The sequence below is a fragment of the Populus nigra genome, chromosome 5 (assembly GCF_951802175.1).
Source record: "Populus nigra chromosome 5, ddPopNigr1.1, whole genome shotgun sequence".
NCBI classification, from domain to species: Eukaryota; Viridiplantae; Streptophyta; class Magnoliopsida; order Malpighiales; family Salicaceae; genus Populus; species Populus nigra.
Window position 1 is genome coordinate 1,566,073 of NC_084856.1, and position 135,006 is coordinate 1,701,078.

At 34.6% G+C, this 135,006-nt stretch overlaps 17 protein-coding genes, 5 non-coding genes and 1 pseudogene across 28 annotated transcripts; 12 read left to right on the forward strand and 11 right to left on the reverse strand.

Annotated features, from left to right (window-relative positions):
* The first annotated feature begins 7,566 nt into the window (after positions 1–7,566).
* LOC133694223 (cytochrome P450 83B1-like) lies at positions 7,567–9,382 on the forward strand (annotated as a pseudogene).
* Positions 9,383–11,992: 2,610 nt separating this feature from the next.
* LOC133693544 (uncharacterized) lies at positions 11,993–18,978 on the reverse strand. The gene is made up of 16 exons (XM_062114775.1): positions 18,459–18,978; positions 18,300–18,361; positions 18,139–18,206; positions 16,873–16,994; positions 16,461–16,566; positions 16,284–16,335; positions 15,586–15,703; positions 15,454–15,484; positions 15,330–15,353; positions 15,036–15,160; positions 14,417–14,498; positions 13,942–14,064; positions 13,757–13,810; positions 13,563–13,632; positions 12,933–12,966; positions 11,993–12,608 (listed from the first exon to the last, which is right to left on the reverse strand). Exons 1-16 carry the CDS (start codon positions 18,655–18,657, stop codon positions 12,259–12,261), a joined length of 1,620 nt encoding a protein of 539 aa, XP_061970759.1. The 5' UTR covers positions 18,658–18,978; the 3' UTR covers positions 11,993–12,258.
* A 3,308-nt stretch (positions 18,979–22,286) lies between these two features.
* On the forward strand, positions 22,287–22,364 carry LOC133695503 (small nucleolar RNA snoR64a). The gene has a single exon (XR_009842456.1). It is a non-coding gene; the product is annotated as a small nucleolar RNA snoR64a (small nucleolar RNA).
* A 62-nt stretch (positions 22,365–22,426) lies between these two features.
* Positions 22,427–22,514, forward strand: LOC133695504 (small nucleolar RNA snoR20a). Its single transcript, XR_009842457.1, has one exon. It is a non-coding gene; the product is annotated as a small nucleolar RNA snoR20a (small nucleolar RNA).
* Positions 22,515–22,594: 80 nt separating this feature from the next.
* On the forward strand, positions 22,595–22,680 carry LOC133695562 (small nucleolar RNA R38). Its single transcript, XR_009842502.1, has one exon. It is a non-coding gene; the product is annotated as a small nucleolar RNA R38 (small nucleolar RNA).
* A 1,305-nt stretch (positions 22,681–23,985) lies between these two features.
* Positions 23,986–27,326, reverse strand: LOC133695191 (protein BASIC PENTACYSTEINE6-like). Of its 2 annotated transcripts, none has more exons than XM_062117057.1 (4): positions 27,174–27,326; positions 25,674–25,723; positions 25,380–25,416; positions 23,986–25,233 (listed from the first exon to the last, which is right to left on the reverse strand). In XM_062117057.1, the coding sequence occupies exon 4, from the start codon at positions 25,225–25,227 to the stop codon at positions 24,295–24,297; it is 933 nt and encodes a 310-aa protein (XP_061973041.1). In that variant the 5' UTR covers positions 25,228–25,233; positions 25,380–25,416; positions 25,674–25,723; positions 27,174–27,326; the 3' UTR covers positions 23,986–24,294. The 2 variants fall into 2 exon arrangements, with proteins under 2 accessions (XP_061973041.1, XP_061973040.1); XM_062117056.1 differs by having other exon boundaries at positions 25,380–25,552.
* A 2,479-nt stretch (positions 27,327–29,805) lies between these two features.
* LOC133695341 (uncharacterized) lies at positions 29,806–31,211 on the reverse strand. Its single transcript, XM_062117283.1, has 3 exons — positions 31,017–31,211; positions 30,658–30,828; positions 29,806–30,136 (listed from the first exon to the last, which is right to left on the reverse strand). The coding sequence occupies exons 1-3, from the start codon at positions 31,110–31,112 to the stop codon at positions 30,041–30,043; spliced, it is 363 nt and encodes a 120-aa protein (XP_061973267.1). The 5' UTR covers positions 31,113–31,211; the 3' UTR covers positions 29,806–30,040.
* Positions 31,212–31,485: 274 nt separating this feature from the next.
* On the forward strand, positions 31,486–32,491 carry LOC133695340 (histone H3.3). Its single transcript, XM_062117282.1, has 4 exons — positions 31,486–31,641; positions 31,787–31,863; positions 31,954–32,044; positions 32,131–32,491. Exons 1-4 carry the CDS (start codon positions 31,570–31,572, stop codon positions 32,299–32,301), a joined length of 411 nt encoding a protein of 136 aa, XP_061973266.1. The 5' UTR covers positions 31,486–31,569; the 3' UTR covers positions 32,302–32,491.
* Positions 32,492–39,071: 6,580 nt separating this feature from the next.
* Positions 39,072–41,073, reverse strand: LOC133693351 (aldehyde oxidase GLOX-like). The gene has a single exon (XM_062114550.1). It carries the CDS (start codon positions 40,887–40,889, stop codon positions 39,240–39,242), a length of 1,650 nt encoding a protein of 549 aa, XP_061970534.1. The 5' UTR covers positions 40,890–41,073; the 3' UTR covers positions 39,072–39,239.
* Positions 41,074–51,175: 10,102 nt separating this feature from the next.
* On the forward strand, positions 51,176–61,971 carry LOC133694570 (lysine-specific histone demethylase 1 homolog 3-like). Of its 3 annotated transcripts, XR_009842308.1 has the most exons (12): positions 51,176–51,312; positions 51,638–53,605; positions 54,387–54,528; positions 54,676–56,988; positions 57,147–57,240; positions 57,408–57,856; positions 58,307–59,023; positions 59,174–59,248; positions 59,680–59,776; positions 60,788–60,824; positions 60,902–61,006; positions 61,739–61,971. XR_009842308.1 is itself a non-coding variant. In XM_062116126.1 (9 exons), the coding sequence occupies exons 1-9, from the start codon at positions 51,266–51,268 to the stop codon at positions 59,743–59,745; spliced, it is 5,871 nt and encodes a 1,956-aa protein (XP_061972110.1). In that variant the 5' UTR covers positions 51,176–51,265; the 3' UTR covers positions 59,746–60,408. The 3 variants fall into 3 exon arrangements, 2 of the variants coding, with proteins under 2 accessions (XP_061972110.1, XP_061972112.1); XM_062116126.1 differs by lacking the exons at positions 60,788–60,824; positions 60,902–61,006; positions 61,739–61,971 and having other exon boundaries at positions 59,680–60,408; XM_062116128.1 differs by lacking the exons at positions 60,788–60,824; positions 60,902–61,006; positions 61,739–61,971 and having other exon boundaries at positions 51,179–51,312; positions 51,530–53,605; positions 59,680–60,408.
* Positions 61,972–62,337: 366 nt separating this feature from the next.
* On the forward strand, positions 62,338–64,429 carry LOC133694571 (V-type proton ATPase 16 kDa proteolipid subunit). Its single transcript, XM_062116129.1, has 3 exons — positions 62,338–62,560; positions 62,683–62,968; positions 64,157–64,429. The coding sequence occupies exons 1-3, from the start codon at positions 62,482–62,484 to the stop codon at positions 64,287–64,289; spliced, it is 498 nt and encodes a 165-aa protein (XP_061972113.1). The 5' UTR covers positions 62,338–62,481; the 3' UTR covers positions 64,290–64,429.
* Positions 64,430–67,040: 2,611 nt separating this feature from the next.
* Positions 67,041–70,695, forward strand: LOC133693725 (1-acylglycerol-3-phosphate O-acyltransferase-like). 2 transcript variants are annotated; one of them, XM_062115008.1, is made up of 10 exons: positions 67,041–67,184; positions 67,280–67,450; positions 67,535–67,771; positions 68,064–68,110; positions 68,224–68,342; positions 68,433–68,593; positions 69,096–69,205; positions 69,278–69,377; positions 70,159–70,282; positions 70,372–70,695. In XM_062115008.1, exons 2-10 carry the CDS (start codon positions 67,296–67,298, stop codon positions 70,495–70,497), a joined length of 1,179 nt encoding a protein of 392 aa, XP_061970992.1. In that variant the 5' UTR covers positions 67,041–67,184; positions 67,280–67,295; the 3' UTR covers positions 70,498–70,695. The 2 variants fall into 2 exon arrangements, with proteins under 2 accessions (XP_061970992.1, XP_061970991.1); XM_062115007.1 differs by lacking the exon at positions 67,041–67,184 and having other exon boundaries at positions 67,191–67,450.
* Positions 70,696–73,086: 2,391 nt separating this feature from the next.
* On the reverse strand, positions 73,087–76,820 carry LOC133694210 (probable LRR receptor-like serine/threonine-protein kinase At4g36180). The gene has a single exon (XM_062115675.1). It carries the CDS (start codon positions 76,620–76,622, stop codon positions 73,239–73,241), a length of 3,384 nt encoding a protein of 1,127 aa, XP_061971659.1. The 5' UTR covers positions 76,623–76,820; the 3' UTR covers positions 73,087–73,238.
* A 2,850-nt stretch (positions 76,821–79,670) lies between these two features.
* Positions 79,671–79,743, reverse strand: TRNAE-CUC (transfer RNA glutamic acid (anticodon CUC)). Its single transcript has one exon. It is a non-coding gene; the product is annotated as a tRNA-Glu (tRNA).
* A 1,088-nt stretch (positions 79,744–80,831) lies between these two features.
* Positions 80,832–80,904, reverse strand: TRNAE-CUC (transfer RNA glutamic acid (anticodon CUC)). Its single transcript has one exon. It is a non-coding gene; the product is annotated as a tRNA-Glu (tRNA).
* Positions 80,905–81,432: 528 nt separating this feature from the next.
* Positions 81,433–84,880, forward strand: LOC133694746 (protein ACCUMULATION AND REPLICATION OF CHLOROPLASTS 6, chloroplastic). The gene is made up of 7 exons (XM_062116431.1): positions 81,433–81,808; positions 81,898–82,128; positions 82,209–82,433; positions 82,623–82,883; positions 82,969–83,914; positions 84,209–84,345; positions 84,445–84,880. Exons 1-7 carry the CDS (start codon positions 81,536–81,538, stop codon positions 84,730–84,732), a joined length of 2,361 nt encoding a protein of 786 aa, XP_061972415.1. The 5' UTR covers positions 81,433–81,535; the 3' UTR covers positions 84,733–84,880.
* A 1,649-nt stretch (positions 84,881–86,529) lies between these two features.
* Positions 86,530–89,504, forward strand: LOC133693543 (uncharacterized TPR repeat-containing protein At1g05150-like). The gene has a single exon (XM_062114774.1). It carries the CDS (start codon positions 86,856–86,858, stop codon positions 89,247–89,249), a length of 2,394 nt encoding a protein of 797 aa, XP_061970758.1. The 5' UTR covers positions 86,530–86,855; the 3' UTR covers positions 89,250–89,504.
* A 3,542-nt stretch (positions 89,505–93,046) lies between these two features.
* On the reverse strand, positions 93,047–96,171 carry LOC133695114 (uncharacterized). The gene is made up of 5 exons (XM_062116932.1): positions 95,611–96,171; positions 95,087–95,512; positions 93,984–94,589; positions 93,656–93,783; positions 93,047–93,428 (listed from the first exon to the last, which is right to left on the reverse strand). Exons 1-5 carry the CDS (start codon positions 96,067–96,069, stop codon positions 93,425–93,427), a joined length of 1,623 nt encoding a protein of 540 aa, XP_061972916.1. The 5' UTR covers positions 96,070–96,171; the 3' UTR covers positions 93,047–93,424.
* Positions 96,172–99,933: 3,762 nt separating this feature from the next.
* Positions 99,934–102,983, forward strand: LOC133695177 (uncharacterized). Of its 3 annotated transcripts, none has more exons than XM_062117038.1 (4): positions 99,934–100,096; positions 100,460–101,109; positions 102,024–102,116; positions 102,220–102,983. In XM_062117038.1, the coding sequence occupies exons 2-4, from the start codon at positions 100,943–100,945 to the stop codon at positions 102,743–102,745; spliced, it is 786 nt and encodes a 261-aa protein (XP_061973022.1). In that variant the 5' UTR covers positions 99,934–100,096; positions 100,460–100,942; the 3' UTR covers positions 102,746–102,983. The 3 variants fall into 3 exon arrangements, with proteins under 3 accessions (XP_061973022.1, XP_061973023.1, XP_061973021.1); XM_062117039.1 differs by having other exon boundaries at positions 100,643–101,109; XM_062117037.1 differs by having other exon boundaries at positions 100,863–101,109.
* A 1,303-nt stretch (positions 102,984–104,286) lies between these two features.
* LOC133694226 (uncharacterized) lies at positions 104,287–105,279 on the forward strand. Its single transcript, XM_062115690.1, has 4 exons — positions 104,287–104,352; positions 104,494–104,587; positions 104,645–104,718; positions 104,764–105,279. The coding sequence occupies exons 1-4, from the start codon at positions 104,287–104,289 to the stop codon at positions 104,902–104,904; spliced, it is 375 nt and encodes a 124-aa protein (XP_061971674.1). The 3' UTR covers positions 104,905–105,279.
* A 3,421-nt stretch (positions 105,280–108,700) lies between these two features.
* Positions 108,701–110,359, reverse strand: LOC133693343 (B-box zinc finger protein 21-like). Its single transcript, XM_062114542.1, has 3 exons — positions 109,905–110,359; positions 109,357–109,818; positions 108,701–109,222 (listed from the first exon to the last, which is right to left on the reverse strand). The coding sequence occupies exons 1-3, from the start codon at positions 110,088–110,090 to the stop codon at positions 108,935–108,937; spliced, it is 936 nt and encodes a 311-aa protein (XP_061970526.1). The 5' UTR covers positions 110,091–110,359; the 3' UTR covers positions 108,701–108,934.
* An 8,208-nt stretch (positions 110,360–118,567) lies between these two features.
* On the reverse strand, positions 118,568–120,064 carry LOC133694138 (receptor-like protein kinase 5). Its single transcript, XM_062115591.1, has one exon. The coding sequence runs from the start codon at positions 119,897–119,899 to the stop codon at positions 118,604–118,606; it is 1,296 nt and encodes a 431-aa protein (XP_061971575.1). The 5' UTR covers positions 119,900–120,064; the 3' UTR covers positions 118,568–118,603.
* Positions 120,065–122,322: 2,258 nt separating this feature from the next.
* LOC133693735 (uncharacterized) lies at positions 122,323–130,588 on the reverse strand. The gene is made up of 7 exons (XM_062115021.1): positions 130,004–130,588; positions 126,197–128,224; positions 126,037–126,091; positions 125,205–125,353; positions 124,216–124,302; positions 123,468–123,596; positions 122,323–122,645 (listed from the first exon to the last, which is right to left on the reverse strand). Exons 1-7 carry the CDS (start codon positions 130,070–130,072, stop codon positions 122,553–122,555), a joined length of 2,610 nt encoding a protein of 869 aa, XP_061971005.1. The 5' UTR covers positions 130,073–130,588; the 3' UTR covers positions 122,323–122,552.
* Positions 130,589–135,006: the final 4,418 nt, after the last annotated feature.

The following is a 135,006-nucleotide window of genomic DNA, read 5'->3' on the forward strand; positions in this document are numbered from 1 at the left end:
TTGAATTGAATTTAAAAAACCAGGTTAATTTTGTTGAAAATTTAGGTTGAACCAATTAAAATTCAATCCCCAGCTTATTTAAAAAAATTTATCAAAACAGTGTTTTTATTTAAAAAAAATAGAACCAACAAATAACCGGAGTTTCACTGTAGGTTAATCCCTGGCCAAGCTTTACCACCATGGACAGAAGAGAATGTACGAATAGGGTGGGGGCACCCACTCCTTGGTCAATAATGCAAGTTGTCGTGACTCGTGAGATGAATAACGTTGTTGAGAAATTGACACCTGTGTTATAAGAACAACACAAGGTTTTAAGATTTTTAGAATCTAAAAACGGTGCCTTGAAACAAGGAAACGGGATTGTCTCACTGTGTGCGAGTTGTCTCATTACAGTCTGACATCATTTTCAGTGCTCTTAGATGGGATGGTATATATAACTGACGAGGAAGATTTTTTTAAAAAAAAAAACTAGCTCATTTTCGAATAAAAATCAGTAATGAAGCACAAGTAAAAGATATTTTAGAAAATAATACAGTAAAAATTACAGTTAAGAAATGCAGTATTTTAAATCAATTTTTAAAATAGACTTGCACAAAAGGAAAAAAAAATGAAAATACAAGGTCTTAAAAATAAATTGAAGTTTCAATAATGATACTTTTATTATTATTATTATTATTAAAAAGATTTCAAGAAAAATAATTTAACAAAATCAAGAAAGTTAATCAGCAGTATCTAGAATGAATCAGGTTGTTAAAAAAACAAGTGGGCCATTTATTTGGACCGTTTATTTAAAATGTTATTTTTTGACTATAATTTCTTTAAAAGTCATGATTTTCACCTGTATTTTTAACAAAATTATGCTATTAAAAAAATTGACCAATGATGGTTTGCCAAAAAATATTTATAAACTATGTTAGAAAAAAAAACAACAAGGAAGAAAAACTATATAGTAAAGGGGAGGGTGAATAGAAAAGTTAAGTAGGAGAAATCAAAGGAAGATTAAAACTTTTTCTTTTTATGCCAAGTAATAAGAAGGAAAATAGCCAATTAAAAGATGAAAAAAAATGCAATTAATTATGAAATATTAATAGTAGCTTTCACATTGAAAGGAAGTTATTTTTAATCTTAAATTAAAAATATTTAAATTATTTAATTCATTCATCTAACTTCAAATTTAAAATATTAAAATTATCAAGTATTTAAGTATCTAAATTATTCGATATTTAACTATTTTCTCAATTATTAGTAAGATCTAAAGCAAACATAATAATGTGCATCAGTTATTTATTTTTTTTCATTTTAGTTTGAATTTGAATTAAAAAAGATAGATTACAAAGAATTTTTTTTTTCCTTGGTCCCACAGTACCTACCATATCCAACAGTTAATTAAAAGGACAAATAATTTTGAGCCACAAAGCCATCCAAGGTTCTAAACGGGTAAGTAACCAAACTATATTGGCAACTGGTTAGTCTTCACCCGCCACGTGGAAGACTACCTGGATGACATGTACGACCACATGGTAACCCACCCACCATTGATGATCTTCAATGGCATGCGATGTCTAGCAGCTGCAAGTGGGATACCATAGGACAAATTATCAGTGTGGGGACCTTATAAAATAAGATTCTATGGATCCGGCTAGCGCTGTATTTTTAAAAGTTTTTTTAATTGAAAATATATTTAAATAATATTATTTTATATTTTATTTTTACATCATCAAATGGAAAAAAAAATCTAAAAAATATTAATTCAAGTAAAAAATAATTAAAAAAAACATTTTAAAAATCAAGATGTGATGTCAAAATAAATAATATTTTTTAATCAAGGATTAGTTAACAATCATTAGTTTCTTAAGCCATAATCAAATAACCAGCATATAATAAAGACAAGAATTAATTGCACAATTATGACAAGGTTTAGACATGGCCACTTGCATCTCTTTCTGTAAATGATTTATAGTGTGTTTTTTTTCTAGGTAGCTTTTATAGTTATGGTTTAAAAAAAAAATTTATACTGCCACTCATAATAGCTTTTATATTTGCTTTTTAGGAAAAAATTATCATATTTGGTTTCTACAACATTAATATTTCTAATCCCTACAGGTGAATCTCCTTAGGCTATGAAAGATTATAAACCGATATCTTTATACAATATTTTATGCAAAATTATTTTCAAAGTCATAACTAACATGTTAAAGTTTATACTGCCACTCATAATAGCTTCTATATAGGCAACCTTTATTTTTGGAAGGATAATTTCAAATAATATGATAGTAGCTTTTAAAACTATTTATTATATGAAGAGACACAATAAGAGTAATAAAAGATCAATAACTCTAAAAATTAATATTAGCAAGGCTTACAACATAATCAGTTGGTATTATTTAATGATAATTATATTGAATATGGGATTTACAACTGAACAGGTAGAATTAATTTTATTTCATGTCACTACTATTTCTTATTCTATCTATATGAATGAGAGAGATATTAGGCCTATTAATCCCAAACGAGGTCTAAGACAGAGAGATCCGTTGTTTTAACTTATCTATTTTAGGTAAACAAGGATGGAAGTTGATCACCGAACCTTACTCTTTAGTAAGCAGGTTTCTCAAAGCTAAATATTTCCCTATAAGAGACTTTTTAAATGCCAAAGTAAGGCATGATGTCAGTTTCATTTGGAAAAACACCCTCAAGACTCGGGAGTTGCTAAAAAAAGGTTGTCAATAATGTATTGGAACTAGAAGTAACGTTAATGCATGGATAAATACATGATTGATTGGTGATAATAATAGACAGGTGGTTACTTCGATGACTGAAGGCCTTTAAGACATAGTTTGCAAGGGATCTAATAGTAGATGATGGTTACCGATGGAATTAGAATATATTATAGAGCTTGTTTCAACTAAGAGATGAAATATCAATAGTTTGTATCATGTTATCATCTAGAAGGTTGGAAGACAAGCAAATATGACATTATGGCAAAACTAGGAGCTACTTTATAAAATCAAGGTGCATGTTAGCTGTAGAGATAGAGGCTTTGAATTCTAGGGATAAGTTAGAAGGGAATTGAAGGTGGTTATAAAAGCTGAAGGTTCCTCCAAAGATGAAATATTTTATATGGAGGGCTTGTCATGATAGTATCCTCATATAGGTGAGACTTTTCTAGGGAGGAATTCAGACGGGTGACTCATGTGTTAGTCAAATGCCAATTTACAGTCTAGTACTGGTAGGAGCTAGGCTTGTACGTATCTATTTCTTACCTGGATAATCTGTAGGATTAGTTTTCAATTTGGTGCAGGTTTTTAATGGAGACTTGATGGCTAAAGTGGTGGCAACAATACAAGCCGTGTAGAATCAATATAATAACATTATTTAGAGGGACAAATGGTGTACCAGTAGTGCAGTGTTGAATTATAGATCAGGTAATTTGAATAGATATAACCGCTCATAATGGGCAAGATCCAACTAGGTGCATGACGGAAAAAACCTGTTACAGGGTACCGTAAATGTAATCTGGATGTTGCCATCTTTGAACATGAACAAGCCATAGGGGCTAGATTTATTATAAAAGATTAAAATGGTTGTATAGGGTAGCGTGGGTGCTAGGAACAAAAAGGGGTCTTTTAGGCAAAAATGACAAAACTACTAGCTTTGAAAGGAATTATTCAACAACATATATCTTTTAATACAATGTCAATCATAATTAAAGTGGTTGCCAAGATCGTTGTTAACGAGCTAACTCGTGGGCATAAAGACGATACAATATGAAATTATTTTATAGGATTGTGAAAACATTATCAATGAAGCTGATAATTTTAATATTAACCATGTTTATAGAATGTAAAATGAAGTAGCTTATCAACTAGCTATAATTTCATGTAATTATGAGAGTTTTGTCCTTTGGCAACAATCCCTTGACTTTATTTGTCCTTTCATTGCTTTAGATGCTTAATAAATTCTCATATTCATTAAAAACAAACTATTTAAAAAGTATTTTAGCTTAATCTTATCCATTTTCCCTATAATATTGTTAAGAGTGACAAGATTAATGACTTATTAGAATTAGTATAGCATCGTGGGCCATAACTACAATCATTATCATTTTAAACTACAACATAAACAAGCCCACAACATGATCATATAAAAACTTTTGGTTCAAACATTTGATATACATGACAAGGTAGTCAAACCTACCAATCTCAATGTTTTATTTGTTAAGGCTTTTTATAGCCTTGTAAATATTAGTGATATTATGACTTGTCGATTCATGACTTAATGTAAGTTAAGTTTTATATTAAATCGAGTGTGAGTTAAAATGATCAAATTCAATCCACCCTACGAAACAACTTGTAACCCGATCAAAATTAAGTAATATTTAGTTTGGTTTTTTTTTTAAAAAATATTATTTTAGATTGATTCGGGTTAACTCGTTCTATTAGTAACTCTAACTTTGGGTTAGATCACCAAGTTAAATCAAGTTTAATAACATTGTTGGTGTGTGTGTATATATATATATATGTTGTTTAGAAGTTGTGTGGTCTCCTTTCATGCTATAAGTAGCGATCAATAAAGAAAGAAATCAATCACACCTACTAAATTAATGGCCATATTTTAATAGCACAACACCATTTTCATCTACAATCGAAGATTTCTGTTGAGATTTGAATCCCATTTAAAGCAAAGGATTGCCTTCGCACACCTAAATGAAAAATTATTTCAGCAATCAAACTGGCAATTTAGGTACAACAGCACATGACCGCCCACCATTCAGACTTTCTTTCTTTAAAGGATTGTCTTGTGGAGCCCCTCACATGGTAAGACCCTGACAGGGATGATGATAATGAGATAAAATGTTTCTTTCCCTTGCTCGATCATTGAGCATTGGCTTGTTGCAGGCAATAATTAAACATAGTGTAATTTCATTATAAAACCGCAGACCATCGTTGACAAGCAATTTTTTAGAGCCATGAATCCATCATTGTTGTAGAGCCATGAATCATCATTTAGTGTGTTTAGATGTCTTACGGGGAAAAAAAAACTTAGAAAAAATAATGAGTGTCCTTAGCGTAGTATTTGGATATCGTGTGAGAGGAGACAATTAGTATAAGCAGAACGTGTCTACATGTTGTTTCTATTTTAAAAATATTGAAATTCATTCCAAAATTATTATAAATACATATTTATTTTATATATTTTTTTAAGACAAGAACCAACGAGAGATTCAATTTTTTCTGGGTTTTCATGTTCAACATGTTCTATTTTGTATTGGTTTGAGGTGAACTATCCATCCACATTTAAATTATTTTATTTTAACAAATTATTTCTAGACCCTTTCATAAAATCGAGCCATGAATGATAAATTGAAAACATGGAGAGAAAATTGAATGATAATCAATCATCCAGTCCTTCCTTAATTTGACTGACTCCGTGTAATAACCACTATGATCTTTAACTCAAACATTTTCTGGCCCACAGGCTTATCTGGGCTGGGCCTAAATAGCAGCGACTCGACGATTTCCGCGACCCCTCTTCACAGTCCCAGCTCCCATGGCATGTCTGTTTCTGATTTGGACACAAGTTTTGTTGTAATTGTGTGCGAAAAATGGGTCCAATTTGGGTGTCTTGCTATTGCTTAGGGTCGTCAAGTTTTTTTATACATATAATTAATGTGAATTTTTAGACTAATTTAAATGCATCTCATTAATTTTAAAAATTCTGAAGTTAATGACTTTTTTATCTTAAAAACTCGAAATTGTAATTATTACAAAATAAATCCAAAACTTAATCAATTTAACAACCATCACGAAGTTTTAAATCCATGGCAACAAGCATGGTGGGGGTAGGGTGGCTGGAATCGAGAGCAACGGATGCTTCCTCGCAGCTTTCCACATGGCTCGACTTTACAAGCAAATACTTTACTTTGAATATCCTTTTCATATTATATATTTTCTTCATGGTTGCTAATTAAATACGATTCTTGCTCTCATAGATTCGAAAAAATAAATAAATGATCTATCTTAAATCTAATAAGAACAAAAATCTAACATAAATCACAATAATATATTAGAAGTATTATGAAATTATAGAAACCTTCCAAAAGATTTATTACTATTTAAAAAATAATTAAATTGAATAATTAAAAAAATAAAAAATGGATATTAATTAAAAACCTAATTAAAAAAGTATCAAGCTGCTAGGCTTGGAAGACGCATGCTTGGCTAAAAAGATAAAAGTCCAAGAGCGCATGCATACTTCTTTCTTTTCTTAAAACAGTGATAATAAAACATGTCATTTACTTGGGAAAACGACTTATCGCCTATGGTTATTTATCTTTTTTATTCACATCTGATGATTGCTAGCTAGAATCTTAAGTTTTGGATTATAAAACCTTAATTTTAACTTATTTTTCACCCAGAAACACCTATATATAAAAAAAAAATAGGAGAACCCAACGGAATTAATAAAAACTTGACGGGTTTCAATTTATTTATTTTAACATATTCAAAGAGCAACACTCATCTTCATTGAACTCATTTTAAAAAATATTATTAGCGTTAAGATTGATTTTTTGATGACTAGAATGTTATTGGTCAAATCCTTTTTCTTTTTTTTTTCAATGAATTTCTCTTCTTTTTTTTAAATACCTAACAACTAAAACGTAGAAAAAAAGAAGTTTAAGATCGAAACATAAAAAATCTAAAACAAAATAGAGAAAATATAAAAATATTAAGAATTAAGGTACCAAAGTGAAGTTTTTTGTATACCAATAACGATAGAAAACAAGCTTTGTTTTTTGTTTATGTTACTCTTCATCCTTTCGCACAAAGGATGTTCTATGTAATCTGTTCCTTTCGCACAAAGGATGGTAAAATCAAATATCATAATTTAATTCAAGCAATTTCGCCCTGATGTGATATCTCCCCTGCCTTGCCGAAGATATTTGAATATATTCATCTTTTTGGTCAGCAAACAAATTTTGTAAATAAATCTAACCCTCTCGGAAATGGGGAGCATTTTGATATAACACATCCACCCCTGCGTAGACATGAGCAACGAAAGTTGGCCAAGCTTGTTGTGGAAACCTTGAAATTGAGCTTATCTATCACGCCCACAACCGCAGTCTTCCTCGTCGCTCTCCTACATGCCAATTTACAGGCCATCATCTTTCTTATCAATTTAGACTTGGTAGTCTTCTTCTCTATCCCATTTGCAATGCAAATCGAATTGATAAAATCGGAAGCCATTATCCTAGAATGATCAAAGTATCGATCGGTAGCATGTGTCCGCAAGAGCTGAGATCTACAAAACGTGGCACTCCTTGGACAACTAGCTAGAGATCGACTTGTGCATGCATGATGCAACACACACCTAATTAAGGAAGCGGCCAGACAGCCTTTTTCCTCACAATTAAGCTCATCGTGAATAGAAATAGGACAATAAATTTATTATAGCGGGTAGTAGATAGCAGAAGAGGAGATAAGAAAAATGGATTCTCTCTTAAAACTTAATGTGTAAATGAAAGGAAAGCCATAAACTGCTACATCCACGAAGCTATAGACCACGATGGCAATGTTTTTCTTCCTTGGAGCTTTCTTTATCTTCGTCTTGTTTCTTCTCCAAACTTACAGAACCAAAAGATAAATTCTTCTTCCGCCTGGTCCCTATGGACTTCCTTTAATCGGTAACTTGCATCAATTTGTACTGTGCAAATCACCCCCTCACCATTACCTCGCACAAATATGGGCCGCTCATGTCCTTGAGACTAGGTTTTGTGCCAACTCTGGTAGTTTCTTCAGCTAAAATGGCCAAAGAGGTTATGGGAAAGCATGATCTGGAGGTCTCTGGTAGGCCTTCCTTAATTACATGGCCAGCAAAAATTGTCTTATAACGGCCTAGACTTGGCTTTTACACCATACGGTGATTATTGGAGGGAGATGGGGAAGATTTGTGTTCTTCAACTCTTTAACTTGAAACGAGTTCAATCTTTTCATTCCATTCGTGAAAATGAGGTTTCTTGTATGATTCAAAAAATAAGGAAAGCAGCCGATGCTTCCAGGACTGCCAATTTGAGTGAAGCAGTGACTGCCCTTACAAGCTCCATAATTAATTGTAGAGTTGCCATTGGGAAGAGTTATGAGGATCAAGGTAGTGAAAGAAGTAAATTTCATAACCTTCTTAATGAAGCACAGGCCATGGCGGCTAGTCTTTTTGTTTCGGATTATCTTCCTTTCATGGGATGGATTGATAAACTCACTGGATTGATGGCTCGCCTGGAAAAGAATTTCAGCGAATTATATGTTTTCTACCAAGAAATAATTGACGAGCACCTGGATCCAAAGAGAACCAAACCTGAGAAAGAGGACATCATTGAGGTGTTACTTCGCCTGATAAAGGAACGCTCATTTGCATTTGATCTTACTCGGGATCACATCAAAGCAGTGCTAATGGTCATCAATAAGTTTCTCAATTCATTTTGTTTTTGTCATGTATAGCTTTCACTAGAGATTCTTTAGTTTTCTTCCGTGGAAAAGATATGCATCGCTTCTTATATATGTAGACCTTCTTCTTTTTGTTGGCAGAACATATTCGTTGCTGGTACAGACACAAGTGTAGGCATCTTGGAGTGGGCCATGACAGCTCTAATGAAGGAACCTAGAGTGATGAACAAAGTTCAAGAAGTTAGAAATTTAGTTGGTGACAGAAAACTCGTGAAAGAATACGATCTCTTAAGATTACCATATCTGAAGGCAGTGGTGAAAGAGACATGGAGATTGCATCCAGTGGCTCCATTGCTACTCCCACGAGAAACAATACAAAATTGCAACATAGATGGGTATGATTTACCAGCTAGAACTCTAGTTTTTGTGAATGCGTGGGCAATTAGAAGGGATCCTGAAGCGTGGGAAATCCCAGAAGAGTTCTATCCTGAAAGATTCTTTGGCAAGTCTGTAGACTTTAAAGGACAAGATTATAAACTGATACCATTTGGTACCGGTCGAAGAGGCTGTCCAGGGATACATATGGGAGCTGTGACTGTGGAGCTTGCACTTGCTAATCTTCTTTACAACTTTGACTGGGAAATGCCGCAAGGATTGAAAGCTGAAGACATAGACATGGACGTTCTGCCGGGTCTCAGCACGCACAAGAAAAACGATTTATGCCTTATGCCTAGGAACTATTTCATATATCAAGTGTTTGATGTTGTAATGTACTATACGGAGCCATATCAATCTGTCTCGTTTTATCCACACAAACAGGGGTAGTTTCCCTCGCCGTTATAGCTAGCTAGAACTTGAATCCCAGGCCAACTGTTGAAAGACTAAGTTTCACCAATTTCTCCTAGCTGAAAGTATGTGATCATGATCAGCATATCTTCGTATCTTGCTGCTTCTTTTTTTCATCTATTATACCGTTACTAAGTTTCACCATTATATCTTCGTATAGCTAGTTATAATTTATAAATAATACATGGACTGTACGTTGATAAGGTTGTAAGTTTCATGAAATGCCATCAAGAGATTATTCAAGCCAAAAAAATTACTGGTCATACAATTCTTAGTTGACAATACAAGACACTCTGTCATAGGTTGATAAATTCTGATTTGTATATGAGAATGATCCTGGTATTTCACTCAGGGGTCAGTAAACCTGGCCGAAATGCAGAATGTGGCCACACATAAAATTATTCTAACTCAACAATGGAACAGGTCACAGATTTGCCCAAGGCACTGAAATCTCTCTTCCTGTCATGGTATTGCAGTATTTCGGAAATAGGCGTGCACGTACTTGGTTGAAATTTATCACAGATATTAATATCAATTCTAGTTTAATGTGATTTAGAACTCGAGTTGTTGAGTCATTAAGTCAGTCACTAGGTAAATCTGGATTGATTGTTTTCAATAAAAACGATATTATTTTAAATTTATTTATTTATTTCTTGGAGTTAACCTAAGTTTTACTTAAATTTAACTGAAAGAATCCATCAAATTATTCAAGTTTGACCAAATTAATATCTAAAACAATTTAAAATAAAAATTAACTCAATAAGAGTTGACCAGCCAAGTTATATCGGTTTAGTAACCATGCATTATGACACTAAATTTAATTGGTTTAGCAACCATGTATTATGGCACTAAATTAAATTTGTGGTTTAGACTAAATTCTTAGCACAAGCCATCATGTTTTGATTGACGCCTAGCTAGAGTGTTTGAGAGTATGATTATGATTGTGGTTGTTTTTTAAAATAATTTTTATTTGAAAATACATCAAAATAATATATTTTTTATTTTTAAAAAATTATTTTTGATATCAATGCATTAAAATAATTTAAAAATACTAAAAAAATATTAATTTAAAAGAAAAAATTAATTTTAATTTTAAAATAATATTTTTAAAATACAAAGTAAAATATGACTAAGCCTCTCATCTAGCATCGGTTTCAAGTATATAAATGTTTTGCCGTAACAGAATTGGCATGTGGTTAAGGATTACTGCCGTCATCCAACTTTATCCTTGCAGGGCCAAATATAACTTTGGTACGTCTACGATGTATGGCAATATATACACATTTTCATATCAGATAAAGCATGCTGACCTCGATCAGTAGAAATAAAGACTAAAAATTATTAATTTAATACTTTTTTTAACATAACATTTAAAAAGTATGTTTAACTACAAAAACAAACACTACATAATGATTTTGAGCTAATACCATTTGGCGCTTGTCGAAGAATTTGTCCTGGAATATTTAAAGGACTTGCCACTGTGGAGCTCTCACTTGCCAATCTTCTTCATAAATTTGACTGGGAAATGCCATCTGGGACATTGATGATGTGCTCCTCGGTCTTGTTCCTCGCATGAGGGATGCTCTCTGCCTTGTGCCTTAAGGCATTTGTGTGATGGGAAATGTTACATACAGGAATCAAAGCTCATAATTAGATATTTCCTTTTGTTCAATATCAGCTTGTTGATTACTGTAATAAAGAACGCACAGCATAATCCAGGTTTTAAACTATGGTTGAGCCAGCCTGAGAGGCCACCCTTCCAGTAAATTGCTTTATCTAAAATCTTCTGTTAACGACACCCAGAGATTGCAACCAAAAGTGCCATTACGAGTCTCCCAAGAGAGAATTCCGAAAAGGGCAAAATAGGTCGGTACGAAACACCAGCCAAGAGGCCCAAGACCATAGTCTATGACTCTTATGTTAATGCGCGGGCTTATTGGAAGTGGCCATGAAGCTTGGAAGAACCCGTACGATAGATTCCTGGACAGTTCTACTGACTTGAAATGACATGCAGGTGAGCTAACACCATTTGCTCTTCCGCCTAGAGTCCATGGACATAAAGGAACTAGTGGGTGATCAATGAAATATTGGCGTTTCTACTATAAAATTTGAAATACCGAAGACGAATATTTACTTCTATTCGCTCAATTTCAGTTTAGCTATAGTAACTGGAATAAAAAATGGACTCCAATACGATGACCGACCCAGATTTTTATGCATAATGATTCTTGGTAAAACAATTGAAAATTGAAAGCATTGCGGTTTGAGTTTCATCTCAGAAGCCGTTTGGACTTACGGCCAACCGCTTGATGCTTTGGGTGCGGCCAACAGCGGTTGGCTGCATTCCCGAACAAGGGAATCTCACGCTCTCCTTTTACTTGGATTAGAGAACCAGTTGGCCCACTGGAAAGATGTGCAAAAGCTCTGTTTGCAGTGGGAATTTAACTGACCAAGATACTGACTTCGTGCGACAGGACATTCTCTACGAAAGTTCAGACAACAAGTTACCATGGCGAGCTAACAGCACTTCTTTTGGCTGCCCCTCGAGGAATCAGCGATAAACAAAGAGTAATGCACAAACCCAAAAGGTTAGCAGTTGTAGTACTACTGCATTGAACAGCCTTTCCAGAAATGTAAATGGAGACCAACTGAAAGAAATCAATGCTAGAAGTTCCCATATACTAACATCAATAACTCTAGCAATCTGATGAAGAGGAATTTCATTCTATATCAAAAAATTTGATACAAGCTGCCACTGAAATCATACAATTCTCCTAGGCCTCCAAGCCATCAAGAGCCAGCCCATAAAAATTGTTTCCGTGAAGAAAACAGAAAAAATGTGGAGGCAATTGAAGATTGAAAATATAAAGCAATTAAAAATGAACGCAAATTACAGCAGTTAACGTATGCGATGGTACAATTCTCTACATTGAGAGAACAAAATTTCTTATTGGAACCTGGGAATTGTTAGTTATGACTTGCGTGGCCTTCCTCTCTTACCAGTTTTTTCTAGAGAAGAATTTGTGCTTTTATTTGCCGATGGAGGGCGGCCCTGCCCGCGTCCAGTACTCTTTCCAGCAGATGAAGATTTTTTTCCACCTCTACTTTGACCCATACCAGAAACCTTTCCACCACGTCTGCTCTTCTTTTCTGTCTGGCCATTGACTTGATCATCACTGGCGTCACTTTCATCATTGCTATTCTCTTCTTCAGATTCTGATGCATCCTTTGACTTCCTCTTTCTGGAGTTATCAGTAGCTTTAGCAGCTCCCTTTTTCCCACTTTGCTTAACATGGTCTTTACTCCCAGGCTCCCCACTACCTGCAGAATAATAATAAATAAACAGGTCAAATTCAACTTCTCATCACTGATGAGTCATACCCTCATTGGTGTCTTCTGGTATAAGCCTTTTGCTTATCAGAACAAAGAGATCAAAGATGTCTCAATCATTGAGGCAACGTAGAAATTGCCCATAACTATGTTTAGCCCATGGTAAACAAGGCAGAAATCTGGTTGCCAAAACTACTTATGCATGTTTGCTCCTAGCAGATGCAAAGGTATTATTTATTTATTTTGAGAAAGGGGTAGAGGAATTTGCCAATGAGAAAATAAATCAATGAATTGTACATTTAACGTTTAGCATACCTTCATCAGAAGCTTTGCCATCATAGACATCAAGCTGTTAAGACCACAAGTGTTACACATGAGTATTCATGTAATTAGCATAAATCAAACAGCACGCACACGCACACGCACACGTATACACAGATATACACCCACAAACCAACTTTGATAATGCCATATCTAAAGAACCACGTAATATCCAACAAAATACAGAGGGACTTTAAAACGAGTCATTTGTCACTGCCAAGGATTCATGACTGGGAATTCCATGGACAATTCTGAGGATCCATATTTTGAAAGATTTAATATGGATCCTCAGTATTTTGAACATAAGCCTGCAGTGTCAATCACATGAACTGCGTTATCTTCCTAAAAGGAAAATTGCCGACCAACATGAGCAGGGTGTAATTCCATAACATATATCTTGTTTCCACTTTCCACCATTTTTTTTATTTTTTTTTGAGAAAACACCAAAAGTTAACAATAAGTAGACTTTTGTTGCAACCATATAGTTGCTTTATTTTATTGATGACATGAGTATGAGCAAAACAACACCATCAAACAAAAAATAAGAAACCAGCAACTGAACCTAATGGCACAGAAAGAGCACTTGGCTTGCAATCCCAGGAAGACCAATTCTAAACTTATTACCTGATCAAGTCCATCACCAACATTCGTCCTGTCAACTATGACCATGGAATGGCCCGTGCCACATGCAACACTAGAAAGGGAAGAGCTCTCGTTGTTAAGTCCAAACGAACAATTGTAGCATTTATTGTTATCGATGCATAAATTTTAATTAAATAAATATAATAACAATAATACTAGTACTAGTAGCTGCTCACCCAATAACATGCATGCCCTCCAGAATATCTACCTTCTTGGGCACTGCCGAAGACCTGAAGTGCAGAAATAAACAAAAAGTAAAAAGTAAGGATAAAGAAGACCTGACGTGCAGAAATGAACAAGAAGTGAAAAGTAGAGATAAAATAAAGGACTGCAGAAATGCCGAGTGTTAAAAAATACATACTTTTGACCATTAGGGCCATATCCCAGTTCTCCATTCAGAGCATACCCCCAACTTATGCAGGAGTTATCAGCACCAACAAAATGATGCATGTTTCCTGAATCCATGCAACGTAAATTCCAACCACTGTATGCAAAAAGACCCCAAAAATTGGATATTTATTTTTTACTTGCACATTAAAACCATTTTATTGAAGAAATGAAGGAATCTCAAACTTTGTATAAGCCATTAATATCAAATATTCCAATACACAGAGGCAATTCACAAGTTAACCAACATTAGTATCAATAATTATATTATTGTGCAGGCATTGCTAAATCAAACATAATTAGAACACAGAACATCAATGTCTTTACATAATAGCAGAAAAGGATTCATAAGAGAAAGTAGGGCTTCAATGACAAAACAAAACAATTAAACACTACTAAATCAAAAGTGAAAAAGATGACAGTAATATAAAAATGGCATCAGGAAGAACCTTAAATCCATGAGAGGTTTAGGATACATCCAGTCATCACCGGTATTTTTTATTTTGCCCCACATATACAACTGTCCACCTCCTGGAAATTGGAACAGGGTCATATATTTGGAAAGAAAATTTACTAATACAACAAGGCTGAACCAGAGCCAGCCAATGGCTAGTTTGAAAAGCTTGACAGGGTATAAAATTATATTGTAAATCATGTCCTCTGAATAATATATAAACCTAGATATCATCTGGAAGCCATTCTAAAACTTCCCATCTAAGTCATGAATGATATAAACAATGCATCAAGTCATCTGAAAAGCATCTACATTCAACAGTGATGCTCATTGTCATTTCCTAGATCATGAATCCATCTTCTAACTTTGAGAAACTTTGTGAGCACCATATTTTGGGATGGCATTTAGTCTGAATAACAATCATAACCAGGAAGTGATGCAATCCAAGAAAAGAAGAAATTTAGGGCCTTTTTGACAATTCTGTTTCTACTTGTCTGAGGTACGTTATGTTCCACAAATAAAATTGTTGGGTCCTCTAGTTGGTCCAACCTATGGTTTCTAGCATCCCTCAAAAAAAAAATCAGTATAACATGCCAGTCACTAACATATAATACCTGCAGTACAAGCAGAACTCACAGAACCAGCAGAAATAACTGCACCAGGAGGCAAAACATTATGCTTTGTGAAGATGTCCACGCGCCGAGGGACCCACTCATCCTTCTGCTCTCTATGTCCAAGCCTACAAGGCAAAATCATGGAATTACATGAATTTTGAAATAGAAAAGAAGCAAGATACCATGTTACCATGTACAAGATTTCAAAATCTTTAATTTATCCAAGCCCAAAATGCTTCAGTTGTCCACAACAGTATGACTCAAAGAGACCAATGTCAAGCACAGAGTACAAACCTTCCATAACCTCCGAAGCCCCACCTAAACATACCAACAGAAACAATTTGCAAATATAAGTGAATTTTAGATACATGGGAATAAAACAAAGTGTATAAAGTGGATCGAGCAGGAACGTACTTACGTGTAAACATAACCATTTGAATCCACAGCCACTGAATTCCCATAATGAATTGGTCAATCAACAAACAAAAGCATGTCAACGAGGGTGTGATGAAAATTGAGAGGCAGGAGAGAGAATCTGTTAGACAATAACCTGTATGATTTGTTCCACATGCAACTTTCACAATGGTTTCCCCAGCAAGAGAAGCTATCGCTCTAGGGCGAGGTTGGGCTTCATATGCCAGCCTGACTGAACTGTCTTTTGTATTGTACTGCAAGCACCCAAAGTCACATTAAAATCTGTAACTGGAAACAAGTAATGACATGACAAAGTGTAGCTACCTGACAAGCACAAGTTACTTAATTTACAAAGAGATGAACTAGATTCCAGATATTTTGTACACTCCTAAAACATTTAAAAGCCTCAAAAACGACCTACATCAATCAGATGTGCCTCTTAATGTAAAGGACAAGAATAAATATATTTGCAATGCTTGGACTGCTGTGGTGCCATCTCAGAATATGAGAAACTGGACACAGCAAAGTGATTTGAAAAGGCTTAGGATATTCAATAGTAGAAACTGATTGGCAATGCAAACAAGTTGGATGATTTGACATCTAAATTAACTATCAGACGGTACCATGCACCTTTATTATTACCCTGGGTACCCAAGCCTGATGCCAGTACAAATAACATACACAAAAGGGGCCATATAAATCTGTTCTATACTTTATTGTTGCTGTTGAGCTTAGCACACAAAGCCACAGAATGTAGCTGCAACAGTGTATCTAGGATGATTCAACATTAATGAAATGCTCAGAAAATAAAAGAAAGATCTGCTTCAAACGTACCTCTTTGTCCGTTCCATGTCCAAGTTGACCATACTGTGGAAGGCCTGCAGATCTAGATACCAAAAGAACATTGTGCAAATCAGTAAGTAATCTGAGTAAAATGATAACAATTAGCAATGAAGTTGCTCAGCTGTACAACCAAGAAAAATAGAACTCAAACACATCCACAAACCATACAATATAGAAGCTCCTTCAACAGAGGATAGCCACACTGTGAAGTCAGCGCCACAAGCAGTAGTTTTGACATCAGACACAAGACAGCGAACAGGAGATGACTCAATTTCTACAAAGAAGTAGAGCAAAAGAATGAACTAGAAGGTTGATATCTGAAATTGGACACGTCAGGAGACATACAACAAACACTCTACATCCAATTAACATCTTTTAATAAAAACATGCAACTTATATTAACAGCATTCCTTTTTTAAGCTCTTTTTGAAAATGCAACAATCCAAAGCTAGTCAAGAAAAGAAAAAAATATTTCACACCCTTCAATGAGAATATCAGAATGATTTTAAAATGCAAACATCCTATCCAAAGTATCAAACCCTTGAAATTCCATTCAACATGATCTAGAAGATGGATTTACCATTTCTTGCTGAGCCAGAGCCCAGCTGCCCATGTTTATTCCAGCCAAATGCAAGAGATAAACCATCTTCAGTAACCACTACTGAATGGCTCCTACCAGCTCCAGCTCTAATAAGTTTATACCTTCGGAGAAAACCAACAAGGGTTAGTAGAAATATTTATCAACATTTCTTTAGTTAGCAAAACAGAAATTTCTACAATTCTTTCTAGATAAACTCTTCTCACAATAATCACCTAGTTTCAAAACATCAGACCTGATTCATTTTTTATAAAGGAGAAAAAAAATATATTAGAAAGAAGGAAATCCAGGAAGACACAAAACTGCCAACCAGGTCACTAGAGCAAGGTACTCGATTCAGACAAGTTCTGAATTGGTGCAAGGTAGAATGACAAATTTCTTTAAAGAACAACTCTTCTCACAATAATCACCTATTCCCAATCACACAACCTCATTCAGAAGTCACAAAAATGAATCAATGAGTGGGACAGAGATAATTTTCCAGTGACATCTTCCACTGGTCAATATCTTGATAACTTGCTATAGAGTTAAAAATAAAAGTTAAGAAAACTCTTCCAAAATAGCACTAACCATTCCCTCATGCTATAACAGGTTCACACAAATCTTCAAGCCTTTCTTCTAAACTGTAAATTTTACATAAAGAGGTGTATCCTGGTATTTCCCTACGTATGGTAAAAATTATTTTGCATTGACAAACATTCTTAAGAGATTTCTTATTGTGAACCAGGTACAAACACATCATAGAAATGACAAACAAGCATATGACCAGTCTATACACTCATAACAATTTGCATGCTCCCTTGAAAATTACATGTCATCATTTTGACAAAGAAATGCTACAGATCAAGGTCTGGAAGCACTTCCTGCTCGGTGATGTCACATTTTCAGACCAGACCGCACCCAACACCAAAGAAATGAGGACTCAGCCTAAACTTTTCGTTAGAACTCAGAAATTTTCCAATCTCACTCCCAACAAAAAGTCATATCTGCTTCTGTAGTGCCTGGTAACTCTGCCAATGACCATAAAACTCCTAAATATAATTTTATTGATGCTGATCAAACACCTAATCATACGGAAACCTAAGAAATCCATACAAACTTTATCAATTTCAAAGCTCATCCTTTCCCCAGTTACTTCAAATGCAATACAGGTTAGAAGTCCACCTAAAGATCCAAAACAACACTCCTATCTACATGTGTATTACAATAAGCCAATCAAATATAATAGCAATGGCTCCAGCAACTTACTTGGAAAGTTCAGAAACGACTGTTGGTCTATCGCGCTGAATCGTGTCTCCGTGACCTAGTTGCCCCCTCTGTAAACACAAGCTAAGCTCCATTAATTGACTGATATTAACATAGACTAGCTAAATTTACCAAACAGCTTTAGAGATGAGTTGAGTTCGTGCCTCATTGCGTCCCCATGTGTAGCAACGCCCCTCAACATCCAATGCCACACAGTGACACGACGCTACACCAAAAGGTGACGTAATAAAATAACCAATCAGAAGTGCCAATTTAGTTGTGCTATACACGTGTAACTAGGCAATTGGGGAAATGGAACTCACCGGAACCTGAGGCAACGACGCGGATATCGACACCAACAAGAGGACGTAGCCGAGTAGGGGAGACCAAGTTGCCTTCCTGTGCACCTTTCTTGCGACCAACAACACTCCAACAGGAGGCGCCACAGAACAACAGCTCCCCTCCTTTCTCTTCTACCTTCGTCTCCTCTGCAGCCTTCTTCTCAGCTTCAACAGCCGACATTTCCGGCGAGATTGAAAAGAAGCTGGTAGAAAAAAGGCGCAGATCTAACGGTTAGTGTTTTAGATGGAGAGTGGTGAACGGCTGAGATGAAGTAAAATTGGCGGGAAAGAGGGAGTAACGGCTAGTAGGAGAGATCGGGGGCGTCAGGGTTTAGAGATTTTACAGTGAAAGGAGAGCAAGGTAAGAGAACCCTAATTTTCAAAATGGAAACCTGAGAAATTAGAGAATAGAGGAATAAAAAAGGGATTGTTTGGCTCTTCCAGGAAGAGCTACTTTTTATTTATTATTAAAGGAAGTAAAGTATGGTATGGGGGAGACGGTTGGATTTTGTTTCCCTTTGTTTTATACAATTTGTATCTTCTCTCTCTCTCTTTCTTACTCCCGCTATTTTAAAATTTCCCTTATCTTTGTACAAAAAAAAATAAGAGGATAATACTTTTTTTTAATTTTCGATTGCTAATATAATATATTTGAAGTTTATATAATTATTAATTTTAAAATTTATAAAATTAATTAAAATACACATAAATTGATTCAAATACCTATATTAATTAAAAACCTCGGTTCAATTCTATAAATTAAACCATAAATCTATAATTTAAAGGTTGAAAGCATGATGAGTTGATTGGTTATTTTAATGTCTTGATATAAAAAAATTATAATTTTAATATATTTTTAATTAAAAAATATTTTTAAAACATGGTAATATTAAATCTATTCTCTTTGTGGGATAAATTTTATGGTAATTAAGCTGTAATTAATAATATTTTATTGAGATCTATTTTATAAGAATAGATAAATACAAAGATAAACATTACATGAAAATATTCTATTTATTTTTTATGGGTCACAAATTTAATCTTTCTCTATCTATGTATTCTGTAGAGTAAATCTTAATAATTATAGCTTTAGCACGATGAAATTTTATCTTCATGCAGATATTTATTTTTGCACGTGAAAGGTATATGATGTTTATCTTCGTCCGCCACGCAACATGCCCAGTATAGAAGACAGACATTTTTTTCCTGTTTTCCAGAGATAAGACTTAGCTTCTTGTAATAGATGGCAAAGTGCTTGAAATTTCGAGTTCGAGTTAGGGTGTGTATTTTTTATAAGAGCTCGGAATAGCCGGAATTTTACTTGCTCACCTAAACCCATAAAATACACTTTCCAGTGAGTGAGGTTTCCTCAAATAAAAAAAAAATTCTTGTACGTGGAAAATCATCAAGTATGCTGTCCCACGTGGAGAAGAATTTGGTGAGCAGCTTCTAAAAAATGACTATCTTGTGTTTTACAAAGCAAGGGAACTAGTAATTTTATTTCCTTGCTGCGATTTTTTCTCATCCACTTGTCGTTGTTTATTTTTCTCTCTCCTCGCCTTCCTTCATTCATTCTCTAGATAACTATTAACAATTAATTAACATTGACGTTGACAATTAATAAGAAAAATTTAAAGAGAATGGAGTTATACGGTACCTCTCCTTATTCTTGTAATAACTAGTATTTTTTTCTTTTTTCTTAATGTTTTAAAAAATATATATTATCATTTAATATGAAATTTGTTTTTTATTGGATTGTGTCATTCTCAGAAATGGATTATGAGTTTGGCAATTTGACCTGAGTTTTTAAATCACTATAGTTTTTTTTTCTTCTTTGTTTTTTTTAAATCAATGCTTTTTTTTTATTTTATCCTTTAATATTATATTTTTATCGAGTTGTTTCAATCTCATGACGCGGGTCATGAATTTAGCAAGTTAACCCTGTTGATCCAGTTTTTTTAAAAAAAAATTTATTGATTTTATTCTTTAATATTTAGTTGATTTATAATTAAGTTTCATGATTGAATTGTTTTGTTTGCTTTGTATCAGGTCATTTTCTCATGGTTTGAGAATAGTGTTTATTGGGTTAACTCTCGAGTTAACTCATGTTATTTTTTGTCTTTTTTAATTGATTTTTTTTTCAATTTTATCCCTCAGTCAATTAGGAATTGAGTTTCGTACTCCATTTTAATATGTTTTTTACAGCGATATCGTGATCTTATGATCAAGGTCGTAGGTTTTAGTATTTTTAACCCGGTTAAACCGAGTTATTTTTTTCTAATAGATTATCGTGGTTTCGCAACCTAAATCATAGGTCCTGCAATGTTAAATTTGCTTTTTACTGGGTTGCTCTGGTCTGGTAATATGGGCTGCGAGTTTGACGAGTTAACCTGATTGACTTGGTTTTTTTAACTAACTATTTTTCCTGATTTTATCATCTAATATTGTGTTTTGTTTTGGAATTAGGCTTTATTATTTATTTTTGTTTATTTTTTTATCATATTATATGGTCTCGTGATATGAGAATAGTGTTTAACATGTTATCCTAAGCTTACTTGACTTCTTTTTATGTTATTTTTTTAATTAAAACCTTTATAATTTTTATCGTTCAATATTAAATTCGACAAGGTCGATTAAGAACCGAGTTCCATAATTTATTTTGATTAATTCTCAATAAAGTCGTATGAGTCTTGTGACAAGAGTCATGGATTTTGCATATTAATCTGGGTTAAATTAAGTCATTTTAAAATTTTCTTTCAAAGAGGTTATCTCGATCTCATGATCCGGATCATAGGTTTGGCGGATTGACTCAGGATGTTTTTTATATATTTTTTAATTGATCTATTTTTATAATCTCGTCCTTTAATATTAAGTTGACCACGAAATAAAATTCATAATTTGTCTCAACTTGCTTTTTGTACGGTTATCTCGTTTTTATGATCCGGGTTATGAGTTTGATAGGTTAATCCGGGTCATCTTTTTATGTTATTTTTTAATTATTTTTTTATTTTATCATTCAACATTGAGACGACTGAGAACAAACTTCATACTTTGTTTTGATCTACTTTGTATAAGGTTGTTGCAGGTTCGTAACCCAAATCATAAATTTGATTCAAATCAATCAAATATGTTATTGTCTTAATGCTAAAAAAAGATATCATCTTAAAAAACATTAGTCAAATTATATTTTTATAGATCATCCAAGTTACTTTTACCCCGCATAACTAGAGAAAAAAAAAACAAGACAATTATACAATATATTAGAAGGAAATGCTTCATGTCTCATAGTTATTTTTCCTCCCCCCTCTATAATAATTAGATAATTACAATATAGAAAAAATAGACAAAAAAAATTAAAATAAGAGGAAAAAAATAATAAAAAAATATTTTTAATAAGAGAGAATTATTACATTTTTTAAAAAAACCAATATGATTTTCACTTTCTCCTTGTGTCTATTCCACCGAATAAAAATTTCCATCACCCAAACCAAACACAGCGTTAGTGTAACCATATAAATAGCCCATTTGCTTGACCCAATCCAGGCACCGAAGAAGGCCATGAAATTAAAGCCACGGGCTTCCAGTTACCGAACAAAACTTCGGATCCAATCAGAAGCAACGACACAAAATTTACGGCTCTATTTAATAATGTCCCTGATTCCTTGTCGAGGAAAACCCTCGTCAAAACCCTCTATAAAAGGACACCGATGAAAAGCCTAGCACAAAAACGCCGTCATCCTCCTATTTTCTTATACGTTTTGTTTTCAGCAGATCTCTTTGTTTCTCCAATCTGAAGAGGCAAACAGCGAATCAATATGAATTGTTGAATGCCCAGTCTCTTATTTGGTTTTTTTACGATTTAGATTCACGAGGAGGAAGATCTGAAGTTCTCTTTCTGCTTTTATCTCCAAATCTCATTTTTTATTTTTTGTGGGTTCACTGTGCTGTCAGCCTATGATGACAAACTTGAGTTTCACTGAAAGCAAGTCAATGAATTTGCATAAATGTTGAAATTCATGAACTAGGACGGTCTGAGGCTTGAATATTTTCACAGTTTTTTTCCCCTCTATTTTCACGATTTTGTTTGAAAACTAAATATTGGGCTCTGGACCTACAGGTCTCGTGTATGACGAGAAACATAAAAAAATTACAGTTATCCCTGGCTGATGCATCTGTGCTGATTATCGTTGACTCTGACACAAACTGTAGAGTTCTTTTCAAGCCTTTATACATATAAAGTTGTTTTGATCCAAAAGTGTACTTGATTAACAATAATCAAGTGTTAGCTGGGGCAAGATTAATTTTATGATTGCTTTAGTTTTACATTAATTAACAGATTAATAAGAGCTAGTTATCGTGTTTCTTTCTTTTTCCATAAATCTTGCCTTCCAATGCTCTGACCTTGCAAAGACACTGTTAATGAATTTAATTTGTATTATGCGGGGAATCTGTTTGAAACCAAGAAGACCAAATCTTGTAGAATGTATTTGTGTTTGAGGAAGTTTTTATTGTTTTAGTTAAAAAAAGAAGTATAGTTTTATAAATTGTTGTTTTTTTAAAGTATTTTTTATTTAAAAATATATGAAAATAATTTTTTTTTATTTTTTTAAAAATTATTTTTGATATTAGTATATTAAAATAATATGAAAATATTAAAAATATATCAATTTAAAGTAAAGAAAAAAAATAAATTTAAATTTTTTTAAAAGCACTTTTAAAATACAAAAAAGATATGAAATTCAGTTTAAAAATATATAAAAACTGTATTTCAATCTCAATTTTTTAATAAATCTTGTAGTATAAAATAGAGTTTGGTTTATTACCCAACATCTTATTATATTTGTTTCACCATAAATATAAAAAAAACCAGTGAAAAATAAATGTAGCCTAAGGCTTAAAAATCCCAATCCTTAATTTGGCTCATGGAACATGGCAACAACATCTGAAAATTTCCTTTGAAAAGTTTGCAATAACGATGTCTGCCGAAGTCGAGGCATCTTGAGTTTCAAGTCTCGACCTTTGGGATGGATGCCTGTAGTCTAAATTGTCCATGATGATAAACCTTCTATCCTCCATGCTAAACCTCCACAAATAACTTGACAATCGACGCCTTTTCCTTGGCAAAGAATCCCAGTTGCTTACTGTAAAGCAACAACCTCATCGCGCAGGAATAAGATGTGACATGCAAGAGTGTAACTTAATCACTAGTTTGGGTAGTTTGGGCGCTATAAATTCTAGAATTATTAGAGACTCTGATTATTAATTTCAGAATCAATTAAAATACATATAAGTTGATGGAACACCCATTATTATTAAAAAAATGAAAAAGATAAAAAAAGATGTGACATGTCCAAGAAAAAAACAGTAGTAGCAGATAACACCACACCATCTGATAACCGAGCAGAAAATGAATTCCATGACTCCTAGAACTCACTGTTCTATTGAATCATCAAACAAACATCTCAGAAGATCAGTTAATCAACCGTATACCATTTCAAAAAATTTGGAATGCCTAAAATAACAGATTCTATTATAACTTAATACTTGTATTCATAAGAGTACAACACCACTTTGCAAAAGACCCTTGACATATAACTAGAGTTACGAGGATAACTGCCATAAATACATCCCCACCTCACGACAAGACTCTGTAGGAAAGAGAAATGCGGTGTGTCTCACTTGCATGATAACCTACTTTATGGCTGTTATCTAATCATTATTTTCCCACAGCAGATAAAAAAAAAATTGAGTATACATACAGCTAAGGAACACTACATGACGTTTCCATGTTCATCCATTGATTCGCAGATTTCTTCATCTATTTAATTGTTATGTAGCGATTAGTTCCATGCTTGGCCCAATGATCCTTGAGATCAACTGGACTTGACAGATCCTGGCCTTCAGCTGCAAGTCGGCTAAGCAGTTTGCTAAAAGCACTCCCACTCATTTTTCGCCCACCAACACGAGCATGCCGCTTGTTGGGCACTGCAGGCAGAGGATACATTGACAAGGCAGTTGTGCAGCATGAAGACTGCCATCCACCATTTCCCCATTTATAGCACTGCCTAAAGAATCCAGTGCAGGAGCACACTGGTGCTGGCATGGTTGTTTCATCAAAAGCAACCTGGTTCAACCCCAGGTCTTGACCCTTCCAATCAGACTTGGATGCTGCCAGCTGTTTGTTTAGACCATCACCTCCACCATTCATATCCTCCCCATTCTTCCACTCATTTGACTTTCCAAACATGTTGTTCAAGTCCTCGCTCTCCCTCTTAACCTTCATTGGTGATTTTGAGGTCTTTTTATTAGATGGGGTTGACTTAGTATCCTTTGGTCGTTTACCCCGACATGGCTTTGCAGACTCAGAAGCAACCGGTGATATTGGCACAGCATCACTTGTCTGCATTTCCCTAGTACCATATGCACCTTCATTCATGTGTGGCAGATGAATATGCTGCTGCTGGTGATGCATGTGCTTCACCCCACGCGAGTTATGGTATCCTGGTGGACTAGATGACGTGTTAGCACTTGCAAAGGAGTTCTCTCGATATTGCAGAGTTGCAATAGCATTGTCTCGCTCCAGTAGGGCATTATTTCGCTCAGCAATTGCTGAGTCTCGCTGCAGGAATGCCACGTCTCTCTCTGCAATAGCTGCCTTCTTTTCTGAAAGGGCCATATTTCTCTCATGAATGGCAGCATCTCTTTCAGCCATGATGGCCATGATCTGTTTCATGGATGGCTGTGGTTGCATCAGCCACTGCAATGACAGCAGAAAGAATAACAATAGTAAGAACTGGCAATTGTATGGAAATATCAGAAACTACATACTCTACGATTGAATTCAACCAATGTTATCATTTAGTTTTTAATTGTCATTGTCAGCAGAAAGTTGCTTTAAGATACCTGGCCCTGAGCTGTTTTATATTGATCTGCTTTGTGCCTGCCATTTTCACGATGAACACCATCATCCATGTCAGCTCCACAGGTGGCAATAATTGCAGATAACAAATAAAAACCCAAGTGTACATGCAGTGCTCAGTCAATTGAGCATTGAACACTTATCCAGGCTACAAATCCTGTATCTCGAAGGAGGAAAAATAATTGAGACTGTTTATACGGCATATTGCATGAAAAAAGAATGGGGCAAGACAGTTCTTATGCTAATATCGAGAATAAGAAGGAAAGTGCCACAATTACCATCTGAAATTCAAATCACAAGTAAAAACTCTTTCCCTTACAAAAGCTTCCTGCATAAGAAACAAATTATAGATCCAGATCAACAGAACAGAAATTCAACCTTTCAACAAAGGTACAATTCTAACTATAGTATAAGAACAGCATTCTTCAATCTTGATTGCATACCAAAGATAAAAAGAATAGGCAAGACCAGCAGAGTTTATTCAGATACATATGCGTGCTTATAAAACAGCTACAAATGCAGAATTGGAAAGTCATACATTCACGGTTACAGCCTTACACAATGATATATATATATATATATATATATATATATATATATATATATATTAATTTTAAACTTGTTGGATTAAATGCTGTTGTTGGCGTGTTAGCGAATGAGAGAGGCCAGAGCGTTTTTTGAAGTGGTTCTTATCGACAGCATGGATGCAAGTAGGGGTAAAATAGTGGTTCCTAACAGTGACATTCAAGAACAACTTAAGCATACTTATAAGCATAATTGCAAACATATACAACAATACTGAGAATTAAAACAGAAAGAAGCAAACAAGTTCTTGTGCAGTGCATGTATTGTTGAAAATTGTTTAAGGAAAAAAGCTTGCCACCATGTTTAACATGCGCAATGTGAATTGTTGCATAATGCTTAATAAGTCCAAGTTCTTTCATAATGTGCTACGGTAAGTGATAAAATGTCTACAAGCAAGGATTCACTAGCTAAAGACAGCAAACACAAAGTTATAATTCCCAATTCAGACCATGATTGGCAAAGCTAAAATCCAAACCCCACCCAGCACAGGCACTGGTCTTTGCATTCCAAAATATAGTTTCTTCCTACTTCTGAATAGCAAGGACTGGGGATGTGGTGCTATCTCATATTCAAATGCTTATCATGGAAAACAGACAAGACCAAGTGACAAGCATTCAGAAGAAATGTCCAATACCCTACCAGATGATTCTAAATCATCACAAGCACCTACTCACAGAGAACATTGTAACTAAAGCTCATTACTAAAGACCGGGTTTCCAAACACAAATTAGCAATTGGACTCCTGATTATCTCCAGAAACTGATTCAATCTTGCCTCTGGTCAAACACCAAACATAATTCTAATTACATAATGCTAATATGCAGCTAACAGGTCAAAACATTGAATCAATCCTTAGCAAAAAATCTAAAATCAAATGCCACTAAATCCATCTCCACTAACCATCACTCCTACACTAAACACAAAAAAAATCCAAGAAATTAAAACCCACCAAGCCCTTTTAAAAACGCACAGCTTTACACTTAAACTCGATCAAAACCCAAAATCAAACAAAATGAACACAAAAACAAGCTGCAATAGCAACAAAAACGCAACAATAATCCACTTGAAGCACCGAGAACCACAAATGTCAGTGACAAAAAAAAGGCAGGCAAAAGCGACAAAGACTGATCGGATAGTAAAGAAAGCAAACAACAGAGAGAGGAAACTAAACATGTAAGGGAATCTATGCTTACTTGAAGAGTCAATACAGGAAGAGAGACTGAAAACCCTAAGTGGGCAAGAAGAAGTCAAATCCGTGGAAGGAACAGTGGGAGAAGAGAAGGATTTTTTGCTATTTTTTTTAATGAGTGCGTAGTTTTTACCTGTCCGTCTTGTCTTAATACGTTTATTTATTTATTTATTTTTATTCTTTTTTCAATTCTATACATTCTAGCGGTATTTTTCTTAGAAAAAAAATTACAGTTTTCCTGTATTCCAAAATGTTTTTTAAAAAATTTAAAAATATTTTATTTTATTTTTTAAATTATTTTAATTTATTAATATTAAAAATAATTTTTTTAAATAAAAAATTATTATTTTAAAATATTTATGAATAAAAAATATTTTAAAAAATAATTATTATTACACTTTCAAGCAACATTTTATTACCAAGATGGAACGATCGCTGGTTCATGTTTGATGAGGCCAATGTAATGTTTAAAGATATTTGAAGAGTTTGTTTTGTATTGTTTAAAATATTTTTTTTAAAAAAATGTATTAAAATAATATTATTTTATTTTTAAAAATTTAATTTTAAAATCAACATATCAAAATAAAAATAAATAAAAAATAATTTAAAACAAATAAAAAATATTTAAAATTTTTAAAAATCATTTTTAAAAAGCAAAAATAAATGGGCTTGAAATTTGTTTGCGGTTTTTTTTTACAATTTTTTCCCCAGTTTCATCTACAACTGAATGATGAAAATTTATTTTCAAATTTATTTACAAGCACCTGGATAAATAGATCTTCACTGCAAACTAAGCATAAATGTTATATACATATAAAAACTGATGGTAGAGAATCGAATTGATCATATGATTGTATGCACATGGTGTGAAGAATCAAAGTTATCGAACTTAATCCAAGACATACTAGATCCAAAGCTCGAGCCCATGGTTATAAATTAACTTATTTATTAAAATAATATTATTTTATTTATTTAAAAAATAACATTATCTTGAATTTTTCTTTTTAAAAAATTCAAATTTAGTTTTAACCAAGTTGATGAAGTGAATTGAATCAATTATAGATTAATTTTTTTAAAAAAATCTCAACTCAAGTTGAGTTTAATATTTATAAAATTACAGAGCCGTGTTTTATAACAGCTTGAGTATCACTAGTTAGAACCGAAGTGCCACTTAAGGATAAATTTCTAATTTTTTTATGCTAGATATTTTTTTTCCCTTAGAAAATTATGGTTAGAATTTAAATCCTTTACTATTGATAAACAAGTATCTTCCGAGCATGGTAATGAGCTGGAAGTTGACGGGCTGCCCACTGATTTGTGATTTCTGTCTTCAATTCACATAGTAGTAATTTTTTTTTTTAAATTAACGTGGGTGTCCGAAATAGTTTAGGTGTATATCGACTAATCTTATGAACTCTAAAATTAATAATTATATAAGAATCCAATCACCCTAAATTTTATAAAACTCAAACTAATAACAATTAAAGAATAAATTCAGGACTGTAACAGTTAAATTATACGCCTGTAATTTGCTAGAAATCTCTCTCTCTCTCTCGGTGGCTGTCTGCAAGGGACGAATGCAGGATAGTTATTTTTTATTATACACGGGAATGAAGTTTCTTTGCTTCACCCTTCATGATAACATTAAATAAAACAGCCAAGCCGAAGACACACCATACCTTTGCTGCTCAAGTTATTGTCGTTAAACTCAAGAAACGTACACAGCACCTGCCTGAAGCAGAGAAAAGAGAGGTGGGAGTGGGGCAACAAACCAGCTGTTAATTACCCCCCTACCCTTCACTGAAATTGCTAAGAAATCAGCTACTTAATTTGTAACCAGAAGTTAATACAAAGTGAAAAAACCTAATGGGAATAATGCAAGCAAGTAGTAACTGTCCATTCGACTCTGCTTGGGCTTTAGGAGATGTTTTATTCAGAGTTTTTAAAAATTTTATTTTTTATTTAAAATCATCATCATCATCATTATTATTATTATTATTTAAATAGTTTTAATAGAATGACGTTAAAAATAAAAATATTACTCAAATATATTTTTTAAAAATAATAAAATATTATTATAATATATTTCAAAGCAATTGGTATAACACCCTTTATTATCAACAACATTAAACACTATTAAAATAATGTTTAGAAACACAATTTAAACTATATTTTTTAAAAAATATTTTTTTATTAATTTTAATATATTAATATTAAAAATATTTTTTAAAAAATATTATTCTAATTAATTTAAAAATAAAAAATACTTTGATAAACATCAAAAAGATATTTTCAAACACCTTCCATTAAAACTATAAAACTATGAGTAAAACGTGCAAAACAAATTGCTATTTAACTGAAAACTACTTCCATGACAATTGTACGTGAGGCAGAGAACTCAGCTTATGAAAGATTGTGCCGTAATTACTTATGAAATATTGTGCCGGAATTATTTAGTATGAAGTCTGTTGATAAGAATTTAGGATTAAAAAACTTTTTCCTTGACGAATAAAAACTACTTGTATGGTTATTAATTTTAAAACTTATAAAATTAATTAAAATACATACAAATTTAACAGACATTTCAAAACCCATAAAATTAATCAAAATACATACAAACTTAGCAGACACTCACGTTAATTCAAATAAAAGAGAAAAGAATGTGCCATTGAATCTTGTTATAGTTTATGCAGTCCGTGATCTAGCAGACTGCATTTGATTTACACACAACAACCACAATGTCCTTCAAATTCGCAGAGATTACACTGATAATTTTCATAAATGAGAACAAAACCATTCTACAAAACCATCTAAATACCGATCGAAATATTTAGCCAAAGTGAATCAAAAGAATCCAGACATGCATAACGCCTAGTCAAGCTTCTGATCAATGCTTTCCTTGCGTTCTATACTTGACTTGCTGAGTATGACCACACCAATTACAATGAGCAAGGCACCTGCGAACCACTGCATGACGGGTTTGATTATCAGAGACAGATAAGTTAACGAGTAAAATAACCAATCTAGGGTGCTTTGTTTTGTCCACAAACATCTCAAGTTCCACCATACATCTCTGCGATCATATTGACATCATTCTCAGGGGTGAATCAGTCACTAAAGGTAGAAGGAAAACATGAGCAAATTTTAGTGTGGATCAGCTTGCAGTCACAACCGTGGAGAACTCAAGCCTAAATCATTTTCCTTCAATATGTTAGCTGGTGCTTTTTAAAGGGTTCATCAATTTTAAGCAGTGATGCCAACCAGAATAAACTATAACCACGCAAAGCTTATAGCATCCAACAGAATACACGGTCAGGACTTGAAAAAACTGCTTCCTATATTTGAGAATGCTTACATTGTTCTTCAGTTGACAATATTTCTAACATGGTTAGCTCACAATGAGTCATGTCAACAGCAGAACTTATGGATGCAAAGTAGACAAAAAATAAAATTTCCAACGTTGGCACGAACAGCATCCAGTGATTTACCTGAACTGATAGCGTCTCCTTGAACAAAAAGAATCCAGCAAGACCAGAAGACAGGAAATTCGCAGCAAAGTTTGTCACCGTGGCTTGCAGGGATGAAAGAGCTTTAAGGCTGTTAACGTAACATCCCCACATTGTCACATTAAATAACACAACCAAACCATATTTAATCACCTGTGAAGATCAGGAAAAAAAAAATCACCAATCAATTTATAGACAAGAACAACAATTGAAAATTTTTTAGAGACTATCTACTCTTTTGCTGAATTGGGTTATAGACAGATTATGATTTAGGGGAGAGAATAAAATCTAAAATCCATCTGGGTTTAATCAGAGATTAGAGTAATTATAAGATTTATTACCTGATATGAAAAGAATTTTGCAGCAATGGCAGCAAAAGCAGCATTTAATCCAGCAGATATTGCCCACACGTAGCCTGTTCTTTTGGTGCCATCCATCGCCAAACTGCAAGAATTCAACACAGCAGAGAGGCTGCCAAATTTAGCAAAGGGTGCCGGGCTAAGCAAGCAACGATGTCGTTTGAAGAAAGGGTAAGCAACGATGTCGTTTGAATTTCTTCCATATAGCACGTTGTTATGATGATGACTCGAGTGAGTTGATGCAGTTACGACTCGGAGGGTTTTACCTCACAAAAGAAACACAACTCGTCCACGCTGGGAACCCTCGTTTGTAAAATCTATCCAATCAAAATTAGTGCTTGGACGTTGGCGATCCTGACGCTTAAAGATCAAGCAATCTCAGCCGTTGTTAGATTTTTAATCTTCTTCTCTCACGTTAGTTCCAAGAAATCGACATAATCCCCATTTTGCCACTATATAAAGCCTGTCCTCTCTACGTCTTTGTTTCATAAGTTAAAAAAATCAAAATATCTCTTGGTTAATCTTAAGAAAGGAGATGGCTCGTACCAAGCAAACTGCCCGTAAATCAACCGGTGGTAAGGCTCCAAGGAAGCAGCTCGCCACCAAGGTGCGTATCTCTAGGGTTTCGGCTTATCATGTTCTTAATTAATTTATGTACTAATTTTCTGTATAAACTTAGGGTTTCAAGATTTAATTCTAATTCTTGTCACACTATTTTATTCGATTAATGGTAATTATTTGGTGTGATGTAGGCTGCTAGAAAATCTGCTCCTACTACCGGTGGGGTCAAGAAGCCTCACCGTTATCGCCCTGGAACTGTTGCTCTCCGGTAACGATTTCCCTAATTCCAGTGTTTTATTTTTCATTGATCGTGTTTTTTCAAACCCTAATTGCAATTTTTGTTTCTTCGAATCAACAGTGAAATCCGGAAATACCAAAAGAGCACTGAGCTTTTGATCCGCAAGTTACCTTTCCAGCGACTTGTTCGTGAAATTGCTCAAGACTTCAAGGTATAATAATTTCTTCTATGATTGTTTTTATTGTATGAATTTCTGTATCTGGCGTTTGATTCGTATGGGTTTGTTGTTTTTGGCAGACTGATTTGAGGTTCCAGAGCCATGCTGTCCTTGCCCTCCAGGAGGCTGCTGAGGCTTATCTCGTGGGTCTGTTTGAGGACACCAACTTGTGTGCTATTCATGCCAAGAGAGTCACCATCATGCCTAAGGACATCCAGCTTGCTAGGCGTATCCGTGGTGAACGTGCTTAAGCCCTGTTCTTAGTATACTAATTTTAGTTCATTGGATTTGATACAATTAGTTTAGGTTTTATAGTTTCAATTCACTGTGTGCTTTTGATGTCGAACAACTGTGAACCTAATTGAGGTATAGTTGATGGATTTTTATGTGGTTTCGTTCTCAATTCTGATTATATATTTATGTGGGGTGCTGTTCATTATAGTTGGCCTTGCTACTGTGTCATTGATTCTATTAAAATTCTTGATGATAATAATGAGGAATGACTAGAGGTTACTCAGCCTCTCAATGCCGAACAGGACTTAAATGTTCCGTCATCCTTAAAACCTGTAAAGCATCTAAATTCCAAGAGTCGGTAGTATGCAAAATTCCCTTTTCCAAATCATTCAATTTGCTTGTGGAGCGTGGTGTGACGAATCATGCCATCTTCCATGTTAGGATCGTTTATCAGACTATAATGCGTGTCAGAATTAGATTGGGCTGGGAAACTATATTCAACACCTGGTATCGATTAGGATTATTATTCCTGGAGTCTGAAATGGGATGCGGCCTTTTTCTAAGAGGCGGATCGTGTCCCAATCCAGGCAACTGCCGAGCCTGTAGAATAAGCTTAAACCAGTGCAAGTTTCTGGTAAAACGCGGAAGATGGATTTAAAGAAGTGACCTTTTCCTACTTATGGAAGTGCTAAGCTTTACGTAACCTAAGAATACAGTCTTGCCTACCATATCTTGCAATTTCCTATTCAATTTAGTCCTAGGAGGCGAATATTATGACCGAAGGACCATAAACGTCAGCAGGCTCATCCAGGTCAATTAAATCTACGGCCTAGTGAACTATCGAGAACTTTTATCTAAGATGTTCGATGTAAGGCCTAGGTCCATTAGATGGCGTTTTAGTGGTTTAGGCCACTATGATCCAACTTTCTTTTCTTTATATTTGGATTTTCGAAGGACGATCTATTTGCCCAGTAGCCAAACAGGGGATGATTTCGATGATGAAGGCGGTGTTTTCACTTTCTACACTGTTTTTTTAAAATATAAAAAAATAATTTTAAATAAAAAAATTAAACCACCCAGCCAAAAGTAAGACATCGTATGTACTGCACTGCAATCCCTTTATAATCAGACGCGCCTGTAAACTTTTAGAATGAGGTCCAAATGATATCCCGTGCAACACTAGCGGCCAACCTTACGCATGTTTATCTTCACCCTCCAGCATAGCCGCCTATGAACTCTCTTTTGGACAAATAATAACCCCATTCAGTCCCTTTGTAGTCTTCTTTAGATTAAAAACTAGTATAATTAACCGTGTTTTTGCAGTGGGCTGGTATCTATTTTTTTTTAAATGTAAAAATATATATTAAAAGTATATAAAATATTCAAAGCGACATGGGTCTGACAACAATATAAGATCTAAAAACCTTGAGTTAACATGGGTCTGACAACAATATAAGATCTAAAAACCTTGAGTTTTAATGGCCATGCTAAACCCAATACCTGACCCATTTTTTTTGGGTCTGGAATCATGCTTGACCTATGTTTTTTTGTAATGGACAACAAGATTTTCTATGAGGAGAGAGGGCAGAGAGGGAGGGAAAAACCCCCTCTCAAAGCTCCTTTGTAGGCCTCCTCAGCACACGTGCCTTGCTACTATGCTTGGGTGGCGAGGCACATTGAAAGATGCCCTAGTAAAGTGGCTCTCGATTCTATTCTGAGACCTCATGCTCCACCTAAATGATGCGGGCGGCGTCCACCCGCTTGCGCGTGCCCAACACGCTTTAGCCATTACATTGCTCCAATTGCTTCGGCACGTATTTGAAATGTTTCAAAGAAAATGAAAAGACGAAGAAACCCTCAATTGCATGCTTAACAAGTTTCTTTGGTAAGGACATTTCCATCATTACACTACTCAAATCCATAATGATTTGTGCCTAGGTGAATAGTAAAATGATGAATAGTAAAACTAATAGGAGTTTTAGTTTTCTTGGTAATTAACTTATTTCCCGCTTTATCTAGAATGTATTTCAAATGTATAAATATTTTTGATTTTGTCATTAAATTTAGAATGACTCAAATTTGAAAACTTCAGCCATAATTTTTGTTTAGCCTGAGTTTTAAATTAATAATCCTGACATGTCCTTGAGTTTTGAGCACGTCCAAAGAAAAAAAAAATAGATCATGTTTATCCTAATCAATTTATGATCTGCGTTATAAATTTTATTGGATCAATTAATTTTTTTATATGATAAAAAATATAAAAATTGATTTACTATCAACTCAATACTGAAGTATACAATTAAATAAAAATTTCAAGGATAAAATTAATAAAAAAAATGATAAAAAGAGACGAAAATAAAAATAAAAATAAAAATACTAAAAGTGAAAATTAAATAAAAACTTAACATTAAATAATTAAATTTAAAAAAGTCCAATAAACCTAAAGGGCCCATCACAATAAAACCCAAGGCATGTGGGCTTAAGCAGACCTGACAGCCTAGACCATTAATTTTTCTTTTTAAGAAAAGAAAAAAAAAAGACAGACTGACTTGTGCCCCCGCATTCTTATCTTAGCTTAGCCAGTCATTTCTCGGGGTAAAAAAACAGAGGAGTTCGTCCCAAAAAAGAGGGAGAGCCTGAGAGGGGCTGTGTAAGCGAAGGAAGACATCTGACATCTGTCTTCCTAAAGAAAATACTGCTGATAGCATGAATAGAACTCGTTCCCTTGACGTTGACCGTTGACCGTACATTTATCACTTGAGCTACAATACGAAGTTGCTAATTAAGCTATTAAAAAACGCATCGATTTATTTTACCAGTTAAATGGACTGACTACACGCCATTTAGTTGTTTTTATTATTAATGTTAATCCTTAGAGTCTCACTTGAATGGCATCTTTATAGCCTTCCAATATAACCAATCCCAGTCTAAGTTTGCATTGCATTGCAGCTCTTGGAGGTGGAAAGAGAAGAAAAGAGAAACGAGTTAAATTCAACCAAGAAAAGACCATCTAAATAAAAAATCCAACATGTAAAGGTAAAACATCATATTTTCTTCAAGCGTGTTAAGTATAAATCGGAAAAAAGGATTTTTTGTTCTTTAATTTCTTGTATAGAATATTACGTAAAGGGATTCAAGACCAGGTTGTAGAATCTGATTGATCTAAGATCTTTTCTATCTGGAATTTAGACTAATCTATGTTGAAAATAAAAATAAGTGGCCTGATTTTACTAGCCAAGACATCATACTCAACAGAATGAGCGGTGCAGTCATATTTGATAACCAACTCCCATGAATCATTTCGACATTTTCCATGTGGTAATGAAATATTCGACTTGCCATAGTCAGTTCTATCATAGATTACTACACGGTCATTATTGAGGAGTTGCATATGCATAGCTACTATGCCAATGTTTTTCTGCAAGAGTTGCCGCCTGCCACGACCAGCTGCGGAGGTCACTACCCGGTGACATGGTTGGACGGCAAAGAACAGTTGCAAGAAGAGAAAGAAGAGTATCGAAGTATAACGATGCATTGATAGACTCTGATGTTTTTTTTTTTCCTATTATTTTATGATGAGGATTTGGTCGGGCTGCCAGTAGAACTGCGTTGTTACAACACGCTTTTGAACCTCGAGAGATAAGATTCAGTCAATCTGGACAGTGAAAGCGATGAGTTTGCTGTCAAACACGGGTGATGAACGGACAGTATATGTTTAATTCCTTATAGGCTCTATGAATTCCAAGGGAAAATATAATTTCATACGCAAGATGTTTAATTCACTCGTTTGTCTTTCTTCAATTTTTTTTTAATCTTACAATAAGTGATTTCTATTTCTATTTCTATTATCTTTTTTCTTAAAATAAATATCTAATGAAAATAAATAAAGTTATACATTCTTCTACCATAATTTAAGCCAAATAATAATAATAATAATAAATTTTAACTGCATTTCTAAATACAATCTAATATAAAAAATTACGAATTTTTTTTATGAGTTAGTTTCAATTCGTATATTCTTGGACAGTTGTTATTAAAAAAAAAGAAGCTACAACACATAACATTTTCAATATAAATATATCTTTATTTATTGTGAATTGTAATAATAAAATGAAAATTTTTTCCTTAAAAAAACTATCATAATGTTGCATTTGTAGGTGTAAAATGATATATTTTTTTGGTAAATTTGTTATTTGATAATTATTCAAGAGTTTTATTATCTTTTTATTATATTTATACATGGTAAAATGATTTTGATAATCTTGATTGGAGATGCTCTAATGGTGTTATTTATTATTATTTTTTGCTGTCAGATGAGCGAGTGCAGTCCACAGTGTTTATGATAAGAAGTTTGGAAAAGCGAACGCGTTCTAATAACAAGTCTGGTAAAAACCATTCCCCCCAAAATTTACCAGTTCATCGCCTAAAATTTATTGTGGTGTACCTTGTTGGAATTAGCGTTTGAATTCTTCAATTATTAGGCCACCATTTGGTCCATTGCATCTAAATTTTGGTGAACGAATAAGTGCCACCAATTAGAATTTTTTTTAATTAAACATATTATTAGCACAGTATATTAAAAATATTAACGAAATAACATGATTTAAAAAATAATTATTAAAAAAATACAATTTTAATATGACATGTTTTTTATCCCTTTAATAGAATTAAGTGTAATGGTAATGGTGATTCATTTATTCTAAATTAATTTTTAGATAATAAAAATGATTAATTTATAGTACATTTTTTAAAAATATTTACACGTAATGAAATTGTAATAAGTTAAGAAGTTTCATTACCTTTTCATCAACTTTCAAGAAAAACATCCATTGAAAATTCATTATTATAAGTTGATCTAATATCATAAAACTTTTTTTTTTTGGATTTGAGGAAATCCTATCTTTCAAAATACGTACTTTGTGGGCCTAGATAAGTGAGTAAAATACCGACTGTTCCAGGCTCTTACAAGAGATACACGTCTTGACTCGAACTCGAGACCTACTGTGCAGATCTCAAGCTCTTTGCCACCACACTATATCCCTTAAGAATCTAATATTATAAAACTTTTTTTTTTTTTTTTGGATTCGAGAAAACCCCACCTCCCGGAAAGCGCACTTTGTGGGCCCAGGTGAGTGAGTAAAACCCCGGCTGTCCCAGGCTCTTACTAAAATTTCAAGAAAAATAATGATTATAGAGTTGTTTATTAAAAAAACATATTGAAAATATTTTGCACTCAATAAAGTACTCATGCATAAAGTAATTTCATTATCTTTTTGGTTAATATTTTTAGGATAAAGTCAATAAACAATGAATTGATACATGGATAATAAAACTCTTAATACATAATAAAATTGAGTATTAAAACTATAAACATAAAACATAACAAATCAAGAACAACATTAACGCATCATAATACCGAACATTGTATATATTTCTTGTATGGTGCTGGACAATCTGCTCTCGTTGTATCAATCCATTCACGGTTCCATCTTCATGATATTTTAATGAACTCCATATTGCTTTGTTGGGTTCTATGGATATTCCTGGTCCAATATGATGGTGTGTACTTTGGACCGTTGGGATAATATAATTTTGATAAGTTCAAATTGATAATCCTTGTTTAAGTAGAGTATTGTATGACATTCAAATGTATATTTTAAAAAATTAAAAGTTTTTTTTTAATTTTAATTTTTTATGTTTTTAAATGGATTTAATGATGATATAAAAATAAATTTTAAAAATATTATTATAATATATTTTTTTTAAAAAAGAAGCTCAACCACTCCTGTACACTGAATATCCATGTTAGCTTGACGCCCCCATAACTTTATGCATGTATCTTTCACGAGTCTAATTTTGAGTATAGCTTGACGCACCCACTCCGAATTCAAATGCTTTCTGCTTGAGTTTTGTTTATTTTTTATTACATTACTAAATATTAAAATATAATTTATTTTTTTAAAATTTATTTTTTAAAAAAATTATTTTTCAACAAACAAAAATATTAAAATAACTCGGAATTGAACTTGATATTGATGGTTCCGCTGATGGGAATACCGCAACCACGTGGATTGCTTTGCTCTTAGAACGCCATTTAACAGGGAAACATAACATATTGAAATATAAAAATTATTTTATTTATTTATTATTCTTAATATTTATCTGTTTTTTTAATCACCTTTTTTTTTAGAAGAAATTGTCTCTCAAGATTCAGTTATCAAAACAACCGATTTACATCATTTTATTCTCTCTCTTTTTCATAATTATTATTTAACTTATCATGTTAAGCAATCTTAATTAATGAAACTTAAATCCACTACATCTAACTTACTAAGAAGTCTTATTGAATTTTAAATTGACTAAAACTAATCATCTTGATAATTATCATAATTATTAAGAATACAATGACATCAATAGAGAAGAAGAATTATTTAAAATATAAATTAAACTATATATATATATATATATATATATATATATTGAATTATATTATTTTAAACATCGTATTCTGCGCGCAACGCAACCCATCAGCTGTTATGTTTTTCCAATTATTTTTTTATTAAGATTTTGGCCTTTTGTTATATTTAAAAAAAACTCCTATTCCTTCACGGGTCGAGAAATCCTTTTTCCACTAACTTCCATGATCGGTGCCTGTTACCATCTTACCATATGATCAGTACCATAGAGAATATTTTCCTCTCACGCTTCAATCATTCCTCCGAGGATGATAATTTGAAGTGTAATCCATTAATTGAAAAATAGTTAATCACAAGATAAGAAAATGGGATAGGCGCCAAAATAGTAAAATACTTGCAGCAAATCAATCACATATGTATAGAAGCAACTGCGATTCTTATCGTAATTGCCTACGAATTTAAGCACAAAAAAATGCTAGACCAAATCATGTGCCCGTTATGCCAAATAAACTTATGAATCTATATCTTTACATAAACAATCACAGAATTTTGACCCAAATGCCTGTACTAGGAATATATTGATGAACCACGTATAAGATGTAATGACCCGAGGGCGCAAGATATCCAGAACGGGGCGTCGTAACCTGAATGTCATAAGTTGATGTGCCCACAGAAGTCACTTTCGTGTTCCCAAGTACCAGCAGCCTATGATTCATAGAGTAGGAATGTGTGTTGAATGCTGGAGCAACCATCGTCACTGAAATCCTATCTGCCATTAATTTGCCCGTGACCTTGAACCTTACCAGCAGTTTTTGTCCGTAACCAATATATTTACCTTTGGAAGCAGTTGATGAGACAATTGTTGGTCTCAAGTAATTATTCTGTGCATCCAAATATGGTGGAGAGAATGCTTCTAAACTCAATTCAGTTGGAAATAAGACCCCATTGAATTCATATCCAATATGGGGATTGCTACCACCAACGAGAACCTTGCCATCACGAAGCAAAATTGCTGTGGAATGGTACATTCTTGGGATCGTACTTGGATTTAGAGACTCAAACCTTGACCCTGCTGCACCGTTGGGCCAATAGAGGATCGGGTTCAAGACTGGATTTCGACCATTTTCCCACCCGGCAGTACCTGCTCCGGCCCCGTTAATGATCAAAACAACGCCGTTCGGAAGCAATGTCATATCACCCATTACTCTAGCATAAGGCATAGTTTCCATTACCCATTGTGGATTTGGGTCGTTTATCTTGATCCGGCCACAAGTGTCCAAAGCTTTGACAAAATTACGTTTTGCCACCTTTTCAAAAGACCCTTTTGGTGCACCTCCACATACCAAAACCTCAGCTTCAATAGTTGCAGCATCTGAGTTCTTCAATGGAAGCAACACTGCAGAACCTGTACTTGGATAGCTTCTTGGATCACCTCCAGGTATTGCTGGATAAGTCTTCACCACCTTGCCCGTCTTGTAATCGAACAATATGGCTCGATTATTGGCGAAAATGAATAAATTCCCATCACTATTGAGAAAAACAAATGGATATAAGTTGTTTTCACTGCCACGATCATTAGTTTGCGATAGAAATGGCAAACTGTAGACATCCGGGGAAGAAGTTTTCGGATAAAATTCATAATTGAATTGCCTTCTACCACCAATAATGATTTGCTTGCCATCTGGCAGTATATGATTAGTGGCATACCATCTTGTTGCCTTAAGACCATCACCAGTTTCTACCCAATCACAATCACCATTGCATGGATAGAAAGTCCTGACCTTACGTTCACCATCACTGAAACCACCGGTTTGAATCAGACTCCCATCAGGAACAACAGCTCCTGAAGAACACCAAACATCGGTTTGGACCATAAGTGGCCTGAATTTATTAGCCAAAACATCATACTCGACAGAATGAGCAGTGCAGTCATGCTTGATAACTATTTCACTCGAATCATCCCGACATTTTCCACCTGGTAATGAAAGATTCGACCTGCCAAAATCAGTTCTATCATAGATCACTACACGGTCATTGTTGAGGAGTTGCATATGCATAGCTACTATGCCAATGCTTTTCTGCAAGAGTTGCCACCTACCACCACCAGCTGCAGAGGTCACTACCCGGTGACATGGTTGGATAGCAAAGAACAGTTGCAAGAAGAGAAAGAAAAGTATGGAACTAGGCATTTGAATGTTTTTTTTGTTTTTGTTTTTTGTTACTATTTTATGATGATGATTTGCTATGATTTTTGGTCGGGGCTGTGGGTGTTTTTATACTACAAATTATAAGTTGGCTGCTAGGAGAACTGCGTTGTTACCGCAAGCTTTTGTACCGCGTGAGATAAGATTGTGGAAATCCGGGCCAGTGAAAGTGATGAGTTTGATGTTTGGGAGGTGAAATTAAGGATTGTGTATCCTTAGTTCCTTATTGGCTGTACGATCGATGCAGAATCGAAAAGTAAACAATGAATTCCAAGGGAAAATTAGATAATTTCAATAATATTAAATGCTAACAATATAATATAAGATGGATGTTAAATTCATAGCCTAGGTATTTATTTATTTTTGTTTATCTCAAAATAAACGTTTCGTCTTCGTCTTTTTTTTTTTTTTTTATCAACGCATTAAGTTTTTTTTGAAAAACTAGCATAGAAAACTAGGGGGGGATGCCGAAAAGTCATAGTTGCAGCAAAAATGGGCACTAATTGTAGCTGGACTTGGGGTTTTGTTGAAAATGACAAACAAAAAGAATGCGTTAAGATTCAGCGTAAACGTACACATGTCTTTTCATTCTCAATATCGTAGACAGGTTTGGCTTTTCTAAAATTTTTAAAGAGCACAAAACGATGAGCCGTGCTTAGTTGTTCGGATTGAGATTTGAGAGTGATTCGTGAGAGCACCTCTAATGAATTTTTATGTTTAGAATAATTTCTGGGGTTAAGAATTGAATTTTAAATATAATTTAATTTTTAAAATTGTTTTAAAAATAAATTAGATGTAAACCTTTTTTATTTACAATTTTAAAGTAAAAAAATTTAATGTTAAAACTATTTATTTTTGCTTAAAATATCCATCAAACCTTTTTTTATAAAAAAAATCTTTGAAGAAATAAAATTAAATGAATTAAATTAAATTTTATATCTTTTAAATACTTAAATTCAATTTATTTATTAATTAAATTTAAATCAAACACTATATCTATAATTATAATTGAATTGAATTAACTTGTGGAATTGATTCCAAACGTGTTAATTACTTAATGTGTAGCTAGTAAACTAATGACGTCGCGGTCTCTTTAACAGTCTGATTGCTAGCTGGGCTTGCCCTTTGCATTTGGAAAATAAATACAACGTTATTTGTTGGTCATTTCATTTCAATGCCTTGTTCTTCATCGCCCGGAATAAAATCTGCTGGTAAATTAATGGTAGAAACTCGGGCTCTGCAATCTGAGGTAATATTTGAACAACCAGCTAGCCCTTTTCAGTTTGATGACGATTGGCCATTCCATTTCAATGTCTTATCCTTGATCGATCACCTGGAAAAATAGCGCGAAAAACAAAGGGTACAATACATAGCAGTTGGCAAATGGCAGAAGTCTGGGCTTCGAAGGTCTCTAACTATGTTTTCTAGATAGGTAATCGGGCTTCTGGGCATAATTTTCTTCCGCTGAAAGGAACAGAAAAGGTTGGTTAAGGAAGAACAAGGGGTAACGTGTTACTTTTGCTTTCGCTTAAACATAGCTAACGTCGGATCACGTCGGGGAGGATTTTCCGGCAACACACCTGAGTCCTGAACGTACTTAACTGGGTAATGCTGGATTATCGGTCTTTTCCATCTATAATTAGGTGTCCATCATGTAATCAACTCAGCTTTGGATCTTATATAGATATAATTTTTTTTTGTAATATCTCACAAAATCTTATTCTAAAAAAATTGTGCAAAAAACTAATTATCTTATTTTTCTAAATCATATTTAAAATATTAATAGTAGACGTGATTTAAAAACATAGAATTAAATCATTAGATATCATTAGTGATATATACTAATTAGTAGTGCATATATATAAAGCATTCGAGTTTTCTTTTATGTTTAAAAATCATGTAAATGATGTTAAATTTTATATCTAATACTTGTTAAATTTATTTATATTATGTAATTTGAAAAGAATACATTAACCAATACATGGTACTTGAATAGATATTATACGAGGCTAAGGGACATTAACATTTTAATTTTATATATTCTTTCATACTTTTTATCAAAAAGAAATTTACATATTCTTAATTAATAATTAATTAATTAATTATCATCATTATCATGTATTTATAATTATAAATTAAACTTCAATTATAATGTAAAGTTAGAAACTTAAGGTTGATTTTTGTAGGATTTGTAATTATTCATAATAAGAAAATCAAAGAAAAGTTTTTTTTTGATTTTTATAAACTAAATCTTAAAGATGATATGATTAGGTTTGTTTTACAGGGATTATAATAGCTATATAAATTTTTTTAAAAATAAAAATATTTTTACCTTGATCAAGTTAGATAAAACTGCTACTCAATTAAATTAATCAAGTTGGATAAGAACTCAGACTCAATCAAATCCGATAACATTTAGCACTCGGTGAGTCAATCCCTATATATCTTTCCTTCAAAGGACAAGATAAAATAGTCTTTTTTTATTATTATTCTAATAATATTTGCTAGGAATCTTTTCCCCGTGACCTTTCAAAGTGATAAGGACAAGAATCATTCGCTTTTGTTTCAGAGATTGTTTGATGGTGTGATTCAAATGAATTTTTTAAGGTTTTTTAATTTTTTAGTTTTAAATTATTGTTGTTTTCGTATTTTTATATTATTTTGATATGTTAATATTAAAAATAAAATTTAAAAAATAAAAATATTATTTTAATATATTTATAAAAATAATAATTTTAAAAACAATATTTATCATACATACATACACCTAGTACGATATCTCTCCAAATTTGTACAGCTGTTAAAGGCTCAATGTTTTTTTCCAAATTTGGAACGAATATATCAAAAAGAAAGAAGCCTTTTTATTTGCGTGCACGGAAATTACCCCACAGGCCACAAGTACATTGTTTTTTTTATCCTTTCGAGTGATGGGTTGTCTCTGGTTAGTTTCTCGGCCCATTTATGCAATGCAAGTGAGCTAAGCTAGGCGAAACACGAGCATGCATGGGCCCATCTATGAACCTTTTGGAGCTCGATCGACGATCAACATCAAGCATGGAGTAAATTTTGATTTTAGAAGGCACTTGTCTATCAAGTCATGGTATACGTTAAGGAATGGACTTTATTGTTTTTTTTTAGCCCCTTTTGACTTGATTAATGTGTCATATTCCACTATTTATTTTCAGAAACATTTTCTCGACAACTATTCCTATTTTTCAACTTTCGTTTTTATAATTATTTCTTCAATAAAATATGTTTAACTAATTCTTTTCCGAAATAGAAAGCAAAAGATCTCTTTTAATTTATTTATTTTGAAAATATTGAAAGATAAGGAAATAAGACCTTTTCAAGTGAAAAAATTGGAAAAAAAGCTATGTTTTAAAAGGGCGTAGTTTCTGCTTTTGAGTGTGTTGACAAACTGTAAAGAACACAAGCGCCTCCACTTATATTTACTTGATGCTTTTAACTATGGCATCTCATTTTCTGATCCATGTATCTTGCAGTTGCAGATCCAAACTTTGTTTTTTTTTAACACGACTGCTCGAAAATTCCTCGAGCTCTCCGAACACAAGATCGAGCCTTAATCCGCAGGTTTACATGATCTTGACTTTATCAAGAGATTAAAAAGAAAAAAAAGTTTGTGGCGTGCATGGAATCATGATTTGGTTTTAATTAGGGCCCCATGCAGTAATATATTTTTCTCCACGTTTGATTTCCTCTTCGATGTCCACCAGCTTCCCTTCCTGCAAACGCAACTGACTCTGTGTGGCCCAATATCTCTGAATATTATTTATCAATGCAAATTCCAGAAATACGTCGATAACTTCTGTATTCTGACGAACTCCTTAACGACTATCTGTACTGGCATGGCTTCATTTCCAGCTCAATCATTTCTAGTCTAATTAACAAAAAAATCCATTACTTGTTCTTTGCACGACGTCAGTCTCAGATTATTTTTCTTCTCACATCGCTCTCAGTTTATCAAGTAGGCCTTGGAATCAAATTCAATGCCGACCTTAGCTTGGATCGATGGGGTTGCGGGATTACTTGAGCAACCATCTTTTATATTTAAGCTCTAAACCAATGAATTATCTCTTCACCAACTCAGTTTGCCCCCCTTAATCACCTAATTCTTTGAAGGTGTGGACGTTTGATCCTCTTAATTAAAGCAGCCAAAGCATGCATTGACAAATACCCTAATTCTTTGAAAACGTGCAGGACACTTGATCCTCTTAAAACAGTCTAAGCATGAGTTGACAAATACGTACATTAGGCAAATGATAGATTTTTTTTTAATATAAGATTAAGGATAATTAAATAAATCAATTTATTCGATCTTATATAATTGAAAATTAAGGTTTTTAATGTGTTTTTATATTTTTAATTGTGTTTATTCTGTTTTTGTATGGTATCAAATTCGATCTCCAATATATTCTTCTACCAAGTTTTTTCATCTAATTATATTCTCGTTATGAAAATGCATTTGAGTTGTACAAGAATGTAATCTTTTTTTTACAAAAAAAAAAAAAAATGAAAACATGCATCTTTTAAGATCTTAATATTTGATGAGTAATTTTGAAACTTTTTATTTATTAGAAATATTTAAGTAATTTTGAGAAATTTCCTGTTATATATATGTTTATGTAACTCAAGGGATATTTGGAAACGAAAAATAAAATTTTATCAATTTGAATAGAAAAACTTAATTGAAGAACATATTATAGAATTGAATACTATATGTAAAGAAAAAACAGACGCAACTAAAAATATAATAATATATTGAAGACTTGTTCACTTATATATATATATATATATATATATATATATATATATATATATATATATATTAAATCGTTTATCCTAAGATTAATAAACCAAAATAAACACATCCTTCGCCTTTCCTTTCAAGATTGGTGTCTAAATATTTAGCTTCTTAATTTGGAGAGGCCAATAACTTTCAACTTCTTGCTAGAAAATGGCTATACGTTGTTGAAAACATTTCCATCCAAGGATCAACAATGCTTTAATTGTTGATCTAAGACATATACCTAATTGATATCGGTTCTTTTCATAATCTTTTTCCGTGGGGTTTCTTCTTTGAATTTAAGAGTATCGTATTGCGAATGGCCATGAGAAATCAAAGTCAAAACTAAATCAAGAATTAATTATGAGGACTAATTGAATATATATTTTTTTCTGTTCTTAGAAAAAAATAATATTTTTTTTCTGAACGTTAACTCTAATATTTGAATTAAAAAATCAAGAAAGGGTGAAACCTCCTTAACCCAAAGCAGTAACCAAACCACTCGAAGTTAATTGTATGGTATGCTGTAGCTCTCAAACACTAAGACGTAAAAAGAAACAAATGGTTCTCGATTAACAACGGTCAATCAAGGCCATGTAAAAATCAGAAAGCCATTGGAAAATAGAATGCAGCAGGCAGTACTTTTAAACCCTTCCAATCCTCGTAATTAGATTCCCATGCACGGCAAAGATAAATTCCGAAATCTTGCATCTTGACTAAAACAATAGGCAGGGCTACATCTAATATATGTAGATCCCTTAAACCAATAATTAAAAAAGAAACAAGATAGTGCACGACTTAATCATAAAGAAAGTGATCGAAAAATGAAATTAGTCAGATAAGTTTCTCAATCCACCCATTGGCCAAATTAACTAAGCTAGACAAAAGCTAGCCATTTCCTAATTGGAGGTTTAGAATAGCAGACAGGCTCATCTATATCACATGGAAGGGCTACTTATGTGCAAGTTATGAACATAAATTTAGCTGTTTACCAGAACAATGTATGCTGAAAATATCATGAGGCATCGAATTAATCAACGTAGTTTGGCTGCTCGATCTGGGCATGTTTAGCAGATTAATGTTGTTCTTTTCTGTTAATATTTACTTGTTTAGGCCTTGTGGGGTTTGATTCTGTTAGGTCTCTAATGATAGGAGAACTGTTCATCATTTATGCCGTAGAGAACAACAAGAACGATTACAAGAGGAACAAGCGATGCATTCTTGCACATCACCAGAAATTTCTCATGACAACCTTCCTAACTCGGTCTAAGTCTTATGTCCGATCATCTTGGCATCCATGTGACAATATAATTTAAGAAAAACCTTACCTGTCTGCCACAATTTTAGTGCTGGTTTGGCACATTTCTTGCTTGTCTTGGAGTAGAAAAACAAACAGTCTGATCTCCTAGCATTCTAAGCGTATTAGATTGTTAGAAGTCGCCTCAGGCATCATATTAATAAAAATATTGCCTCAACATTGTTAATAATAAAGTTTTTTTTTTGTTTTTTTTTTATCTTTTTCCAAATCTTTTAGTCAACTGAAAGGAAAACAGGATAGTATTTCCTGAAGTTCAGTCTCAACATATCCAAGCAATCATCTAAGTCTGGCATGGGTTATTAAAAATAAAAATAATGTACAATTAAATTGTTATTTTTCTTATGAAAAATGTGCAAATCGTTTCCCTCTTTACATTATAATTGTCATAAAATAAAATTATTTCAATAGGAAAGCACCGGGGTGGGGGGGGTAATCTTTGTTAGATTTCAGTATGCATATAAATATCTATTTTTCTACTATATATATATATATTCATTTAGATTTAAGTGCGTTAAATAATATATACAACTTATTCATTATTATTTATCAAGTAAGTAAGATAATTGTCTAAGAAAATTTATCCATGTATAGGTATCCATTGAATTAGAAATAGATTGGCATCCCTGCTCTATGGTATTGACTTTTTCCACAGCAGAAAACATTGTGAACATTGGAATAAAAGATATATAAAAAAAGGGGATTTCATTTTCTGGCCCGAATTTTAAACTAGCTGGTGCGTGGCTGGTCACTACCAAATGGGCCTAGACGAGCTCCGAGATAAGACCTCGTCCATGCAAGAACAGCCAGATTGGTTGTATTGGACTATTTTCAGTTTTGTTCAATTTGATATCTATAAAATATTTTATTTTATGTATTTATAATTTTTTTTTAATAATTAAATAGGTATCATTTGAGAGAAAAAACAGTTATAATTTAAAATAAAAAAAAACCTAAAATAAATATGTTAATTTTTATGGAGAAAAACGTAACCATCTTTTGAAGGATATCCCTTTTATTTTTATAGCCACGCCGGGCTTTTATAAGAGAAAAGGTTAAAGCATCAGTAAAAAATTTCTAATTTCTCATAATAAAATATCTTTCATTTATTATAATAAAATATTTATAGCATGAAAAGAATATGGGCTAAACATTCTATTGGACCCAAACTAGACCCACATGTGAATCAGGTTAGCACCCTGAACTCATAAATGATGAGATATTACTCTTTTATTTGATTATTCTTTGAAATCACGTATCTAAACAAAAATAATAAATGTTAATGCATCACTTTCTATTTGTTTTTTCTCCAAAGTTATTCCTTTAAATATGCTATGCTAGCATGATGATTGTTTATTGGGTGGGTGGAATATTGAGTGTTTGATAATGTGGTATAGTATGTTTTTAAAAATTATTTTTAATTAAAAATATATATTTTAAAATTTTATTATTATTTTTATATTATCATATTAAAATTATTTAAAAATATATAAAACTTAATTTGATACCTTTTCAAATAAAAAATATTTTAAAAAACAGGTTATAACACAAAAAAAACTCACATGATATTTCTATATATTCAAATTCTCATCTAGTGTTAATATCATAATCAAATTCTACCTCAATTCAACTTGAACTATACAGCTGCATAATTGTACCCTTTTTTTCTTCTAGATTTCATAGTTTGCTGTACTGTAATTTAGCAATGCATATGATGATCTAATTTTAATAGTTTGTTTATTTAAAAATAAAAGAAATATATTGTTTCGTGCAATGATGTTTTGTAACGATAATATAGTCAAAACATTGTGTTGATTGATATAATTATTTATATTTATATCATGCTTGTGGTGTGTAAACATGAATAATATCGAACGTCCATGAAATTAAGACATTTGATTCAAACGTTATTTGATCTATTATTTGATTTTAAAAATATGTACATAAATGTACTAACCATTTGAATTATCTTCTTATTAGTTCAATGCACTCCATCAATTAATATTTTTTTGTTGTTTATTGATTGAAATAATTCAAAAATGTAAATAAAATGAAAAACAAAACAATCTTAAAATATGTATAAATAATATGCTATACATTCTCACGCATATTCCTTTTTTTTCTTGTTCCGCATGTATTCTACTGAATTGCCATGCCTACTAAGCTGAGCTGCCGACAAAAGATTAAGCTTTGAAGTTTGATGCCTTGATCCAAAGTCCAAGCTCTGAGAGAGATCGTATGCCTACGTCACTCCTCCAAGGAGCTCTTTGCCAGATAGTCAGATACCACCCAAAGCAATTGTCCCAATCAGGTTGTCTGTCGCTCGAGACAGGTATCCAGGTATTGTCCGAGACACCGAAGCGTGGTGTCGTTCATCTTGAACTATTTTTCAGATTAGTAACCACCGACGAGGAACTCGATACAAACAACATGCCGTCTGTGTAAGGAAAGGCACGTCGCCTGGACAAAGGGTCGGTCATGCACTTGGACGTGTTGGACAGGGTGGTCCACATCGTGGCCATTTTGACAATGAATGGGCTGAGGTGGGTATGGGTTAAGCACTACCTGAATCGGATGGTATATCGAATCCAGATCCAAGAACTATCCTTTATATTTGGGCCAATGGCCCATGGAATCAACACTCTCAATAAGATGTCGTCGTCTTATTTATTACATAGAAAAATAAATATGGACACGTGGTGATTGGTAAGTTAATAGATTGGTGGCGCGTGCTAGAGCCGAGGTAATTTCTTTATTTTAACATAAAATATGAATATTAAAATATTATTAGCATGTTTTAAATAAATAAAAAAACTCATGGCTTATATCATAAACACAACTACTAGATCAAGTAAGCTAATTTCATTTGTTACGTCGAAGAATAAATATAATAATTGATAAGTTATAATTTTTTTTATCATAAAAAATTATAATTAGTTGATGATACGTGGTTCATAAGTCATAAAGTTTGGAACACGTTATAACAAGTACCCCATGCATGCATGCATGTATGTTTTAAACTTTTTATAATTAAATTAATTGAATTATAATTTTTTAGGCATGAATATTCCGCTATTCCGCCATGCATCTATTTATTACTTGCTTGAAATTATATTTTAATTGTATTTGGAGTGAGTTTTTGAACAAGATCATTTATAAATATATTAATTCCAATTAACGTACAAATTAATTTAAAAATATTTTCCATCATCAAATAAGAAATTATGCCTGGATTGTTATAAATTTATGCTGAAGCAAAGCATCGATTCCCTTGTTTGTCTCTATTTTGTTTTTCTTTTCTTTCTTTTCTTTTGTGAATCCTCCAGTCTACTTTTTTAACTGTAATATAGTGTATACATAAACATTGTTTCAAATCAGAGAACAAGTTTTGGAAGTAATATATTTAAGTTGATGAATTTAAAAAGAAAAAAAACAAAAATGCTAGAATTGCAATAGTGTCACAGGATGTTGTTGTAACTAGAAGCATGTAATGTGTTTGTTTATGTGGTGCAGTTATATTTAAAAAAGAAAATTTTGTTTTTAAATTTTTTTTTGGAGATTTTTATATTTATGTTTTAATATTAAAAATAAATTTTCAAAAATTAAAATATTATATTAATATATTTTTATTTAAAAAATAATCACTATTATAATTTCAGAGATAAAGCTAAAACACTTTCTAATCTCAACAATTTTCTACCCGATAGCCCAACCCATTCATTTTTTATAGTGTTAAAGTGAAAGAGTAATGATATTTATTTACGAGTAAAAGAAAAGGATAAAAAAAGCTTCGAACACTAGGGAAATTAAAAAAAAATCTAGGATTTTTTTTAAAAAAAACAGACAACACTATTAGTAGTAAAAAAAGACAATAGTCTTGGCTCTAAAATAAATAAATAAATAAAATAAAAAACCCAAGACATTCATTATATTTATTTCCCTTAACTTTAATATAACAGCACAATAGATTAAGTATTTGAGCTGTTTGATTTTGTGGTACATTTATTTTTAAAATATTTATTTTTATTTTTTTATATTAATACATTAAAAAAACTTAAAATAAAAAATTAATTTAAAATAAGAAAATAATAAAAAAGTTTCAGTTTTTTTTTAAATACTTTTAAAACTAAAAAAAAAAGTCTCCTACGCTTCAAGCCTTCTGATTCCAGAAAACAAAAATCAAATTAAAATTAAAAAAAATCAAACGCTAACGGACTGCTCTCGCTCTCCCTCGACAAATCGATGACCGCTACCTCCCTTTCCATGTCAAAGCTCCATTACTCTCTCAGGTCTGATTCCCTTCTCCCCTCTCTCCCGCACCTCTCTTTATTTTTTTTCCCACTCTCCACACGCAGCACTGTCTATTCACTCGCTTCAGATTCCTCACTTTTTTTTTCCTGTTAATATCGTTCGATTCTTTGCTCAAACTAAAGCAAAGCTATGGATAATTACTTGCATTAGAAAGAGATGATTCTGTTTCTAATTTTTTGTTTTTTATATATTTAGGTTTTGATAGGTTGTGCCTGGATTGTTATTTTGTGTTGTTTTAGTTGGTTAATGATGACATTAGTTTGTTAATTGAGGGAAAAATGAGCTTTGATTTTTTGATAATAGAGAAATGGAAAGTGATGATTTGTCGAATTGTAAGGATTTGGAAGCTAAGTTAGGGTCACAGAAGGGTTTGTCAAAGAATTTGTTGAAACCTAGGGTTAACAAAGGAATGGAGGAGCAGAAGGAATTGTTGGGGAAGCAAATTGAGGTTGGTATCGATTCAGATGATAATGAGCCTATTGGGTCTTTGTTCAGGTTGAAGAGACCTAGAAACCCTAAAAAGGTTAAGGTGGTTCTGGAGAAGATTGAAGTTAGGGAAGATAAATTGGTGACCGAGGATGAGGATTTGGGAGGAATGGATGATACACTTGCGAGTTTTAAGAAGAAGTTGAAAGCTCCTAAGAAGGGTTTGGGATCTGTAAGTGCCATTCAAAATGAAGGTGATGAGTTATTGGATGGAAATGTGGAGAAAAAAGTACAAAACAAGTGTAAGGAGAGAGCGAGTAAAGTGGGGAGTGGTTGGAAGAGAGTGAGAACTGGGGGTGATGCTGCGGTTGATGATGATTCAGAGGGTTTGGGATCTCAGGGTGATCTGTTAGAGAACCAAGAAGAGGAAAGTTTGTTGCCTGGTGAGAGTTCAAGTCAGTCTTTGGATAAGTTGGAAGATTCAATATCAGCTTTTTATCAGAAGAAGCAATTGGGTTCGGTGAGGAAGTCTTGTGCAAATTCGAGTTCAAAGCAAATTAATAGGGTTCAGTGTTTGGAGGCCAGATTAAGCCCTGAATCTGGAGTTGGTTCTGGGGGTTCCAAGGATGTGGATTTAAGTACATTCAGATCCAGTCCTGTCTCAAGTGTGGTCTGCAAAGATCTGGAAGCTGGAGACAGTTCCCATATAGTTGCCAATTCGAGTTTGTTAGATTCTACCTCTAGACAAATTTTGAATACAAAAAACCAGAGGCTTGATAATGGGTTTGGTGAAACTTCCTATTGCATAGAAGAAAACTCGGATAGAATCAAAGGGCTCTCTGTGAGCAAGGATGAAAGTATGAAATCCAGTGACAAGAGGCATGATAAATCTTCAGAAGTTACTGCTGAGGTTGCTGCACCTGCATCTCCAGCATTGGGATCTCAACATGGGGTGATTGAAGATGAAGAAACGCAGGACCCATGCATCTCAGATTTTAAAGGGGAACCTATGGGGAAACCTTGTAGTCCATATAGAATTTGGAATGAAAGTCATTCCGCTCCAGGCAATAATGATGGCTTGGAAGCTCAAACTTTAAAGAATGGGTTAAAGCTTTGTTCTGTGGGTAAAGTAAGCACGAGGAACGCATTAGAACAACAATCTAAGGGTGTTTCAGCCGCATGCATTTCAAATGCAGAACCTCAAATTTCAATATCTTCAGGCGGAAGAGAAGTCTCAGCCTCCTCTAGCCCTAATAGTCAAAATGATCTGCAGGATCTTGCTTCAGTTCCAAAAAAGGAAAATGTCGAAATATCTGATGTTAGGTTATCACCTATTACTGTAACATCCAGAGAAGTCCACAAATGTACATTTTCTTTGTGCATGAACCACAATGGGAACTCCTTAGATTATCTTTCCATCAATGAAGAGGCCAATGGACCATCTCCTCGATCTGTAACTCCAGAAGAAAATGAAAGTTATCCAGAAGATGCTGTATCAGTGCCAGATTCTGACATCAAAGATGGTCACTTAGCAGCTGTACATCGTGCTATGCGGAAGCCCAAAAAGCGTAGACTTGGAGACATGGCTTATGAAGGGGATGCTGATTGGGAGACTTTGATAAATGAGCAACAATTTCTGGAAAATGACCAGGTTGTTGAAAGTGACCGATCTTTTAGAACCAGAGAGAAGTCTGATTCTTCTTCAAATAGTGCTGAGGCTGAAAATGGCGGGATCGCAGCAGTTTCAGCTGGATTGAAAGCACGTGCAGCAGGTCCAGTTGAAAAGATCAAGTTTAAGGAGGTCTTAAAGCGCAAAGGTGGGCTTCAAGAATATTTGGAGTGCAGGTTAGTTTTTTTTCCCCCCTTACATCTGGCTGTTTATTGCACGCAGTACAGTTCCGGTAATTTCTTTTTACCTTTTTTCCTTCTTTTTTTTCTTGTTGCAGTTCAGAAGAGCTGTTTTCTTTTGTTATTTGTCGGTGTTATCAAGTTGACAGAACACCAACGGTTCTTTATGTTTAGCGGCATTGGATATTGCTATGTATGCTTTATACTGTTGTTTTTGTATCCACATCTAATAGTTACCTGCCACCTCTTCTGAATCAACTGGCAAGTATCATTCCAGCCAGAGCAAAAGATCTTGGAATCTTGGTCTGTTGTGCCTTTTTATGTGTTGGAATCGCAGGGATATCCAAGTAGCTAACTATCTGTCCATCTTTCACTTGTTGCTATTTCTTTCTCTATACAATAGTATGTTTGAAGGACCATATATTATTTTATGGATAGTGAATATATCCAATGGAAGGTGACTTCTGTTAAGAAAGCATATTGTGATTATAGGCTGTCTAATTGCTAGCCTCCTATTTCCACGAAATAGATATTATGTTGATCTCGTTTCAGTTTGCATTTTTTATAGCATAGCTTGTAAGAGCAGCAATGCTGTTGTTATTGTATCTTACTATTTTGGCTCTTTATAGTCTTCCCGTGCAGAGACTAGAATTAGTCATCCTCCTAGTTTCTTGTTCTCCCCAAAGAATATGTTCTTGGGATGGTTTATGGTTACCATATAGACCATGGACTGCGCCCCTTTTCCCATTGCTTACTTGATTGCCTTGGTGCATTGCAGGAATCGGATATTGGGTCTTTGGAGCAAAGACGTTAGCCGTATATTGCCTCTTGCAGACTGTGGCATCACTGAGACTCCTTCCCAGAATGAATCTCCCCGTGCTTCTTTAATAAGGCAAATCTATGAATTTCTTGATCAGAGTGTAAGTTGTGTTACTTTTGATTTTGTTCTTTCATGCAAGTTCACAGCTGATGCCTCCTCATCAAAAAATATAAATAAATAAACAGTCCAATATTTTGGTTCCAGTTACATCATGTCTGGCATCTAAATGCTCATAATATGTTGACAGGGCTATATAAATGCTGGAATTGCTTCTGAGAAAGAGAGTGCAGAACCTAGTGCCAATCACAATTATAAACTTGTCGAAGAAAAAACTTTTGAGGGAAATCCTGGAGCTTCAGTAGCTGATTTAGAAGATGGGGTCTCCTTTATCCTTGGTCAGGTTAAAAGTTCTCAAAATTCCTTGGAGCCAAAGGACAGAGTTCCAATGGATAACCAAGACCTGGCATTGAAAGCTTTGAAAAGTGGGAAGCTTGTTACTCCAATGACACTGGATTTACCCAATGTCAAGGAATGTGAAGAATGGCCAGCTGAAGATATTAAGCAAAATAGTGTTAGCAATACAAAGTTATCTAATGGGCTGGCCAGTTTGGATGCTTTGAGTACTGATCCATCTTGCACAATGCTGGATAGCAGGACGGCCCCTGTAATAAATCCAGAGTTAAGGAATGGCTTGCAGAGTGTTAAATCTAACTCTTGTGCTGAAATGGGAGGAAGTCATAAATTGCTGTGTGATTCCGAAGACAGAAAGAAAATAATTGTCATTGGAGCTGGTCCTGCTGGCTTAACTGCTGCACGTCACTTGCAACGTCAGGGTTTTTCTGTCACTATACTCGAGGCTCGGAGTAGAATAGGTGGTCGTGTTTATACAGATCACTCATCTCTTTCAGTCCCTGTAGATCTTGGGGCTAGTATTATAACTGGAGTTGAGGCTGATGTGACTACTGAAAGAAGACCAGACCCTTCCTCATTGATTTGTGCTCAGTTGGGCCTTGAGCTGACTGTGCTAAATAGTGACTGTCCTCTTTATGATATTGTGACTGGAGAAAAGGTTCCTACAGATCTGGATGAAGAATTGGAAGCAGAGTACAACAGCCTTCTTGATGACATGGTCTTGGTTATTGCTCAGAAAGGGCTACATGCTATGAAAATGTCTCTGGAGGATGGTTTAAACTATGCCCTCAAGACACGTCGCATGGCACACCCTGGAGCCTTTTTCGATGAAACTGAATCAGGAAATGCAGTGGATGCTTTATATGATTCCAAAACTTGTAGTGTTGATGGTGGAGCTCCTGAGAATTCTAAAGAGGAGATTCTGAGTCCTCTTGAGAGGAGGGTTATGGATTGGCATTTTGCTCATTTGGAGTATGGTTGTGCTGCTTCTCTCAAGGAAGTTTCGCTTCCCTACTGGAATCAAGATGATGTTTATGGAGGATTTGGAGGAGCTCATTGTATGATTAAAGGGGGTTACAGCAATGTTGTCGAGTCTCTTGGGGAACGACTCCCCATTCACTTGAACCATGTAGTCACAGATATTTCATATGGCATCAAAGATGCTAGAGCAAGCGTGAGTCATCGTAGCAAAGTCAAAGTCTGCACCTCGAATGGTAGCGAGTTTTTGGGAGATGCTGTGCTGATTACCGTGCCTCTTGGGTGCCTGAAAGCAGAAGCCATCAAGTTTTCCCCTCCATTACCGCAATGGAAACGTTCTTCCATTCAGCGACTTGGTTTTGGAGTTCTTAATAAAGTAGTCCTTGAATTTCCAGATGTTTTCTGGGATGATTCAATGGATTACTTTGGTGCGACTGCTGAGGAAACTGATCGGAGGGGTCATTGTTTTATGTTCTGGAATGTCAAGAAAACTGTTGGGGCTCCTGTTCTTATAGCCCTAGTGGCTGGTAAGGCAGCTATTGATGGCCAAAGAATGAGCTCATCTGATCATGTAAGTCATGCACTAATGGTTCTTCGTAAACTTTTTGGGGAGGCTTTGGTACCTGATCCAGTTGCATCAGTGGTGACTGATTGGGGCAGGGATCCTTTCAGCTATGGTGCTTACTCCTATGTTGCCATTGGATCATCTGGAGAAGACTATGATATATTAGGGAGGCCTGTTGAGAACTGTGTATTTTTTGCGGGTGAAGCCACCTGCAAGGAGCATCCAGACACGGTTGGTGGTGCTATGATGAGTGGACTCCGGGAGGCAGTGCGTATAATTGACATATTGAGTATGGGAACTGATTTTACGACAGAAGTAGAGGCAATGGAGGGGGCACAGAGACACTCAGAGGTTGAACGCGATGAAGTTAGAGACATAACAAAGAGACTTGAGGCAGTTGAGCTGTCCAATGTATTGTATAAGAATTCTCTAGATCGGGCCAGGCTTTTAACCAGGGAAGCTTTATTACGAGACATGTTCTTCAGTGCAAAAACCATCGCAGGACGTTTGCATCTGGCCAAAAAATTGTTGAATCTTCCTGTTGGAACTTTGAAGTCCTTTGCTGGGACCAGGAAAGGGCTTGCTATGCTCAACTCATGGATTCTGGTATGTTTTTTATTTCACAGCATCCCACCCTGTTAGGAATCTAGACCACTGGGGTTTTACAAATTATTTCAAAATTCTGAAGCTGCTAGTGTCGTTTAATGATGATCATATGCAGACCAAAAAATCCTAACCATATGGATCTATTCGATTTATTTCAGGACTCAATGGGGAAGGATGGGACTCAACTCTTGCGTCATTGTGTTCGTCTTCTTGTGCTTGTTTCAACTGATTTACTTGCTGTGCGTTTGTCAGGTATATTTTCTGATCTACATGCAACTTGAGCATGTCTGCTCATTGAATACAAAGTGTTTACTTATAGAGATGTTTGATGGGGCTTATAGAAGTGATCAGACATCAGAAGTCGTGGATTCAAAGTATTAAACCATTTTTAATTGTTGAAATTTAATTTGTTTGAACAGGCATAGGGAAAACAGTGAAAGAAAAAGTGTGTGTGCACACAAGCCGTGATATACGTGCCATAGCAAGTCAGCTGGTTAGTGTGTGGCTTGAAGTCTTCCGCAGGGAAAAAGCTTCAAATGGTGGGGTAAAGTTATCAAGGCATGCAACTGCATTGGAGTCTTCGAAGAGGAAATCTTTCAACAATTCAACCTCAGGAAAGCCACCTTTGCACGCTCATCATGGTGCTTTGGAGAATAGTAGCAATCTGCAGGTTTCTACATCGACTAGAGGCCCCTTGCCATCAAACTCTAACATGGAAAAAGCAAAGAGCAAGCCAGAAACTCTGAAATGCTCAAGCAGACTGGGTATTGAGGTAGAGGAGGGTAACACGATTGCCATCTCTGAAGAAGAACAGGCTGCCTTAGCTGCAGAGGAGGCAGCTCGTGCTGCTGCCCATGCAGCTGCCCAGGTTTGTTTCCCATATTCATCGCATGAAGTGCGATTCTCTTCTAAAGTTTCCTCATTCCCATGAAATTTTGTAAATCAATTCTTAGTCTACTTGGAAATACATACGAACATCCACTGCCTGGTTACTGTTTTTAACAAAACAAACCTTGTGTGGATTTTAGCTTGAAGTTTTGAAAATCTTTTTACATGATTTTGTGGGTTGGTGGAAGAAAAATGCTACTGCATTTTGTTTTTTTCTTTTCTTTTACCCCTTCCTCTGATATATGGATGGTAATTTGGTGCATGTTAATAGTGTGTAATCCACTGTAAAAAATGACGAACATGTGTGCAAGGATACCACTAGTTTTTCATCTTGATTGTAGCTCTTTCCTTTTACTTTAAGGCTGCTTTCTTTTCTCATCCAGTTGTGATTACCTTAATGAAGAAATTAAATAGCGTTAGCACATTGCAGGCATATGCATCATCAGAAGCCAAGTTTAGCACATTGGTGCAGCTGCCTAAGATACCCTCATTTCACAAATTTGCTAGACGGGAACAATATGCACAGATGGATGAATATGATCTCAGAAGAAAGTGGTCTGGTGGTGTTCTGGGAAAACAAGACTGTATATCAGAAACTGACTCAAGAAATTGCAGGGTTAGGGACTGGTCTGTTGATTTCTCTGCTGCCTGTGCTAACTTTGATAGTTCAAGAATGTCGGGTGATAACCTATCTCAGCGGAGCCATTCAAATGAGATTGCTTCACATATGAGTTTTAGAGAGCAGTCTGGAGAAAGTGCAGCGGTGGACAGTAGCCTTTTTACAAAAGCATGGGTGGATACTGCTGGTAGTGCAGGGATAAAGGGCTATCATGCCATTGAGAGATGGCAATGTCAAGCAGCGGCAGCTGATTCAGATTTTTTCCATCGGGCCATGCATATAAAAGATGAAGAGGATTCAAACACAAGTTCTAGACCACCTACCTGGAAGCATGATGGACGAGCAAATGAGAGCTCCATCTCACAGGTCACTGTAAACAACGAGCCATCAAAACATCATTCTCGAGGTGCTGATCGTATTAAACAGGCTGTTGTTGATTTTGTTTCATCATTGCTCATGCCTGTTTATAAGGCAAGGAAAATTGACAAGGAGGGGTACAAATCAATAATGAAGAAAATATCAACTAAGGTTTGTGCATTTTTCCTCCAGCTCCTCCTTTATTCTATATTTTGTTTCTAATTAATTGCTCTTGAGCTATAAATATGTACAATTTTGTTATCCAGGATGTTGCAACTATCTGTTCTGTCGCTGTCTTACATATATACTATTTGTCATCAGGTCATGGAGAAGGCTACAGATGTAGAAAAAGCCATGGCTGTTTCTGAGTTTCTTGATTCCAAGCGCAAGAATAAGGTGTGTACCCATATAGCATAGTATTGACATCAAGCCTTCCCTCCTTCAATGCAGACATTTCCGTTCCTTCTGAGAAGATTCCTTGCTTGCTCAAGAAACATTCCTTTGCCAAACTTTTAATACATCGGGACTTGTTTTTTGGTTTGGCAGCAATAGTATAGTTCCTAATTATCATTTATACATCATATACTGCCCAATTTACTTGGAAATTTGCATCAGTTATCTATCCGTCCTTCATCACCCATCTTTTCATTAGCATGAAGCAGATAACTTCTTTTGATTCTTCTTTTATGTTATTACCTCTTAGAAAAAACTTTTCTTGTGGGTAACATCTTTCCATGAGTATGTTTTTTCATTCTATGATCTCGATGTTATTTTCCATTTTCATCCTCACTGAAACTTAATAATCTTTGGATGCTTTTAATATGCAGATTCGTGCCTTTGTGGATAAATTGATTGAGAATCACATGGCAATGAAGGCAGCTGTTGAACCTTGACAGTCCCCAGAATTGACTTGCCTGTTTTCAAGTATGCTTCTGTGTGACATTTACAGAAAGTCCATTCATTTCTGTTCCTTCACGAGTTCACAGTATAAGATGTTAGCCATGGAGTTTGTGGCTCGGCACCTGTGTAGATGCTTAATTTTGGAGTGCCAATATGCTGTTAATGATGTAGAAAGTGCCATAGCAGAAAGGGGACAGTTTTCCTGTTGAAATCAGGAGGGTCCCAGTGAAGATTGTTCGATATCCAAGTATTCCCGCAGATGTCTTCAGATTCTATTGGAGTGCAGCTCAGAGGGCCAAAGGAGCTTGGCAATTGCTGTAGCTCTGATTACCTGGATCACGAGCATCAGCATATTTTGAATCATATTGCTCCTTGCAATTGGTTCGTCACGTCAACAATGATTCTGAGGCATTGAGAATTGATGCCTGACTTCTTTTTAATTCAGGGATTGGCATAGAGGAGGCACTACTTAGTCCTGACTTTTTGTTGTTTGCTATGTGTACAGTCTAGGATTGTTTCAGTCTTGACAATTGTCAAACATACAGAATATTTCTCTCTTACTCCAAGAAGTGCTAAAGTGCTTCTCTGATTTTTCAAGTAAAATGCCACTAATTTTTCTGCTGGCTGAAATTTTAATACAAGGAACATGTTCTGCATTTATGGCAGCCTTTCTAGGCTATGCTTTGTCTATTTGCTCTCTGTGGTGTGTTTGCATTTGTTGATGTGCATTGACGTAGCATCAATGTGCATGGAGTTTACTTTCATTACCTTAAATCCCAGCTCGGCGATGTGTAGCATGGCATTTGAAATTCAAAATGGTGAGAGGTCTTTGTAATAATTGGCTGACTTAGCGTCTGTGGAGTTCATCTCTTTTTTTAATGGCAACAATTGCACCAATGTGTAGACTTTGTCGCATTGTATGTATCTCAAAGTAGTGACTCTAGTTAATCCTTGCTTGTCAAAGTAGTGACTCTAGTTAATCCTTGCTTGTCTTTTGGCTATTATCTTACTGCTCACATTATCTGTTGCTGCCAGGTTGGGAAACATATTGTGGTTGTCTTGCCAATGCGAGGTATGCCCATTTCATATACAAGTCATTCAATTTCTTTTAATGAACTTTTAGTAACCGGATGCACTGCAACATGGCAGCCTTGTGTGCTAAATATCAGTGCCATGGAACTACTGAAGATGTGGTTAATGTCCAGAAAGCGAGTTGTGTTTGCTCTGGCAGTAATGAAGAAAACTCTGCCCCTGGTTAGTCGATGGAACATAACATTGCTTTTTAGCTTTGATTGTCTCCCATCATGTCACCGATCTCTTTTAGAATGAGGGAGAGAACAAAAGTTCTTTGATGACATTGGAGTGCGCATTCAGTAAATACATTCTGCAATGTGCTGGCATTTGTTTTATTTCATTTTGATCTCTTTATGGAAAGAAGAGGGCCTTTTTTGCATGACAACTCTCCAGGATTTTTCTCCTCCGGAGCACTGCTTTACTAATGCATAATAACTTGACGGTGACCATCTTGTGGTTCCTTTTTGGACCTGAAACGACCTGGCAAGTTTCAGCTTAAATAAAATACTTTTAAGTGGTGCCTGGCCACTGCTTGTGTTGTCATTTTTTTGCACACTTCTGACTGAATTATGATTTATCTTAATTGCCTTTACGTCAACGGGTGTTATCCTTCTGTAGATGTATTGTATTACACTTTCATAATACATTGACAAGTCGTTTTGATATGATAAAAAATTCTTACATACTCTCATCTGCGTCAAATGTCTTTGTTATGTTATCTGTATTCTCTCCTCGACATGGTTTGGATTTGTTTGTCAAACAACCATAAATTATGAGAATGACATTTGACATAGGATTTTCAAACGAGGTCTGCTTGTTTATATAATGTCCTGGGATGGTTGGATTATGGGTTATGGGTTACATGATTCTATTCTCAGTGGCTGGATGTTGTTTTCGTTTCTTGTCTTGCAGCAAGGACATGGGCGTTGTCGACTTTGATTCAAATTTCACCTGGTGACCTCCAAGAAAGCAAGCCGATACGCCAAGCCCCTTCCATTCAAAATGAAATCAAAGGAACAACCTGTCAATTAGGATATGTTTGGTTTGTTTTTTTGCAAGTAAATTTGGTTAGAAATACTTTGCCTTGAATCAAAAAATTATTTCTAAGTTTGAATCAAAATAAAAAAAATACATATACTTCCTAATTCGAACTCGTTATCTTTATTTTTCAAGAACAAGTTTGAGATTTTATTAGAAATAATTTTTATTTTTTTATTAGACATAATTTTTATTTGAATAAAAACAAATATTTTTCTTATTAATTTGAATTTACACCTATCTAAGTTAAGTTTGGCTTGACAGCTATATTTTAGTTTATACTGTAGTATTTAATATTATGATAGTGGTTGGTTTTTAAAATATGTTTTTGTTTACTTGAAAATGTTTAAAAATAATATTTTTTTATTTTTTATATTAATATATTAAAAATATCTAAAAAAATTAATTTTAAATAAAAAAAATACAAAATTTTATAAAATACAAAACAGTTACTGTATCTTGATACAGGCTGGCTTTTGAGCCCAATAACTTCCTTCGCCAAGAAGCTCTCTCCAGTTTCTCTTATTATTAGAAGATAAATAAATAAGCTAATTAATTAACACAAGAGCTCTAGATTCAATTGTCCTCTCCAAAACTCGTCAAAATCCAAAAACAAAATGTCTTCAACATTCAGTGGCGATGAAACTGCGCCGTTCTTCGGATTCCTTGGCGCTGCTGCCGCCCTCGTTTTCTCTTGTAATTTTGATCTCTGGTTTTTTTTGGAACCAAATTCTGATCTTGATCTATGAATATAAAGATTCTAGTTATTTTCAATGATGCTTACGTGGATCTGGTGTTTTGATTGGGTGATTGTTCAGGCATGGGAGCTGCTTACGGCACCGCGAAGAGTGGAGTTGGCGTTGCATCAATGGGCGTGATGCGACCAGAGCTCGTGATGAAATCCATAGTCCCGGTCGTTATGGCTGGAGTTTTGGGTATATACGGTCTGATTATTGCCGTGATTATCAGTACTGGTATTAACCCGAAGGCAAAATCCTATTATCTGTTCGATGGATATGCTCATCTTTCTTCTGGTCTCGCCTGTGGCCTCGCTGGTCTCTCTGCTGGTATGGCTATTGGCATCGTTGGTGATGCTGGTGTTAGGTAAATCTCTTGAGTGACTTAATAACTGATTCCAATTGCTCAATTTTTTCTTTTGGATTTGTTATGTTTTTTTAATTATAAAAGGTATCTTATGATTAATTCTACCGGGATAAAAAGTTTCGTGTTTCTTTCGCTTAGGAGCGGTATTTGAAGCTGCTATATGATATGCAATGCCTGTTTTAGTTGCGATATGGTTTTGTCTTCAATGTTTTGTTTTGTACTTGTTTTGTAATATGGTTGCTAGGAAGCTGCCAATAGATTGTTTGAGCTCAATTTCGTGGATTGAAATAGTTGTTCAAGCTTGGGTTGTTTTGGAATTGAGCTCTAGAAGCTTGTTTGATTTTAGTTCATAAGCTCCTCCGTCAAGTGTTTGAGATTGGCTCAACTGCCTCATGATGCTCATTGGAGTTGATTGAGCTGGGGGAGCTTTGACTTAGACCCGACCGGAATTTGAACCTAGTTTGCACTCAATAAAGTTTTTAATTTAGTTTCAATTTGAAGTAATCAAATGTTTTCAAGAGAATTTAAAGGAAATGGTTGTCAGCTTTAAGTTTCCATAAACAGACGTATCAACTAATTTGTGTAAACATAACAAATAGAGACCATGAAAATTAATGAATGGAGGGACCCTGAATGTTATCATATATGAAAAGCCTTCCAATAGAAAATTAGATGGTAACTGCAGTCACTAAAATAAACCAAAGCTAAAGTTTACTAGACATTGCTTAGAATTCTAATCTGCTAGAATGTTTAAGGTTGAGTTTTGCAATTAGTTTATTATTGTTACTATTCCTTCCTGTTTGCATTTGTGAAGATATTTGGAAATATAAGGTTAAATGTTTGAGGTTTTCTGTTGGGTCTTGATTTTTGGAGGTTCGGTGAGAAACAGGTATTTGGTTATAATAATTTCATCACCTCTTTGGTGTAGATAACTACTAGTGTCTGCACTGCTTTGTTGGGTTAAACAATGAAGTTTGTGATATACTGTATGCTGTTTACCTGTACTTGTTTCTTGTGTTTGTTTTGCGCTGTCTGTTTGACGCTGGGTGCCTTGATTAGCCTTCCATTTCTGAGGTTGATACATGCTATACAGATGGTAGTGTTCTCTTTTATGGTTTTGCCCAATGAGTTATTGGATTTCAGTTTTTCATTGAAAGTTCCACTTTAATGTCGGGCTGTACTTTGCAGAGCTAATGCCCAGCAACCAAAGCTTTTTGTTGGTATGATCCTCATTCTCATCTTTGCTGAAGCACTGGCCCTTTACGGTCTCATTGTTGGCATCATTCTCTCCTCCCGAGCTGGTCAATCGAGAGCTGAGTAAAGAGTCCCTCTGCTTGGTGTCTGTATGGCTGTTGTGATTCATCTTTGTTAGTTTAACTTAAAAAGTGTTTTGTACTAAAAAAATTCATGTCTGACTTCAGTGCCATTGCTTATATGATAAAAATGTAGAATTGGTTATTAGCTCTTCCCTTGATAAATTCTCATTGTTTAATTAATCGATGTATGTTATGGTTCACTTCAAATTCTTGTTGAAAGGATGCCATATTGCCTGGTTTGCTGATCCTGCACTCTCCCGCTGTGGTGAAGGATCCAGATTGACCTTGCCATCCATCTATAACTGCCTTGAAATATGTTTTTCTGCCGGGCTTAATAGTCTGTAGTCTATAGGCTGGTATTTCGGCCCCCTCCATTTCATCAAGTCTGGATCCGTCACCGTTTGAAGTTAGAAATTGCTTTCCAGAAATTAATGAGCTTAGTTCGATTTGGCCTTTGTATTAATACAACCAAACCAACATGCTTGTGAGTGGCATTCTTAATTTTATTTCAGTTTTTGCTTTTGGTAGTTGTGTTTTGGGTACTTCGATTATTTGGTTACTGTTGCTGTTAATGCCATTCAGGAGTAAATTAAAGGAACGAAATGTGACTAAACACGCCTTATAAATCTTTATTAATTAATAATTACCTAAATACTCTAAAATATCTTGGTTTATTTATAGTGTTTCACTGCTCAATAATATATATATATATATATATATATATATATATATATATATATATATATATATATATATATATATATATATATTAAAGTGCGCCTTATCAATTTTCTACCGTGGTTGAGATGGTTAGCGTGTGTAGGGCTGCTGGGGTCGCAAGTTTGAGCGCTGGTGGGTGCATGTATTTTCTGAATTGTGTTGCTTTTTTTTCTCTCCAAAAATAAGAAAGATGCATGACATGTCATTTGTCTATTTAATGAAAATAAATAAATAGAGCAAGGCCAGGCATGTGTGGCTTGCTCCCGTGGGCTTTACACGAGGCACGATCCTTTTCTTCTTTTTCTTACTTTCATATGTTTTTTTTATGTTTTTTTTTTTTTTTGCACCTTGAAGAGTATTTTTTTGGCTTACTTTTTAGTTTTAACGTGATTTTTAAATATTTTTATAAATTTTTATTTAAATTTTAATAATATTTCTTTCAATTATTATGCATGTGATATTAAAATAATAATACTAATAATAAATTATTCATGAAAATTTATTTTATTTATTTTTATTCTCAAAACTTTTAAATAGATTTTAAATATATTTTTATCGTATTTATAATTTTTTTAGATTCTAGTTACACATAAATATTAACATATTATTTTGATATATTTTGCAAACTTAATGTAACAATCATAAAATATTTTTTTTAATATAAATAATTATTTCAGTTAAAAACTTTGTGTTTACTAAGATGCATAATAAAAAATGTTAATAAAAAAATTATCCTTACGTAAAAAAATCATAATGACTGCTTTCTTAAATTTAATAATAATGCCAAAAAAATTCTTATATTTTCATGTTTTAAAAAGTACTGGTCCCTTGCAGTGTAGTGCTTTTCATGGTTTTGAGTCAAGAATTAAAAAACAAATCCAAAAAAAATCATTTGATGTATTTTTAATGGTGTGTTTGGCAAAATTTTTGCTTATATGCTTTTGAGCGCTTTTCAAAAGTAATTCTAGTTTGAAAAAACATTATATTTATTTTTTTTAATGTTTTTTAATTATTTTAATATACCGGTGTCAAAATTTTAAAATTTTTTTGATGTATTTTCAAATAAAAAATTATTTTAAAAAACACATTACACTACAATCTCAAATACACATCAAAATAATATTTGAAAACACGATCCAAATGACGATTCACACAAATTTAATTATAATTTTTTAATGCTTAAAATTAATTTTTTTATGTATTTAAATTATTTTGATGTACTGATGTCAAGAATAAAAAATATTATTTTTATATATTTTTAAATAAAAAATATTTTTAAAATATGATAAAATACATGTTGCAACTCCAATGTAACATGTGTTTTTAAACAAAAAGCATAAAAATGAAAAACAAAATGAAAGAGAAAGACAGGTAAAAAAAACTAGTATAACTTCAAATACACGTGGTTCCATGATATAGGGAGTGCCCCTGGTATTGAAACGAGGGGGGGAAGTATTTCGGAATTTGAACACGGTATATTACATTACGTCACTGCTAACGCAGCTAATAAAAAATCCCCCCGTTAACCGCCATCACCATTGATCACTGTATAACAAAGGAGCGTGATCAGATGCAATCAAGAGTACCAAGTATAAGTCTTAATCTCCATTCACAGCTCTCCAAATATCCATCTAGTGTCGCGGAAACATATGATTGGCTGTTTCATTTACGAGCTTTATTGGTTGCTGTAGCCAACTGGTCAACCATTGTTACAAAACCGAATCAGCTTTCATGTTCTTACAAGAATATAAGAAAATAATTTTAAATAAAAAAATTTAATTTTTTTTTAAATATTCTCAAACCGTCCTCTATAAACCTTATTAATCATTTTTTTTTACCAAAGGTATATTTATTTTTGCAATTAGCTAAGCTTCTTCTTAAAAAATTTAGATTTTTGTTTGTTTTGATTTGATATGTGATATAAAATTAAATTTTTAAAAATTAAAAAATATTATTTTAAAATATTTTTAAATAAATAAACACATTAAAAAACCATACTACCAAACTAACTAACAGTGGAAGTAGCAACGAAACCTCCCTTCTAGAAATCTCTATTTACGCATGTACTTTTTGACCACCCACCGGGCTACCAAGCCACTGCCGTCTTTTAACGACCGTTTATATCGCGTGGAGCACAATCTAGAAGGCAGTCACCGTTATCTATAAATAACTCCAGCCAGGTTTGTTGTATCAAATTTGAATCATTTTCCGTTCTCTAATTTGTATGATTATTTCTATATGATTTTATGAACCTGTTTCGTTCACGCGTTTCAAGCTCAATAGTATCTACCATGGGCGAAGAGCAAGGATCCTCTGCTTCCGCTTCCACCGCAACATCATCATCACGGGCAAAAACAAGATCTACATGGCCCTCTATTCTTCGCTGGATCCCCACTTCCACCGATCACGTCATCGCCGCCGAAAAACGCCTTTTCTCTCTAGTCAAGTGAGTGATTCCTTAATTCTTCTCTCTTTCATCGTGATTGAGCGAAGCGAAGCCCTAATTTGTTGTGTATTTTGGGAATTTTAGGACTCCGTACGTGGTAGAGCAAGTGAATATTGGTTCGGGTCCACCAGGGTCGAAGACTCGGTGGTTTCGATCTAAGAGTGATGAGCCTAGGTTTATCAATACGGTGACTTTTCAAAGCAAAGAGGATTCTCCTACGCTTGTAATGGTCCATGGATATGGTGCTTCTCAAGGTTTCTTCTTCAGGAATTTTGATGCTCTTGCTAGCCGTTTCAAGATCATTGCTATTGATCAGCTTGGGTAATTATGCTTGTATTATCTTTTAATTAATACAGTATTAATCCCTTAGCTTTTAAAATTTCAGTCACACACGGTTTTTTCAATCCTAATTTGAATGGCATATACTGTAAAGGGCTCAAATTTGGTTACTTAATTGTAAATAATAATTACATTTCTACGGTAAGTGAATTCTCCGGCTCTCTGCTAAGCAATATATAGTCATATAAATCATTAATGCGTCACCATTGAATAAATCTTAATTGTCTTCTGCTAAACTTATTTTTTCTTTTTTTGGGGTTAATTTTGTTTATAGTTGGGGTGGATCAAGTAGACCTGACTTTACCTGCAAAAACACTGAAGGTAGGTTAGCTTTACATTTCTTCAGAGGATTTATTCGTTAAGTACTTTGGAAAATGCTTTGTGTGTTTTGTTTGCCTTGAAACAAATTATGTATGTTAAGTTTGGTAATGTAGAAACTGAGGCGTGGTTTATTGACTCCTTTGAGGAATGGCGAAAAGCAAAGAACCTCAGTAACTTCATATTGCTTGGGCATTCATTTGGAGGGTATGTTGCGGCTAAATATGCACTCAAGGTGATTGTTTTGCCATGATTGTTAGTATTTTGAGGACTATATGATGGCACTTTCTTCATTTCTGATGGTTGTTGCACATTTGTGTTATAGCATCCCGAGCATGTTAAGCACTTGATTTTAGTGGGATCTGCTGGATTTTCATCAGAATCAGATTCCAAGTCTGAGTGGCTCGCCCAATTTAGGGCAACTTGGAAAGGAGCCATTTTGAATCATTTGTGGGAGTCTAATTTTACTCCTCAGAAGGTTGTCAGGTATGTCCCTTTCCCTTGTCTGGGTGTGCTTCAACGTCTCTTTAAAACTTAAAAATTTAGGTCTCCTTTCAATCATTTTAGATTGCCATGTCATAATCATTCACATGCCTTTGCCAATGCATAGCCTACGTCATTAAATTATTCTTCTTCACATAGTTGGTCTGTGGCAGCATCAACAAAGTCCATGTTCCAAAAACTGGAACTGAGATCAACATTTTGTTTTGTTTTCAATCAAATAGTTTTGGTTTGAGGTCTTTAAGCACGTAGAACCAAGAAGATTCTCAATAAATGACTTAAAACAGGATTTTATTATGAAGCGTACCTTCTATAGAGAAGGCTTATTGTCCTTCTCTAGCTCCTTTTATTATATTTTCCATAGGTGGCATCTGGATTCCTCCATTCACCCACTGGAGCACTTTATACATAGTACCAGTATAGTTGATGCTGTCAAGCTTCCTTTACCTTTCTGTTTCTGACAGTCCTGATTAAACCTTTCATCCAGAGGGTTGGGTCCTTGGGGTCCTGGTCTGGTACGTCGCTACACAACTGCTAGATTTGGTGCATATTCAACCGGAGTAGTATTGGCTGAGGAGGAGTCCAAATTGCTAACAGGTAGTGTGGGATATCATCTAGGCTTGTGTGCATTCATCAGGAGGTATCTGACGCTTGCTCTTTTAATTGCAGATTATGTGTATCATACTTTAGCAGCCAAAGCTAGTGGAGAGCTATGCTTGAAATTTATATTTTCTTTTGGAGCATATGCACGGAAGCCCCTTTTACAGAGGTCTGATTAACCCAACTTATTTTGATCTTTTGTCTTTCCACTAGTTTGTCAAAATACCTTGTGTGAATCAAAGTTGACAGCATCTCTTTGCCCAAGTGTTTGCTGCCTGAATGTGTTAAAACTAGAACCTATTGCTGTATCTATGTCTGTGGTTGAAAAGTTGATCTTGTGTGTTACGGTCGTCTTAGATGCATAGAAGGATTTTATGCTGTTGCTACTTGCTAGAATTTGTTATGTTAATTAGGCTGTTTGATTGTTGGGGGTCTATATAATGGCCTAGAAAGTTCTGCCTGGAATATCAGATTGCTTGCTTGTGTAGAGTGGATTGAAGGAGCTTCTTAGAAAAGCCTGTTATGCTGAGACTAAAAAGTTATTTTAGAATGGCATGCATCTGCTTTTGGTTGACCAAAAGAATGTTGGAACACACGCACACGGAGAAGAAAGTCCCAATGAGTTAGAGGGTGGCAATGGGTTTGATTCAGAAATGCCTTCTCTTCCTTTTTGCAAATGAAAAATCAATGCCATCCCGAATAAATCTAAAACTTAGCTGTGAATGTTAGCTAGCAGTCCTTGTGAAAACCCTATTATGGCTGACATCTATTTTCCAGCTCTAAACACCCTTTGATTTAGAATGATCATCTTAAATAAACTAAACACAATTACCATAAATGATATCTGCATCATGAAATATAATGCTTGTATTTGTTCTTTTAACATTTATAAAGTACCGGATGAAGTCCCTTTGAAGAAGTTACTAAATCCTCTAACATTTTGTATGCAGTGCATCAGAATGGAAAGTGCCAACCACTTTCATATATGGCTTCGAAGATTGGATGAGCTACGAAGGTGCCCAACAAGCTCGCCAGCATATGAAGGTTCCGTGCGAGATCATTCGGGTTCCACAGGTCTCGCTTTTTCTCAATTAGTTTGAAATATTCGGTAATCAAAATTGGATTCAGCTTATTGAATTTTAGTTTCTTTTGCCAAATGACAGGGCGGGCACTTTGTATTCATAGACAACCCAACTGCGTTCCATTCAGCTGTGTTTTATGCTTGTCGGATGTACATTTCACCTAATCTTGAAACTGAACATCTCCCTGAAGGTCTCACGCTTGCGTAGGAAATGTTACCATAAATCTTTAATTATTTGTGTATGATTCATTTATTTTATAGCCCCGTCACAAATTTATACTAGGATGTATTAATAAAACATTCATTTTTCATGTACATGTACATCTAATGTACTTAAGTTGTACCTGTATGCACTATGCAGCTGTATTTATTGAATATGAGCTCCGGAAGTTGAAACTTTTAAAAATGCTCATCAAACAGTTCGTGGTTTCCTCGACCCATGAAAAAGTTTCTACATTAATCATACTGAAAATAGGAAAATGTTTGTTTATGAAAGGGATGCACTATAGGGTGCATTTTGGCAATTTCATAGTGTGATAATTAATTACGTGCGGATAAAGGGCTTGGTTGATATCATATTTTATCTGGATTTGAACTAGATTTAACTAATTTGTGAAGTAAATATTTTATTTAATTTAAAAATTTAACTAGAATCAGATTTTAAATTCTAATTTTTAAACTATGATTGATATACATTTGAAATGGAAAAAATAGAATAAATAATCGGGTTTGATGTTTGATGTTTGATATTGAAATATAAATTATTTTTTATATAAATATATTAAAAAGCACTAAAAAAAATTAATTTAATACTTTTAACTTCATGGTGTGGCTTACTAATTTCTTTTTCTTCCGCGAGGGTTACTTCGGTTTAATTTTTTTAATTTTTGTAATTTAATTACGTAAATGTAAACAATTTACTTATTTTTTTTTAAAAAAAGAAGAAGTAAAGTGACCATTATTTTAAGTCACTATAGATGATTGGTATTGTTCTTGTTAAGAACCGATTGACTGGTCCTAATGATTGCACCGCGTATTGCTTTGGCATCTAAAAGGCAAAGGCAGGTCAAGAAAAGAAAAGGTTCTATAAACTTTTTTTCTATTTAAATATATAAGAGTGGGAAAGGAAGGATTAGAAAAAAAAAATAATAGGTATTAAATTACAAAAATAATTTTGAACAAAAGTAGCTGGTTTTAAAGTTTTAGTTTAATACAGTAGAGGGTGATTTCTTTTATTGGTGAATTTTTTTCACTAATTGCCCATTATTCTTTCATCTAGAATATAAAATATTAAAAGATTATTTGTGCAAAATAAGGGTAAGAAAAATTACAAGCTCATTAGTTTTGAAATTAACAAATAATTTTTACCTAATAATTCTTTTTTTGTTTTAAAGAGCACTCGCCCCCAGCACGAGCAGCCAAAGAACGAGGCCATGCTATGCTGTTAACATTATTATTTTTGTATTTTAAAAAATATATTTTTAAATTTTTTTAGTTTAAATTAATTTTTTATATTTCCAGATTTTTTTAATGTGTTATGTAAAAAATAAATTTTAAAAAATAAAAAATATTATTTCAATATATTTTTAAATAAAAAATACTTTAAAAAACAATTATTATCCAATCGAACTCCCCCAAAGTTCTTACAACAAAAATATGACCTTCATAGAGAATACAGGCCCAGCTCACTGATTTCACATGAAAGAAGTGCAGCATTGTAATAAGAATTGAATATTTTCTTGGTAGGTCAGAACCCTTTTTACTGCGTTAACTATCCTCTGCGGGTTCCAGCAAAATAGCCTTCGTTGACGACAACGCAGAGTACAGCAAAGCTAAGCATTTTAGGCTGGAGCGCGGTAAAATTGAGGGATGAAAGCGAGAGATGAGAAAAAAATTTGAAGTAAAATTCGACAATGACACTTCCTGAAGTTAAGCACTGCTACTTTTGTCCTCTACTGTCATGACCCCATTGATTGATAGTGGTTCTCTCTGAACTCTGAGGAACTTGTCACAAGACACCCTACCACTGTATTTAAACGATGGATGAGTAGAAATACAGTATAAATTTACATTATGACAGTGTTCGTGACTGATTGCCAGAAACCATACAACTTTCGTGCCACCATATTATTGCTCAACGGAAAACGACAAGACAGGACCTGGGGCGAAAATTCTTGTGAGGTCCCTTTACTTTTCCCATTTAATCAAATCAAATCCTTTATGTTAGATTTTATAATTCCATACTCTCCATTGTCACTTGAAAGAAAATTGAAATTTCTATCCAAATACGTTGTAGAAACATAATTAATTTTAATTTTTAATTTTTTTAATGGAAACTATTCTTTTTAGAACGTAAAGGTTAATTCGACTATAAATTACAAAGTTGAAGGACCGTATGTGAACTTAAGCCACTGGAGTCAGTCAGGGGACCACGTGCTGGTCAAAACTTTAAAATCCAACGTGGCAACGACTTAAATATCTGACTGGCTAGCTAGTCGGCCTTTTTAAAAACTGTCAGAGATTCACGGATCCTGACGCCCTCCATTTCTCGTTTCCGATAAAGACACCTTGGTGTTACCATTCCCATTAACGGCTACTTTCCATTAGCCCCATTGCTTGCCACGTGTCATATGGCGGGAATTCAGGCCATGGGTCCTTCGCTATGGAATCACGGAAAATTATTTTGACCATGGATATGGAACTTGAGTGGACCTTGACAAACTTTCTTCAACGGCGCCGTGGGGTCAAAGTTACGCGCAGATCGGAGGAAATTGAGGAATAGTGAATAGTCAAAGAATAAACAAAGACACCCTCTTGGATTAGAGGGTGATAAATTAAATTAGATCATACTAATTGATTAACATGAAAAAAATGGAGTGGTGCTGAGTACTGATGAAGAATGCCTTCTTTCTGGAAGTAAAATACAAAGGGAAAATGAAATGTTTTTCTTCAAGTTGGAGAAGGTAGTGAGGTGGGATCGGCTGAGGATGGAATATCTGGTCCGGCCCTACAACCTTCAAGCATGAAAACAATATCAGCCATTGATGGTCTATCAAGTGGATCAGGTGCTGTGCAAAGAAGACCAACTTTGATTCCTAACAAGAACTCTTCCCATTCTGATGACTCGGGGTCCAACTCAAGCAATCCGGGTTCGAGTAGTTCTGATATTTGGCCTCTTTGCAATTGCTTTTTCACCCACTTGACGATGTCTTCATCTTGTGTGAACATAACTGGTTTCCTTCCTGTTAGAATTTCTAACAATACAATCCCAAAACTGTACACATCAGCTTCTTTTGTTGGTTGTCCTGTTAATGCTACTTCTGGTGATATATAGCCTAGTGAGCCAACTGGGGTGGAAGATGAGGAGGCTTCTGCTGGTGTTGCTGTGGTTAATTTATCGAGCCCAAATTCAGATAAATGTGCTTCAAAATCAGCGTCAAAAAGGACATTTTGTGGCTTGAGATCACCATGAACCAAAGAGAGTGAATGCAAGAAAGCTAGTCCACGAGCAATGCCGAGAGCAATTAAATGACGCATTGGCCAGTTTAGAACATGCCCGTCTTGGTGTGAGGCTTCTTGAAGGAGAGTGGCCAGGTTTCCATTTGGCATGTAATCATAGACAAGTAGCCTTACATCAGGTGGTCCTACATAGTAGCCACGTAAAACTGTTAGGTTCCGATGCTTCACCTTGTCTAATGACTCTGCTTCTTTACGAAAGTTGCCTTCGCTGATTGATCCATCTGGGAGGCGACGGACTGAGAGCACCATTCCATCTTGATATGAAGCCTTGAATACAAGTCCATATCTTCCCCTGCTTAACACATTGTCCTCATCAAATTGTCTGGTTGCCTCCAATGTCTCTGCATATGTTATCTTGTTATTGAACATCACAAGTTTTGGCCCTCCATTTTCTCCGCTGCCACGACTTCTGTCTGCCCCTGAACTTGCACTTGCTGGGCTTCGCTTCTTTTCACCAGTTACCCCATCTCTAAGCCTCTTGCGCCAGCGTAAAAGACTGTAAATGTATGCACAGCAACACAGTGCTAAAAGGACGGTTGCAGCTATAGGCACGCCAATGAATAGAATCAACTTCTTCCTCTTTCTGTTCCTAACATTTGCACATTCTCTATCCAGTGGCTTCCCACATAATTCCCGATTCATAGCAAACACAGAAGGATCATTGAACCGAGAACCCAGCAACCTTGGAATCTCTCCTTCAAGATTGTTCCTTGATAAATTCAAGTATCTCAAACTAGGGATGTGAGAAAGATTTGCAGGAATAGTCCCATTCAAGCTGTTGGAGGAAAGACTCAAAACTGCGAGGTTTGATAATTTTGACAAGGACTCCGGTATACGGCCTGAAAGGAGATTAACATCCAACAACAGAGAACTCAAAGAGGAACATCTATGAATGTCCTCTGGGATTTCACCAGTTAAAGCATCCTCACCCAAATCAAGCTTCTTTAAACGAGACAAGCGAGAGATATCACCTGGAATGCTGCCCCTCAAATGATTAAAACGCAGTTCGAGCACTTCAAGACTTGAACAGTTACCGAGCTCAGCTGGGATCATCCCCGAAATATAATTCCGAGACAATGAAAGAGCAACCAATGACGTAAGAAATCCATAATTTGCTGGAATCTCACCAGTGAAAAAATTAGATGTAAGATTCAAGTACTGTAGACTAACTAAGCTGCTAAAACCGTCAGGAACAACCCCAGATAACTTATTCTCTTCCAAAGCAACAACTTGCAAACTTGGCAACCCAAAAATCTCAATCGGCAACTCACCAGACAAATTCTGCTTGCTCAAATCCAAAGTTGTAAGCTTCAACAAACTCCCAATACTACCCGGAATCCTCCCCGAAAACCCACAACCACTCAGGTTCAAAACCATCAAACCCTTCAACTCTCCTATACTGTAAGGAATCTCCCCAGACAACTTATTAAAACTCAAACTCAAAGTGCTCAAATTAGTCAACTTCATTATCTCCTCAGGCAGATTTCCACTCAAATTATTACTCTCCAATTTCAACGTTTCAAGCTCGAAAAGACCACCAAAACTCGCAGGAATCGAACCCGAAAACAAATTCCCTCCTAAAGATAACAGCTTCAACCTCCTTAATTCACTCAAAAACAAAGGAATCTGACTATCAAACCGATTCCCTTCAAGATCAAGAACTTGTAAAGAACTACATTTTACAATCTTATTCGGAATATCACCTGTTAATGAATTATTAGCCACTCTAATCTCCTCTAACCTCCAAAGATTACCGATACCACCCGGCAAACTCCCCGAAAAGAAATTTGTCGAAAAATCAACAACTCTAACCGTAGTCAAACCAGTCAACCAAGACGGAAAGACGCCTGTAATGTGATTCTCGTGAATATCTAAAACCTCCAAATTACTAAAACAACTTCCATTTGACGGCGGATCAATTCCCGTGAATGCATTTAATCCAAGCTTCACAATCCTCAGCGAAACTCCACAGATAATACTTGCCGGAATCGTACCGGAGAGTTCATTCCGCGATAAAGAAAGCACTTCAAGTTTAGGAATTGAGCCGATGCTTGCCGGTACCATTCCTTTAAGTGAATTATCTCCAGTGCTTAAATGAATAAGTGATGAACAATTTGCTACTGCTGATGGTAAAGTACCGTGCAACTGATTAGAATCCAGCCATAAGTACTCAAGCTCTTGAAGTTGCCCAATTCTCGCCGGAATTTCACCGGAGAATTTGTTGTACGATAAATTGATTAGTTGAAGCTGAGATTTTGATGAGAAGTTCCCCGGTATCTCACCAGAGAACGAATTTGATGAGACATCGAGGTAACGGAGAGAGAATGAAATGTCACCAGATATTTTTCCGTTAAGGAAGTTGTGAGCAACGTTGAGGACTTGAAGGTTAGTGAGGTTAACGATGGTTGACGGAAGGTTACCGGAGAGTGAGTTATACTGTAAGTAAACGGCGCGCAAGAGAGAGCATTGAGAGAGTGAAGGAGGGATGGAGCCATTGAAGTTGTTAGAGTGGAGACTTAACTTACGCAACTGGCGTAAGTTAGAGAGCTGGTCACTGAGCTGGCCACTGAGGTGTAAACGAGGTAACCGGAGTTCATGAACTCGGTTATCGTAACAGACAATGCCACGCCAGTCACAGGGAGCTGATGGCGTGGATGCATCCCAGCCGTCTAGTGCTCCTAGTGGATCATTGAGATTTAGCTTGAAAGACGTCAAAGCTTGGATCTCCTCGGACAATGAAACGACGTCGCTCTGACAGCAAGTTATTACGGTTGCAAAAATGACGAGGAGAGAAATAGCCGTTGTTTTTGACATTACAAGATAGAGAAACAAAGAGGGTTTTGGTAGTTGAAGCTGGAAATGGAAATGGAAAGTGGTGTTTAGGTTGCTAGCGGGGGCGACGGAGTAGGAGGAGGAGCGTGTGTGCAAGGAGAGAGGGGCTGGAAAGAGTGGAGGACAGAAACGAAGCCATATATAATTGCTTTGCTTTGGTTTCTTTTTCTTTTGCTACATTCTCTCTTCCCAAAAAGGTGCATGCCCTTTTTAAAGAATTAGGGTTATTAACTGAGGAGACTTTTTTGCACTTTAGCTACTTCTCAATTCTCATGGGGTTGATCATTAATCTGCTTGTGGACTCTTATCACGAGGGGTTTGATAGCACCACCCTGGCAGGAGGAATGGTGACCTCTTTGAGTGAATGAGTTGATGAATTGTTCGATTACATGGCACCATGTCATTAGCTGATACAGAAAACTTGGGGTGTTGGTGTTGCCTATTTTGCAGCAGAACGTGGGGGAAATGGGCCAAATAGACAGGCCACATTGCTCGATCTAATGGCATGTTGGAAGAAGTTTAAGAATTAGATTACATGAATAAATAAATAAATAAATGATAAGCTCAAAATAATGATGATGATAATAATAAACTAATGGTAATTATGCTGTAACTGAATGATGCTCTGAACATGGATTCTGGGAGATTAAGGATTAGATTACATAAATAAATGTTAATTATTCCTAACAGAAAGATAGTTTGAACATGGATTTATTACATCCCATTGGTAAAAAGAATAGCAAAAAAATTGATTTGCATTCATGTCTTACTTCCCCGTGTCTGTATTTAAAAGTGTCAAGTCAAGGTGACACTTCAGTTTTTTTTTTTCCTCGGCCAAACGACGCTGAGTTTACAGCCAGGGTTAGCGGGTTGCTAAACCTAGTATTTTTATATTTGATATTATACAAACCTCAATAAATATAGAATTAATGATATTTTGAAATTCTATAATAGATTACTAAATTTCATTTGTTTATTTGAGATTAGTGATTAAAATTTACAATATTTTCTTCAATATTAATGAAATGTGAGTCATATTTCTCATGATTAATAATGTATAAAAAATATTTATCTCTTGTTAATAATATGTAAATAATATTTATTTTTTATTGTTTCCATAAAAAATATTACTTTACAATCTTTTATTTCTTAAAAAAAAAAACAACACTCGTTATATATATGCGACAACCTTTTATTTCTCAAAAACATAAAAAAACAACACTTATATTTACTTAATTATATGAAAAAATAAGAATCCTTCAACTTTTTCTTACATTACTGGTTGCCGGTCATCTTAATTTTTCAAACACAAAAAAGCATCCAACAACCATTATAACTAGAAAAAACTACAACTAAAAAGTTAACTAATTATTCATCATATAAACAGTTTTTCTAAACTACCTGAACAAAACAGGATTTGCTGCATCCCATCTCATAGAAAAGAAGAAGACGAAAACAATAAATTGATTGAAGAAAGCATGATTTAACCTCTGATAGTGATATTTCCAGGCATCAATTCGACGATGGGGATAAAACCAGGTCGCTAGAGCCATATAATTGAATTGGTCTCTATTTCAACGACGTATGACTATTGTATACTTGACTTGTCGTGTGAATGTTGACAATTTCTATTTCTGGGGTGACAAGGTTAAGCACTCCTCCTGTTCTTGATCGAACCCTCGCTTGCTTCCTGCCCAGTGTTACGCTTTTCCAGCTTCACTGTTCTTGGGAATCTTTTGTTTGCGCGCGCTATTAGGAAGATTTTTCAGTTAAAAAGGGCGTGTTTTTTTTTTAATCTATCTTTTAATTTACTTTTTATATAAAAAAATATTAAAATAATATATTATTAATTATTTATCAATTATTTTAACATGCTGATATCAAATAAAAAAATTAAAAAAATATAATTTTTATATATTTTTAGTTATAAAATACTTTATATCAAATTACCAAGTATAAACCTAACTTTTACACGAAAAATTAGTAATTTTAAATAGTGTTATAGAAACAACATTTCTATATAAATTTTTTCACATTAGCATATATAACAACCTTTTTTTATAGAAAAAATAATTATTTAGTACTTTGCAGGATCTTTGTTATTAATCAATAGACAATTCATTTTTTTATTAAATATATTTAATACAAGGAGTTTTTTTTGTAAATATTAAAAAAAAAATCAGGAGACTCCCACTTTATTATTCATGGTAAAGTTAGAAGAAGAAGAAAAATCCAAATCTAATATAATTTTCTGTGGAAGTTGAATTTTTGGTAAAGGTTGGTGAATGCGCGATGACTTGAGACGAAACATTTTACTTGTAAGAAAAAACTATATCTTTACTTATATAATTCAAACCACTATAGTTGCCCCCACAATATATATATATATATATATATATATATATATATATATATATATTATTGTAGCTAATGAAATATGTTAGCCTATTTTATAGATTTTCAAGCTTTCAAAAATTCTCATGAGACATAAAATGTGTCTGGGAACACAGTGTAGACCACGTTCTCAAAAAATTTATTTATTTTTTATTAAAATTTAATATGATATATATGTTTTACATCGTTTTAATGTGCTGATATCAAAAATAATTTTTTAAAAATAAAAAAAATATCATTAATATATATTTAATATAAAAAATTATTTAAAAAACAACCACTACTACACTGATAAACATATTCATAATCTCGTGTATAGAGATCCAGGAGGAAACCATGCAGGAAAAATAAGAAGAAGAAAAATCAAAGGAAAGTGATGACAAAAACTAGTGTTTTACGGCGACGTTCAAAGAATTTGAAGATCCAGTTTTGAAATATAAAGATAAATGTTTTTTTTTTTATTTTTTTCCTACAAGGTAAAAGTTTAACATTAATGCATATAAAAATCAAAATGAAGGTTACCTCCAATCATTGATGGGCCTTGGCATCTACCGAAACTCAATTTTCTAGAAGCCCAAAAGAAACATACAGATCGGGCCCTACACTCACAAAAGGAGCAATGGAAAAACACAGAAATTCCGTTGCCGGGACTTGAACCCGGGTCTTTCGGGTGAGAGCCGAATATCCTGACCAACTAGACTACAACGGAGAGACATTAGGTGAAGTCTCAATGCTATTAATAAGATACTACACTCATTGCATTACATATAGACAAAATAAAATTCTGGAAATTTTTTGTCAGTGCAAAATTGAAATCTTTATTCATTAAATATTTATATTCTTAAAATTATGAATTATTGAGGTTTTGTTCCCATTCATAAGGTTGGTTTAAAGTTATTGAATGACTCCGCACTCATTGAAAATTGAAGTGATCAATAATTTTATATCTATTTATTTATTTATCTTTTTGGGATTGAATTCAAAATATAAAATCACAACTTAATTGTTAAAATTCATAAGCATGATAATAAAATTGAAATTGCACATGCATGGATTCTCAGACCAGATATATTAAAAGTAATTATCTAAAAATTAGGAAAGTATTTGCCAGTTTTCCTAACATGCTCAGCGAAGCAGGGAGACAGAAACTTAAGGTGTTTTTCCCTCCAAGGTCCATGGAGCAATCAACTCGAAGCTTGTATCGACATGGTCCATGGGCATTGCAGGTCCGTTTTCTTTACATTCATTCCGCTGAATAATTCAGTGTTGGGTAAGCTATTACTTGCTTTAGCAGGAAGGTTGATTTGGTGACAATGGCTTAGCCTTTTTCTGTTTCTTTTACTTTAAAAACCAACGAAACTTGGTGCCATAGTTGTAAAATCCAACAACCTATTTGTGTTTTAGTTTCAAAAAAAAAATTAAAATTTTTTTTTCTTTAAATTAAAATTTGTTTTTAGTATTTTTAGATATATGCTAATGTAAAAACTAACTTTTTTTAAATAAAAAAATATTATTTTAATACATTTTCACAAACACAAACACTTTCAAATACAACCTCTACCACACCATCTAAACCGGCCAGTGAATTGATTCAGGACATTAAGACAAGATTTGAAGAAAACTTTACCAGGTCACAACCGAACTGGTTTTTTTTTTTTTTTTTGATAAAATTATGCTTGGAGTAAAAGTTTTTGGAAGGGCTTGGCACGAGAATGTGCCATGCTTGGGCCGGCCACCTGCAAGAACCTCAATTATCTAGAAGCCCATTACCACAACGGGCAAATGAATAAAATTAAATTCCGTTGCCGGGACTTGAACCCGGGTCTTTCGGGTGAGAGCCGAATATCCTGACCAACTAGACTACAACGGATTGTCGACACCTTCTCGATCAAATTGTGAAACTAATAAAAAACATGTAGAGGGAGATTTTTTAAAGTAAATATTAATGATCTATGACATTCTTTGTAGATAAAGTTTTGGCGGTGCTTTTTATGTGTAAAAATAAAATATTTATTAATTGAATATTTATATTTTTAAAATAATATCTGAAACGAGGATGATATTTTTCGAATTATAATATCTTAGCTTTTTAATTGGATTTTAAGAAAAACCATATCTGTTATTTTTCATGTATTTATCAATTGGATTATAATATGAATATTTTATGCAATAAAACAATGTATTTCAGAGAGAAATTTATAAAACGAAATCAACGAACGTAGGAGAAAATGTCAAATTGAAAACATTGTGGATGTGAAGGACACAATAATTAAGATTTGAGGTTTTCCTTTTAGTTTTTTGGGCTGTTCCACCTTTCCTGCCCTTTTGTAACGGGCTTGTATTCAAATAGGTTCTTCCTTTGCACACCCTTTTTAAATACGGCCCATTGTATTTTGTCCTCGGCATTATCACTAGCCAGTGAAGAAAGGGAAGGGACTGAAAACCTCAGCAAGAGGACGATGGTTTGAGGTTTTAAGCACACAAAACAAAAAAGACTTGCAATGGAAGCCTTGAGACATGTCGGCATTGGCCTTTGCACTCCCAAACTATTTCCTCCTTTTAAAAAACCCTCAAAAGTAAGCACCACAATCACCTGCTCCGCCAGCAAATGGGCCGATCGCCTCCTCAGTGATTTCCAATTCTTCACCTCCACCGACACCTCCTCCTCCGACCTCCTCCACCACCCTCTTTCCTCTTCCACCGCCACTCTCGCTCCTCCTCCCCCCCTCTCACCTCCCGAACGCTATGTCTCCATTCCTCTCCACTTCTACCAGGTAAGTGCACTATTTAATTCAATTCATTTCCCTATCTATGCTCTCCATTTTGGCCTCTACTGAAACAAATTACTACGTTTTTTTTTTAGGTTTTAGGAGCTGAAACACATTTCCTTGGAGATGGAATAAAGAGAGCTTATGAAGCTAGGGTTTCTAAACCACCACAATACGGTTTCAGTCAAGACGCTCTGGTTAGCCGCAGGCAAATTCTCCAAGCTGCCTGTGAAACCCTAGCTGACCCTGCCTCTAGAAGAGATTACAATCAAGGCCTCATCGATGACGAGACTGATACCATCATCACTCAAGTTCCCTGGGAGAAGGTATCTGAGAGAATGTGTGGGAACTGAAAGAGAAATTGTAATTGAATTGTTTGTAAGGTGAACTTTTTTTTTATTTGTAGGTTCCGGGGGCATTGTGTGCATTACAAGAAGCAGGGGAGACTCAGGTGGTGCTTCAAATTGGAGAGAGTTTGTTAAGGGAGAGATTGCCGAAGTCGTTTAAGCAAGATGTGGTGCTGGCAATGGTGCTTGCTTATGTGGATATGTCGAGGGATGCTATGGCGTTGGATCCGCCAGATTTTATTAGAGGGCGTGAGGTGCTAGAGCGGGCTTTGAAGCTTCTGCAGGTACTACATTGCTCTTGCTTAGTGTTTTGTTACAATTATGATTCAAGACCCATTCTCTCTTTTATTGGTAGCATTAGTGAGTATTTATCAAGAATAAATGTTTTTTTTATTATTATTATTTTATCACCAGATGTTGACGCTCACTCACCTGATTGGCTTCTCGATAAAATACTTATTCTGTGCATGTAGGAGGAAGGTGCCAGTAGCCTTGCACCTGATTTACAAGCACAGATTGATGAGACATTGGAAGAGATTACCCCTAGATCTGTCCTCGAACTTCTTGCATTGCCCCTCAGTGAAGAATACCGAACAAGAAGGGAGGAGGGTCTCCAAGGAGTGCGGAACACATTATGGGCTGTTGGAGGAGGAGGAGCAGCACCGGTTGCTGGAGGATTTACCCGGGAAGATTTCATGAATGAGGCCTTCTTACGTATGACAGCAGCTGAGCAGGTAGGACAAATTATGATTGTTATGAAATTTGCCTTTGCCTATTTATGCCTGGCCAATTCTTATTGAAATTCCCTCCTCGTGAAAGGTTGATCTGTTTGTCACCACGCCAAGTAATATCCCGGCTCAAAATTTTGAAGTTTATGGAGTGGCACTTGCCCTTGTTGCCCAAGCTTTCATTGGTAAAAAGCCTCATCTCATCACAGATGCTGATAACCTATTCGGACAGCTTCAGCAGATTAAGGTAACAAATCAAGGGAGTCTTGTTCCTGTCTTTGGTTCCATGGAAAACCGTGATATTGACTTTGGTTTGGAGAGGGGTCTTTGTTCACTGCTAGTAGGCGAGCTTGATGAATGTTGTAAATGGTTGGGTTTAGACAGTGATAACTCTCCTTACAGAAACCCACCTATTTTTGATTTTATCATGGAAAATTCAAAGGATGATGATGACAGCAATCTTCCTGGGCTTTGTAAATTGTTGGAGACATGGTTGATGGAGGTGGTATTTCCTAGATTTAGGGACACCAAAGACATAGAATTCAAGCTTGGAGATTATTATGATGACCCCACTGTCTTGAGATACCTAGAAAGGCAGGAAGGAGGTGGCCGTTCACCATTGGCTGCAGCAGCAGCCATAGTGAGAATTGGGGCTGAGGCTACTGCTGTTATTGATCATGTGAAGGCTAGTGCAATTCAGGCATTGCAGAAGGTGTTTCCTCTTGGTCACAAGGACATGGGTGCAGAATTCCATGAAAATGATGGGATCAATTCTGTCCTTTCTGCTGTAGAAATCGAAAAGCCTTCTTTTGAAAGTCTTGGTCTAGAGAATCCTGAAGAAATATATTCTGATGAAGTACCTGAAGAAGAATTAATTACTGAAAAAATAAAAGATGCCAGTATCAAAATCATGTGTGCTGGTGTGGCTATTGGACTGCTGACTTTAGCTGGGCTGAAGTATTTTCCTCCTAGGACTGGCTCCTTCATTCGACAGAAAGAAATTGGTTCGGCAATGGCATCTGACACCATCAATTTGAGTATGATTTTATTATACTTTTACCATATACCTCAAACCAGACATAATCTCAAGTTAAACTAAATCGTTTTCTGTAGCGATGCTAATTTTTTTTTTACCACTTCAGCCAGTCATTTTTTGATTCACCACTTAAAAAATTTTCCATCTAAAATTTCAATCTGGTCATTTTTCTGCACCAATGTAGCTATAGGTCTATGTTACACACGACAACATTACTTAAAGCTACTCCATTCCTCATGTATACTTCTAGCAAGAAACTTAAGTTTTTGCTTGTAATGGAGTTTCAACTGTGCAGATTCAGCAGTAGATGAACAAATTTCCGAGGAATTACCCAGAATGGATGCAAGGTTTGCAGAGGATATAGTTCGCAAGTGGCAAAACATTAAATCTCAGGCTTTTGGACCTGATCACTGCCTGGCAAAATTGCCAGAGGTAACATCACTTCTATGCGTTTAATTGAACTTTTGCTTGAACACCATTACGAGGAAACTAGTTTAGTACTTTTTTCCTGACTCCAAGAGAACTTTCCAGGTTTTGGATAGTCAGATGTTGAAAATATGGACAGACCGCGCGGCTGAAATTGCACATCTTGGTTGGGTATACGAGTATATGCTGTTGGACCTGACTATTGACAGTGTGACTGTATCTGTGGATGGACTAAGTGCTGTAGTAGAAGCAACACTCGAAGAGTCAACTCGCTTAACTGACGAGGTTCATCCAGAGAACAATGCCTCAAATGTCAAAACCTACACGACAAGATATGAGCTATCACGTTCCAATTCGGGATGGAAAATAACTGAAGGAGCAATTATGATGTAAAACATGAAATGACCCCAGTGTAAATCCCTTCCTTGTCTTTGTTTATAGTTTTTGATAATTTCCTTGAAGACTAGTCCCAATGTTTTTTTTTTGTAGCTGAACCATCAAATTGTGCAGTAACAAGTTCATAAAAGTCACTGTTAGCATATGGATCTTCTTATCTTCTGCTGAATTTTTAGCTGGAGACCAATGCGCAGTATATGGATTATTGAATGTATCTTGCACTATTAGAGAATTATCGAAGCCTGTTTCCGTTTATGCAATACGGGGAAACTTGCTTGTACACAATCAAAGAGTGAATCTGGATGGAATAATAGCACAGCTACGTGGAGGCGAAGATGCACATAGAGGTGAGCAAAAAAACCAATTCAACCGAAAAAATCAGAAAAAAAATAACTGAAAAAACCGAACTGTGAAAAAAACCCGATTAAATCGATTAGAAAATTACAATATTTCTGGTTTGGTTTCGGTTTTCAAAGTCTGAAACCAATTGAACTGGTTTGGTTCAACCAAGCTATCTCTTGAAAAAAAGGAGTATAAATAGCATATTTTCTAACTCCAAACTTATCTCACCATTCTCACTTTCTCAGCCGCCCCCTCATCTCTCAAATTTGCCTTCTTCTCTATGCTCTTTGTCTCTCATCTCTCAAGTCTATCTTAGGGTATCACAAATCCAACCGAAAAAATATGATATTCAAGCTCTATTTGAGTTGAGTTGTGTTCTTGATAAAAAAGTACAAGATGCAGTTATATGTAACCTGTTACATTCAGTTGAACAACATGTAATACTTGTGATACTCAATTATGACATAAATATTTGTCACTGTCTGTCATTTTATTGGGAGGATTTGCTTCTCTTTGGTCTATGATTTAATTTTGCAACACTTCCGATTTTGGCTCAATGTTCCTTTCATTTTCAGACTGTTATCATTATTGTCTTTTGGGATTTGGATTGTAAATTACATGCTACTGATTTGGAAGCAAGTACAGAAACAAAAGTGCTGAAAATATGGTCAATAAAAAGCCTAGAAAAAATCAACTAGCATAATTTCAGTTTGAACCGGTTTGGAAGGTAAAAAAACCAAACCAAACTGAAATTAATTGGTTTGAATTGGTTTTCGATTTGGTTTTAAAATTAAAAAAAAAATTTAATTTAATTATTTATTTTGATCTACAACCGGATAGGACCGAAAATACTCTGCCCGAGATGCACCCCAACCACTGCAAGTTTTCAGTACTAGAAAAATATCAGGAAATCTTGAACAAGAACAGTCATTTCTGCTTGTAGCCATGCGGGTTTAATTAAAGAAGGGCGAAAATGGTTTGATTCAATGTGTGTTGGAACTATGCTATGACCCCAGACGAAAATCATTATGCACGTGTTGAAATAATGAAAAAACAAAACAGTAACAGCCCAGCCCAGCTAGCCATGGGCTGGGCAGCACCTCGTCCGGGCCAGCGAGAATAATTTACGAGTCAGCAAAATCTATTAAGATCGATTGTTTTTTTTTTTATTAAAATGATTTTTTTATTTAAAAAATCTAATGTTTACTCAGTAAAGTTTGACTAAATCAAATAAATCACTCAAAAAAATCTGATCAGATCATACAACCCCAATCAGGTTCGATCATGATTTTTTGAAGTAGATCAAGCAGATATAACTGCCACTCGTCCCATAGCAAGTAGCAACCTTATCAAAGTAAGATAATAAAAATAAAACACAGCAATCGTGCTCGCTCACACATGCCAGCTGGCAAAAAAGCCTTCCAAAATCAGGCAATTAGCCAACTGCCACCCAAGTAACTAAAGTTCTCATAAATTAATTAAAACAGAGACTGCAAAGGACTTCTGCAGAGCTGGGCATCATAGCCCCCACCACCACCCGTCATCAAGAAAAGCCAGGAAGGAAAAAAAAAGGAAACACAAAACAAAATTCAGATATAGCAGCCCGCCGCCGCTTCACAAACAGCCACTCCTCCTCCTTGCAAAATGCAACAAATCAAACTCTAACCCTAAAATTAGCAACAAAATTATTATCCTCCGACACTAAACCCTAACATTTATCCAATTATACAAGCATTATCAACAGGTCTGTTAGTCTGCTTCTTCTTTGAAACCCTATAATGACGACAAGGGGGACTAGATCAGAGAAAGTAAAGAGGATTTTCCAACAATTTGATGCCAATCGTGATGGAGGTCTCAGCAGAGATGAAATGGCAGCTTTGGTGGTGGCTGTGAACCCTAGAGTTAAGTTTAGTGACGAGCAAATCAATGCGATTCTTGACGAAGTTTTCCGCACTTACGGAGAGTTTATTGATGGCGACAAAGGGTTAACCTATGATGGTTTATTGCGTACCTATGATGATGGAGCTGGTGACGTGGACCGTGATTTTGATGCGCTTGAATTGGAATTGAATGATGATAATAAAGGGAGCACGATCGAGGCGGAGGCGTCGTCGTCGTCAGTTGTGGATGAGAGGGTTATAGAGTCGCAGAAGAAGCAGAGGACTGCTGCGTGGGCGGTTTCGCCTAATCACGGGATTGTTTTTGATGATACGTGGAAAATTGTTGATGATTTGGAGATTTTGATTAAGAGATTGAAAGCGAAGCAAGCTAAAGATGGGAAATTTAAAGCTGATAATTTTGATGCGTTTTCTGATGCTGGGTGGTCAAGGGAATTGGGGCCATCTTCGGAGATCTCGGAAAAGAGGGTGTTTTGGGAAGAGTCTGGGAATGATTACGCGGCTTTCGTGAGAGAATTGGGGGCTTTGAGGAGCAGAGCTGACGGGGCGAGATCGAGAGAAGAGGCATTTGATGGGCATATGGCAATTGGGAGGGTCTTGTACGATCATCAGTTGTTTAAGGAGGCGTTGGTTAGTTTTAAGAGAGCTTGTGAGTTGCAGCCTGTGGATGTTAGGCCACACTTTAGAGCTGGGAATTGTTTATATGTGCTTGGAAGGTATAAAGAGGCTAAAGAGGAGTTTTTGTTGGCGTTGGAGGCAGCAGAGGCAGGTGGGAATCAATGGGGTTATTTGCTTCCCCAGATTTATGTGAATCTCGGGATTGCGCTGGAAGGTGAAGGTATGGTTTTAAGTGCTTGTGAGTATTATAGAGAAGCTGCTATTCTCTGCCCAACCCATTTTAGAGCTTTGAAACTTTTAGGTAGTGCTCTGTTTGGGGTAGGGGAATATAAGGCTGCTGTTAAGGCCTTAGAAGAGGCTATCTTTATGAAACCAGATTATGCTGATGCTCATTGTGATTTAGCTTCTGCTTTACATGCCATGGGTGAGGATGAGAAGGCAATAGAGGTGTTTCAAAAGGCAATTGATTTGAAACCTGGCCATGTGGATGCTTTGTATAATTTAGGTGGGCTGTACATGGATCTGGGTAGGTTTCAAAGAGCTTCCGAGATGTATACTAGGGTTTTAGCTGTCTGGCCAAACCACTGGCGGGCACAACTTAATAAGGCTGTCTCGTTGTTGGGGGCTGGGGAGACTGAGGAAGCTAAGAAAGCTTTGAAGGAAGCATTGAAATTGACAAATAGGGTTGAATTGCATGATGCAATATCTCATTTGAAGCAGATACAGAAGAAGAAAGTGAAGGGTAATGAAGGTGCCAATGGGGAGGGAGTGTTTGTCATTGTGGAACCTTCAAAATTTAAGACGGTGAATGGCAAAACGACATTGAGGCAGGACTTAGCTATTGCTCTTCAAATCAGGGTGTTTCAGAGGATTACCAGGTTAAGTCGATGTGATGTGGAACTTTTGAAGAAGGAAATGAGTGAAAATGATGTACCAATGTCTTATTCTGGTGGTGGTGTTCCTGAGAAATCAATACGCAAACCTAACTTAGAGGAAATTCTGCGGAGGTTGCTTAATTTCCTGAAGCCTGAAACCTTCCAGGGGGCTGTCAAGGTAATAAACGAGAGGATCCTCTCAGTTTTGGACGATACAGGCTCAGGCAGGGTGGATTTAGGTATGATCTATGCCTTTCTTGCTCCCATTTGCAGTGGCACTCCTGATAAGCGAAAAAGGGTTGCTTTTGATGCACTTTTATGGCGTCCTGTGAATGAAGGTGGTTCACAGATTAAAAGGGTTGATGCTGTTCGTTACATCAATTTACTGAGGGCTATTTATATTCCTTCTCATGGAGTTAGTGAAATGCTAGAGCTTCATGGAGAAGAAGATTCTTCAATGGTGTCTTTCAAGGAGTTTCTTGTGATGTTCGATGATCCTGATTGGGGCTTTGGTATTATGTCAACTCTGGTGAAGCTCGAATCTGGGGACAGGAACCGCCATGGAAATTGTGTTTGCTCAGTTTGCCGCTACCCAATTATTGGGTCCCGCTTCAAGGAGATAAAATCTCATTTTAGTCTATGTAGCCAGTGTTACAGCGAGGGGAAGGTGTCTCCTGCATTTAAGCAGGATGATTACAAATTCAAAGAGTATGGAAGTGAGGCTGAAGCGATGAAAGATAAGTGCACGTGTCTCCCTTTGCAATCTCGTAATGATCGGTAACTCTTCCATTCCAAGTTCTTTTGTGGATATCCCGTCGTGCTATTCTAATTGTTCAGTGTGAATTATTTATCTCATCAATGTGTTCTGTGGGCATCATCTTGTATAATAAATGGTCTCAACCAGCACCTGTATCTTTGATCCCCGTTTCCCAGTAGGTGTGCTAGAATTTCTCCTTTTTTTGTTCCACTATTCAAATGTTTGAAATGATGTATATTATCCTTTCTAATTTCTGATACATTTATTAGTTCTTTTAAAGCCGACTCTTCCTTTATGTGGTGTGTGAGTGAGTGCTGTGGGTGTCTTTATGGATCCTTTGTGGTTTTCTTCTGTAGCCGATCCTGTCGGATTTTGAGTTTTAACGTTGCTTCCTTGAGTTTGGATTTCAACAAATTCATTAAATGTAGAAATGAGTTTCTTGTTCTTGCATATTCGTGACAGGCGTTTATGAGGCTGCTTCATTCTTTTTTGTTTGTTAGCTGACTTGTTGGTTGTTTATCTGAAAAATTAAGTACTAAATTCCATAGTTATCAAACCCGGTCTGGAGGTTGACCCGGCTAAGGGATCGGATCCTGGGTTTTATGGGTCAACCCGGGTTAATCCGAAAAAATTTAAAAAATTAAAAAAAATCAATGTCAATATATGATATACATGTTGTAAATAATGAAGTTTAAAAGAATATTTTAAAAAGTTTTGTATAGCACATTGAAAAGATAATATGTTATATTTTTAAGTTGAAGTATTTAAACTAAAAAAGTGTTATATCTCCTATTAAAAAAATATAATTTTTTTTCTTATGAACATAGAGTATATTTATACAAGGATTTCACATCACACATTGAAAAGATATTATGTTATATTTTTAAATTGAAGTATTTAAACTAAAAAAATTTTATTTTTTATTTAAAAAACATAATTTTTTTATATTGAAAGTGTGAAAAAACCCTTCTGTTTTAGTTTATTTTTTATTATTATAAACTGTAAAATAAGCTTTATGCATTTATAATTTTTTTTAATAAAAAAAACTAAAATAATTATTTAATGGATTGAAATAAAAACCCTTCACGTCACCCCAATCTTCACCCACCTCCCTAGCTTAGTCAATTACTGCTCTTCAATTCCCCCCCCACCCCTCTCTCTCTCTCTCTCTCTCAGAGATCCCATTTTCACTGGCGATCGCCATGTCCTCACTCCTCAGCAACCACTGCTCCATCACATCCTCTTCTTGCTTTCATTTTCTTCCTTCTCCTATCTTCTACTCTTCCCCTGAATCAGCAGTAACTTGCAGAGCTCGTTATTTAAGTTTATGTGTTTTATTTCCGAGTTTAACTCAGATCTGATAGTTTTTGCGGGATTTAAATGTTATGTTGATTGTGTTCATGGATTGAGTTTTGATTTTACAAATGGCAGTTTATGCATTACAAATGCCGGGTCCTGGTTCGACCCGCCGGGTCGACCGGGTTTTGCCGGTTTTTTGCATTTATCGGTCTTTCTCCTAACCCGAACCGGTCTAGCTACCGGGTCGACCAGTTTCTGGGTTGACCCGCCGGGCTGGGCCGAGTTTAATAACTGTGCTAAATTCTGTACTAGACAAAAGATTAACCGAAGAAGTAATGATTTTCTTCGAGTCTAATGAGCGATCTGTCAATACTCAAAAAGGAAAAAATGCATCAAAAGGCAAGAGCTTCGAGCAATGGTGCCTGTTTGGTATCATGGTTGAATTGGCAAAATGTAAGCTGAGTAAAAAAAAAAAAAAAGGTGTCTGATAACTTTTTTAAAACCATGGTTTTAAAAACTTAAAATCTTGGTTTTTATCGAGCTGTAATTTGATGCAACATTTTGATCTTGTTTGTTTAAGCTGACCTGTTATGTTTTTTTTTTTAATTTTTTTATTTCAAATTAAATTATATATTAATATTAAAAATAAATTTAAAATAATAATAAATTATTATTTTATTACATTTCCAAATACAAAACATTTGTACACCAAACACTTCACCGTCTACAATTCTTGCCCGTATGAAAGACATGTCTTGCAAAGACAAAAGATTGTTAAACAGTTTCCACTAACTAACCGTGGTTTCTTAGCCACGGGGCCCATTTCACAGCTAATTCCAAATTTTTCAAGTTGATGGGGGAAGAGCTAATATGATTATATTTATTAAGTTGTTCCAGCAAATGATGATAAATCAGCAATTTCCTTCCATTTTTTATTGCATGTTTGGTAATATAGTGTTTTATAAAATTATTTTAAATTAAAATAATGATTTTTTAGAATTTTTTAATATTAATATATTCAAAATATTTAAGAAATATTAATTTACTATGAAATAGATGAAAAATAAAAGTTTTCACAAGGTCAAAGAGGAAGACTTGGGTTCTTTGAGTAGGGTCATTGGAGTCTATGCATGCAATTATGGATACAGCTAGACACACATCAAGATAATTTTTTCACAATGCCAACAACGTGGTCATCATCATTAACACCCCTCCTCCCATCTTTACCACCATATGTATCAGTTTCTTAAAATTTGTTAGCAAATTAATCTACCTTTTGGGTGATTTTGAGCTATCTTGTGCAACCGCGTACAGAGACAGATTTAATTTTTTTTTTAAAAAAAAGTTAAAAGCAAGTGATTCGCATTGTTTAACTATAAATTTTATGAGAAAATACATCCAAATATAGTTGGCCTTGGATGGAATGAAGTTTATACAAGGTGTCGAATCACTATTTTATTCATATATTTTTAGCATTGCGGGTTAATCATGTTTTTAAAAATTAAAAAAATAGTTTAAAATTAATTATTTCTTAATATTTCTATTTCGTTTACTAATGTTAAAAAATATTCTTTTTTAAAAAAAAAATTATTTTCTTTATCGTACTCTCATACATCAAGATTCTACATGGCTTTCCACGTTTCCTGTATTCTTGATTTTGGACACACCGAACTATGAGTTTGTTATATCATCCATTAGGAGTGGACGGAGGATGAGTTCTATTTGGGTGTTTCAAGACACCTTAATCTCCAAATCCGCTCAAATTAGGGTACCATATGCATATTAGATGCGACTAGAGGTGCCATAAAAAACAAATAAGGCCATCAATAAAGCTGAAATACAGGTTAGAAAGGTAAATTTATGAAGCACACGACGACCTTAAATGGAAGGTCGGTTGCGCATATTTCATGCATTATAGTGATGGTTTTGATGACATTGATGCCCATGGTAGCAACAGAATCATCATCAGCATGGCCTCCTGCTCAAGTATCATCGTCAGCCTCCCTTTTCTCCCATCCATTCGACGATCATCAGGAGGAAGGAGTTGAACAACACACCGAGATCCATCCACCAGATGTGGTAGAAGACTACAGCATCTGGGATCCTGCACCTAGATCTGGTGGCGGCGATTATGCTCCCATTCCCCACGCAGAGTAGCCATGCTGTGCTTCTTGTTTAAATTCTCTTTCAGAAAGCTAAAGTATTCTGGCTTTGCTTCTTTTGATGATCATGCTATAATTTTATAATAAATATACTTCAAATAATTTAAATAAGTGGAGCAAATGGATGAATGGCTACAGTATCTGTTTAGCTTAGATACAGCCATCCCGTCTGGTTTTTCTGGCTCTACACTGGCTCTTGCCTCTACATTTCTCTTTTCAACTCACTTTCAGGTCTGGCAGTTGTACGTTCCATTCAAGATAAATCATCCATGGATTTCACATTGCTACTCTGCTGAGATGCCTTTCAAGGCAGATTACCATACAATACAGACATCTTTGTTCTAAACCCACCTAGCACAATTAAATTATGGCATGATATATGATATTAATGACAGAGAGAAAACATGTGATAATTTATACATGTTTTCCAACAAAACGGTAGCCATGGCTTTGTAAGTCATCGTAAGTCCATCTAAAAGTGTCTTCCAAAAACCTAGACAATTTTACCCAAGGTATGACATTGAAAATAAACTTCATAACAAAAACAAATCAAAAAAATGTTCCATGGGGAACTGAGGATGAAGTACACAGAACCTTTTCTTGTTAAAAATGTTCCCCTTAGAAAACCAAGTATACAGCACCTTCTCAAGTTACAAATGTTCCCCCTTGATGGTTTTCAAACAATGCCGATATCCTCCTACAAGATCCTGTTGTCTTAAGCAATGATCTAATGGCAAGTTACCTGTTGGGTCAGAGGGAACAAAAACCACACTAGCATCAAGTAACTCAACATTTCCATATCAGAGAAATGAAAAGATTAGGACTGATATGCAATCTCACATCAGAGTTTAGCCTGTACTTCATATAGCATCACACATAAATATGATTACTGTAGCCATTATCATCATATATGTGAGTACTGGAAGCATTTCAATTGATAGAAGCAAAATCAATAATCAGTATACTTACACAAGATGAATGGAAGATGGGCCTGCTACAGCAGCAGCTTTCTGAGCACGCTGTGCTTCACACCGGTAGAGCCCCTTTATCTCCTTTTTCACGCGTCGAGCTTCACGCTTTTCCTCCTTTACAGCAGCCTGCTTGCACAATCTCAATGTCACAATCAAAGTTCAAAACATAGGCAGTTGCACATGAACCAAAGTATAATTTTTAAAAGTGCCAAACATGTTTTTTGGATAAGCAAATTGTTTCTTCAGGTGTTATCCTGTGGGTCTATGCATTGCATGTCAAAGAAAGAGACACAAAGGAAATGCTGAAAGGAACAACAAATATAAACCTTTCGTTCTTTCTTCTCGTCCTTTGTCTCCTGACCCTGTTGCTTCCTCTTTTGCTGCTCCACTTGTAAGCTAGGCGCACCCTTGACCCTTTCTGCAGCAGGTTTTCTGCGAGGCAAAAAGTCTACAGGAAGCTTTTCTTTTCCTCCAAGGGCAATAACATGACTGGAAGCGTTTAAAGCCCCAATAACAGCTTTGGACAACATCTTCTTTCTAGCAGTTTCTGGAGCTCCAATTTTAACAGGGTGGTTATCAAGATTTGAATATGTTGAGACAATAGTCTCACAATCCCACTTTTCTGACTCATCACTACTTTCCTCTTCAATAATAACCTCTTTATCTTCATCCTCATTTTCATACTTCTTCCCATATTCTCTACAGCGGCGAATGACAGCAGCTGCTGACTCTAATAGTTCTTTGTCTTTTGGTCTATCATTTCCATGCAATAAATCTGCAGGAACCTCATATTTTTCATCAAGTTCCAGGTCATCGACTGCATGATCATTAAGGGCATGTTCAAGCTTGCCAGCTAGAAATTCATCTTCTTCACCTATGTAACCATCATATTCATCACCTTCACCATCAGTGCCATATTCTTGACTTTCAAGCTGAAATGTGCAAAATAGACATTTCTTATGAGACAAAGGAATCTTATAAATGTGATGAATTATTCAGTACTCTAGGTGCATGCACGCCATCCGGACATACTTGCAATTTAGCAATGGACCACAAATAAATGTGCAAGAAGCTTCACCTACACCAGGGGTGCCTAAATACTTGCTCAAGGCATAGATAACTGACTAGATGAAATGGTCACAAAAATTTAACTAAAATAGCACCATGTCTAGATTCAATGCCTTCAATCAAATCTATGTGATTAATATGGTCATGCCAATCTCAAAAGAATGATATCCCAAATGATATTTAAAAAATAACAGGTTAAACAATTACGATTTGATGTCTCTCTGGCATTGCACACATATAGCATAAAACAGAATATAATTTTATGAACTATGTGCTTGAAAATTAGATTTAAAAAAGATCGAGTCAAGATAAAAATGAAAAACATAATTAGAAATAAACTACTCGGCAAGAAGAGTCTCACCAAATCAAATTGTTCATCCAAAGGACGACGAACTCGCTGCTTTTCATTTCCGAAATCACCTCTTACCTCCACTGAAGCATTGATTGCTTTCTCTACCCCGCTGCGATCCACTACATTTTCTCGACCATAGTTAACATATTCATTGATCCCTTCATTAATCACCTTCGATCCCTCAACCAAATCACCAGCATCCAAATCATCCTCTCCCTCAGGAAGATTCGCACGAACAACAAAATCCTCCTCCAAGTCCTCAACATCGGAACCAAACCGCGACAAATCACTGTCATCCAGCAATGCCGCTACTTCAGGATCAACAGCTTTCTGAACCCTAACGCCAACACTCTTCGAAGCTACATGGTAAATCGACTTATCATCCCTATCCTCACTTTTCAATTCCGACACTTTTAGTCTCGATGCATCATAAGCCTAACACAAACCACAAAAATCACAAGCATTATCATTTTCACCACAGTAACACGGAACAGTAAAATTAACAAGTTAATAAAAACAAAACCTTGACTAACCTTAACATCATGAGGAAGCTGATCAAGCTTGGCTTTAGGATTTTGAAAAAAACCCGAGCCATTAACGGTACTTTTAATCTCTCTCAAGTGAAGTAAATAATTATAACCATCATCGGGAAACCCTAATTCCAAAATCTCTCTCCTAACATCTTCTGGGAAAGGCTCCGAGGATGACTCACCAAAAAAAACCCCTCCAAAGTTCGCGGAATTACCAAAGCTACCATTGCCTCCATCCTCCATATCATCCGGCGCGTCGGCGAAAATTGAATTAGGATCGTCATCGAAGTGGCTGTTGCTGGAGATTTTGTTGCCGGGCAAGAGGCTTTCTACTGTGTAGGGATTGTTATCGACTCGCACGAAAACTCGGTCAGTGCCGTCGAAATTGGGATCGGAGGAATCGCGTGCGAATAATTGGAAAGTTGCGGCTTTTTTCTTGTCGATGAATTTCTTCTTCCCCATTTTTTTTGGAAGAGTTTGATTGAAGAGCCAAGGCTAAACTGATTTGTGCAAAGCCCTGAAGTATCGTGTGAAGTGCATTAAACCCTAGATGATGCTGGGGTTTATCCTCTGTAGTCGGGTGTATCAACTTTCAATTGGACTGTGATATTTGTCTCGGGAAACGACGTAGTTTCTCCGAAAACGGTGGGCAGAATTCTTTGTGAAAAATATTGCTATATGATGTCGTTTGATTGAGGAGCGAGGTGAGGCATGGATAACCTAATCCCAGAATCGACTTCAGGCGAAACTCGGTTACATATCAGCTCGATTAATTTAGGTTAATTTAATTTAAAAAAAAAATCAATATAATATTGTTTTAAAAAAATCAATCAATTTTAATAGGATGAAAAACCATCTCAAATTTTTAATTGAATTACATGTTTTTTTTATATATAAAACTTATTTTCATCTTATTTTTAATCAATACTTCAAGTTTAAATAAGTTGTAACAACCCTAATTTTCTATATTTTTTTATAATATATTAGAAATTTTTAATGTAAATTTTTTATCATAGTAATACTTATTAGAATACACACAAACCTTATCCACTTTAACACTTATCAATTATGTTTTACAATGCCAGGTATACTTTTCATTTCATGATATTAAGTGTGTGTTTGGTATTGCGGTAATGGTTGTGGTTGTGGTTTGAAAAAAATAGTTTTATAAAAAATACTTTTAATTGAGGTTGGTTTGAAAAAATAGGTGTTTGGTTAAAACTGTGGTTGAAATTGAGGTTGAAAAAAAGTAATTTAATGTGTTTGGGTAAGAATGCTTTAGAAATTGAGGTTATAAAATATTTTTTTTTTAAAAAAAAATATATATATATATATATATATATATATTAATATTGATGATTTTAAATTTAAATATTATGGATTTAACTATTGCAATTACATCATGGAATAAAACATACTTTATATAAAATATTTTTTATTATTCTATGAAACCATCTAGAATTCCATTATGTACGAAATATATCCGATAAAAACTACAGTTTCTATAATTTTTTTAGCATGTAATAAAATTAGATAAAATATTATCATGTATAAAATTCACTCTAAACTATTTTTTTAAATGTTAAAAAAATTAGAACACTAAAAAAAAAAAAAAGACACTCACGCAGTGCAAGAGAATTTCATTACATACGAAATATATCCGATAAAAATTACAGTTTCTATAATTTTTTTAGCATGTAATAAAATTAGATAAAATATTATCATGTATAAAATTCACTCTAAACTATTTTTTTAAATGTTAAAAAAATTAGAACACTATAAAAAAAAAAAAAAACAACTCACGCAGTGCAAGTGAACAGTGCAAGAGAATTGCACCGTTCATTATTTTTAAGTGAACAGTGCAATTTCCCTGCACTGTTCACATGACACAGTGCATCACTATGCACTGTTCATGTTAATTGCACTGTTCATTGAACAATGCAATTAACGTGAATAGTATATAAAAAGCAATGAATTCTTGCTTTTTAATTACTGCGTTTTCAACGCAGAAAAGATGTGGGACCCAATAAACAGTATTTTCATTTTTTCTTTAACCAAACGACTGACAGCTGCGTTTTAATTAAAACGCAGCCATAGCCGCGTAGACAAACGGAGCCTAAATAATACTTTAAAAAGCCTATTTACTTATTAATATATTATATTATTATAATTATATTATATTATATAACTGTTTTTTTTTTGTTTTTTTTTTGTTTGATTTAGTTTATTAATGTTAAATTTTTTTTATTTAGTTATCATATTTTCATAATATGGATCTCGAGTTTGATGGGTTAACCTAATTTGACGAGTTAATCCGGATTTTTTTAATTATTTTTTTTATTTAATTTAGTTTGTTATAATTAATTTTCTTTCTATTTAATTATCAGACTTTCATGACACGTATCCTGAACTTGATGAGTTAACTTAGTTTGATGGGTTAACCCAGTTTGATGGGTAAACCTTTCATTTTTTTTTATTTAGTTATCAAACTTTTATGACGCGAATCCTAAATTTTATGGGATAACCTGGTTTAAAGGGTTAACCCAATTAATTTATTTATTTTTCTTTTTCTTCATTAATTTTTTTCCTGCTGTTGATTTTTTTTCTTTATTTTTTTAATTAATCTATTTAATTATAATACTTTTATGACACGACATTATAGCCAGACCCAAATCCAATATTCTTGGGTCCGGTGTTGCAGTCAGACTCACTTAAACTTGGGCCATGCAAGTTTAATGTTATTATTAATATTATAAATATTACTCTTAATCGGCTGTTGCAGCCAAACCCAAGATTCTTGGATATAACTTTGCAAAAAAACCCAAGATTTTTAAATCTTTATATATATATATATATTTTTTATGTCAAAAAAAAATAACCAATGACATCACACGGGTCATGTAAATAGTTCCATTCTAATACATGTACCCAACTTGTTGAATCCATACATAATTAATTATTTTGTGGAAAATATTGGAATAAAACCAAATTGACTTTAGAAATTAGAAACGTGTTGTTCAGGAAAAACATTTTATGGCTAGAGTGTTTGTTTTTGATCTTCACCGTTCAAACTTCAAAGAATATCTGGAGGAACAACTTATCAAAATTACATCTCCATCCAACGGTTGACAGAGAAGAAGACGTTCGGCGACCACGATTGTACATAAATGTGTTTTATCCATAAATGCTCCAAATGCCATATCTGTTACACAGAGCTGGCATTGCATTGCATATCCCTCTAGCCGGAATGTAGCATACACAACAAAAAGTAACATATCCAAAGGGCAGCCCAATCCAACAGTGTATAATGGAGATGTAACTGTCAAAGTGTCTATTCTCAATGTGTTTTCTTTCGAATACCAACTCAATCAAGCTCTTAATTATGGTTGATTTCCTTAAAATTTTGGGAGAAGATGAAGGCTTTACCAGCTATTTTCGTGGCTTCTAGGTTCCAGTGTAACAATCTTTAAAAAATTGGATTTTTTTTTTCTCTAATAACCAATTTACCCCTCGTAATTATATATACTCTTTTTTATCCTATCCGAGTTTATTGACATTTTTATAAGGTTTTACTGTATTCTAATTGACCTGAAAATTTAATCCAATATATATATAAATATATATATATATATATATATATATTTTTTTTTGATTAAAAGAATAAAGATAAAAATATAAAATAAATATATTTTCAAGTAAATTTTTATATTTTATATTTTTAAAACACGAAGTACATGGAAATATATCTCATTTATCTTTATTATATTATTTTTTTATTATAATACAGTAATTATCCGATATTGAACTGCTATAAAAATGAAGAAAAAGTTCATAAATTACTATATAGCTTGTATTATATAAAAACAATATATTAAAATACATGAAAATTGAAAAAAAGGCACGTATATGCAATTTTTTTACACGTAATCGTTATTCTGAAGAAAAAAAAGTCACCATTAAACTTTGATAAAAGATTTGCTATAGAGTGAGTTTGACCATGATAGTTTTCATAATTGTAATTTAAAACAAAAAAATATTTTTAATTATAATTTTTTTAAAAATTCTCATAATTAAAATTATTATAAGATAAATTATATATATAAAATAATATTTTTAAATATTTTATATAAATAAAAAAATATATTATTTAATTTCTATAAAATAAAAATTTAAAATTTAGTTATATACAAGTTTTTTTGAAATCACATGTTAGTTGAGTATAAAAAATATGTAACTAATCAAACAATGTTTTCTACATCGATGAGAAAAAAAAATAAAAATTACCATGACATATCAGTTGAACGCAGACGCCGACTGAAGTTGACGTGTCCATTTCCATTCATGGTTAAAGTTTCAAACACGCCGTAACCGGCCCTACAAGATTCTTTCCCCTCCTCCAGCAACTATTTACAAAATTCGTTTCATTACATTAGCAAACGATATTTTGTGAGTGCCAAACATCCATCTCCTCTGCTTCAACCTCCACAAGGTTGGTATATGCTTTTCTCAAATTTTTTTCCCAATTTGATATACAAAATCAAGATCCGGTTCGATTGCATTTTTTTATTAGCTATTTTTTAACGGATTTTAGGGTTTTATCTTTGTTTTTAATGATCAAGTTATGGATTCAGAGAACCAGGGTTGGATTTCTTGAATTCCTTGCTCATTTATGTTTATTTTTTCGTCAAAAACGCATTAATTGCTCAGATTCAAATCTCGAAGTCTGTTTCTGCCTGTTGCTTCATCATGAGAAAATCTTTGATTTAGCTACAGATAATCTATTTTACGTTCTTAGATTGTTTCTCTCGTTCTCTTCTATTTATTCATTTTTTTTTTGTTTTCGTCATACTAGATTAATTGCTGCAGAAAGGGTTTGTGAGAAAAAAAAAACCTGGTTTGAATATTTACGAAATAGGAGGTAAATTATACATGTGGGTGATTTGTTGCATGGTTGGGGTTTTGTGTGTCAAGTTAATGCAATGCTCATAGTGTTCACAAATTGAAAGTGTGAACTGACCGAACAATTCTTTCCCAGAAGAGGTACATAAATCTTCGTCCAGAGTATGTTTCGGTTGAAGAAATGTTTCTTTAAGTTTACATGGTATGCTTTGGATGTATTGAATTTTTAGTTTGGGTGGTGGTTGTTGGACGAGGATTTTGTTGTAGTGTTGGGAAATTGGTGTCTGTTTGAAGGTTAAAATAGGAGCATGAGGTGAATGAATGCAGATAATTTTGGGTGTGATCAATGTTCACAGGGAAGCTGCAGTAGCTGTGGAATTTTGGTGGTGGGCTTGTGAAACTGTGGTGGTTGACGTGATTGGTAAAAGGTTGAGAAATGAGTTCACGTAGCAGGAGCAGTAGCAGAAGTCAGGGTATGGGTCGGAGCCGTAGCAGGAGTAGGAGTCCCCGAGATCGCAGATTTCGATCTCAGCGTAATTCCTATCGTGATGGTCCTTATAGGAGGGAGACACACCGTGAACGTGACCGTGATCGTGGTTTCAGGTTATTGGTTTTTCATAACTTCTTTCTTTTCTCTTCCTTTAGATAGTTTGCAGTTTACATGCATTGGGAGGATGGTTTTGAACTTATTGCATCTAAGCAGCAGATTTAGTAGTGTGTGTCTAAATGCTAAAGGAGCACCTTGTGACACTTTGTCCTGTAAGCTTTTTGAAGGCTTTCATTGTGCTCTATGGTCAAGTGCTGGAAACTCCTTTCTTTTTCCGCCCTTGTTGGCTGTGGTTGTTAATGCAATATACCTTTTAATGCCAATGAAGCATCTAGTTTCTTAAGGTTCTGAAAGTTGTTCATATACTCCTTCATGACATCCTCACATTACTGCTGTTTAAGATTTTTACTGTCTTATCAAGGGAGTTTTTGGCTTAATTTTTTTTTAATGTTATTTCTACCTTCTATCTTTCATGCAATTGGTAAACAAAACAATCAAGTTTACTTCTGCTCAATGTTGGTGTCAATTTTTGGTTCTTAAGGATCTTCTATCATTTTGAAAAAAAAAATCAGAGTCAAGAAGGAACTGACGGTTACAATCAGTTTCCTGTTTTATCATTTTTGGATAAAGTTTTTACACCATTTCAACTGCGACAAAAATTTTCCTTTTGCATTCTTTCTTCTATTGCAGTTGGATACTGCATTCTGTTTTAAGAGTTCAGTTTCATTGGTATTTGGTTTGAACACTAAAAAAAAACAGATAAAAACACCCATCACCGAGTCTAATTCCTGGTGGGCATTTTCTGCAACGGTATAAAATGTAAGAACCATTGTTTGTTTAAATTAAATCTTGTGAAACAATAACTATAATGGATGTGAATGAAAGTGATGGGTGTTTTTTGAGGTTAGTTAGATGCATGCGCTTTAGGTTTAGGTAATTTTATATTCTAATTTTTGTTGGTTGTCTTCAGCCAAACCAATTTGTGCCATAATTGCAAGCGGGCTGGTCATTTTGCAAGAGAATGCCCCAATGCTGCTGTTTGTAACAACTGTGGTCTTCCTGGGTAATAATTCTTCCTGCCTTCAATTTTCTGCGCTTTCTGATCCCGTGTTCTTATACATTGGATAAGCATTTCAGCTCTGCATCTTTAATTTTTTTTTTTTCAGGCATGTTGCTTCTGAGTGCACCACACAACTGCAGTGCTGGAACTGTCGGGAACCTGGGCATGTAGCAAGCAACTGTCCGAATGAGGGCACCTGCCACGCATGTGGCAGGTCTGGACATCGTGCCAAAGATTGCCCAAATCCTGAGCCTTCACCTGGAGATGTGAGGTTGTGCAACAATTGCTACAAGCCAGGGCATTTTGCTGCTGACTGCACAAATGATAAAGCATGTAAGAACTGCAGGAAAACTGGCCACATGGCACGTGACTGTCAGAATGAGCCTGTCTGCAACTTGTGCAACATTTCTGGGCATGTGGCAAGGCAATGCACAAGGGGAAATAGTTTTCCAGACAGAGGAGGCTGGGGTCGTAATAGCAGTTATCGGGATGTGATTTGCCGTACATGCAATCAGGTGGGGCACATGAGCAGGGATTGTATAGGTCCCATGATTATCTGCCACAATTGCGGGGGGAGGGGCCACAGGGCAATCGAGTGCCCATCAGGGAGAATAGCCTTCCGAAGGTACTGATACTTCATAAATCGATCCGCGTTTGATTTTGAGAGGCAAGGAGCTAAAACATTTGACAGTGATGAGTTGTATGGTTTCTCACATGCAATCTACATAATTTGAACAACAGGAGGATGGTTTCACTTTGTAGCAAATTTTATGAGAGGATTGTTTCTATTCTATTTGAATCGTCCTTTTAACAGTCTGAAAACAGCAGAATTGTTATGTTATATGCCACAATGCATTCCTTATTTTTTCTGCTCTTGCTTTGATCTGGAGGATAAAAGTCTATGGTAACAAAAATGGCATGTTAATGCAGGCTCTCCATCTAAAAAAACATTATCTTGTAGTGTAAATCAATTTAAAAGGCAGATTATAACTTCAAAACAAATACTCATAAATCTGACTCGGAATTTGCTTTGTGTTTATTTTACCCGTATCCTGTAGGAACCAGAGTGTTTATTTTCTTTCAGAAAAGTAGGTGTTAAACCGCATCAATGCATGGGCCTTTTCTGTTCTAGCTTTCAATAGCAACGGAGAAGGTACTTTTATGTCTCTACTTATTATTGCCTTGTTTTTTCAGTCATCGTCGTCATCATTAATTTGAACAGTAGCTTAATCTGTTTTCAGTATTTTAGCATGCATGATCAATTTAAAAATCTTCTTCGCCAGTATATGAAATTTAACAACCCAATATGAAATAAATTAACTAGTGGGTGCTTGCAAGAAAACTTGAGCCTGAATCCTAACATTCAATTCATTAAAAAAATATTTTCCACCTAGAATAGAAGCATATGATGGTACCAACACACTGAAATCAATCAATTTGTATACCTTCGCAAGGAACCTTATACACAAGTAAATTCAAGCTACCTCCACCACCAGTTCTCTATGGACTGCAACTTCATTCACACACTTCAATTCTCAAACGTTATTGTCAAGCAATAGACAGAAGCTAGCACGGTGCATGCTAATTAAAGCACTATTGGGTATCGTGAGACAAGTTGGTTCTGTTGGTTTGGTCTAATCAAGCAATCAGTCTCCATTTTTTTTGTAAAAAAAATAATCAAATGATTAGAATTTCTTATAGTCATTTTCACTCTTTGTTTACTTGAGTTTACACCCAATCAAAGACCAAGAACATGCACGCTATGTACAGCTATATATCTTAACGACTACAGTAACGCATGCCATCGTAGTGGACAAGGGTGGCCGCGTTTGCTGCATGCAGAGTGCAGGGTTTTAGTTTATCTTATTCCTTGCGAACTAGGTGGGGACAAAATTAAGTGAGCCTTAAGGCACGGTCTTTTTCTTCTTTGGACGAACAGAACTAGCTTGATTGTTTGGAGGTGGATTTGCTTCACTTAATTAGTTAGAGATCTGGATCAAGTGGGGTCCAAAATCTAGCTGTCAAACTGTCAAAGGAGTGCTATATAAACCCATGGAGCGATGGCATGAAAATGCAAAATAATTGCACATCAATTTGAAAGAAGGCACTAAAAAAATTAAAGATGGAGATACGGACGAGAAGGAGAAGCTTATTTGTTCTCTTGTTTCTAGCAATGGTAGCTGTTGAGTTGAGGGGTGACGAGGGAACGAACAGCATTGCTGGTCATACCAAAGTCAATGTCACTTTTTTAGATCCTGCCAATCTACAAGGAAGTCAAAACAAAACTTCTAATACTGAAGCTGTTGTCAACTACAACAAAAACAGGTATGGTGGACACTATAGAGGAGGAGGAGGAGGAGGAGGAGGTGGTGGTGGTGGTGGTGGTGGTGGAGGAGGAGGGGGAGGGGGAGGAGGGGGAGGGGGAGGCGGTGGAGGTGGCGGGGGCAGTTTTGGATGGGGATGGGGTGGGGGAGGTGGTGGTGGTGGTGGTGGGGGTGGGGGAGGAGGTGGGAGTGGATGGGGATGGGGAGGAGGAGGTGGTGGTTGGTATAAATGGGGGTGTGGTGGGAAGGGGAAAGGAGGAGGAGGAGGAGGCGGCAGAGGCGTTAACAACCACCGGATGCATAGGAAGAGAGTTTTCAGCAACGAGGACTACAAGCTCGGAGAGTTTGCACAATGCATGGGAAAAGGAAGGTGTAAAGGCATGAGGTTAGATTGCCCTCTTCATTGTGGAGGCCCTTGCTTCTACGACTGCCAACACATGTGCAAGGCTCATTGTCGACGTCCTTGATGGTTGATGAAAGAGTACCTTTCTTTTTCGTGTTTGTCAGATTAGGTAGGTTGATTTGTGCCCTCATTAAGTAAACTAAGTGGTGTGTGCTAAGAGTTTTTGGCATTTGGATGTTTCTACTTGTCTTCTTTATATTGACTTGATGCTGTTTTTGATGCGGTGATGGAAAACCTGATGACTCTGTCTCACCATATGTTGCATGCATGCATGCATGCTGCTTGGCATATGGATGATGAAACTCTTGGATATGGCTTGCCATTCATCGTAGATACATGGCTTCAAAATTCTAATGAGTGTTTTGATTCATTTTGCTAATGTGAAATGGACGCAGAATGATCTTCTGAATTCTGATGGACATGATTTTTCTGTTTTTCACTCTCATTTCCTTTTCCAGGTTAGTTTCTTTACTTGGACCGGCACTGAGCCTTTCTACAGGCCATCCTTTGGGCACATTAGTCATAAGTTACCACATATAACTTTGATGCTGGATCTTATCTACTTCCTCTGGGCGGCTTGAGAGTTGGCCCAAATCTGGGATCTGCTCTCATCAAGTTCGCTTATGGATTTTAACTAGGCCTGTAACTCGCTATCAAGGGAATCGGCCTAATTTAAAAGAAAGCAGCGTGTGCCGTAAAGAGATGCAGACAAAGACATATCGGAGATGAGACAATAGGAACTTGAATGCGAGTCCGTGGTAGACTGACTGACCGACCGACAGTCACTTTGGACATTAGTATGTGACCAAAAACATGGCCGCCCCCAGCCTAGCTAGCCTAATGGAACAAGATTAGGATAGAGAAACAAAGTCTTATGGAGGATCGCTGAAGTCGAATTAATCTACTCAAATTTTTGTTGTATATGAGACCACTAGCTGTTGCAGGGATAGGATTCAGGAATAGCAAACCCCACCACCCCCCGTCCGTGACGGTGAGAAAGTAAATAAAGCAGTGTCTTCTTCTTTGACTGCGAAAGACAGCACTCTCGTTAACCCCTCCGAAGGATTAAAAAGAGAAAAACCTTCGAAGCCATTCTTATCATTTTTACTTGTGTGAAATTGCGTTTCTCTGTCCATCCAAGCATTAATCTAATAGAGGTGAATTTAGCAAGTGTTCTTTACAAAGAGCAATTTTGGGCTTCCAGCCGAAAAAGGGAATGGTCTATTCTTTAATTAAAACAATTAATGACTTCCCCTATTATTTTTAAAGCCGGTATGCAGTGCTCTTGCGGTGGTGAAAACTGCGTTTCATACAAAAAAAACCATCGAAAAATGTTGTTTTTCAGACGAAACGCAGTTTTACACTGTCCGAACTGCTTGTCTGTTTAGCATTGTGGTGTTTTTCAAGATTTTTATTTTTATTAGTTTAAAATTATTATAGTGATTTTAGATAGTTTTAATATAAAATATAAAATTTTAAAAATAAAATATATTATTTTAATGTTTTAAAAAAATATACTTAAAAAACAACTTCTACCATACCAAGAAATAAAAACTAAATGCATGTTAATATTTTGATACAAAATGTTTTTAAAAATATTTTTTTACTTAAAAATATATTAAAATACTTTTTTAGATATATATTTTTTAATTTTAACATCAACATATTAGAATCATAAAAAAATTACTAAAAAATATATTAATATAATATTTTTTACGAGCTAAAATAAATTTTCAAATCCACCATAACATAATTTCAAAAACAAAAATAAAAAAAAAAACCTTCAAATGAAAGCCTTACTCTCAAGACTCCACCGTTACCATATGAGCTGGGTGACCCCGAAGCATGACGAGGCTGACGTCACTTACCCTAGACTACTTGTACCCTCACCTGCCATTCTAAAATTGAGGATCCTGGAATTGAGGATCCTGGCCTTTTCAAGTTGATGTTCTTTGCATAAAGTACATTTTCACTCCTATAAACTCGAAGAATTTCCACTTCAGTCCCTATAGTTTAGTTCTCTGTAGTACCCACCCCGATGTTTCTAAGAAATTATGATGTGGCCCCTAGTCGTTGGTGAGCCCATTTTTTCTAACATTGAATTTCAAAAAAAAATTCCACTGAAATTAAAAGGTTGCCTTGCTTTGGATTTCGTTTGATGATTAATGGTCAGGGACCATATGGGAGATATTTGAAGACACCAGGGTTGATATTAGGAAATTTTAAACTATAGAAACCAAATTGGAATATTGATAAATTTGAAGGGGCTCTTTAATTTGATATCATTGTCGTTTTTTTCGAAATTGGACAGTAAAGTTTCCCATCTAGCAACTTCTATCACATATTCTTGCTGCGGTGGATTTATTCTAGCTTAGATTCCGTTTGCAAAGGCTGGCTTAGTGAGTGCTTAGTTGGTGATCTTTGTCATTACTTCTTCTTTTTTTTAAAAATATTTTTTAAGAGTATTTTTGGTTTTAAAAAAAAATTAAATTGATGTTTTTTTTAATATTTTTTTATGGTTGGGATGTACCGATGTTAAAAATAAATAAAATTTTAATATAATTTCAATCCAAAAACTATTTTGCAAAATACCATACCAAAATATGTAGCTTATACTTTTAGATACATTTAAAAAATATATTTCACTTTAAAAAATATTGAAATATGAAAATAGTGTTTTTTTTTTGTTTTGACATGTTAATATTTAAAATAAAAAATATTTTTAAAAAACATAATCCACCACACTAAAAAAAACACTTAATTTATTCTCTACAGATTCTATGGTCACACGGAGACTTCTTTGATTTTGCTGGCTACAATCTCTCTTTTTTTTCTTTTTTTTTTAAGAAATGGGCTGAATATGTTCATTCAGGATGGGATTTGATCATGATAATTTCTAGCACCTAGCCAAATTTGACTTTGATTCAAATTTCAAAACACGATGCAAGCCATGGGATCAGATTACTCAAGAAGAAGAGAATGCTCGTTTCACCACCACCACCACCACCTTGTCCTGAAAAGACTTTACCGAAAGTGTGACATTCAAGTGAATATCCCCGAGGGAAGCCAAATAACAAAATTCCTATTTGCATTAGAGGGACAAGATCAGACCACTTTTAGTACTATTCGTCATCGTCTTCCTTATCCGATCACTATCATCTTCATTTATCATCATCGTACCATATTTATCCTCTCCTTGTTCTATCCAAGTTCCCTTCTACAGTGCCCCACTGTCAAATCTAGAAATGAACACTTCTCTTTTGGGTGTTTTTTCAAACTAAAACAGTCGATTTTTTTTTAAAAGGTTGCACAAACGAAACTTTTTTTAAAAAATAACACATCTTAATAAATAATGCTATTGAGATCAGCATTTTTTGAGAAAAAAATAAATAAATTAATAAAAAGTTTTCCAGTCTTAATTCGTAAAAACCATTTAATCTGCTTGCGTTTAGATTATCTCCTCCCATCAAATTCTAATGCTATTTTTTAATTTTTTTTAATCTTTTTTCGCTTTAACTACTAACTTAATTTTCAAAAAAATTTTCAGTTGCTAGCTTTTTTTTCAAAAATAATTATCTTCCTTAAACTGTCACTTCTCTGATTTGTTTAAGACAAAGGACAAATTTGTCGTTTCATTCACCTTTGATATTTTCAAGACATGATTCCATGCACGCAAGATTGAACAACGGTAAGGGATTGCATGTGGTATAAGATATTTTTTAAGATTTATTTTTTAATTTTTAATATTAGTATATTAAAAATATTCATTTAATTTCTTTTTGAAGCGAACAACACTAACACTTTGAACACAGGATGTGTAAAACACCCTCTCAGTCATTTTTCATTCTAAAGAAAAAAGCTCTAAAAATCTCATTCATATTTGCAGAAGATGGCTGTACCTTGTCAAGTACAAAAGACAAACAAAACCCATAAATCAGTTTGGGATAGACAACGCAGAGAGAAGCTGGTGATATACAAGAAGATTAACTCATACCCAAACACTAAAAAGAAACTTGACTGGAAGCCATGCGATCAAAACTACAAAGCATAAGGCTTTGATCTTGGTAATTAAAAGAGATTATGAAAATTTGGCCCTACCACAAGGGCCTAGATCTCTTGGAGCCAATATTTGATGGAGGGCTTATCTGTGGAACAGTGAAGGCATCATCTGTTAACCTTCTGTTAGCTTTCATGTTTGTGCTCTCTTTTGTCTCCTTGAATCCACTCTGCCCTACCAATTGTGGATAGTAATATTGTTGAGATGTGCATAGAGGAGGAGTTGGTGCTTGGGGGACCCAAAGCCCCAAACTTTCTGACGAGAAAGAACTCATATTGCGTTCAAGATCATGAGTGTCCATATACGGCAAGAGACCATCATCAATCTACAAATCACATAAATTTCTCAAATTTCAAGCAAGATATCAAAGTAATCAATTTTTCCCCCTTTCGGTAATAAAGCTGAAAAGTGTAATAATTAGTAGATAATCGACCAAGAAGGAAAGAATCAAATGCAAACCTTGCTGAAACCAAAGGGAGTGGTGGAAGACGAATCAAGAAATTCTTCAACATGCCAGCCAGGAAGAGTCTCCATCAAGTACTCTGATATAGTACTACTTGTTGTCGAACCAAACCCTTCACTTGTTACCAAATTATCCCCATCCTTGTTTATTACTGTGTTTGCTGACAAGGTACTGGGAACTGCAGGTGGATTGGAATTCACTGGAGCAACAGACACAGGTTTCTTGATTGATTGTTGCTGCTGCTGTTTTTGAGACTTGGAGTCAGGAACAAGATCGCCACTACTGGTAACGGAGGAAGGAGATGACATATAAACAGCAGATGTAGCAGAGAGCTTGACTCCTGTGAGAAGAAACCTATTATGCTTCTGGGTATGCTCGTTTGCTGTGTGTATTGGACCGTCACAATCTCTGCATAAAATCGCCCTGTCTTGTTGACAGAACAAGAAAGCCCGTTTGTCCTAAGAAAAGTAGACAAGAAATCAATTAACCCCAGAAAGATTTATCAAGAAATGAATAATCAAAGAGCCAAATCGGGAAAAAAAACCTGGCAGATATCACAGATGGGGAAGTTTTTTGAGGTAGGATGGAGAAGGGAAAAACGCTGATGCTTTGAAGCAAGCTTGTTGGCATGATGGACACCGTGGTCACAAGTGTCACAAAGGGCTGCCTCGTCAGCGGTGCAAAACACCGAGGCCTCTTCTTTGCTACAAACGTCACACTGGATCTTCATCGAGTATTATCTCTCTCTATGTTCAGATCAAGCCAGTTAATAATCTGCTCCTACAGGGAGAGGAGAGAGAAGGTAAGGAGAAAAAATAAGAAGAGAAACGGTGGGGTGGGCTAAAATTTGGAAGGGAAGGGAAGGGATGGGAGGGAGATGATAAATATAATATTAGCACCACATGAGTGGATGAATAGGTGAAATCAAATCAGTAATCAGGAACGCAAGCACAGACAGTGAAGGTTCCGAGGATCCGTGCTTTCTCGGCTAAAAATTATGCCCGGGCACTCAACTTTGTATATTTATTGGCAAATTAAATTTAAAATATTCGGTTAAATCTTTCCTTATTTTTTTTTTATTCATTTAAAGGGATTTTATTGGGCTCAAACTAATAGGTTTTTCCGATTTTATTTGAGCCTAAAACCTTAAAAAAAATTGATAAAAGATTTTTGCATATTTTTAATTAAATAGAGGGGTTTTTTTAGAATAAAACAAAGGAGCTGACTTCTTTAAATTTAGCAGGTGGCTAAAATTAATATTTTTTTTTTATGTTTTTGGATTGTTTTGATTTGTTGATGTAAAAATTAAATTTTAAAAAAATAAAAAGATAATATTATTTTAATATATTTATGAGTAAAAGATACTTTAAAAAAAATCTATCACACTTTAAAATACTCTCTAAAAAACCATTTGCAAAAATTACAAAAATTACAAAATAAAAAAATTATACATAATACACTTTTAGCCTGTTTGAAAGTCATAGATAATGTTTTTTAAATTATTTTTATTTAAAAATATATTAAAATAATATATTTTTTATTTTTTAATATATATTAAAATAATAAAAAACATTAATTTTTTTTTTTAAAAAAAAAAGTTTTAAAAAACAGACCGCAACAACAAACGGTGTCATTTGTCATCACAGAGAGACATGGGGGTATATTATGAGTTGCTAGGGTTTAAGTTTTTCTACGTTTTTAATCCTCTGGGCTCTGTGAAAATCTGCAGCCAAGGATTGTCTTTTAGTACCTGTCATTTCTATCTGAATTATACAGAGTACTGTAATACAAGGCCCATGCACAGTAGTAACTGGGTCATGAGATCCCATGTTTAAGAATAGGACCGCTCTTGACCGTCTGGCAGTGATAAGAAATTGAAATCAAAGAATTTATGTCTTGATTTTGAGTTATGTGGTTATTAATCATTAATTTTAGAATTTATAAAATTAATTGAAATGAATTAAATTGATTTGAATATTTATATTAATAATAATAAAAACCACTCTGTCAGGCTTTTTTTTTTAGCTGCGGAATCAAATCCTCAAGTCGTCTTTTCCCTCTCAGAGACTGTGACTGCCCATGTTGTCCTTGTCAGAATTTTGTACATGTTAAGGAAAAAAACGCATCAAGGAGTTTTGATGATATATAGATGTTGAGTTACCAACAAACATTGCCTTAACTTACACCAAGTGGACTGCCAATTTTGGCTAGAACAATACTAGATGGTCATGCTTTACAACGATTTTTTTTTTTTTTGTATTTGAAGGCTATGATTAGTCTTATATAAGTCATTAATAAACCCTAATTAGGTTAAAAGGTATTAATTAATAAGGTTTGTTTTCTCATTTGAGTTCAAATCTTTAAACTATATCATTCAATAAATCTTATTTTCCTAAATCTACCAATTTAAGGTTGATGTCTTGATGATGATCTTTCACCGAGAGGGCATGATCTAGAGATATCTTTTATTGTTTTAAAAATTATTAAAGTTATTGATCCGGTAACAATAAATAAAACCATAGAAATTAATAGCAAACATAAATTAAAATATATTATCTAATATGGTAACTTTGAGAAATTTTATGGTGTTGTTGAAGTAACTTCTAACATCATATTAGTTATTTTTTTAGTTTTACAAAAAAAAAATTTGATAACTTTACTTAATTTAAGAAAAAACCTCAAATACAATTCGATTAAGAAAGTAAATGATTATGAACAATTTTCCATTTCAGAACTTCAGAAATATAAAACAAAATATATCCTGGAAAAGAGGTTTTTTTTATTGTTACCACTAAGATAACATCAATATCCTTCTTATCCAGCTTTGCAATAATTAAAAAAAAAAAAAAACTACTACCAATCACACACAGTTGATCAACGTGTAGCAAGGCTAAATGATGTCAACTTCAGGTTCAATCATTGTTAAATATTTTCTCATACGAGAAATATCTCCGATCAAGTCAACCAGACCCCTCTAGGAAAGATCAAATATCTTCCACTCCACCCCCAGTCGAGGGCTGTGTATGGGACCTCTGATCCCTTTGTTGTAATTGGGGAGCGCGGGATGCCTTTAAAGGCAGGCGTGCATTATGAACTCTAGCAATTCTTTGGTGCTCAAAATAGTGTCTCGACTGTTTTTCTAGAGCTGTGGTCTCTGTAATATGTATATTTGCCTCGAAATGTAGAGGAGGTGTCAGCTCATGGCCATCCAGTCCCGTTGCTTTCTTCCCCTGTTATATTTTGTGGCTTTTATACCTCTAGAGCGCGCAGTTTACGATACACTATATATGAATATACGTAACATGTTAAAAAATTAATTTAATTAAGAGATTAAATTATTTGATGAATTATCAAAATATAATTTATATTATTTTCTAACATATTTTTTTAAATAAAAGCTCATCATTTAGTCATCAAAGCTCCGATATTATATTAAAAAATCAATTTAATCCAAAACCTTAAACTATTATGTAGGATTTTAAGATATAATTTATATTATTTTCTAATAAATTCTAAATTGATATATAGTGAGATAAAAATCCATTGTTTCATTGAATGTATTTGGGCTTGGTTTTTTTAATTAGTGATTAGATCAGCACTTAATTTTTTAGCCTATAGTACCTCAAACACACTTCATGGCACATATATAAAAGAGGGAGGATCAATCAACGACGACCTCCCGCGTCCTCCTTTAACGGGAAGGATTTAGCAATTGGGTGGGAGTCGACGTGATGTATGATCAGTAGTTAAATAGGAAAAACCAGTCTTACTCTCAATAAACCTCTTAAGCTAATTAAGTAGCGTTAGCTCTAAATAAAATTAAGATTTATTTACCTTATTATTTACTCTAATTAATTTGTTATATTAAGAAGATCTCAACCCATCACTTGACGGGCGACACTTTTTACTAGATTCACAATCTAATTAAAGTGACAAAGATATGATAACTCTAGATTAAGAATTAACACTACGCTGGGCTCACTCCAACACAAGAAAGACAAGCAACACGTTTTCTGTCCAAAAGATATGATGATCAAGCTAATGATGCTATACTCTCTCCATCTCTCTAAGGAAGTTGAAATGTAACATAAGATGGGCAAAAAGAGTTGTCGGCATCACTGTGCAGTGATAAGACGCGAATATTTTAATCATGTTTGGATCCTAATTCGTTCATCTGGACGGTATTATGGACTCGAATCTGTACCCTAGCTAGGCCCTGGGACAAGGACAGATAAATGTATGCTTAGATCGATGTTACCTAATATATACTTAAAAGTGTAGCAGGACTTTAGTCTTTATGAGATTTTTTTTATTATTTCCCACCACTTCTGAAAGAATTTACTACTAAATAATAGTCTCAGCTCATAATAATTATAAGAGTCTAGCTTTTATAAATATATTATTGATTTTGCTAGCGGATTTATGAAATAACGATGCAAATTAAAGTTTTTTTTAGAAAATAAATGTAATTTTTATTTTTTTTAATTCTTATTTTCATATACCATGTTACTATGATTTTCTAGTTTTTTTTTTCAATTTGAAAAGAATAAATTTCCCATTTAATTACTCATGTTTAGTAATGCTAGGGTTAATTAATAGCTTTATGATGGATAGAATCATGCATTTTGAAAATCTTTTCGATTTTTTTTTAATCTTTGAATATTTTAATTTATAACAAAATTCGCTTTGGCTTATGTAAAATGAAGATAAGAGAGAGGATGTGTCATAACAAAGCAAGAGTTGATATATAACAGAAATTAATTAAAGCAATAATCATGTTTAATCAACGAGTCATATCATCAACCGTGATAATATATAATAATCTCAAAGTTATTTAATGTTCGAAATGATGGACAAATATATATAAAATAATAGCAACACTAGACAACTTGAAGTCACTAACACATTTATTTAATGTTAGTTGGCATGGTGGTATATATAATATTGAGGGATTCATGTATATGAAAAGTACTTAACATCCAACAGTCATCGACTAATAATGTCTACTGTTTATCTTGTTTTCTACTTCATTGAAACTGCCCGCCAATGGTTATCATGTATCAATTCAGAAACTTGGAAGTATATCGTTGAAATATGGTCCCCATCATTGAAAGCTCAATCCCCTGACATGCATTTACTATCAAGTTTGTACATCGATGGAGGGAGGGAGAGAGAGGAAAGGTAACATGCTGATGAGAAATGTTGTGGGTATAATTAACCGATCGAGTATGGAAGGAAGGAATTGTACTGCACAAGAAATCTAGGATTGGCTGGTAAAGTATGGGCTTTTGTGGGAGTGGGAGGGTGGGGATACACTTCATATTCATTAAGCAGTAACAATATTCTAGAACTGACAAGGTATGGGGAACAAACTCTTTGCTGCCGGAAAGGTTCCTCATAATCGTCAACAATAATGAACATTGGATGCGTCCGGTAGGGTCTCCTGCTGGACAGAAACTAAGGGATTTCTACGGATTATGGTATTTGATTCTGTACAACTTGCAGCTATCCCTCACAATGGCAGTCTCTTCGCCTCCCTCAGTGGTTGTGTAGCTATAAGTTAACTCTCCAAGTTCCTGATATCACTCTTACCAATTTTAAGGATGGAATTCATTGCGCCATTCCATATTTTGATTGGTTAGGTCTACATAGACATATAACAAATTTTCATACGTCACTAGGTATTCTCTACTTAATTTGGACCAATCTCGAACTAAAATGACACAGTTTTGTTCATGGAAAAGTCACCTTGTAGGGAAGATGATGAGGGGTTAAAACTCATGTGAGATGGTATCCTTTTCTACTACGAATTAAGGCAATGAGGATACAAAGGGTATGTCTTTTTGTATATTTTAAATTTAAAATATAAAAATTCACTTCAAAATTATAATAAAGATCATAAATTTATTTTTGTTTTTGTCTCTTCAATCAAAATCATTTCAAGGATTGGAGTGGCAAGCTTTTCTGACGCGTCCAAACTCAAAATGCCCAAGCTTTTCTGAGTTATGGCAAAACCATTTCAAGGATGGTTTTTACCAATATGCCAAAGAAATAGGCTTACACCACCATCACAATACCAGACAAACATGCTGCTTACTCTATCAAGTAGACAAGTAAAGTTCTGTAAATACAACGATGTTTGAATAATGAATCCTTTTTGGTATGCTTTTATTACACCACCAAGCTGGATTGGAGTGGAGAAAGTCTGTATTGAGCCTGGATCCACCCAACCACTAATAGAGAGGACCACAAATTAATTCCATATTAAAAGCTGCATTAAGATCAACTAATCAACTCTGTGGTAGCTTCGAGCGTATTGGTCAAAACAGCTCACTGTAAGAAGGGCTAGGCCACATGTGGGAAATTATTGGCTCTCCTAACACAGCATACGTTCTACCAAAAACATGTAAAGAAACAATAAAGGTAATTTCCAGCAGAGTACTTCATAGAGTTGCCAAGGTGCAAATGGTAATCGATTGGGACAAATGATTTCTGTGAAGACGTGGGCGGAGTATTTAATGTAGTGGCCAATATTCTTGCATGTGTATTAATCGGAACTATGCGAAGAGGAGAATATTTACTATACTAACTCCTGTGAGACACAGTACGTAGAAGTAATTGATAGAAACCTCAATCATTGTGGGCTCGAAATTGCGGGAATACCTTTGGTTAAGAAATGGTTTCAAAAGTAGGGAGATTTGATCACCTCAGAGCTCAGACCTCAGTACTGCAATTAAGGCCCGAGCTACCACAGAATGAGATGATCCAGCGTGCTGCTCGTTTAGAAATACATATCAAAGAATGCTCATAAGCGGGTCATGACATGTAGGTGTCTTAATATTAATTGTCTGCTATGTGAGTGATTCAAACCCAGGCATTGGCGCCAGGCTGCATCGATCGAAGGTTATTTAGCATTTTTATTGCTACTAAGCAGTGCACAAAAAACAACAGCAAGGGAAAGAACCACTTATTCTCTGGAGAAGCTGATCTCAGTTGTTCCACGAAATTAATGGCTATTGATACGTGAAAACATCAATATCAACAAAACACTGGGTGGCCCAAAAAATCATTGTACAATCATCAAAATGCAACCCTGAAGTATCAAAATAGTATTGTAAAGGATAGACAGATGATTATTTTCGTCAAGCCTAGCTAGTTCCACGTATCAAGTTTGCATCTTTGTCAGGCCTAGCCCATGACTTTATCACGGGTATTGAAGTGAATCTGAGAACTGAATGAGTTCATAAGAAATTAGCAACTTGTTGTTTTTAACCCAGATGGTCATAGTCAGCTTGCCTGGGGTGGGGTGGGGGTGGTCTGAACAGCTACGCTTGATGGAATGGATATCAAATCTGAGGGCCAAGAGTCCCATGTTCTGGTCCCAATATTACAGTTCCCAACGGTACCAAACTAATTAGTTCTAGGGAGCATCGAATTCTAAATCAATGTCTGAAAGGGAGAGAATTCCAGTTGAATGATTCAACTCTGCAGCACAAATTGAGAAAACTGCCCTAGTGATGGACATAAAGGAGTGGCCATGTTCGGGTTTTTAAATGACCATGCAGGTTATAAAAGAAGTGCACATGGAGGAGCTACGATTTAACAGACAAGGTATCAGTACTATCGTAAAGTACATCGCTATAAAAATAATACTAGAGGATATTATTAAATGGTAAATACAATGCTTTACTATTATTAGTCTTGGATCTAGATCACCTTAAACAATGTTTTGCACAGAAACCCTAGCAGAAAACACCAACCACTCATGTTAAAAAAAAGAAGAAAAAAAAAAGAAGAAGAATATTAACAACCTGATCGAATCCTGATGAGAGAAAATAAAGAATTCTTCGATGGAGCCCAACACCCACTAGCCCATTCAGCTGAAATTAGCAGCATGCGCAGTGCAGCACAGAGGCACAGACTGATTAAACATATTATAGGTGATCAGGGGTGATAATGCATCAAAGTGGGATTAGATAGAGAATATTTCACTTGTCGTTTTTCTAGAGCAAAGGAGATAGACATGGGATGCCAAATCTTCGTTTTCAGAAGATTTGAAACAATATTATTTATTATTATTATTTAATGTAACATATACTAAATTATCTTGGAATTTTACTGTAGGAATAAATAATGAAATGTCAAGGTATTTTTAACTCTAGCTCTCAAAATTTCAAGGACCTTTTTTTTAATTTTAATTTTTTTTTCTATTTTATCTTTCAACATCTTATTTAATAGATTTATTATGAATTAATCTTTATAATTATTTTTTAATTTATTTTTTATGAGGTTATTGCCGTCTTATGATTAAAGTTATGAGTTTTACGAGTTAACAAGATTGATTTGAGTTTTTTTTAATTGATTTTTTTTCAATTTAATCCTTTAACATTGAGTTAATTGAAAACTAAACTTTATAATTTTTTTTTATTCATTTTTTGTGGGATTATCACGATTTTATAACCCCAATTCATAGATTAAGCCGATTAACTCGAGTTTTTTTAATTTGTCTTTTTTTAGTTGATTTTTTTTTCAATTTGATCCTTCAATATTGAGTTTATTGAGAATTAATCTTTATAATTTGTTTTAATTTGCGTTCTATGAGGTTATCCCAATCTCATGATCCAGGTCAAAAGTTTGGTCGATTGGCTCAGGTGATTTTTTGTGTTTTTTTTAATTGATTTTTTTAAAAAAATTATCATTCAATATCAGGTTGATTGAGAATTGAGTTTCACAATTTATTTTGATTTTTTTCTATGATATTATCTTGATCTCATGACCCAAATTTAACACGTCAATCCAGGTTAACTCGATTCATTTTTTTAGTTGAATTTTATTTTTAATTTTATCTTTAAACATTGGTTTGATTGAGAATTGAGTTTAACAACTTTTTTTATGTGTTTTTTATAGGTTATAAAAGTTTTATGATCCGAGTACTGGAATATTTAATAGGTTAATCCGAGTTAATTTATTATATTTTTGTTTTAATCAAATTATATTTTATCTGTTATTTTAGTTGTTTTTAAACATGTCAAATCAACTAAATCACATTAAATCAATCAGTATATTAATAACATCTGAATTTTTTTTTCACATAAAAAACAAATGCAGCCCAGCATACTGCAGAAAATAATCTATTTTCTTTTAAAAGTGCTAACTAAAACTTCTGTTTAAGGTTTTAAACAAAAACCAGAAAAATGGAGATAAAACTTTAAAGGAAAATATTGTATTATCATACAAATCTGGTTAGTTTGTGGTTCTAATCCAAGGGATCACGGTATCAAATCTCTTCTTACAGTCCACTAATGACTTCTGATTCCCACCTTGACAAAAGAAGAAGGTATCAGGACACCTATACAAACAATTATCCACCAAACTCACATTAGCAGAACCCGGTTTTAAACCCATCAGAACACTTGGAATTGGACCAAACAAGTAGTTCCCACCTAATAATAGCCTCTCCAACGAGGACGAATTGCCCCTAGGAACAGCCACTTTCAAAGCATACTGGGATGGTATCATTCCTGTAAACTTGTTATTCTCTAGAGACAAAGATGACAACTTCGGCATAGAACACAAAAAACCTGGTAATATGCCTCTAAGATCATTGTAGCTCGAATCAAGAGCTATTAACTTGCTAGTTAGACCCACTGTACCTGGAACTTGCAGGAACGTGAAATTATTATGGGAAAGGGTAAGTTGTTGAAGAGAAGGATGGTCAAAAAGAACTGATGAAATAGGACCGGATAACTTGTTGTGACTAAGATCCAAGACCTGTAAGAACTCCAAATCGCCTACACTAACAGGTAGCTTTCCTCGTAAGTTGTTGTTTCGCATAGATAGCTCAACAAGAGACACCGGTAGTGTTGAGGGAACTTCACCAGATATTTGGTTATCACTAGCATCCAGATAATTCAGGTCTTTGAGAGCACCCAGATCAGGAAACTCGCCAGAGAGATTGTTTTCTTGGATTTCAAGCCTTTTTAAGCTTACAAGTGAGTTGAAGTTTGATGGTATCGATCCATGGAGACTGTTGTTATCAAGATAAAGCTCTTCGAGGTGGGCTAGAGACACGAGAGAGACGGGCATTTTGCCAGAAAGCAAGTTCATTGAGAGACTCAGTCGACGGAGCCGAGTGAGGTTGGAAAGTGAGTCTGGGATTGAGCCATAGAAGGAGTTATCTGATACATCAAGAGTTTGCAAGTAAGGCAGATTCCAGGTGGTTGAAGAGAGTAAACCAGAGTAGCCCACTGGATCAAGAGTGATCTCAGTGACTCGGAAGAAACCAGAAGCAAACCAGTCACACCTGAACCCACAAGTGAATCTGTCACTGAAGATATGGTCGCATGGATCCACTGAGAAGTCCCACGAGCTCAAGCAAGATCCAGGAGCTATGGACTCGGGGTGCAGCCCATGTTTTAGATCCTTGAGCACTCGTATGTCTCCAGGGTGCGTTCTTGAATCTACTTTAAACAACAGTAAAGTGGTCATCAAAAGGAGATACTGTAGAGAAAGTTTGAGATTGCATATGCTTTTTGACATTTTCACAAAGAGTGAATAGATAAACGTAGATAGGGAAATAAGTGAGTGAATGTTGGATCTGGGTTTAGAAGGTTGTGCAGGGAAGCAGTAACTAGAAACTAGAGAGTAAGATACTTCGATTGTGCCGTGCGAATTGGGTTTTTGGACTCCTTATTTTATAGAGACTAGATATATAGAGTTGTGAGATATGACAACGGCCATCAGTCATATTCAAACCGTTGGACTTGACTACAAGGAATGTAGCTGGGTCCCATGTGAGATCCTCTGACTCGGCATGAACTGAGTACATGCAAAAATTAAAAAAAGAAAATGAGAATCCAATAGATACAGAAATTGATTAGCTGGTTCTGGTGGTTTTCCATGTTTCTGCTCAGATCACTCTTGACCCGGCGGGTTACTCTTCATGTATATCAGTGCAACAAATCATCAAGGAATATTGCAACCTCACCAGTGAACTTTCGGCTCAGGATTTGCGAACTGTTGTCTTACAAAACAAAATCAATCTGATAGGTAAAGCGGAGAGCACAGTTTAATTTTTTGAGAGTGAAACTCCATTGAGAGATTGAGAAATGACTTTGATGGGAGATTGAAGTTTATTTCCAGTCTTATCCTTCAAAAAGTAATGAATAAGTGTTACAAGATATGGTAGTGTAAGAGGTAATTTAGAGGTTTTAGTAATTAGAAATTGAAATGAAAGTAGATTGATAGTTAAGGTTTTTAGTTGTAATAATTTAGTAAAAGAAGGATTTAATTTATAGTTTGGAAATGGTTGAAGGATGTGGGATGCACAAAGCAAAGTCTTTCTTGATAGAAAATATAATACAAGGAGGAGAGTTTTAGGACACAGGCTTTAACCTTAGCAATGGTTTTTGTTTGTCTTAGAATTAACTTGTAATTTGTAGTATTTTGTATAATTGATCTCTATAATCTTTTATAAGTGAATCAATAATTTAATACTCTTTCTTAATGCATTTAACTGATACTCTAAGTTGATCTTGTAGCTCCTCGAACTTGACTTCTAAAAGCTCTTTCATGAAGATATTTGCTAATTGTTTTTTAGTCTTGCAAAACTCGAACTCGATTTTTTTGTTGCCAACTGCTTCTTATAGAAAATGATATTTGATTGATATGTGTTTGGTCTTGTTATGAAATACATGATTTTTCATCATATAATATCATTGTAGATCCTTGTTGATATTCTTTCATATCTTCTAGTATTCTTCTAAGTCATATAACTTGACTTGTTGCTCCTGCGGTTGTCACATACTCTGGTTTAGCTATTAATTGTGATACAGACTTTTGCTTTTTAGATGCCCAAGAGAATACTCCAGAACTGAGTGAAAATGTGTAGTCTGAAGTGTTTTTCATATTATCAACTGATCCAGCCCAATCATTGTTTGTGTATCCAATTAGTCTTACTTATGTAGTTGGTCTATACTCTTTTATACCCTATAAGTATCTTAGTATGCTTTTAGCAACTCCAAAGTAAATTTGGCTTGGACTTTGCATGAACCTCGATAATAGACTTGTTGTATACATTATATATGGTCTTGTTGTTGTTAGATATTGTAAGCTCCCTATTAAACTTCTGAATGCTAATGCGTCCATCTTTTTTTATCCATCTTCCTTTCGTAATTTCTCATCATTTACAAGTGGAGTAGCAACGACTAATTTTTTATTTGATTTTTTAATTCTTTAACATTGGATTGATTAAGAATAAATGAGTTTTATAATTTCTTTTATTGGCTTTCTAGAGAGTTATCACAGTCTTTTGGCATTGGTTGCAGGCTAAACCGATTAACTCAGGTTTTTTTATCCTTTTTTTAGTCGAGCTTTTTTCAGTTTCATCTTTTAATATTGGATTGATTGGAAATTAGGTTTCATAATTTATTTTAATTTACGTTCTACAAGGTTATCATGATCTTATAATCTAGATCATAAGTTTATTCAGTTGACTCGAGTGGTTTTTTGAGTTTTTTTAATTGATTTTTTTAAAATTTCATCCACCAACATTGAGTTGATTGTAATCTGAGTTTTATAATTCGTTTTGATTTTTTTTAAAAGGTTATTTCAGTCTCAAGCCTCAAGTTTAACAAGTTAACCCAGGTTCACTCAGCTTATTTTTTTAGCTGAATTTTTTTTTTCATCCTTCAACATTGGGTTAATTGAGAATTGAGTTTAATAATTTTTATTTTATATTTTTTCTATAGGATCATAAAGGTCTCATGATCTGGGTAGCAGATTTGGCAGGTTAATTATAATTAATTCGAGTTGATATAATATATTGTTATTTTAATATTTAAAAAAAATTTCTTAATTAATTTTTTAATCAAATTATATTTTTATTAATCATCCGAGTCATCCTTGACATCAAATTAATTCTCATATAATTTAAGTTTTTTATGCTAAAAAACACATTAACATTATTTAAATGTTTTTTTACGTTAAAAAAAAAAATTCAATCCAACCGGTCGCAGCGTAGCACGGGAAACACCGTGTGGAATATACCTCTCTACCATGAGAGAACATTACTCCCTCTTTCGAAGGCAGCGGATCTACATACAACAGACTGAACATAGATTACAGAAAGAACCCAGAAAGCACAAGGAAAAAAATTAGCACCTTCTGAATACGCTCTGATTCATGGTGCGATTCAAACCAGGTGCTCCTGGGTTTGGTTCTTCTGGGCTAGATATTGCTTCACACAAGTTTGGTTTATCTCAAATATGAAAGGCATTCCCCTAATCTGCAAAATCACAAACACCGAGCAATTACTTACGATTAGGTGTATAGTGCAAGCATAAAACTTCGAGGAATAAAGCATGTAGAGGATAAAACCATTCATGGATTAAGACACCAGTGTCCAATTGCAACAAAATAAATTGCTTCTGTTAATGTTAGGAGAAAACAAATTTAAGGTTACCATAGGAACCTACAGATGCTGTTTAAAGGTGGTCAATTATGTGGGCTGTGAAAAAAGTGATACTAGAGCGGTTGGCACATAAAAAAAATAGAGTGCAATCTTGTAGTCAAATCACAGCATTGAGAAACTATTTAGGCTTTACACAATGCGAAAAAACAAAGGGCAGCTGGGAAGAAGAGAGGAAGAGACAAAGTTTACAAGTGCATATATAGAAACAGTCAAATTCTCAACATTACCTCGTAGGCTCTTACCTAATGGGTGTCAGTATGTGAATGAATGATATACGAGAAAGAAACTACATTAAGATTCAAGACAAATCAATTCAAGATGATAAATACTCTTTCTAAAGATGGCAGTACCAACAAAATGAAGAGGGTCATCTCATTCATTGTAAAAGCCTTAGTGAAAGACGGCATAACTTTTATTCTATCTACACGAAGTTTAAACTTGGTCATGATAAATGGCCGATTTTGTTATTGTTAAAAATTACTTGCATAAACCCTGATAGGTAAAAGCAGGCATGGAAAAAGCCAACAAAGAGTTCAGCACAGATAAAATTGCAGAGATCACTACATAGAAATTCTACACAACAAGAGCATCTTATTAACCATGCATAATGCTGAAGAAAGACCTATTGCAACAAACCTCAATCAAACAACCGGAAGAAAGGCCTAGACTCTGTCCAGGGGCTATTTCCTTGTCATTCACCGAGAGAGAGCACTTGCCAAGGTTTTTCAGATAAAAAGATCCAATTTTGTCCAAATTTATAGTGGCCTAAAAAGAATAAATGAATAAGTTAAATGCACTTAAAGAAAAAAGTAGGCGCCTTAGTGGACTAGCAGAGAAAGGTAAAAATAAGAGACATTGAATTTAGAAGCGAGAAAGCGTGGTGTGCATGATGGAGCCAAAGGAGGCTAAATTCAAAAAGATTACTTCATTCTTTTCGGCTACGACAACTTGAGTAAACTTTACTCGAATCTTTTGGTTTACAGCACTTCAAGATCCAGAACTCCCACATGTATTCTTGAACGGCCAGCAAGGCAATCACAAGTTTGATTTTCATGTGATTTTGCATTGCTATGATTACAAATTTTGTTAAAAAATAAATAAATGTAAATACCATCATCAATTTCAACCTATCTTAATCCATATATAATAAACAATTTTCACTTTTCATGACTCTTTAACGTGCAAATTTTCTTAATTTACCAGTTTGTTGAGTTAGTAAATGCTGGCAAGATGTTTGAAAGAAACCCAGCAAATCCTTGAAGTTACAAAAAGAACAAAAAAAAAACTTTCTGAATTCTAAAACCTTTAGGACACAAAAAGAAAACGAGAATAAGCCAAAAACAGTAACCATTAAAATACATCAATAAACTTGGACAGATCTCACCTGCCGTCGAGATATTTTATTAGCACGGCCTTCCCTTCCCAAGTCAATGTCGACAGTAACATCTTCTGTTGCTCTACCAAGTAATACCTGCACGGTCACAAGAAAATTCACATGCACTTGAATCCTACTTGCAAACCCAAGACATGAATTCTTAGCTTTATGGGCTGTCAAACATTATATTTAGCTTCAGAATTTAAGCTCCATACAAAAAAGTGAAAAACAGCATCTTATTGAGGTTCCATAGTCTTAGATTTAAAAAGAAAAAGAAACATAATCTCCTACTCCTAACTAGCAGGAAACGTAATTCACGCACAAAGATTTGTTACCGAACACCAAGATTCCTAAAATGACTTAAATGCCCACTGGAAATCTCCAAATTAACCTTACCTATAGCTGAGAGTTTTGATATTTTCTTACATGTGGAACCCAGGTCTCTGTATTGCAAAAAAATCATCCAAAAGTTCCAAACCACTTGCCCTAAAGTATTTTTTTTTATTATTATATAACTTTTCATGTAAAAGTTTACTTAACATTTGCATCCAATCAATTGAAAATAACATGATCAATTATAAAAGTTTATTATTTCTTGGTTTCTGTCCCTTTTGGATAATAGATGAATATTTATGTTAGATGTTAAAAAGAATGCCATGCTTGTCTGTATTTATATAGAACATTATTTTCATTATTTTACATACTTTTTAGATGATTACACAATAAGAACATCTCAGAGTGTCAATGTAGTTTATATATACATACAAATATTATTCACATTATTATTGATATTGATACAATAATTCTTAAAACAGAATGCAGTAAGTTGGTGCTCCAGATACACAATTTGGATGAGCATTGAGTCCATATATAAAGTTATAGCTCTAGTTGTGGTTTTGTAGGCGAGGCAAAGTACAAAGGAATTAAAAAGAACAGGACTCCTTAGAGCAAATACCCAACGTAGTAAGCAATCAAGTAAGTTTGCAGCTTTGAAATACCTCAGGCTTCTTAATATAATGTTTTGAATGGCGACCATACATAACTGCAAATGCTCCATGAGATGCAATGGATCTTTGCATATACGAACGAGCACCCTGCTCCAGCCTTATGATTGCTCTCTTCATGTCCTCATGCTGATATCTTGAGACTGCAGAGAACAATTGAAACTTATATGCCATGCTTAGATACAATGCATGTACACAGTACATTACTTTTCAAATGTATGTCAATAAACTCAGTTAAAGATATAATATGAAGCACAAGAACATGTGCACTTAAACACGCGTGCACTAAGGCGAGCACAAACACACAGATGATAGTGCATGTGATATCTTTCAATGATTTCAGTTATGAAAACTGAGATAGAACTTCAATCGAATCAAAGTAACTATCAATACAGGCAGCATATACTTGTATTTTCATTGCTGTGCAGATTACAACAGCATAGAGATTGTCTTAATTTTGCTCTCATCGTGTCAGAAATTCAAAACAACATTACACATATAATATGATTAACTAATACATACCTATCTAAGTTACTGTATGCATCTATGATCTAATAAAGCATTCATTTTCAAGAAAAAAAGGCAACGGGCAATTAAAAATAAAAGGGAAAAACAGATACACAGAATAATGCTAGAGATTTGTAAGAATATCCCCAGCCCCAAGATGCAAAAGATAGCACCAGGGTGTATCATCATGCGATAACAGATTTCAAGCATGGCAAGGACTAACAGGGTACAGAGAATTATTGCAAAGCTTGTGGAATGTTTCCAGTGGATCCATACATAAGAAAAGTAATTGCTAGGTACTAAGTAGACTGTATGTTACCTTCCTCACTGCAATACAAATCCTGGTCCTGTGGATCTAAGTCCATATCAAGTATCTGATAACAAGTGGAATTGCAAATATATATTATAAAAAAAAAGGGAGAAATGGTCTAAAGAAACCGAATAATGACCCATCTGTTTGAAGGTTAGTGCATGGTTACCATTGCTTCAATGTCTGAAAAATACGGTACATCATCATCACTCTGGATAGGTGGCTCAGCTGGATCTGATATTGAATGGTTTTCCACTAGTTCTGAAGCAGCAATATCTGAAGAGCCCACTTTCGTATGTGATGCTTGATGATTTTGAACTCCAACTGGAGCATCTTCTGCCTGTTTAACAGCAGACACATTTGTCTGGGGATATGTAAAGCAATCAGAAACGAAATCCAGTTTCTCTGTTAAAGATTCTGCTGAATCATGACTCATATGCTTCGCCAGTGGGGTTTCTGTAGTTTCTTCCTTCACTGTAGCAGGAACAAGAGTTTCCATCTCAGTGCCTGCTGAATTAAATTGAGTTGAACCACCAGAAGCAAAACCAGCACCACCCCTGTGAGTGGCTTCACTGCTGGGCAACTCAAATTTCAAAATATGATCACCTGCAGGATGGAGTAGACCACGCTCTGGCATCACCTGTAATCTGGTCATCTGAGAAGATGCGCGTGGTTGTCTAGGATTATCTAGATCCCTATGCACCACTACTGGAACTCCACCTTTTTTATTACTTATTAATTCCTTAACAAGTAAAGAATTTGGTTTGCCAGCATCTTGAGAACTTCTTGATGCTAAGGAGGCAGCTGAACTTGGGTGCCACTCAGTGGGGAAGAGTATATCACCATTGCATGGGATCTCTGTGTCCTCGGAGTTTAGCACACAGCAAATAACCCCATCTTTCACCTCAGGATGAGGGTCTAGAACTGATGTAGATGAAACAAACTGCATCTCAGAATTACAAACTACATCAACACTGTAGTGTGACCCTCTATCCTCCCATAAGTTTCCAGGACACATACCAGAGTGATTTTTTAGACAGTCTGCTGATGTTGATGATTCTGGTTCAGTTACACTGAGCATGTGATTTTCATTTTCACTATTAGGTGAACTCAATAAAATTGTATTGAGACAAGCAATGTAAGGATCAGTGCTGAAATCTTTTCCATCAACATCCACACCTGACCCTTCCTCATCATTAGACAAATAATTGGTAAGTTCAGCCAGAAAATCTTCTGTACTGTGAGAAGAATTTTGTGGCACATCAGTCAGCATTTCCATTTTTAACTTTGAGTCTTCATGGAGATCATCATATTCTGTCAAACATCTATTCTTAATATCACCATCATCAAGAAGTGAAAAGGGATCTCCCGGGTGCAGATCTTTGTCACATAATCTAAGATTATTTGGAATATAAGGCGCTGAAATCACTTCATCCATTCTCCACATTGGCATCTCATGAAGTGGAGATGGGTACTCCAAATTGTGAAATGACGAGCCGCGATCTGGAACTGGTGACTGAAGGACTTCCTTTCCATCAAAGTTGGAGCACCCATGTACTAGATCATCATTCACTGGCAATTGTTGACTGAATTCCCTAACCACGGTTCTGCTTTCAGTGTTAGACAGATCCTCTCCAAGTATACGGGGAATGTGTTCATGTATATTGTCTTGCTCCATTGGATAGTCTTCTTGAAATGTATTCTGGAATTGAGTATCAAAGGCATGGGCAGGATCACCATCCATAATTTCTGGAAAAGCATGATGCATGATGTCTAAATTAGATTCCTGATGAACAAAGTGATTTGTAACTGGATCTCCAAGCGTGCATTGTCCGGATAACTGCTCATATTCATTGCCAGCATAATTGCTATTATTGGGGCCAACAAGAAAACTCAAATCCATGGAGTTAAATGGTTCGCTGCAAATTCTTTTACGCAGAGCATAGTAACAACTATGAACACTTTCAGTTTTCCTCTTCCCTGAAAAATATTTATTTTCTTTTGAATTTCCAGCTCTGCTGTATTTTGACGGAAGAGTTGAAGTAGAACGCTCAAACTCAGTCATGTGAAAAGCAGCCTCAGCAGAAACAACTGGATCATAAAGGAGAGAATACCATCGATCTTGTATTTCTCGAACAGTGAATTTTCGAGAAAATTGCACCACACCTTTTGCCAGCGATTCCAAGGAAGCACCAGCCTGCAAAACATAAGTAAGAAACAAAAATAAAAAGGAATTCCCAAAACAATCACACTGAGCAAAAGCCAACAAGCTTTAACAGTAGATGTTTAATTACATAATAGTAGCAAACCAAGGACCCGACCCTACAACAACAACAAAAAAGAAAAGATGAAGAAGAAGCTGTGCCAAGCACCAATTGATGAAAAATTTTATATGCCATGCATGGTATGTCATTTCAGTCTTAAGAAGCACAAAAAAATGGACAACTGCTAAAATCCACAAGCTGCAAAGTATAAGCAGTCTAATAAACACATATATTCAAAAAGTTTAACAGAAAGAGAGCAATCAGGCAATGGTTCTTGCTAGCAGATGAAGAAATAAAATTATCACTGTCAATAATAACTATATTGTCTTAAACTGCAAGCAAAAAGAATCCATGGTAAAAATCCTCTGGTGTGCAATGTGAACAATTACAAATGCATCGGTTCACACAGACATCCTAGCCAACAACTGCAACCTAAATCTTCATGTTTTCGAGTTAGTATTCTATGTTTTCCAATATATGGTATCTAGTTTTATACAGTTTAAGAAAAAATAACAAGGAACGTAAGCTTTGACTCCCAATACCTCTTGGCATATCCATGGATGTTCTCCCTCTTACCCTCACTAATGTCTGCTAATAACAGCACATGGACAACATCCAGAATAAAAAGAATGCAATACCTCTCTCTCACAAACGCCCGAAATTTCTCCTCTTAAAATACTTATATGAGTTCATACGAATAATCAGTGCTGGTCATACATGTCACCGTTAATGCTTTCTGGTTTTGGTAATGCCACTCACTCACTCTCAGTGCCCCCTTTTGCACTATATATCTTATGAAGGATTTCTTTTTTCAATTTACATACAAAATGGAGCATTATAGATATCTATCTTAGTATCTTGGCTTATACCTTACTCCCAATGCCTCTATTAACAGCTATCACAGGGTGATTGAAACCACATAGATTATCATAACCACCAGAATCACAGTCACTGAAACCACATATATTATCATAATCACCAGAATCAGCATACATGGAAAGCAAGGAAAATTTTATGGTGCACCGAGAGTAATTAGTAACATCTCATTAGTTACTCTGGGCCATCCTGGTCCACTTTGGACCACTTTGAAGAAAAAAATGAGATATAAAGAGGAGAAAGAATAAAATTCATGACTCCCTCAATAAAAGGAATAAAAATATCTTAAACTAGTATTTATCTCTTCTATTTGTATCTATATATTTCTTTAAACTGAGTCCAGAGTAACCAATAGGATATCATAAGTTACTCACTGAGCACGAGAAATTAAGAAAGCAGAAGCTGACAACCTGACCCTCATCGTTTATCATTAAGAAAATTGGAACTCACACAAGAGCTACAGTCTTCCATTCTGATAGCCTAGAAGAATATATTGTCCAGTTACAAGTCAAGAACACTATTATAAATACATCCCTTTCTCTTTCAGTTTCATATATCTTCTCATACTGATTACATTAACATATTTATAAGTTCGAATTCAGATTCTCTTCTCAACATTATCAAGCACGCCCTTGTTAAAATCATTATCTTTAGAGAAAAATCATGCGAAACATAACAATCTTGTTTTAAGAAAGAAACCCAACATTACAAAAATAACAACAAAAATATTTACTTGAACAAATATAAAATAATGGGTTTTATTAATTTTTTAAAAGAAAAACTATTAACAAAGAATTGGTGAGAGAGAAAGGATAAATGATAAAAAAAAAAATTACCTCGATAGAATTTCTCAACAAAACGTCATCCCCTGGCATCCAAGGAGAGACAGGGCCAAGAGCTCCCATGACTAAAGAATAAACATGCAAAAGAAGAAGCAGCAAAAGGCTTTTCTTTTATTGAAACATGGACAGTGAAGGAAGTCTGGTTCTTGCTGGTGCGTCGTGCCGGCTCTTTCAGGTGACTGGAGATTTCATGAAAAACCCATGAAAGTAACGTCGGTGATAGGGCGTGTGAGCCAACTATTGCTTTCTCAGTTGACGGAAAACTGGGAAACTTAGCTAATTGTCGCGAGCAGAACTTGTTACTGGGGGTTTGACCTTTTGACTAAAAAGAGGAATCCAAGAGAATTAAGTGAGTTTGACGGAACTACCCTTGACAAGAATTGACAAGAACCACCGTTTTCGTTCTTTCCACCGCTTGCTCTTTCGGTGATGATGGGCTGTCACTGGAAACGGCTGTGGTCAGTCGCGAGTTGAACATTAGTTAAATTCATAGCGCTTTTATTTCTGCTTTTTAAGAACACTTTAAAAAAAATAAAAAAGATATATTTAAATTAATTATTTTAAATAAAAAATTATTTTTGAAAACACTTGATATCAGTAATAAATACTCTTAATAATTGTTGCAGGAGGCGGCGCCTGGGATTTTTATGTTTCCAGTTAGAGCCGAAATAAAAATGCCTTTTGTTGTTTCATGTTATATTGGAGGGTAGTTGTGTCCACCTGAATTACGGGATGTGGGGGCAGAAAGATTTTGCTGGTAGCCCGTGAAAATAACGGCATTTGATTTTATTTATTTATTCTTTTTTTATTTTGTGATTCAAAAGGAAATTGAATTTCTCTTGGATTCTGAAATAATTAAGTAACGTTTGATGTTGAAGAAAAAAAGAAATAAAATGTGTCTACCTAACCTTTTTTTCTTGGAAAATCTTGCCTTAGTCCAAAAATATCACTTGATTTTCAATAGCATCTTATATTAATTAATGTTTCGATTTCATCCAAGTTTATTGGATTACCTGAATTATTTTTTATATAATAGCAATATTGTTTAATTTCAAACGAATTTGAAACAATATTTGATAAAAATTAACTAGTTCTTGACAAAAATAATTGTTAGAGATAAAATTAAATTTCTGGGATAATAGTAATAAAATTACTTAGTTTTTGATAAAATTGAAAATTGGGTTTTTTATATTTTTTTGGTGGAGAGTCATAGTGTGTGTGTGTTTAATAATATAGTGCATGGTGTTTTGTAAAAATATATTTTAATTAAAAATATATTAAAATATAAAATTATTTTATTTTTATATTAAAGTATTTTTGAAATTATTAAACTGCCTATTTATATCTCATGAGAATAAATTTGACAGGAAGGATGGCTTTGTGGGATTTATGATTTTTATTTTGGAATGATGGGTAAGGCTGGAGTTAATTGAAAAGGAAGAAGAAGTGTGCTTGTCTCGAGTAAAAGAAGGGGGAACCATTAGGAAATTGTCAAGTAATATTTGTCCTAGACTTCCGTGCGGAATCATCCTATCAATTTCATAATTAATTATTGGATGATGATTAGGTAATGGTCAGGTATCTAACTAATATTTGGGAGTGGTGGAAGTTACGAATAATGTTTTTTAAATTCTTTTTACTTTAGAAATTTATTAAAATATTTTTTTTATTTTTAATAAAAAAATATTTTAAAAAATAAAAAATATAATCAGCCCACGATAATAACCAGTACTATGATAAAGGTCATTAGTTAATCCTTCTCAATCCAATAATTTCCTAATATCATTTCAATTTAGAAAATCTACTAACATTGTGAAAAATGAGTGTTAGGAAATATGATTGTTTTTATTTTTTAGATGCATTTCAAAAATATATTTTACTTTAAAAAATATTAAATTTATTTATTTTTAGTATTTTTTATGGTTTTAATATGCTAATATTAAAAATTTAAATACATTTTCAAGAAAAAAAATATATTTTAAAAAATATTCTACATTAAATTACACTTTTTGAAATGCGTTACAGATCACATCGATGCTTCTATCAATTTGAAAGACATACTTCCATGGATGTCATGTGCATAAAAAAAAAACAATCAGCAAGCATGCATGCATGCATGCATGAGTTTAGATGATGGGTCATTCGTTTAAACATTAATTAACTGTGGCGAAGCAACCTGAGCAGCACAAATTTGACCTAGCTCAAAACTCATATTAATTGTTGAAGTGATTTGAGGAATTATTACAGATTAAAGTAACAAACGAAGTGTCCAGACAAATTTCTTGCTAAAAACTTTATTTATACACAAAGTATTCATAGTTTAATTAAGAACAAAACATAGGAGCTGATCAATTGCTGGATGATTATCCATTACAAATCGACTACACATTTCGCAAGTTAGGAGGCTTAGGTTTCAAATTAGAAATCACACCATATAGATCACAAAAATTCTGGATGGCTTGAGTAAATTAGTATGGACTGAAAATGTTCTTAGTATAGAACCCTAAGAGTGCTGTGAACTGGGCTGAGTATCTTGCCGCGCGGTCATGAATAACCTTCGAGGCACTTTCAATATCTTTCTCAAGATTGCGCAGGTCCTGAAAGCTCAGATCATTTAAACCCTGACCCGTCTTCTGCCTGTAAAACATGATTACAACTCGACACCGCAACATTTTTGCAAGAAACAGAACAGAGACCACCTAAGAATAACGAAAATTAGGGCCACAAAATCCAGGAAGATTTACCTTGTCTCCCTCCTGATTTTCCCTGTTCACCTCTTTCAGTTTTCCCAAGTTTTCTAGCATTTTCTGCACATGTAAGCTTTATACCATTAAAGAGAGGCATGCAGGGGGTCTTGACTTCAAGCGATAATAGCACGTACAAATAGATAGTATAAATAGAAACAGAAATAAACACCTCATGGTGAGAGCTCCAAAGATCCATCCAGTGTGTCTTCTGATACCGGTCAAATATTTGCTTCGTTCTGGTCATGAAAATAAAATCAAAACAAAATTAAGGGGAAAAGAGGGTTTGACGGGAAAGGAAAATGAGGAAGAGAGATGGGACTTACGTGGTGGGGCTAATGTACTCGTAAATTAACCTTGTCAGTGCAAGAAACCATGATAAGAGAGAGACCTCTGCAGCATCACAAAGAACTGCGAGCTCATGAGCTTTCTTGAAGAGACCATTTCGTCTTTTGGGGTAAGTAACTTGCCTCTTAGTTGAGTTCACAATCTTTTTGAATTTTGATCTGGATCTTTCCTCTTGTCAGTTTCTACTTGGTGATCTCCTTCTGATCTGTATAATTTTCTCTATTCAAACAAATAACTAGCTAGCTCCTCCGAACGTAATTCGAAACCTTTCCTTTCCTTATGATATAAAGAAAAGATGAAGGGAAAATGATAAGATTATTGTACGTCTATGCTGCTTAAAATGTAAAGAAATTGCCAACTTCCTGAAAGGTTTTGCTGGGATTGATAATACCTTTGTTGTAGGCAAAACACTACCTCCACTACTGCTTAAAGTTGATTGCTTTGATTTGATTTTGCTTCTTTTTTTTTTTTCGATGCTGACAGAAATTACCACATAGAATGGAGGATATTTATTTTGATATATTTTCTTCATTTTCACAGCAATAAAATGTAGAATTGTCCTGTGGTTTGTGGTTGTGGCTGTGGCTGTGATTATAATTATGATTATTGTTGTTTTTAATTATATTTTTTTGTTTTTGTATTTTAAAAATATTTTTTAAAAAATATATTTTTAATTTTTATTTATTTTAAATTAAATTTTTTTATGTTTTTAAATTTTTTTATATACTAATATGAAAAATATTTTTTAAAAAAAAATATATTATTTTAATATATTTTTAAATAAAAAATAATTATTACAATAACTTCAAACACTCTGAAACTTTGAAGCATTAGACATTAATTTGGAAATAGATAAACAAATCTACATGGTAGTTTCAGCCAGATATCAACATCGGGAGCCTGCAAATTGGTTTCGTTCAATACAAATTAATGTATAAATATGAGTAAAAAGTTTTAATTTGATGCTCCACTAGATTTTAATATAATTATATTAGCATTATATAGAGTTTTAACAAATTATTTTTATTTTAAATAGTTACTTTTTAATATAAAACGTGTCAAATTAGAAATATAGACACGAGTAAAAATTTTATTTTACTTTTTAACTAATTTTTTTGTTAATCATTTTACTTAAACGGATTGAAAGCTCATATAACAAACTTTAATATAATATGCATATTGAATATTTTTAGGCAAGTGTGGAAGTAAAAATTTAAGAAAACTATTTTTAATACTAAATTAATTCACATCAAGATTCTTCAAATTGTTTAAAAGTTTTTAATAAGATGCAAATTGAATTTTTTATTATCTGCACATTTATTATTTTTAATTAATTTTTTTTTAATAAATACAAAATCAAATGATGCAATAGTATATTTAAAAAAAAAAGAGCATTTGAGAATTTAAATTTAATGTGCATCAAGAATGTAACAGATGTTATATATTCTTAAGATTTTCTATTGTTTTTTTTTTATATTAGCTTTAGGATATAATTTTTTTAATTCAATTTTTTTAAATTATGGTCATGGAACCTGGATGAATTAGCTGTTTTACGGTCAACTTTATATCTTTTTTATTGAGTAGCACACAGCCAATTAGCCATGCCCTATAGTGAGATTTATCGGTTTATTTTTTTAAAATAATAATTAAAAAAATCTATAGGCTCATGCTCCATCCTCTAATTGGGCCGAATTTAATTTATTTGTTAATTTAGGCCTGCACAATATTTGAAATTAGTGGGGAGAGAGTTAAATCTTGTCATTCACAATCCAGGCCTGGACTCAACTTCAACTTGTTAATGTTGTGCCTGGACGGCCCACTTATCCCATATATTTTTTGTAGGAAAACAAAATTCAGGTACTTTTTCCCGCGGCTTTTGAAACCTCTCATGATGTTATATCTATA

Bases quoted from the DNA above. Each gene is read 5' to 3' on its own strand.
- LOC133693544 (XM_062114775.1), bottom strand. From the start codon at position 18,657: ATGTCGGCTGTTGAAGCTGAGAAGAAGGCTGCAGAGGAGACGAAGGTA. The intron at 16,567-16,872 runs GTAAATCCATCT...ACTTCTTTGTAG, and splicing joins CTCTGGCTCAGCAAGAAATG to AAATTGAGTCATCTCCTGTT. The intron at 14,065-14,416 runs GTTCTTCCTGAT...TTTTGCATACAG, and splicing joins AAACCTCTCATGGATTTAAG to TGGTTGGAATTTACGTTGCA.
- LOC133695191 (XM_062117056.1), bottom strand. From the start codon at position 25,448: ATGGATGATGGTGTTCATCGTGAAAATGGCAGGCACAAAGCAGATCAA. The intron at 25,234-25,379 runs GTATCTTAAAGC...CTGTCATTGCAG, and splicing joins ATAAAACAGCTCAGGGCCAG to TGGCTGATGCAACCACAGCC.
- LOC133695341 (XM_062117283.1), bottom strand. From the start codon at position 31,112: ATGGATGGCACCAAAAGAACAGGCTACGTGTGGGCAATATCTGCTGGA. The intron at 30,829-31,016 runs GTAATAAATCTT...TGATCTTCACAG, and splicing joins CAAAATTCTTTTCATATCAG to GTGATTAAATATGGTTTGGT. The intron at 30,137-30,657 runs GTAAATCACTGG...CCCGTCATGCAG, and splicing joins AGGAGACGCTATCAGTTCAG to TGGTTCGCAGGTGCCTTGCT.
- LOC133695340 (XM_062117282.1), top strand. From the start codon at position 31,570: ATGGCTCGTACCAAGCAAACTGCCCGTAAATCAACCGGTGGTAAGGCT. The intron at 31,864-31,953 runs GTAACGATTTCC...TCGAATCAACAG, and splicing joins CCTGGAACTGTTGCTCTCCG to TGAAATCCGGAAATACCAAA. The intron at 32,045-32,130 runs GTATAATAATTT...TGTTTTTGGCAG, and splicing joins AAATTGCTCAAGACTTCAAG to ACTGATTTGAGGTTCCAGAG.
- LOC133693351 (XM_062114550.1), bottom strand. From the start codon at position 40,889: ATGCCTAGTTCCATACTTTTCTTTCTCTTCTTGCAACTGTTCTTTGCT.
- LOC133694570 (XM_062116126.1), top strand. From the start codon at position 51,266: ATGACCGCTACCTCCCTTTCCATGTCAAAGCTCCATTACTCTCTCAG. The intron at 56,989-57,146 runs GTATGTTTTTTA...GATTTATTTCAG, and splicing joins TGCTCAACTCATGGATTCTG to GACTCAATGGGGAAGGATGG. The intron at 57,241-57,407 runs GTATATTTTCTG...TTGTTTGAACAG, and splicing joins ACTTGCTGTGCGTTTGTCAG to GCATAGGGAAAACAGTGAAA.
- LOC133694571 (XM_062116129.1), top strand. From the start codon at position 62,482: ATGTCTTCAACATTCAGTGGCGATGAAACTGCGCCGTTCTTCGGATTC. The intron at 62,561-62,682 runs GTAATTTTGATC...GTGATTGTTCAG, and splicing joins TGCCGCCCTCGTTTTCTCTT to GCATGGGAGCTGCTTACGGC. The intron at 62,969-64,156 runs GTAAATCTCTTG...TGTACTTTGCAG, and splicing joins GTTGGTGATGCTGGTGTTAG to AGCTAATGCCCAGCAACCAA.
- LOC133693725 (XM_062115007.1), top strand. From the start codon at position 67,251: ATGAACCTGTTTCGTTCACGCGTTTCAAGCTCAATAGTATCTACCATG. The intron at 69,206-69,277 runs GTAGTGTGGGAT...TTTTAATTGCAG, and splicing joins GGAGTCCAAATTGCTAACAG to ATTATGTGTATCATACTTTA. The intron at 70,283-70,371 runs GTCTCGCTTTTT...GCCAAATGACAG, and splicing joins AGATCATTCGGGTTCCACAG to GGCGGGCACTTTGTATTCAT.
- LOC133694210 (XM_062115675.1), bottom strand. From the start codon at position 76,622: ATGTCAAAAACAACGGCTATTTCTCTCCTCGTCATTTTTGCAACCGTA.
- LOC133694746 (XM_062116431.1), top strand. From the start codon at position 81,536: ATGGAAGCCTTGAGACATGTCGGCATTGGCCTTTGCACTCCCAAACTA. The intron at 81,809-81,897 runs GTAAGTGCACTA...TTTTTTTTTTAG, and splicing joins TTCCTCTCCACTTCTACCAG to GTTTTAGGAGCTGAAACACA. The intron at 82,884-82,968 runs GTAGGACAAATT...TCCTCGTGAAAG, and splicing joins GTATGACAGCAGCTGAGCAG to GTTGATCTGTTTGTCACCAC.
- LOC133693543 (XM_062114774.1), top strand. From the start codon at position 86,856: ATGACGACAAGGGGGACTAGATCAGAGAAAGTAAAGAGGATTTTCCAA.
- LOC133695114 (XM_062116932.1), bottom strand. From the start codon at position 96,069: ATGGGGAAGAAGAAATTCATCGACAAGAAAAAAGCCGCAACTTTCCAA. The intron at 94,590-95,086 runs GTGAGACTCTTC...TGCACATTTCAG, and splicing joins TGGATGAACAATTTGATTTG to CTTGAAAGTCAAGAATATGG. The intron at 93,784-93,983 runs GTTTATATTTGT...TTGTGCAAGCAG, and splicing joins ACGAGAAGAAAGAACGAAAG to GCTGCTGTAAAGGAGGAAAA.
- LOC133695177 (XM_062117038.1), top strand. From the start codon at position 100,943: ATGAGTTCACGTAGCAGGAGCAGTAGCAGAAGTCAGGGTATGGGTCGG. The intron at 101,110-102,023 runs GTTATTGGTTTT...GGTTGTCTTCAG, and splicing joins GACCGTGATCGTGGTTTCAG to CCAAACCAATTTGTGCCATA. The intron at 102,117-102,219 runs GTAATAATTCTT...TTTTTTTTTCAG, and splicing joins AACAACTGTGGTCTTCCTGG to GCATGTTGCTTCTGAGTGCA.
- LOC133694226 (XM_062115690.1), top strand. From the start codon at position 104,287: ATGGTAGCTGTTGAGTTGAGGGGTGACGAGGGAACGAACAGCATTGCT. The intron at 104,588-104,644 runs GTGGTGGTGGTG...GGGGATGGGGAG, and splicing joins ATGGGGATGGGGTGGGGGAG to GAGGAGGTGGTGGTTGGTAT. The intron at 104,719-104,763 runs GTTAACAACCAC...TTCAGCAACGAG, and splicing joins GAGGAGGAGGCGGCAGAGGC to GACTACAAGCTCGGAGAGTT.
- LOC133693343 (XM_062114542.1), bottom strand. From the start codon at position 110,090: ATGAAGATCCAGTGTGACGTTTGTAGCAAAGAAGAGGCCTCGGTGTTT. The intron at 109,819-109,904 runs GTTTTTTTTCCC...TACTTTTCTTAG, and splicing joins CCATCTGTGATATCTGCCAG to GACAAACGGGCTTTCTTGTT. The intron at 109,223-109,356 runs GTTTGCATTTGA...TGTGATTTGTAG, and splicing joins CTCCCTTTGGTTTCAGCAAG to ATTGATGATGGTCTCTTGCC.
- LOC133694138 (XM_062115591.1), bottom strand. From the start codon at position 119,899: ATGTCAAAAAGCATATGCAATCTCAAACTTTCTCTACAGTATCTCCTT.
- LOC133693735 (XM_062115021.1), bottom strand. From the start codon at position 130,072: ATGGGAGCTCTTGGCCCTGTCTCTCCTTGGATGCCAGGGGATGACGTT. The intron at 126,092-126,196 runs GTAACCATGCAC...ACTTGTTATCAG, and splicing joins TTTCAGACATTGAAGCAATG to ATACTTGATATGGACTTAGA. The intron at 123,597-124,215 runs GTGAGATCTGTC...TATTCTTTTTAG, and splicing joins ATAAAATATCTCGACGGCAG to GCCACTATAAATTTGGACAA.